The following is a 144,179-nucleotide window of genomic DNA, read 5'->3' on the forward strand; positions in this document are numbered from 1 at the left end:
CAGGAGTGAGGGTCAGGCAGCTCCCCCCTGTCTGTGAAGCCAGCCTCTCACTAGTAATGCAGGGAGGGAGCTGTCTCAGACTTCACCATCCTCCCCCCCCCCCCTCACCCACACACCATTCACTAGCTGGGACATGGGGGAAGTCAGGAGTGAGGGGTCAGGCAGCTCCCCCCTGTCTGTGAAGCCAGCCTCTCACTAGTAATGCAGGGAGGGAGCTGTCTCAGACTGGTATCAGGGTTAGGGCACTGTGTGCAGGAAGATCACAACACTCCTGGTATTAATAGGGATAGGGCACTGTAAGAGATGACTGTAGTAGATTGAATAAAGATCTGATGTTTCTGCTCTCCTCACACCAAACAAAAACAACACACAAGCAGAGAAGCCCTTCTTACAAAGCTGAGCTAGTGAGTTAAGTAGGAGGAAAAGTAAACATACTTGTGCCAGTGTGGCTACTTAAAAAATACACTTACCAACAATCAATTACATATATTTGAACTGTGTACAGTTCCAGCCAGGACCACCTTTCTAAAATGCACAGTGATTGGCAAATTCAACATGCACTAGCATTTCAGGTGCCTGCTAACAAAATAATAAACAAACAAGTTCTAGTCACGTGAGTGCTGATCATTACATTACTTTTTTGTCAAGCTTCCAACTGTTTCCATTTCACATCCCCCCAACCATTACCTCAGTATTAGCCTTGGTAACATCAATAGATAAGAGCACAGCCAGCCAATAGGAATACATACATACATATTCATTCCTAAGTGACCTTTACTGACCTGGGAAGTGTGAACACTTTGTTTCATTTTCTGTTGGTGTTCGTTAGTTTCCAGTTCCATTTCCCATCCCCCAACCATCACCTCAGTGGTAACCTTGGTAACATCAATAGATAAGAGGGCAGCCAGCCAATAGGAACACATATTCATTCCTAACTGACCTTCAGTGACCTGGAAAGTGTTTATTTGTATCATTTTCAGTTAGTGCGCACTAAATCGAGTTAGTGTGCACTAATGGGGAGTTAGTGCGCACTAACTCCCGTTAGTGCGCACTAACACGATTTAACGATTTTTAACGATAAATCGTTAGAATTTCTATTGTATCGTTTTCTATAACGATTTAAGACGATATAAACATTATCGGACGATAATTTTAATCGTTGAAAAACGATTCACATCCCTATTCTCTTATACAGTTACCTAGACATAAGCATGCCTCTGAATAATTGTCTTTGCTAAGAACTTATCTTGTACAGACTAGAGCAGTACCAACACAAAATGAGAAGCTGGGGGAACAACTGGTCCCATATCTGAGCAGGGGACTTTGATAATATGAGCAAATGATTGAATCTTAGTAAAGGATTGTGAGGCTATAAAGTGGGCAAAGGATGTCCTATGCTACTACCTAGAAGGACAGCCATTCAAATTGATAATGGATCACAGATCCAAAAAAAGGAAGGGAGATGGGGCAAGGGGAAGATGTATGAATGAGTTTATATACCCCACACCAGAAAAAGGAAGCAGAGGTTGTTAGGAGAGATAGTGATGAAAAATGAACATCGAGGCCAGGTCTTGATGCCTGGGCTTCGGCCCAGGTATAGGCCCAGTCCCGGCCACAGAAGCTCAGGCCATATATGTCCTCCATTTTCTTTCTTCATGTTCTTCTTCAAAATGATGTCTTCTGCTGAGGACATGCCAGAGTAAATTACTCCGGTGCATCCTCCGGGTGCCCCGCAGTATTAAAAAAAGAGTAGCACTTTCTCTATGCTAATCTCACAATGCACAAGATCAGCATGAAGGAAGTGATAGCCGCACAAAATGTTAATATCATGTGGATTGCACAGGGAAGGTAGGAGAGCAAGCTTCAGAGCCAGTAGCAGTGATTGGCTCCTTCGCAACAGCCATGCAGCACAGTGAGAGAGGCTCCCAGCAAAAAAAAAAGGGAAGGGGGGGCCTTTCTTAAGTATGTGAATTTGTATGAATGGGAGCTTGCCTGGGTGTGTGGGTATTTGTAAATGAATGGGTACCTGCCTAGGTGTCTGTATGTGTGTGAGAATGGGTGTCTGCCTGGGGGTCTGTGTGTGTGTGAGAGAGATGAATGGGTGGGGGGGGTGTAGAAATGCAATGAAGCCTGCCTGGGGGTGGGGGAAGCAGTGTGAAAATGGATGGGAGCCTGCCTGGGAACCTGTGGGAACTTGCCTGATTATATGTGTGAGAGAAAGAATGGGAGCTTGCTTGTGTGTGTGTGTGTGTGTGTGTGTCTGAGGGAGCTAATGAGAGTGAGTGTATGTGTAAAAGAGACAGCATGTGTGTTTGCATGAGAGAGAATGTAAGAATGAGAGCCTGTGAGAGTGAGAGCCTATGTGTGTGAGACAGCATGTGAGAGTGAGAGCCTGTGTGTGAGATAGTGAGACAGCATGTGAGAGAACCGGTGTGTATATATGAGAGAGATAGCATGTGAAAGTGAGAGCCATGTGTAAGCCACAGCATGTGAGAGTGGGAGCCTGTGTGTGTGTGTGTGTGTGTTTGTGTGAGAGAATATTTGAAAGAGAGACAGCACGTGAGAATGAGCGCCTGACTGTCTGTTTGAGAGAGTAAGGGAAGAAGACAGGTAGAGAGAGAAGAAAAATAAAAAAAAGAGATCCTGAAAAGGAATTGGGAAAAGACCGAGAAAGGAACGAGGGAAAAATAAAGCCTGGGACCAACTGATTAGAGAAATAAGATCAGACAACAAAGGTAAAAAAAAAATATTTTGAATTTTTAATGATTGCCATATGCTATATTTGGGAATGTGCATTACATATTTGTATTTTTTTCTTTCTTCAGTATTCCACTGCTCAGAGTTTTGTTTCTTGGGCTTTCCATTTTACTTTTGCTTGCCTGTTTCTGTTTCTAATTTGTAGACCCTTTATCTGTATTGGGTAAGGATCTGTCTGTGTTCTGCCTGTGTTATTGAGGTGCAATATTTCTACTGACATGTAGTTTTTCTGTAGGGCTTTGGAGCAGTAGGTGGTGTATTAGTGTTCTAGGGCATGGTATAATATTTGCATTGCTGCTGTGTTATAGATAAGGATACTACTGTTTGAGTCCTGTGATAGTGCTGGTATGGTATGGCAAAGCTCTAGGTGTCTTGTTAGTTCTCAAAGTGTTTGGCAGTAAAGGATTTGCAGTTATAGAGATGAGTGTGTGTGTGTGTGTGTGTGTGTGTGTGTAAGAAGAGTATTACATGAGTGTGCATGTGTGTTGGAGAGTCTGGGGAGTGAATGAGAGGCATCAGAGTGTGTGTGTATTTGTGAGAATGAGTGTGTATATGTGAGAAAGAGTATGAGAGTGATTATGCAAGTGTGTGTATGTAAGAAAGGATTAGGTTGCTGTGAGCATAAAATTGTTAGGCTTTTTGCATCAAAGAAAGTAGTGCTCATAAGGTAATAAAACCAAAAATATTTGCTCACGAGCAAAAGGTTTTGCACACAGCAACCCAATCCTTAGAGGGAACATTGCTCTGGACCAGGCCCTGGCATGGGGCCTGGGTCCAGTCACTGGCCTAGGCTGAGGCCCAAGCATTAGGACCATGCCTTCAGACAGGGCCTTGGTGTCAGGCCTGGGCCTGAGCCTTGGCCTAGGTCGAAACCCAGGCGTCAGATTCCCAATGGATAAGGTAATCCCTCCTGGGAATTTTCTCAGGCCTGGAACTTTGCTTGGGTCTCTGCCAAAGCCCCAGCATCGGTCCAGTGCTTAATTTGAGATCCTGCCATTGTGCTTGTGAATAAGCCATGACCCTCTGTGTAAGGTAGGGGGCTAAGCATAGGCTGAGGCACCAGTATCACATTTAAGCATAGGCCGTGGCCCCTGTTTGGGTTTCAGCCTATTCCCTATGTGAGACTCTGGCTTTGGACCTAGGCCTATACCCAATGTGCAACTTTTTTTTCATATTTTCAAACAGGCCAAAATTCCAATGAAATCTTATCATTGTTCTGTTGTGAAAACAACCCCAAAACGAAATAGGAAATTTCATCTCATTTCCTATTTCACATCTCCCGAATATACATCCCTGCTTTTGAATATTGACCTCACAATAGATTATGGATGAGTTAATATATTTGGACACAACTACTGTTATAAAGTTTGCATTGTCTTAATGTTTGTTTTTACTTTCTTTCACCTTCATAGATATCTGTTCACAATCTGCTTGAATAAGGTACCTTGATACCAACAAACTGCTCAAATTTCAGACTTCATTAAGGGCTTTATCAGTATTTAAAGAGAAACTTCAGTAATTCTTAGTTATGACTTCATCTGATATATATGTCCTGTAAATTTCTCCTTCCTTGGTAAGGCAATGATGTTTTAATCTATGCCTACCATGTTTTCATTTTAGATTGGCTACTTCTCTTTGAGGATAGTGGGAAATATATTGCCGATTTTGAAGTTTTAAGATTGTCTTGAGCAATGTTGGAATGTTTTTCTTTCTGATTTAATCAATAACAGTTTCAGGGTCTTTTCTTTTCATTGATGCTTGGTATTGCTGGAGGGCATCTGTCAATTTGATTTGGTATATGCAACTTTCGGATATCTGTATGCTGATCTGTGTGGGTAGGTTTTGATTCTTTGTTGATTTATATCCTGCAAAAATGTAAAAAATCTGGAAAATGTAATAGGGTTTAGAATTCTGTAAACTATGGAAATTAGGACAATTCACTGTGAGTGATTTTCTTGATGTTGTTTTGATTCATATTAATGTAATCAAATTAAAATGTAATCAATGTAATGTTATCATATTTTATTTATTCTATTTATTTAAAATTATTTATTTCCTGCACCCTCCAGTATTCGGGACAAAGTATTATTCTTAAGATTTTAAAGGCAAGATATGCTAATCTGATTGGTTTATTTATTACAATATTTCCTATATTGCTTTTACATTTCTTTCTTTCTTTATGTTTTTAATGGAGCAACACGGATGACTGGATGGGGAGTGCTCTTTCCTGGTTCATGATAATTATATACTGAATCCTTTCTCTGAATCAGCACTAGTTACACTGTGTGGAATTTCTAGTCTTAATCATTAATGATCAAAGAGAACATCATAGATCTTTTGATATTAAACATGGCTTTAGCCGAATCCTAGTGCATATCAGTTACAGGGTTCCTTATATTATTAACTTCATTCTTACTGTACTGTAACTTGTACCTTTTAACTATCATCTGTAGTACACCATTGGCTTTTCTGCTAATTTTGATTATTTGATTTTATTAGTGCCTGCTGTCTCTGTCTTGTACTGTCTACTTTTCCTGTATGAACTTTTCTTTGATGTGGATATTTTCCGTTTTAATATTTTTGTTTTATCCCTTTTTATTTTCTTTCTCATTGTTTTCTTTTCATTGGTGTTGGATGGAATCAAGTATTAGGAGAAGTGTGGCATCATACTGGGAGATTTAAATGGGGGTTGTTTTTTTTTATCTGGTCAATATATATATATTACAGTGATTTAACATTTCAGTAACCTTGATAAAAGTCTGTAGAATAAACTGAAATGTTGATTAATACTATTATTTTAAATAAAGCAATTTTGTTTTGATATCAGGAATACTGGTTCCCTGTCCTTTTCCATAGATCCCACCTTGACCCATCCTGTGAATTCTCTTTCTCTTCTTTCTTTCTTTCTCCAATTAGCACATCACTTGCTATCCCTAAATATGTACTTATTGGGAACTTCACTTCAACTCTTAAGTTAGTTAAAAGGATAAAATCTTGTGACTGGAAATCATAAAAGGCATTCTTAAAGAAGGTAAAAGTACATTCTTTATTTAGTGTTCCCCACCAGGAATCTTGCCATTATCACTGCAATCCTTGACTCTCATAACCGAGGTACTAAAATCACAGTAAGTCCCTTTTTGACAAAAGAGTCATAATTATGTGAGAGGTAAACCTTAAGTTAATATCCCTTAGTAATCACACTAGTATACTTCACATTCTCACAGGTCAAGCAGGATGGTAGTCCTCACATATGGGTGACATCACAGGATAGAGCCCAATCTCGGAACACTTTTGTCAAAGTTTCTAGAACTTTGACTGGCACCTACTGGGCATGCCCAGGATGGCACTAACCCTGCAACCAGCAGGGGTCCCCCTTCAGTCTTCTTTTTTCCGCACAGCAGTAGCCATGTGGCTTAAGGAGCTCCACAGACTCCTGACAGGAATTTTCCTCACGGAATTACTTTTCAACTTTGTACCCCACAGGGGTCCCCCTCTTTCATTTTTAAGTCCGTGGTGGTCCAGTAAGTTTTTTACCTGATTCCGATTGATTCCCATCGAGTTTGGCCCCCATGGCCTACTGGCCATCGACCGCACCGCGGCTAAAATGTTTCACAGGCCATGGCATCGGGGTTCCATCAATGCCCGGACTGCACCCACACAATGTCTATTACTGACCCTCACCAGGTATGTGTAATGTGTCTGGGTAGCAAGCATGATGTCCTTACTTGCACCAAATGTGCCCTCATGACACCTAAAGGTCGCAAGGCTAGAATAGAGAAAATGGAACTTCTCTTTCGGACAAAACCCCTGACGCTGTCCATAGCATTGACATCGTCTGAACCGACACCGTCTACATCGCACCAATATCAGGCACCGACCGGTGTCCGACCAGCATCGACGACTCCACGGCTATCAACACCCTCTGTTCCCCCTCATGAAAAGGACAGAGGTGACCATCGAGAAAAGCATTGGCATCGATATCGCAGGTCTCAGACTGTTGATGCAGGCAAGGCCTTGACGTCATCATTGTCTGAACCACCATCAAAGAAAGCCCATCCAGAAAAGGCACCGTCCCTATCTGGTTCAGGGTCTCCGAGGCAACCTTCACTGGGACCGGGTGGAACTGGATCAGATGATTCAGGAGGTTTCTGGGAGGAACTGGATCAGATGATTCAGGAGGCCATCGGTAGAGTGATGCAAGGCTTCAAGGTTCCATCGACGCCGATACCGGTACAGATGCCTGAACCGATAACCGATCCCATTCCAGCAGTGCTAGCAATGTTACTCATGAGAATGGCTGATCTCTGCTTTTCCTCCGATGGATCCACAACTCCAATGGACCCAGTGCCTTCCTCTCTGATTCCTCTTTCATCAACAGAAGAAGGAGAAACCCCGTTCCTTCCGCCAACGGGAGTCCTTCTGATGCCTAGATCATCAGTTTCACCGATTACATCTTTGTTTCCATCGGTGCCACCAACCCATCCATCGATGCCCTCGGTGCCACCATCGGTGCCACTGGTGACACCATTGATGCCTTCAGTGCCTCGCCCAGGACCTTCAGGTATACCAGCTTTTTGTCCCTCCAAGGATACTGGGGCTGCTGGAGATGATCCCTACGATACCTGGACCGATGATTCATCCAAGGATACCGATGACTTGCCATCGCCACCCTCTCCTGCTGAAAGCAGGAAGCGTTCTCCATCAGAGAACCTGTCCTTCATTAATTTTGTGAAGGAAATGGCTGAAGTGGTTCCATTTCAACTTCAGACAGAACAAGATGATAGACATCAGATGATGATGATGGAGCTTCTTAAATTTTTAGATGCTCATAAAGAACTAACATCTATTCCCATCCATGATGTCCTCCTGAATCTTCTGAAAAGAAATTGGGAACATCCTGGTTCTGTGACACCAGTCAGTCGGAAAGCTGACACTACATACCTGGTCCAATCAACAACTGGTTTTCAGAAGTCCCAATTGGACCACCATTCAGTGGTTGTTAAGTCAACTCAAGGATCACCATGAGACATTCATAAAGGAGCCCAAGAAATCCTTTTACCGGCAAAGGGAATCTTATCCTCCTCCGTCCAAAGGTCGCTCTACTAAGCCTTACCAGAAAGGCCAGTCCAGGCAACCTCGCAGGCAAAAGCCGCAAACAACTCCTCAACCAGGTCCAGCATCTGGGTTTTGACTTTTTTCTAGAGAGAAGCATTCAGACTCCACTAAGGCATGTACCAGTGGGAGGCCAATTATGCCTCTTCAGCCACATCTGGAACTCAGTCACCACAGATCAATGGGTTCTCACCATAATAACTCAAGGTTATCATCTCAACTTTCTTGCTATTCCACTGGACTCCCCACCTCGACTGACATGGGGAACATCAGACCATTCACCACTCCTGGAACAGGAGATTTCCCTCCTCCTCCAGTCCAGAGCAATAGAATCAGTGCCCTACTCCCAACAGGACCTCGGATTCTACTCTCGGTATGTTCTAATCCAAAAATAGTCAGGTGGCGTTCGCCCGATACTAGATCTTTGGGCCTTAAACAAGTTCCTCCAAAGAGAAAAGTTCAAGATGGTGATCTTGGGTTCCCTCCTCCCCCTTCTACAAAGCAGAGTCTGGCTCTGCTCTCTAGACCTCCAGGACACTTACACACACATCACAATAACTCCGTCTCATTGCAAATGTCTGCGATTCCTTGTAGGCCCAAAGCACTACCAATAATGAGTGCTACCATTCGGCCTAGCCTCTGCTCCATGAGTCTTCACCAAGTGCCTCACAGTAGTAGCAGTGTTCCTCAGAACTCAAGGTGTCCACATCTACCCCTACCTCGACGATTGGTTGATCAGGGCTCCCACACAGCAAGCTGCTCTGACATCCCTATGTCTCACCTTGCACACACTGATCTCTTTAGGGTTTCTCATCAATTATCCAAAGTCCAGCTTGGTCCCATCGCAAACCCTGGCGTTCATAGGAGCAGAATTGGACACCCTCAAGGCAAATGCATTTCTTCCTCGAGAACGAGCTCTCATCATCTCCTCTCTCGCCCATCAACCACAGTCTCGACAACGCTTCACTGTACGTCACTTTCTAGTCCTGCTAGGACAAATGGCGTCCTCAGTACACGTCAATCCCATGGCTCGTCTCGTCATGAGGATCCTACAGTGGACTCTAAGGTCACAGTGGATTCAGTTATCTCAACACTATTAGCTGTTGTCCACATAACCAACCCACTTTGTCTATCTCTAGCTTGGTGAAAGAATCAGGCCAATTTCCTTCAAGGCCTTCCTTTTCAAGCTCCAGATCCTCAAATAACCCTTACAAAAGATGCTTCCAACATTGGTTGGGGAGCACATGTTGCCAATTTACAAACTCAAGGGTCCTGGTCTCCAGAGGAAGCCAAACACCAGATCAATTTCCTGGAGCTACGAGCAATCAGATATGCTCTCAGAGTATTTCAGGATCGCCTCTCCAACCAGGTCATCCTGATTCAAATGGACAAGCAGGTGGCCATGTGGTACATCAACAAACAAGGAGGCACAGGCTCCTGCCTCCTGTGTCAGGAAGCTGCACAGATATGGGTGGAGGCCCTCTCCCACTCGATGTACCTCAGTGCCACCTACTTGCCGGGAGTGGACAATGTGTTGGCAGACAACCTGAGTCACAACTTTCGACCACACGAGTGGTCTCTCAACCCCACAGTAGCGGACTCGATATTCCAATGTTGGGGTTACCCTCACATAGACCTCTTTGTGTCACCTCAAAACCGCAGAGAAATATTGCTCACTCACTCACAGCCAACACTCACAGCCAAGAGATGCATTCTCCCTCTCATGGGCAACCGGTCTCCTATATGCATTCCCTCCACTTCCACTTCTCTCGAAGACTCTCATGAAGCTATGTCAGGACAAAGGAATCATGATCCTGATAGAATCTCACTGGCCACGTCAAGTGTGGTTTCCGATTCTTCAGGACCTCTCCATTCACAGGCACATTCCCCTGGGGAAGGACCCACTTCTGATCACGCAGAACAACGGGTGCCTATGCCACCCCAATCTTCAGGCCTTGTCCCTGATGGCCTGGATGTTGAAAGATTAATCCTGCAGCCTCTTACCCTTTCGGAGACAGTTTCCCGTGTCCTGATTGCTTCACTGAAGCCTTCCACGAGAACATCTTATCTTTACAAATGGACCAGGTTTAAATCATGATGTTCTTCTCAGTCCCTTGATCCCTTTACCTGTTCCACCATGAAGTTTCTAGACTATCTCTGGCACTTGTCAGAATCAGGCCTAAAAACTTCCTCCATCAGAATGCATGTCAGTGCATGTTTGTGCAGTGGCCGCCTTCCATAAAGGTGTCGGGGATGTTCCTATTTCGGTACAACCCCTCGTAACACATTTTCTGAAGGGCTTTCTCCACCTCAATCCTCCACTGCACCCTCCAGCCCCTTCTTGGGACCTTAATCTGGTTTCAGGTCAGTTCATGAAACCACCATTCGAGCCTCTCCAATCCTGTGATCTTTGCTTTATCACATGGAAAGTGATTTTTCTTCTGGCAATAATATCTGCCTGCAGAGTTAGTGAGTTACAGGCCCTAGTTACCTTCTTCTGGCAATAATATCTGCCCGCAGCGTTAGTGAGTTACAGGCCCTAGTTACCTATCTGCCTTACACAAAACTTCAAAATAATAAAGATTTGGCTATAGAGAAAGAACTCAATGTATAATGGAGTCTAGCAACTATCATATATTGCCACAGTGAGCTCTGTGGCTTATATCGTCAAGCCCGTGAGACACTGGGCTTGTCTAATCATAGGTTGCTGGAAGACACAAAACTTCTGCATGACCTGACAGTACTCTGCACTCACCCAAAGTTCTTGCCTAAGGTAGTATTGGAGTTTCACATTAATCAATCCATTGTACTATTCACCTTCTTTCCCAGGCCCCATTCCAATCCAGGAGAGCAGGCTCTGCATTCCCTCGACTGCAAATGGGCTCTAGCATTCTACCTAGACCGTACAGCTGCCCACAGGCAAAGTACTCAATTGCTTGTTTCCTTTGCTTCCATCAGATTGGGTCAACCTGTGGGTAAGCAGACTCTCTCCTCCTGGCTAACGGACTGCATTTCTTTTTGCTATCAGCAAGCAGGCATTCCACTTCAGGACCACGTTAAAGCACACTCGGTCAGGGCCATGGCAACTTCTGTTTGTGCACCTTCGCTCGGTGCCACTTCCTGATATTTGTAGGGCTGCTACTTGGAGTTCTCTCCACACCTTTACAGCCCATCATTGTCTAGACAAGACTGGAAGACAAGATTCCATCTTTGGCCAATATGGCTTGCGCAACATTTTTGCAACTTGATGTACCAACTCCCTTCCTCCTGCCCGTTAGGGTTCAGGATGCCCTCTACCAAATTCCACCCCAGTTGTTGTGCCTCTTGCACATCTTTGGGTACATTTGGTGCTTGTTCAGACATCCTCAGCTCGGTACTCACCCATATGTGAGGACTACCATCCTGCTTGACCTGTGAGAAAGCAAAATGTTGCTTACCTGTAACAGGTGTTCTCACAGGACAGAAGGATGTTAGTCCTCATGAAACCCACCCGCCATCCCACGGTGTTGGGTTCACTATGTTTTCTTATTTTTATTTTGGCACTTACTTTAGCTTTTAAACAAAACTGAAGGGGGACCCCTGCTGGTTGCAGGGTTAGTGCCATCCTAGCATGCCCAGTAGGTGCCAGTCAAAGTTCTAGAAACTTTGACAAAAGTGTTCTGTGATTGGGCTCCATCCTGTTATGTCACCCATATGTGAGGACTAACATCCTGCTGTCCTGTGAGAACATTTGTTACAGATAAGCAACATTTTGCTTTTAAGGAATTTGTAGTGGTGCACTATAGTTACATTAAGTAGGGAAGAGCAAGTCATAGATCCAGATATTCCTTCTCCACTGATAAACTTGTTCATACTTTTTAATTTTTAGTGTGTTTGTGTGTTTGTGATTTTAATAGTCAGTAAGGCAGCTAATAAACAGAAGTTAGTGTTTGTTTTTTAAACAGTAAGGCAGATATCAGACGTTTGTGGGTTGTTTTTTTTAATAGTCAGTAAAGCAGCTAATAAACAAGTTAGTGTGATTTGGTTTGATCAGATACCAACATTTGTTAATCAGGGCAGCAGTGAGTCACTTAGGCTGACTAACTGAAGTGTTAAGATTGTGTGATTGATTTGTGAATTAGAACAGCAGTCACTCAGGTCAACAAATTGTAGTGTAACTCTACAAATGGATGGTTTTGTACTAATTTACCTTAGAAGCACAAGATGTATTGCAAGGAAAGAGCTCAGTAACCCAGGGAAGAGCTCAGTAACCCACAATCCAGTGGGAGCATTGAGAGGAGAGAATCACCTTGCTGGTGGCTGAAAGGAATCAGTAAGTTAATTTTAGGAAATTTGTTAAAAATATTGGGTGAAGAAAACTATTGGGGTATATTTTTTAGAGTGTTTATATGTTTATTTTTTAAATAGTCAGTAAGACAGCTTATAAACAGAAGTTAGTGTTTGTTTTTTAAATAGTAAGGCAGTTAATAAACAGAAGTATGTGTGTTTGTTTGGTGTTTTTTTAATAGTCAGTAAAGCAGCTAATAAACAAGTTAGTATGTTTGTTTTCACAACCATCCCACCCCTCTCCCACCCACTCCAAGCTCATCCTTTAATTTATAAGCAGCTGCTACTTTCACACACCAAAAACAAAACAAAACAAAAAACAGCCCTATAACTTCACTTCACAAATTCCCCACACCTTAATGAGAGTTTGATCATTCCCTTGTAGATCACTACCAGATATATAGTGAATACACTAATACATTTTAAGGACCCTAATTAGACACATTCCAACTCTCATAGCAATCTAAAACTTATCTAAAAACTGAACAAATTTGAGATGAAGGCAGCAGTCCAGCAGCAAGAGGGGGGCCTCCCAGTCTTTTGCATCGAGTGCCACATGTATGATTTTTTACCCACTGATGAGAAGTTGTATGCATACAGCCAATGCAAAGAGCTCCTGTCTCTCAGAGAACAAGTCTGATCTCTGGAAGCTAGAGTGACAGACCTGGAAGAGCTGAGGCAGACAGAGAGGTATAAAGATTAGACCTTAGAGACATAGTAACCAATTCCGAACTTCAGACTGGTATCCCTGGTGCTGCCTTGGAGGAAGGAGATCTCATGATCAGAGAGCATCAACCTGGTACAGCAGGAAAGGATCCTGTAGCAAGGACCTGCTCTCCATATGGTGCATTGTCCTCTCACAACGAGGATGTGTCTCCCAGGGCTACTGCCCAGGAGGGAAGGGTTAGGTCAGCTGACATAGTTGGTGATTCAATTATTAGGAATGTAGACAGTCAGGTGGCTGATGGGTGTGAGGATCGCCTGGTAACATGCCTACCTGGTGCAAAGGTGGTGGACCTAGATAGGATTATAGACAGTGCTGGGGAGGACCTGGCTGTCGTGGTACATGTGGGCACCAATGACATAGGAAAATGTGGGAGGGAGGTTCTGGAAGTCAAATTTAGGCTCTTAGGTAGAAAGCTGAAATCCAGAACCTCCAGGGTAGCATTCTCTGAAATGCTCCCTGTTCCATGTGCAGGTCCCCAGAGGCAGGAAGAGCTCTGAATTCTCAATGCATGGATGAGATGATAGCATAAGGAAGAGCGATTCAGTTTTGCAAGGAACTGGGGAACCTTTTGGGGAAGGGGGAGCCTCTTCCAAAGGGATGGGCTCCACCTTAACCAGGGTGGAGCCAGATTGCTGGTGCTAACCTTTAAAAAGGAGATAGAGCAGCTTTTAAACTAGAACAAAGGGGAAAGCCGACAGTCGCTCAGTAGCACATGGTACAGAGGGAGATTTTTTCAAAGGATACTAATGACGCATTAGAATTAGGGCATCCCAAGAGTGAGGTTCCAATAATAAGAAAAGTAGTCCAAGTGCCTGTAATTAAAAACTCACCTGAACTTAAAGATTACAATTTATCCCTATCAATTAAAAAGCAGAATGAAAATTAAAAAAAAACCACTTTGAAATGTTTGTACGGTAATGTCAGACGTCTAAGAAGTAAGATGGGAGAATTAGAATGTATAGCAGTGAATGACAGACTTAATTGGCATCTCAGAGACACGGTGGAAGGAGGATAACCAATGGGAGAGTGCTATACCGGGTTACAAATTATATTGCAATGACAGAGAGGAGCATCGGGGAGGCGGAGTGGTGCTTTATGTCCAGGATGTTGTGGGAGAACTAGGGAGCTATTCCGCTTCTGGGGAGAGTGGTATGCCCTTGGACCATGATGCGACTGCAGAGTGGAGCTCCTTAAAAGTGTTGAGGCAGGTGAGACGTATCCCAGCACAGACGGACAGGCAGAAGACCAGGGACTCAGACCTCCGCTGACCCTGACGCATCAATAGAGACCCAACAATGCAATTCTGGTCTTTGTGGTAGCCCTCCGGCAACTCAATAGCCCTTTCAGACCTGCCCTATGGGAATGGCAAATGCGCGAGGAATGACAGAGGTTGAGGGCAGACGATGGAACTGGAACAAGACGAGGATCAGATGAGGACTTGATGACAAGGTCAGACGATACTGGATAAGGATGAGGCAAGAACATCACTTGCTGAGTGAAAAGACAACAGAAGAGTTAAACTCAGTATGAAGGTATCCAGCCATGACTCGTAGCAGCATCCATCCTGAACTAAGACTTCAGGGACCCGGCGTAATCAGCGCAGGCAAACCTGATAAGAGTGCATAGCATTCATGTAGGTCCAGATGTCAGTGGTGAAATGCATGCTACTCTCCCCTGCCTTAGCCAGCAGTAGGGACGTGAATCATTTTTCTGACGATTGAAAATATCAGAAGATATTTTCAAACTTGTCAGAATTCGGGTGGCCCCCGAACACAATAGGAAAACCCCACACAATTTTTTGTGGGGTTCTCTTATCATTTTGGGGGGGGGGGGGGGGGGGGAAAAAAGGGCACTTAAAAATATGATGGCGCCGGCCAGCCAGTGCTCCTACCATGTGACAGGGGCCGGCCAATGACACGGATACCCTGTCACATGGTAAGGGCAAAGGGCCATCGGCACCATCTTTATGAGTGGCAGCCGACGGCCCGAGAACAGGAGATCGCTCCTGGGACCACCACTAGAGCACCAGGTAATTTAAAAATGTTTTGGGGGGATCGGGAGGGTGGGAGAAGCTAAGGGGTCATCTTTAAAGGGTCGGGTGGGTTTTTTTAATCGGGCCATCGGCGCCATTTTTGAGTGGCAGCCAAAATGGCGCCGATGGCCCGAGAGCAGGAGATCGGTCCCCGCGCCCCCACTGGACCACCAGGTAATCGTAAAAAGTTTTGGGGGGGTTCGGGGTGGGGTGGGGGAAGGTAAGGGGTCAATTTTAAAGGGTCGGGCCTCACTAAAAAAAAATTAACGATGTGAATCGGAACCGATTGCGATTCACATCTCCAGCGATCAGATTTTTTTCTCCCTCCAGCCGAACCCGATCGTTAAGACGATCGGGCACACGATTCACATCTCTAAATTCATCTGCTCTGCCTTTCCATATCCCTGACATGATTGTTTTATATCACTGGGGATATAAAGATTACAACAAAGATTTAACATTTTGCAGTGGTATTTTAATGTCCAGACTGCTCCAATATCATGCTGCTTTGTGGAGAACACAGAGAAACTGTTACAGTGAATGTCACTCTGTCTGCTCTGCACTACTTCTCTGACACACACAGGCTTCACAACTTAGCCGATTATGCTGCACTCTCTACCCTGCCTTCACTGCTTACTTATGCCCATTGCCTAGGTCCTACTGCCCTCACTGTGCCTGCTGCACAGTCAATGTCACTCTGTCTGCTCTGTCTAAACTACTTCTCTGACACAGACAGGCTTTAGAACACAGCCTGTTATGCTGTATTTTCTGCCCTGCCCTCATTGTTATTATTATTATTATTTATTTCTTTTATATACCGACATTCAATCGAGATATCACATCGGTTTCCAGATAACCAAGAGAATAGGGCGTAGTCCGCCCTATTTTACATTATAACATGGTAACAAAAAAAAAAAAAAAAATTATAACATATTATAACAGTGGTACATGGAACAAAAGGTTATAGGATATAACAAAAGGTTATAGAAAATAACATATGTACATGAATGTGTTGTTGATAAAATAAATTTAGGATTAGGGACTTGTTGGTTAGGTAATTTAGGAATAGAGGTGGGGGGGATGAGGGAAGGGAGGGGGGAAGGTGGGGTGGGAGGAAGTAGCGGAGTGAGGGATTCAGGGGGGTGAGAAGACTTGAGTATGGGATGAGGTGTGTTGCGTTCGGGCAGGTTAAGGGTCGGGTGGGAAGGCTTTTAAAAACAGCCATGTTTTTAGGTGTTTTTTGAAGGTTTGCAGTGATGGTTCATTTCTGAGACAGGTGGGGAGGGTGTTCCATAGGGTGGGTCCCGCTATTGTTATGGCTCGTTTGCGGGTTGCGTTGAGGTGTGCAGATTTGAGATTGGGGATGGCTAGGAGGCCAGTGTTGGTGGATCTGAGGGTTCTTTGTGTGGGGTGTGGATGTATTGCGTTGTTTAGCCAGTTCATTTTGTTGTTGTGTATTTTTTTGTGCATGAGGGTGAGTGTTTTGTAATGGATTCTTTGTGTGATGGGTGATGGGTTCACTTATGCACAGTTCACTTATGCACAGTTCACTTATGCACAGTCCCCACTGCCCACACTATGCCCACTGCCAGGCAAACAGAGAATAAATTACTAATCTCAAATGTATCTAAAGCTTTAATCACCAGAAAGGTAAAATATAATAGCAACTGCAAGCAAAGCAACACAAATCTGAATGAGACACAGATATTATGATACAGCACTGTCTCACTGCTTTGCTTTCCTCTCTTGTGTTATGGGCTGTTGATGGTCTGGCACAATAGCTTACCAGGGCAAATTTTGTAAGTCTAGGGGATCAGGATGGTGAGTTTTGTGTGTGGTATAGGGGACACCTTCAAGAGAGGGTTTTTTGTTGGGTTTTTTTTTTAGAAACAAGGAGTTTAGGGGCACAATATCACAAACAGCAAAGAGGCATCAAGTTATACAAGGCATCATGAGAGGAACAAAGTTAATCAACAATAAATTAAGAAAAGACCAAACCAGTGAAGGCACCAAAAGAGCAGCAAATACAGCATTCACACTGGCATGAATTCTCAAAGGCACCATAAAGAGGCAAAACAGTACCTCTACTAGAAGATGTACTCCAAGGAACTATGAGATATCCAGGAATAGGCCAATAAGTAAGAGTGACAGATTAAGACAGCAAAGTATAGGGCTAGGAAAAAGGTGGGAGGGAGGATATACCTGTTTTTTTTTTCTTTTATTACATTTTATTTGGGGACAAAATACCCCAGAATAATCAAGAAAGAACAGGGTGGAAGAACTAAGCCAGGATCCTAGAAAGTACAACAAAACAGCAAAGTAGAGAACCAGAAAAGGGGTTGGGCAAGATTAAACCTTTTTCTTTTCTCTTTTTTACCTTTTATTTTGAGGACAAAGCATCCCAGAATAATTAAGGAAGAAGGAGGTAGGAAGTACTAAGCTGGGATCCAAGCAGTAAACAACACAGGCATCAAAACCCCCTGGGCAGGCAAAGAGTGTAGCAGGGTATCACAAACAACTTAGAGGTATCAAACCCCCCCCCCCCCCCCCCCCAAGGTATCATGAGTTGTGTAAAGGAAACAAAAAATAGATGCATGAATAGCCAGAGCTGTGAAGGCACCAAAAGAGCAGCAAAGGCAGCACCAACAGTGGTATGAATTCCCAAATGTACTAAAAAGCAGCAAAATGGAACTCTTAGTAGCAGATGTTCTCTAAGGCACCATGGGAGAACCAGGAGCAGGCCATTTAATAACAGTTGCAGACTTAGACAGCAAGACATATTTTTCATTTTTATTTTTTACATTTTATTTTGGGGACAAAACAGCCCAGAATAACCAAGAAATAAGCAAGGTTGGAAAACTGGGATGAGATCCTAAGATACAACAGACCATAAGGTGGAAAACCAGAAAAAAGATCAGGGGGGAAGAAAATCTTTTGTTTTCTATTTTAGATTTTAATTTGGGTACAAAACATCCCAATAAAAACAAGAAAGAAGTAGGATGGAAGAACTAGGTTTAGATACAAGTGACAAACAATATGGAGAACATTGGAGATATTAAAACCTCTAATATTTAGCATCAGTGACAAGGTAGCAAAGCAGAGTGGCAGTAATATCCTAAAGATATAGCATGAGGGGAATTGCAGAAAGGAAGTGTGATGGAGGCTATGCCAGTCATTATACTATTTTCTAGTTAGGGGCAGTAGGAGGAGTTTTGAGATTGGAAGTAATGTTTCAGTGGAGTATAACGTCCTCTGGAGAATGCCTTATGCTTCAGTTGTTTGGAGAGTGGGTAAGGAGTTGAAGAGTGAGTTAGGTGCGTAGAAAGTGGAAAGCTAGAAATTCATCCTGAATCTCAAAGCAATTAGATGGAAGAGCTAGAGATTTCCCCAAGATCTCAAAACAAGGTGGTTGGCATGCTAGAGATTCCCCCAGGATCTCAAAGAGGCAATTCAATTATTCAAGCAAGAGATTGTTGAAGAAGAGATTTTTGAGAAGATTTTTTAGATTGGATTGATCAGTGCCAGAGGGAAGGGCATATTCCCTAAATCCGAAAGGACTGGATCCAAAATAATTTTGCCTATACAAACAAAAATAGTTTGGGTGAAGAGAAGGACAAAGACTTTTGAGCCTAGAACTCAAGAGCATTGAAGATTTTGCAAATTGGATTACAATTTTCTAGTTTTTTAACTCAAGTTAGGAGTTTTTGATAATCCCACCCTCACTGGTGAGGATATATTTTCTATGGATGAAAGTACAAGAAATAGGAGAGAGGTGAAAAGATCTACAATGGACAAGGTAACCCTATGTTTTGTATTGGAAATCTGCTGTATGCTGATTTAGATTTTTGTGATTTTGGCATGGATACTTTTCTTTAATTTGTAGTAAAGACTTTATTTTGAACACCATTTTTGGGACTCAGTGCAAGAATTAAATGGTTCCATATTAGGTGCTACAAACCAAGAAAGAGGTGTCATAGTGGATAACACATTGAAATCGTCGGTACAGTGTGCTGCGGCAGTCAAAAAAGCAAACAGAATGTTGGGAATTATTAGAAAGGGAATGGTGAATAAAATGGAAAATGTCATAATGCCTCTGTATCGCTCCATGGTGAGACCGCACCTTGAATACTGTGTACAATTCTGGTCGCCGCATCTCAAAAAAGATATAATTGCGATGGAGAAGGTACAGAGAAGGGCTACCAAAATGATAAGGGGAATAGAACAACTCCCCTATGAGGAAAGACTAAATAGGTTAGGACTTTTCAGCTTGGAGAAGAGACGACCGAGGGGGGATATGATAGAGGTGTTTAAAATCAGGAGAGGTCTAGAACGGGTAGATGTGAATTGGTTATTTACTCTTTCGGATAGTAGAAAGACTAGGGGGCACTCCATGAAGTTAGCATGGGGCACATTGAAAACTAATCGGAGAAAGTTCTTTTTTACTGAACGCACAATTAAACTCTGGAATTTGTTGCCAGAGGATGTGGTTAGTGCAGTTAGTATAGCTGTGTTTAAAAAAGGATTGGATAAGTTCTTGGAGGAGAAGTCCATTACCTGCTATTAAGTTCACTTAGAGAATAGCCACTGCCATTAGCAATGGCTACATGGAATAGACTTAGTTTTTGGGTACTTGCCAGGTTCTTATGGCCTGGATTGGCCACTGTTGGAAACAGGATGCTTGGTCTGACCCAGTATGGCATTTTCTTATGTTCTTATGGATGGACACTGGTTTGAGACTTTGTATTTACCCTTGTATTGGTTTTGGCTTTCTTGCTCCTTTTCTGTACAATTTGACATCTTCTGGAGATTCTCTACCTAGAGTGTGAGTCAGGAACTAATTGTGAGTAAAAGTACCAGAGGCCCCAAAAGACTTTCTTTCTCCCCATCCAGACTTGAATCTGGACCCATAGCACCCCCTAGCTGTGAATAAAGCATCAAAAGGGGGACTGGCTGCAGACAAATGATAGCAAGACAAGCTGTAGCATCAGAGTTATGGATGGCAAAAATAAACAATGGTAGAAGGACCACAAAGGTATAGAGTCAAGGGCATGACAGCTAGACAGAGTTAAAAAGCAGAGAGAGAGGCCTTAATGAAAAAGGAGCCTTCTGGCCCTTGTGTGCAGAGCTTCCCGGTACTAACAGAACAATGCAAAGAGATGTGGCATCCAAGCAGAGTGGCAGCAATATCCCCAAGATGTGGCCTAAGAAGTATAATAGCAAGGAAGAGTATCAGTAAGAAACCCAAGGTGTAGTATCAAGAGCATGGCAGCTAAGTACAGTGGCAACAACAATCCCAAGCTGTAGTATAAGGAATATAGCAGCAAGCTAAAGTGGCAGCAATACCCTCAAGTTGTAGTGTCAAGAAAATGGCAGTTAGGCAGAGTAGTAGCCAGACCCCCAAGGTGTAGCATCAAGTGCATGGATGGGAGCAAGATTCCAAACATGTAGAGACTATGGTGTATGGCAACAAAGCATAGTGGTAGCAAGACCCCCAAGGTGTACCATAAGGGTTATAGCAGCAAAACGTTTCGGTAGCAAGGCACTCGGGTGGAGCATCAGGAGCAGGGTAACTAGGCAGAATGGCAGTAAGACCACCAAGGAGTAGCTTATTTGGTAAAGCAGCAGGGCAGAATGGCAGCAAAATTCCCAAGATGTTGTTTCAGGGGCATGGCAGCTAGGGACAGCAGCAGAAAGACTCCAAAGGTGCTTTCCATCATCTTCAATCTTGCAAGGAAATTTTTGAATATCCAACAAAGGTAGCTTGATTTTCAAAAAGACTAACTTTTCCAGCAACTTTGGTGCCAGCCTTGAATGATGAAGGCTCATAATGTCCCCCGTCATTGAGAAGACACATTTACTGGGTACACTGGTTGGTGGTCAGTAAAGATAATGATGAGCTACCTTAGCCAGTTCTGGGCAGACTATGGACTTGTGTGCCCAAAATATCAAGGAATCTGTGTCCATGTCCTCAATTGACTCTGTTAGATAGCATGCCACAGAAATTTTTGCTGGGAGTCTCCTTTGCTGGCATAGGACAAGAGTCTCTGTTGCTAGCTGTTCTAGCTATGACCTGTATCAGGAAAGATGATTCTGTGGGGGCAATGTGGCTGTGGAGTATATTGAGGTAGGGGAGAAAGTGAGTAGCTGACAGGGTGCTGCAAGAGCTTACAATAATCTCTGGGGTGGCCACTCTTTCCTGTACTACATCCCCACTGCAGCTCTGTTTCTGGTGCTCCTCCTCTTCACTCACCCTATCCACTAGTATCACCTTCATGTAAGTGTGCAAAACAATGGACCTCCAGATAGCCCCCATCTTCCACTGTCTTTATCATATTTTTCCCACTGTCTGTCACAAAAAACACTGCATGAAGACTCCCATCTCTCTGGTCTTGCTGCCAGCCCTCCTTTCTTATTGCTGTTAGGATATTGCACAAGGTAAGGGGCATGATAAATTTGGATGTGAGTACTGGGAGCTTTGATATTACAAAAGACTTTATTGATACTGTACCAGAACTCACCAGTTCCACTCTAATACTGAATGAGTGTGTCTGTCAGACACACTCAATCAAGTTCACAGATTGAGTTCCCATCACAGCACAGTGCCAACTCACCAGCTTACTAGTGGCACAAACTCAGGCTCTGCTTTCTAGAGCTATCCATAACAGTCTGTGCAATAATATAACTTTTTCTCACATGCACACAAACACCTATACACATACATATACAGTATGGGCTGGATTTTTAAAGCCATACATTTGTAAATCCAGAGGATTTACGCATGTAGGGGGGGGGATGCACGCCGGGCCTATTTTAAAAAGGCCCAGCGACGCATATAAAGCCCCGGGACACGTGTAAGTCCCGGGGCTTGAAAAAGGTGGTCCGGGGCGGTCTGTGGGCGGGATGGGGTGGTCCGGGGGTGGGGGCATGGCCAGAGGCCTCCGACATTGCGGCCATTTGCCGCTGTGTCAGAGGATCACGTGCCAGCACACGCAATTTGCACCTGCCCAAAAGCAGGCGCAAAAGGTAAGACAAAGGTTGGGGGGGTTAGAGTAGGGTTATGGGGGGAAAGGTTAGGTGAAGGGGGTGGGAAGGTCAGGCTAGGGGGAAGGGAACAGGGGAAGGCAGCATGGCTCGGTGCACGCAAGGTGCACAATTGTGCACCCCCTTGCATGCGCAAGTTATAAAATCAGGCGTACCTCTTAAAATCTACTCCTGTATGTATGTGAACTTCTGACTGACTCCTTTTGCACACACATACAAAAACTGTCAAAGAATAAACCAAGAAGGCTGGCAAGGCTTCTCTTTACTTCAGTCTGACTACAGATAACCAATGCAGTACAGTGTGCAGAATCAGACAGACACAAAAATCCAGTGTTCACCTGCACTTCTTCTGCATTTCCAGTCCTAATCTGCCCCAGTGAAGAGAGAGAAAACCGTACCTCTGTCTCTTTGTCACAATGGAGCCGATATAATAAGCTGAACAAAACTACACACAATTAGCCGCACAAAAACCTGTTACAGGTTTTGCGCAGCTTAATAAATTGGTCCCTTTTTTAACACTTTTATCTCACTCTAATAGTCTGTTTTACTAAGGTTTTTCTCCCATCTGTGTATATGGGAAAAATGCTTAGTAAATGAGGCCCTAAGTGAGCTTCTAAAAGCCGGCTCCTGTCACATGGTAGGAGCACTGGATGGCCGGCGCCATCTTTAAAGATGGTGGCGGCCATCTTTACGACGGCGATGGCCATCTTTAAATACGGCGGTGGCCATCTTTAAAGATGGCGGCGGCCATCTTTACGAAGGCGGTGGCCATCTTTAAAGATGGCGCCGGCCAGCCAGTGCTCCTACCATGTGACAGGGAACGGCCAATGGCACGGATACCCTGTCATATGGTAAGGGCAAAGGGCCATCGGCGCCATCTTTATGACTGGCAGCTGACGGCCTGAGAACGGGAGATCGCTCCCGTGACCACCACTAGACCACCAGGTATGTTTTGGGGGGATCGGGAGGGTAAGGAAAGCTAAGGAGTCATTTTTAAAGGGTCGGGTGGGTTTTTTTTTTTATCGGGCCATCGGCGCCATTTTTGAGTGGCAGCCAAAATGGCGCCGATGGACCGAGAGCGGGAGATCAGTCCACGCGTCCCCACTGGACTACCAGGTATTCGTAAAACGTTTTGGGGGGGTTCGGGAGGGTGGGGGAAGGTAAGGGATTCATTTTATAGGGTCAGGGTGGGTTTAGGGGTTTTTTTGGTGTGCCCGTTTTCCACGCCCTCCCCCCTCCCCCGATTTATGATTTTTCACGATAAATCGGGGGAATTTCTATTATATCGCGACTCAATGATTTTTGCCGATTTAAAATATATCTGACGATTGTTTTAAATCGTCAAAAAACGATTCACATCCCTAATACGTACCAGTTATTCACTACAGCTTTCTTACTACAACACTTTTCAATGTGCCATAAACTTGAATGGGAAACATAAACAAATCAAACACAAATTAAATTTGTGGGCACACACCATTTATTTCTGGGGACCATGAATGAAACAAAAAGGGTCTCTTTTGTTGCAACTTAACCATTAACAAATGAATGAAAATCTCTAACATGCACAGTTTTCCTCCCCTGACCTAAAAACATCCTTGGGAATGCCTCCTCACAATCTGGCTGAAACTCAACTTGCTAAAGTTGCGGAAGCCCATGCATACTTTTAGCTAGTGAGTGGAAAGCAGTTTCAGACAGGCATTTTAAGCACATTAATCAGTTTAAATGCAACTTTAGTCATGCCATAAAAGAATAATTTACAAATTAATTACTAAATTGGCATCTTTCTTTAAAAAAAGTATTTTCTTTCATTTCTTAAGTCTCCCTGTCACTTGACCAATTATATAATAGATAGTAGACAGTAAATCACCTGTCAACAAATACAATGCCATTTTTTACATCAAAACATCCCTCAGGAGTATTGCACCTTCAAGAGAGAGAGAAAATGCATTCTGGTATGCCAAGCAGGATGTTATTTACACACGATTGGCCCCAATTGTCAGTGTATACTTCCATTAAGCTTTGTGTCAGTTCAGAAACTTTACTAGTGAGGCAATGTGAAACATTCTACCACTGCTGACAGCCTGAGGCTAGCCCAAAGTACCAATCTTGTCATTGGTTTTCCAGAAAGTCTTTGTGAGAAATTGTTGCATATGTTGGCCTGCCTAAACAAGAGAGATTTTTTTATTTTTATTATTTTTTGCAATCACTCTTTTACCAAGCACTTGCCATCTTTTTAAATTTGTGTAACATAAGCCCTGATCTCTGACATTAAACATGGGATTCTGTAGGAAACTCTGGAGATTGCTTTAAAGTTCTGCCCAGATACTTAGTTAATGTGAAAATTAGCATCCTAGACTTGGAGATCAATGCAGTCAAGGAGATACTCACAAAGCCTGTTTTTTTGCCTGCCTAGAGAACCAAAAGGCTTTTTCAGCATTCAATCTGGTGGAAAATGCTTAGAGATATAATTATTTTGTGGTCTTATTCTTTTGAAACTGAAATCACTGAGCTAGGTTTTCTTCTTCTTCTACATGTTTCCTATTCATGTAGGTTTCATGGTCCAACCTACCTTCCAGTATACTATGTCAAGTGCAGTTCTTTTGTGTATCTGGTGCTCAATCACAGAGTCCTTATGCAGTTAGGTGAGATCTTTGTTGAAAAGTTATCGTAGTTTTACCTTAGATGGCAATAAAACAGCAAAATGCCCAAGGCTCAGATCCTTCTAGGTTTATCATAAAGTTGGGTGGTGTTCCTAACTGCTCTGTCTTTATATAGAAATTGTTAGAGGATGTACCTCACAGAAGCATTTACTTCCCAGGCATTTTCTAAAGACTTGCACTTAGAACTATGTTACAATATTCATATGTAAACCCCCTCTTCTGTTCTTCACAGACATTTCTGATCAGTTCACTATATAAAAGGAATCCTTATCACAGGTTCTCTTTTTGGTACCTCTCATCACAAGCTCCACTGAAGTTGTCTAAAGGTTGTTTCAGTCATTGGCTGTTACCCCTCACTTCCCACAGTAAACAAATATCCTTTAACTTTATGCTTTCTTATTCTGATATGATGTCAGGGTACAGTTATCCTCAAAAATTTCCTGTTGACAGTATTCACTTATTTATATGTTGCTTTGCAGCAATTCACTAGGTAGTCATTGAGAATTTTTCAATGGAAAGGAGTCTCTAGAATTAAGGTTCATGAGATAAGGTTAAAAGGATGTAAACTCAGGAAATATTTCTTTACAGAGATGCTGGTGGATGTGTGGAACAGCCTACTATCGGTGCCATTTTGAATACTGGCAGCCGACGGCCCGAGTGCAGGAGATCGCTCCAGGACCCCGCTGAATTACCAGGGTCTTTTGGCAAGTCTTGGAGGGGTCAGGCATATACGTTGTAGATTGCCAATATGTTGAAAATGAATGCACACCCCCTACAGTTCAGGAGGGAAGTTACTGCGGGACACTGCTGGACAGAACACGAGTGAGTGGGTATCACTTTTTCTCTTTCAAACCATTGGACCACATGGGATTAGGTAAGTGCCTGAGAAAGTTGGGGTTGAAGGAGCCTGGCTAGACCCCGAGATGACTCCCATAATGCCCGTAATGCCCAGCTGGATAGACCCTAGCCTGGTCCTATTTTGTAGGAGGGAAGCTGGTCAGAAGTGCTCAGGGGAGCCATGGCTGAACATGGTCTGGGCCCTAGTGTTTCTGTTGGAGAAGGGGGATGGGGGGGGGGGGTTTGGAGAACCTTTGGGAGGCTTTAAAAAAAAAAAAAAAAAAAACATTTCCCAAGTCACACAAAAACAAAAATACCTGAAACATTTTGGGTATTTTCCTAAGATATGCTCTGCAGTGGGCTTCAAAGTGAACATCGTATGAATGCTATTTAAAACTTTTGGGTGAGAGTTGGTAGAAGCATAGAAAGCAAGTTTGGCATAAGGATACAATAGAAAATCACCAATGAAGGTACCTCTAAACTGTGATGAGGTCCAATTTAATAAGTAGTGGATGAAGGAGAAATCTCTCTTTTTGAAAGCCTGCAAAATAAGTGTGGAATTAATTGAGGTATATTTTATGCTTTATATCATCAACTTCTGATAAAATAAATGTTCCTCTGATGAAGACACAATGGTGGTGCACCAAGGGCCCTTTGTTCGGGAATATTAATTTGACATTGAAAGTCTAGGGAACACCTAATAGGACACTGAAAGTGTTTTTGAAATTGGATATTAAAAAAGGTTTTTGATTTTATGAACATTTTGAAAAATTGTACAGTCGCCCCCTGTGACATAGTGAGGGCAAAGGCTATCGGCACCATTTTGAGTACTGGCAGCCGACAGCCCGAGTGCAGGAGGTCGCTCCCGTCCCCCGATGGACTTTTGGCAAGTCTTGTGGGGGTCAGGAGGGTCCCCCAAGACTTGCCAAAAGTCCCTGGTGGTCCAACGGGGGTCCAGGAGCAATCTCCTGCACTCGGGCCATCGGCTGCCAGTAATCAAAATGGCGCCGATAGCCTTTGCCCTTACCATGTCATAGGGGCTACTGGTGCCATTGGTCAGCCTCTGTCACATGGTAGGAGCACAAGATGATGCCGGCCATCCATTGCTCCTACCATGTGACAGGGGTTGACCAATGGCACCGGTAGCCCCTGTGACATAGTAGGTCAAAGGCTATCGGCGCCATTTTGAATACCGGCAGCTGAGGTTATGAGTGGAGGAGATGGCTCCCGGACCACCCGCTGGACCACCAGGGAGTTTTGGTAAGTCTTGGGGGCTCATGAGGGTGGGGGGGGGGGTTGTAGTTAATTTAATTTTAGCCGGGAAATGAATAAGAATTAATGTATAAACGTATTGGGGGGCCCCCTTGCTGAATGCAACGTATCTGCCCCCAATGAAAATGAATCCCGAATGCAACGTATGGCGTCCCTATGCACATCCCTAATGAACAATAGTCTGGCTTTCTACACAAAACTTTAAATTATAGAAATGTATGTGCTTAGTTTTTAAACTGCTGGTACTCACCTTTTTTATTTTGAGAATTTAACATGCCTGATGGTCTATATTTTTACTTTCTGGATTTACTTTGTTGTAAATCCAGTGGGGTCACTGAGAGGAGAGCATCACCTTGCTGGTAGCTGAAGAGAATAGGTAAGTACTGCATTGTAAAACGCTACGCATATTTTGTTTTTAACTTAAAAAAGTGATGTGACATAAACGATCGGATTTCCCACATATCCAACATAGCTATGTTGTATATGTTGGCCAAAAGTTCTTTTTGGGCCGAACGAGCCTTCCGGCGCGAACTCGCCGGGAATCACGTGACGCCGTGTCACTTGACGTGGCGCCGACGTCACATGCTTCTAGCCAAGGATTGCAGAAATGGCGTCCTCACTCCTCGCTTGATCACCAGGGAGTTGTGGTAAGTCTGGGGGGGGGATTAAGGAGGGTGAGGGGGTTTAAATTTTTTTTTTTGCACATATGGACATATACCCAACTCATTTAATTTTTTTTATGTCCATATTGACCGCAAATGGGACCCCCTTTGGACATATTGACATATGGACATAAACTTTTGCTCTGCACATCCCTAGTATACACCATCCACCTGGCCAAAATGAGATGGACAGTGAAATGGTAAGAGAAAGTAGGGAAGCTAACCAAATTGGTAGTGCAGTAATAATGGGAAATTTCATTTATCCAATATTGAATGGGTAAATAAACTGATTGACCATACTTCCTTGGGAGCAAAATCATTGACAGAACTTCCCACAGGAAAAGAAAAATTCAGAATTAACTAAAACTTGCCCTCCTTCTTAGGAACAACTGCCAATGGGGACATATGCATGTTTCGAAAAGGAGGAACTTCAAACAGACCCAATATGTGCCCCAAACTCAATTCACCTGCCAATTTGTTTTTGACAAAGTCCACAAAATAACCTACTGACCTAGAATTCATCACAGATCCTCCAAAAATTGAGCCCATGTATGAACTCACAAAGCCTTGTTGAAACCACGCCCAAAGCATGCCCACCACCTCCCTATTTGGGTATGTTTATTGAATAAGGGTATAATCTCTAGGCAGTAGCCATCATTCCTGCGAGCCACCCACTCTTCATTCACATCCTCTAGACTTGATGGATCCACAGTGTTTATCCCACGCCCCTTTTAAGTCCTTCACAGTTCTGGTCTTTACCACTTCCTCCGGAAGGGCATTCCAGAATTGGAGAAGCAGTACTCCTGGGGATTCAACTCAAGGTATTGGATGTTTGTGGCCCATGGAACCGGCTCACCTTTCTGCCTTACAGGCTATACCGGGCCTGGCTCAACGCCTTTCAGAACAGCAAGAAACCCTGGAGAAACTTACTGCAGTCTTTCACCAGCTTCATACACAGAAGCCCCAAAGCACAGCTTCTATACAAGAAAACCAGTTACCAGAGATAACTTTAAAATCAGCTGTTCCACTGGCGGTGCCTGTTCGATTCTCCAGAGAACTACAGAAGACTTGAAGCTTCCTGAACAAGTGCAGCTTACACTTTACTCTACAACCTTCATTGTTTCCCACAAGTCTCTCCAAGACCAACTATATTCTGTCTTATTTGGATGGGAGAACTTTATCGTGGGCTTCTACCTTGTCGGAACACAAGGACCCTATATTGCAGGTCAAAGAAGGATTTATGGACTTGTTTAAATCCGTCTTTGATGACCCTGCCGGTATGTCTGTTGCTGGACTTGCTTTGGTGGACTTAAAGCAAGGCAACATATCCCTGGTGGAATTTGCCATTGAATTTAAAACTCTAGCAGTAGAGCTGCGCTGGGACCCCAGATGTCTGAAGACACTCTTTTGCAGAGGCCTGGACACTCATATAAAGGATGAGTTGGCTGCTCGTCAGATGCCTGACTCGCTGGAAGAATTGATATCCTTAGCCATTCAGATTGACTGGCGGCTCTGAGACAAAGTAAAGGAACTCCGGCCTAAGGTGTTACCTGGGTTAAAACCAACCAGTGCTCCTGCACTAACAAGGGGAGCAGCACCTCCTGCTGAGGAGAAGAAGGAACTGAAGGAATCTGGTCGTGGGCACTTGACGTCTAAAGAGATAAGATATAGAAGGAAGAACAACCTGTGCATGTACTGTGGTCAGCCAGGCCATGATGCTTCTGTCTGCCCTAGTCGTCCAGAAAATGGACAAGCCTGAGTCCCGCGGGAGGACTGTTGGACTATACAGCAATTTCTCCTCCACTCTCTCATCCAGTCTCGATGAACCCTGAACCAGTGACGGTTCGAACCTCTGCCCTGAAGGACTCAGGGGCAAGAGACAACTACCATCTTAGATGTTTTGTGGAATACCTGAGGAGTCCATGTGGTAACTTTGAAGATCCAATATTGTATCACACTATGAAGTGGATGATTCTTTTCACCACCACTTCTTTTGAGGATCTTATCAACATCACCAGCAGTTTTTCTAAATCCTACTGATAGTCATAGCGGTTGCTATGCATGCCATAGCTAGGTTGCGCTCTTTATCTACGATGTCTTCTTGGATTACAAATTTGAGAATACTCCTTCATTCTAACTACTTGGAAGTCATGCTGAAGGACTACAGCACTGTTGATTCCGAAGTAGAAGTCATCTCTACCTCTCAATATTGTGTTGGTCCACTCGGAGATCGTGCTGGAGGTTTACAGCACTGCTTTCCTAGCTACCGGTATTGCGATTGGCCTACTCGGAAGTTGTGCTGGGGGTTACAGCACTGTTTGATTCCAAAGAAGAAGAAGATATCTCTATTCATCAACCTTACTTAAGGATTACTCGGAAGTCGTGTCCATAACCTATGGCACTGGTTGATTCCGAGGAAAGAAAAATATGTTTCTACCTATTAGAGATGTGAATCGTGTCCTCGATCGTCTTAACGATCGATTTCGGCTGGGAGGGGGAGGGAAACGTATTGTTGCCGTTTGGGTGTGTAAACTATCGTGAAAAATCGTTAAAATCGTGAGCCGGCACACTAAACCCCCCTAAAACCCACCCCGACCCTTTAAATTAAATCCCCCACCCTCCCGAACCCCCTCAAATGCTTTAAATTACCTGGGGATCCGGTGGTGGTCCAGAACGGCGGCGGTCCGGAACGGCCCCCTCAATAGAATCGTGTTGTCTTCAGCCGGCGCCATTTTTCAAAATGGCCGCTGCAAAATGGCGGCGGCCATAGACAAAAACGATTCGACGGAGGAGGTCGTTCCGGACCCCCGCTGGACTTTTGGCAAGTCTTGTGGGGGTCAGGAGGCCCCCCCAAGCTGGCCAAAAGTTTCCTGGGAGTCCAGCGGGGTTCCGGGAGCGATTTCTTGCTGCGAATCGTTTTCGTACGGAAAATGGCGCCGGCAGGAGATCGAGTGCAGGAGGTCGTTCAGCGGCGGTCCGGAACCCCCGCTGAACGACCTCCTGCATTCGATCTCCTGCCGGCGCCATTTACCGTACGAAAACGATTTGCGGCAAGAAATCGCTCCCGGAACCCCGCTGGACTCCCAGGAAACTTTTGGCCAGCTTGGGGGGGCCTCCTGACCCCCACAAGACTTGCCAAAAGTCCAGCGGGGGTCCGGAACGACCTCCTCCGTCGAATCGTTTTTGTCTATGGCCGCCGCCATTTTGCGGCGGCCATTTTGAAAAATGGCGCCGGCTGAAGACAACACGATTCTATTGAGGGGGCCGTTCCAGACCGCCGCCGTTCTGGACCACCGCCGGATCCCCAGGTAATTTAAAGCATTGGGGGGGGGGGGGTTTGGGGGGGGTGGGGATTTAATTTAAAGGGTCGGGGGTGGGTTTTAGGGGGTTTTAGTGTGCCGGTTTTCCTGCCCTCCCCCTTCCCCCGATTTACGATTTTTTAACGATAAATCGGGGGAATTGGTATTGTATCGTGGCCCTAACGATTTTTTGACGATTTAAAATATATCGGACGATATTTTAAATCGTCAAAAAACGATTCACATCCCTACTACCTATCAACTTCGTTGGATCATTCGGAAGTTGTGTTGGGGGTTACAGCACTGTTTGATTCCAAGGATGAAGATTCATCCATCCATCAGCTTGTTCATTTTGCTGGTAGCATCAACATCTCTCTTCCAGGTTGCTGTGGAAGAGCTACATCAGAAGTGGATATTGGACCAATTTCTACATCACCACTTCCACTAAAACATCAGTGATGTCCTCAGCAGCCCTCTCATTGCTGCTGACGTCATTATACATTCTACTAGATTCTTCAATTCTACATCTATCTGTGCTATACAGACTTGAACTCAAGACTTTGAGACCTTGGATGTTTGAACAGAGACTGAACTTTGTTTGCCTGAAAAGGCTTCGTCCCCCAACACCTTAGACCTATTGGATAAGAGATGCTTATCAGTTCCACCTCGCGCATCTCTGGTACTTAACCTGATACCCGAAGAAGAGATCGCCCTTTGAAGAGGGGTACTGTTGCATTCTTGCCTCTTCTTGCCCCTCGCTCCACCCTCTCTACTTTGGGAGCGACTCCCTTTGGCTCTGATGGACAGTTGCAGCCACAGCTTCTCCCTGCCTCTTGGTCCCGGTGTCCCCGGGCTGGCTTGATGCTACGGATCCGCCATGTTCCTGATGACATAACGGCACGCGCTCCAGACTTTGTACCAGCAAGGGCGCAAACCTTGGGGGCATCCCCCCAAAGGGACATTATCCATTTCCACTTTAAAAGGTCTTTGTTTGCTAACCTCTAATGAGTTAGCAAGGAACTCCAACAGGACTTGCTTCGGCAGTCCACAATACTTGCAACAACAATCCGAGTCAGCAAGGGGAATCCTTCTCCACTGCTCAGCCTTTTCAAACTTACCAGGAGTACCCACTCCACAGGGGCTCTGCTCTCTCTTCTTGATTTCAAATTGCCAAGACAGGATCTGGTACTCGCTCCTCGAGGGCCTACGTCTCTGCATACTCGGAAGACTCCTCATTGTCTGGAAGCAATCGCAGACGTGAACACAGTGAGTACTATTGTAGATAGGAATCGGTACTCACTCCACAAGGGCCTACATTCCTAGAGCTCTGAAGACTCCCTTCCATCCTAGATGTTATCACAGGTAACGGAGATCGAGAGTTATATTGGCAAGATTGCAGATAGGAACTGGTACTTGCCCCACGAGGGCCCATGTTCCTAGAATCCTTTACAGACTCTCTTCTACTCTAGAAGCCATTTCATAAACAGCTATTGCAAGTTCTTATTACAGACTGTTTATAGGAACCAGTGCTCACCTATGACTCCTGCCCTGAATAAACTGAAGACTCTCTGTGGCATAGAGACCATTGCAGACATCTACTTTCGTGAGTGTACCATCTTGTATCCAGTATATCTTGTCTACTCACTACTTCTAGTCTCTCTCTACAGCTCAGCGACCCAGAGATTATATTCCAGTATCAGAAGGACTTCAGTCTTGCCAAACACATCAACTCACTACTGCCACCCCTGGTGGTCTAGCTTCCATCATAATAAAGAACTATTTGTGTTTATTTCATATTCTAGCCTAGCCGGTGGTTCCTCTCAGGATTTCCTCCTGGGGGCGCTGTCATCTGCCATAGGCCCAGGGATTCACCATTTCCTCTAAGTGGTCATTCCTTACACTACTATCACTCTGTGGGAGCCAACCACTACCGACCACTAACACCGCTTACAGAAGTATTATATAGATAGCTACCTTCTCTCTATTTGGGACTTGCAAGCAGCCTATATATAACAGATTGCTACTCCGTAGCGGAGGCATGATAGATTGCTATCTCAGTAGCGAAGTACAATATATCTATTGTTAGCTCCTCTCTTCAGAAGAGTATCATTGAACAGATTGCCAGCTCCTCTTCCTTGGGGAGTTGATCCATCTCAGATTGCTACCTACTTCCTTACAGGAGCATCTAACAGCAGTTCGCTAACAATATTACTAACTCCGCCCTCCTGGCAGGTAAGCACTACAGATAACTAACTCCTCCCTTCTGGAGGAGCAGATCATGACAGATTGTTACTCCTCCCCCTTTCAGGAGAAAAGCAGAATAGATTGATAACTCCGCCCTCCTGGTGGGGTGAGTGATTACAGACTGCCAACTCCTCCCCTCTGGAGGAGGAGAGTGTAACACTTATATATCCATCGCAGGTGACGTCATCTTCGGGGGACGCCCCCGAGGTTCACGCCATTGCTGGTACTTCAGTCGGGGCCGTGCCAGATGTGCGCCCCTAGGCCTCCAGGAAACATGGAGGTTTGCAGCGTCTAGCCAGTCCGGAGACGCCGGAAGACTTCAGCATAAGAATGCTGCAGCAGCCAATCTTCCCGCGGGTGAAGAGGGAGGTGCCAAAGAGGTAAGGAGGGCGGAGAGAGGGCGTCGGGAACCGACAGACACAACAGTACTTCCCTTCAAAGGGCGATTTCCTCTTCGGGAACCAGGCTTAGGTTTTGAAGGATGCGCGAAGTGGAACTGACGAAGCATCTCTTTGTCCAGGATATTAGTCTGAGGCTCCCAAGAGTTTTCTTCGGGACCGAAACCTTCCCATTTTAGAAGGTATTCAAAAGTCTTGCCTCTTTTATGAACATCCAGAACTTCTTCGACTTTGTATTCTAAGTCGTCTTCTGCATTGATGACAGGTAGATCTTGAGTCTTGGAAGAAAATTAACTGAGTATGTTGTTGTAGATATCAGCAGCGATGGATGAGCTGCTGGGGACGTCACTGAGATTTTCAGTGGAAGTAGCGAAGTTGGGGAACGTCCAAAGCCCACTTCAAGTTGTAACACAATAGTGGATATTCTAATTTGATGAGGGGAATCTTCAGGTTTTCTGATAATGAAGTTGCCTCCTGCCCATGAGTCCACTAGGGCAGGATTCGAAACTGTGATCAGTCCGTAGGTCAAAGAGACTGGGAAAGAGAGCGGAGGAGATGTCGCATTATGGCCTAAGAACAGTCCTCCGTTTTCCGGACGAATGGAGCATGTGAAGACATTATGGCCAGGCTGACCACAGTACATGCAAAGGCTATGCTTCTTCCAAAAACTTCTCTCTTTGAAGGTCAAGCGACCGTGACCAAATTGCATAGGTCCATCTGTATCAGCAACAGGGACTACTGGAACCATCCGAGGGGTAGAGACAGCACTAGCCTGTTTCAACCCGGGTAACACCCTAGGCCAGAGTTCCTTCACCTTGTCCCGGAGCCAGTGATCAATCTGAGTAGCCAAGGCCATTAATTCGTCCAGCGAGTCAGGTGTCTGGTGAGCGGCCAGCTTGTCCCTCAAACTGCAAAAGAGAGTTTTGAGACATCTGGGGTCCCAGCGGAGTTCTGCCGCAAGAGTTTTGAACTCTATGGCAAATTCAGACATTCGAGCAGGCTCATCAAAAACAGATTTAAATAAGTCCATAAATCCTTCTATGCCCTGTAAAATGGTGTCCTTGCATTCCCACAAGGTAGATGCCCAAGACAAGGCCCTACCATCCAGGTATGTACATGTAGGTAGTCTTGGAGAGAGACAAGGCCCTACCATCCAGGTATGTACATGTAGGTAGTCTTGGAGAGAGCTGTAGGAAATAGAGATGGCTGTAATGCAAAATGTTTGCAGCACTGGTTCAAAAAGTCCCGGGTCTTCTGGATTTCTCCGGAAAAGCGCCAGTGGTATAGCAAGGTTACCTCCGGTGACTGACCTTCTTGGTTGGAGGCTGTGCTTTGAACCTTCTGTGTGAGTAGCTGATGAAATGCTACAGTAAGTTTCTCCAAGGCATCTTGCTGCTCCACAATGCGCTGGTCCAGGCCTGGTATAGCATGCAAGGCATTCAGTTGTGCCGGATCTATGGAGTTAGCAATCTGTTGTTATTTAGGAGAGTTGTGGGTGGATCCTTGGACCAGTGGCAGATGACCATGCCCCCGGGGGAAGATCCCGAGAGGGACTACCGGTCAGGCTCAAAGTATGGAGACAAACACACACTAGTTCTTTTATTAGACAGTATACTGAACCACCTGAGGTGGCAGTAGTGAGCTGGAATGCCCGGCTGGGCTGTAGTCCCTCAGATACTGGAACAGCGATCCCTGGAGGCTGAGATGTAGAGAAACTGAAATATAGTGAGGAGGCATGGTATGTAGAGTTCATGTACTGAACCAGATGGTAACACTCACACAATGTCTCATAGAAGCCCAGAAGCTGGAATGTATAGGCCCTCGAGGACCGAATACCTGGTTCCAGGGAAAGCTCTGAGAGAGCGATGGTAACTCACTGATGTAGTTGGCAGTGATGACTTCCAGGCAGAAGAGAGTACCGAGTAAGTCTGGGAACGAGGGCCCTTGAGGAATGAGTACCGGTTACAGACTGTCACCTGAAAAACAAAGAAGAGAGTGAGGCCCCCAAGGAGCGGGTACCCTTAGTAAGTCCGAGGAGGCAGAGTAGCTTAGGTAGAGTAACCCTTGCTAACTCAATCTGTTAGCAAATTCTAAGACATTATATATCTGTCACAGGTGACGTCATCTTCGGGGGACGCCCCCGAGGTTTGTGCCATCACTGGTACTTCAGTCAGGACCGCACCACGTGTGCGCCCCTAGGCCTCCAGGAAACATGGCAGTTTGCAGCATCTAGCCGGTCCGGGAATGCCCAAGGACTTCAGCAGAAGAACGCCGCGGCAGCCAATCTTCCCACGGGCAAAGAGGGAGGCGACAAAGAGGTAAGGAGGGCGGAGAGAGGGCGTCGGGAACCAACAGACACAACAGATGCCAATTATGTCAATCTCATCATTTGCTGCTATACACTCTAACTCTCCCATCTTACTTCTTAGACTTCTGGCATTGACATACAGACATTTCAAAGTGTGTTTTTTGTTTGATTTAACAACCTGCTTTTCAGTTGTTAGGGATAATTCGGAAATCATTAGCTTCGGTGATTTTTTACATATAGGCACGTGGACTACGTTTGCTTTTATTGGAACCTCTCTGTTGGGATGCCCTAACTCTCCTGTTTCATTAGTATCCTTCAAGGATACATTTCTCTGAACCATGCACTGCTGAGTGACTGTCGGCTTCCCCCCTTGTTCTAGTTTAAAAGCTGCTCTATCTCCTTTTTGAAAGTTACTGCCAGCAGTTTGGTTCCACTCTGGTTAAGGTGGAGCCCATCCTTTCGTAAAAGTCTCCCCCTTCCCCAAATGTTTCCCCAGTTCCTTACAAAACTGAATCCCTCTTCCCTGCACCATCATCTCATCCAAGCATTGAAACTCTGGAGCTCTGCCTGCCTCTGGGGACCTGCACGTGGAACAGGAAACATTTCAGAGAATGCCACCCTGGAGATTCTGGATTTCAGCTTCTTACCTAAAATCCTAAATTAGGTTTCCAGAACCTCTCTCCCACATTTTCCTATGTCATTGGTTCCCACATGTACTTCGACAGCCGGCTCCTCCCCAGCACTGTCTATTATCCTATCTAGGTGACATGTGAGGTCTGCCACCTTCGCACCAGGCAGGCAAGTTACCAGGCGGTCCTCACATCTACCAACTACCCTGCTATCTACATTTCTAATAATTGAATCACCAGCTATGATGGCCGGCCTAACCCTTCCCTCCTGGGCAGTTGCCCTGGGAGACTTGTCCTCAGTGCGAGAGGACAATACATCATCTGGAGAGCAGGTCCTTGCTACAGGATCACTTCCTACATCACCAGGGTGATGCTCTCCTACTGGGAGACCTTTCTGATCCAAGGCAGTTGGGGCTGCAAGACTGCATTTGGGACTTGGGTACTATGTCCCTGAAGTCATGGGATAGGTGTTGATGTTCTTTCGTGGATTGCAAACTGGCTAAAAGACAGGAAACAGAGAGTAGGATTATATGGACAATTTTCTCAGTGGAAGGGAGTGGACAGTGGAGTTCTCAGGGATCTATATTGAGACCCTTACTTTTCAATATATTTATAAATGATCTGGAAAGAAATACGACAAGTGAGGTAATCAAATTTGCAGATGATACAAAATTGTTCAGAGTAGTTAAATCACAAGCAGATTGTGATAAATTGCAGGAAGACCTTGTGAGACTGGAAAATTGGGCTCAAAATGGCAGATGAAATTTAATGTGGATAAGTGCAAGGTGATGCATATAGGGAAAAATAACCCATGCTGTAGTTACACAATGTTAGGTTCCATATCAGGTGCTACAACCCAAGAAAGAGATCTAGGTGTCATAGTGGATAACACATTGAAATTGACGGTTCAGTGTGCTGCTGCAGTCAAAAAAAGCAAATAGAATGTTGGGAATCATTAGAAAGGGAATGGTGAATAAAACGGAAAATCTCATAATGCCTCTGTATCACTCCATGGTGAGACCACACTTTGAATACTGTGTACAATTCTGGTCGCCACATCTCAAAAAAGATATTATTGCAATGGAGAAGGTACAGAGAATGGCTACCAAAATCATAAGGGTAATGGAACAGCTCCCCTATGAGGAAAGACTAAAGAGGTTAGGACTTTTCAGCTTGGAGAAGAGACGGCTGAGGGGGGGATATGATAGAGGTGTTTAAAATCATGAGAGGACTAGAACAGGTAGATGTGAATTGGTTATTTACTCTTTCGGATAATAGAAAGACTAGGGGTCACTCCATGAAGTTAGCATGTGGCACATTTAAAACTAATTGGAGAAAGTTCTTTCTTACTCAACGCACAATTAAACTCTGGAATTTGTTGCCAGAGGATGTGGTTAGTGCAGTTAGTATAGCTGTGTTTAAAAAAAGATTGGATAAGTTCTTGGAGGAGAAGTCCATTACCTGCTATTAATTAAGTTGACTTAGAAAATAGCCACTGCTATTACTAGCAACTGTAACATGGAATAGACTTAGTTTTTGAGTACTTGCCAGGTTCTTATGGCCTGGATTAGCCACTGTTGGAAACAGGATGCTGGGCATGATGGACCCTTGGTCTGACCCAGTGTGGCATGTTCTTATATTCTTATGTTCTTATGAAGGTCTCATCAATGTATCTCTCTGTCTGCCTCAGCTCCTCCAAGTCTGCTTCTCTAGCCTCTAGAGATCGGAGTTGTTCCCTGAGAGCCAGGAGCTCTTTGCACTGAGTGCACACATACAATCTCTTACCAGCGGGTAATAAATCATACATGTAACCCTCAGTGCAAAAGACTGGAAAGCCCCCCTCTTGCTTCTGAACTGCTGTCTTCATCTTAGTTTTTTTGAGTTCCTAGTTAAGTTTAGGATACTAAGGGAGTTGGAATGAGAGTGCTTTAAATTTACAGGTGAATTTACTAATTAATCAGCTTGTGTCCTATAAGGGGATGAGTAAACTTTCAATAAGGGCTGGTACAATAGTATGATTTAGATAAGACCCTCTTTGACCTCTGGACTCCTCTCCCTGGGGGATGCTGGGAGCAGTATGCAGATGAGCCTTCCGGTCCTCCTCTACTGCAAAGGGTGCGGGGCCTCTGGAAGCTGGGGCTGTGGAAGTCAATCCCTGGATTGCTTGTGGTGACCTCTGGACTCCTCTCCCGGGGGATGCTGGGAGCAGTATGCATATGAGCCTTCCGGTCCTCCTCTACTGCAAAAGGTGCAGGACCTCTGGAAGCTGAGGCTGTGGAAGTCAATCCCTGGATAGCTTGCAGTGACCTCTGGACTCTTCTCCCAGGGGATGCTGGGAGCAGTATGCAAATGATCCTTCTGGTCCTTCTCTAGGGTGTGGGGCCTCTGGAAGCTGGGGCTGTGGAAGTCAATCCCTGGATCGCTTGTGGTGACCGCTGGACTCCTCTCCCGGGGCATGCTGGGAGCAGTATGCAGATGAGCCTTCCGGTCCTCCTCTACTGCAAAAGGTGCGAGGCCTCTGGAAGCTGGGGCTGTGGAAGTTAATCCCTGGATCGCTTGCAGTGACCTCTGGACTCCTCTCCCAGGGGATGCTGGGAGCAGCATGCAGATAAGCCTAGATGACTGGCCTATTTGGGCAAAGTCAGAAGTGCTTTGCCATTCAGCGATCCACAGAGTAGGGATGTGAATCGTTTTAGGACGATTAAAATTATCGTCCGATAATTTTAATATCGTCTTAAACCGTTATGGAACACAATACAATAGAGATTCTAACGATTTATCGTTATAAATCGTTAGAATCGTGAGCCGGCACACTAAAACCCCCTAAAACCCACCCCCGACCCTTTAAATTAAATCCCCCACCCTCCCGAACCCCCCCCAAATGAGTTAAATAACCTGCGGGTCCAGCGGCGGTCCGGAACGGCAGCGGTCCGGAACGGGCTCCTGCTCCTGAATCTTGTTGTCTTCAGCCGGCGCCATTTTCCAAAATGGCGCCGAAAAATGGCGGCGGCCATAGACGAACACGATTGGACGGCAGGAGGTCCTTCCGGACCCCCGCTGGACTTTTGGCAAGTCTCGTGGGGGTCAGGAGGCCCCCCACAAGCTGGCCAAAAGTTCCTGGAGGTCCAGCGGGGGTCAGGGAGCGATTTCCCGCCGCGAATCGTTTTCGTACGGAAAATGGCGCCGGCAGGAGATCGACTGCAGGAGGTCGTTCAGCGAGGCGCCGGAACCCTCGCTGAACGACCTCCTGCAGTCGATCTCCTGCCGGCGCCATTTTCCGTACGAAAACGATTCGCGGCGGGGAAATCGCTCCCTGACCCCCGCTGGACCTCCAGGAACTTTTGGCCAGCTTGTGGGGGGCCTCCTGACCCCCACGAGACTTTCCAAAAGTCCAGCGGGGGTCCGGAAGGACCTCCTGCCGTCCAATCGTGTTCGTCTATGGCCGCCGCCATTTTTCGGCGCCATTTTGGAAAATGGCGCCGGCTGAAGACAACAAGATTCAGGAGCAGAAGCCCGTTCCGGACCGCTGCCGTTCCGGACCGCCGCTGGACCCGCAGGTTATTTAACTCATTTGGGGGGGGTTCGGGAGGGTGGGGGATTTAATTTAAAGGGTCGGGGGTGGGTTTTAGGGGGTTTTAATGTGCCGGTTTTGCGATTTTTAGATTTTTAGATTTTTCACGATTTTTCACGATATTTTACCCCCCCAAACGGCAACAATACGATTCCCTCCCCCTCCCAGCCGAAATCGATCGTTAAGACGATCGAGGACACGATTCACATCCCTACCACAGAGTACTTCAGCTATTGACATCACTCAGTTGGGTGGTCAACCTTGCCAAGAGTCGGCTGGTACCCTCCCAGTCTTTGGAATACCTGGGTGCCCTGTTCGACACACAACAGGGGAGAGCTTTCCTTACCACGGACCACATTTTCAAGCTGCAAGGTCAAGTTCGAGACTTATTGTCCAGATGTCCTCCTGGAGTGCAGGATTACTTGTGAGTCCTAGGGTCGATGACTTTCACCTTGGAGTTAGTGCCCTGGGCCTTTGCTCATATGCGTCCTTTGCAATCAGCATTGCTTTCCCAGTGGAACCCAATCTCCGAGCAATTTCATCTGCCTCTTCCTCTTATGGATTCTGCAAGGTCCAGCCTTGACTGATGGCTCATCTCAGACAACTTGAGTCGAGGGGTTCCCCTGGTAGTGCCCGAGTGGATGGTGATTACCACAGATTCCAGCCACGGTCTGTCTGGGGAAATTCGTTCAGAGGCTGTAGTCTCTGGAGGAATCTCAGTGGTCAATCAATTGCCTGGAGACCAGAGCGGTGTTTCTCGCATTACAAGTCTTTTTTCCGCTCCTTCACAAGATGTCAGTCAGGGTTCTGTCTGTCAATGTGACCACGGTGGCGTATATCAATCACCAAGGAAGGACCAAAAGCCAACCAGTGGTGGTGGAAGCTCAACAGTTGTTAAGCTGGGCGGAGCAGCATCTGGTCAGTATTGCGGCATCCCACATAGATGGCATCAACTATGTTCAGGCAGACTTTCTCAGTTGGCACCGTCTCGATCCCGGGGAGTGGGAGTTGGCTGACGAAGCTTTTCAGCTCATATGCGCAAAATGGGACACTCTCAGAATGGATCTGATGGCGACTTTCAGGAATGCCAAAGCCCTGCGCTTCTTCGGTTGCCGCAGGGAGACTGGAGTGGAAAGAGTGGATGCTCTGGTTCTTCCCTGGCTGGCGGATGTCTTGCTGTATGTGTTTCCGCTGTGGCCTCTGATCAGCAAGGTACTCAGGCGTATAGAACTCCACCCAGCAGAGGTGATCCTCATAGCTCCAGAGTGGCCAAGGCATCCATGGTTTGCAGATCTGCTCAATCTGACGGTGGCAGAACCTCTGCGTTTTCTGGATTTCCCGGCCCTTCTACATCAAGGTCCCGTCTGTTTGGAAGAGGCGGATCGCTTTTGTCTAGCAGTATGGCTTTTGAGAGATGGCATCTGAAGAGCAAATGGTATTCTGACGTGGTGGTGACTATGCTTTTGAGGTCCTGCAAGCCATCCACTTCCCTGGCTTATGTCCGGGTGTGGAACGTTTTTGAATCTTGGTGCATGGAACGTGAGGTGACTCCTTCTCGAGCATCGGTGTCCGATATTTTGTGTTTCCTACAAGCTGAACTATCCAAGGGTTTGTAATGTAGCTCTCTTAGGGTGCAGGTAGCAGCTTTTGGTTGTTTATGTGCACTGTTCAGGGTGTTGCGTAAGCTAAGCATCCGGATGTGGCTCGGTTTCTTCGGGGAGCGAAGCACTTATGGCCTCCGGTAAGACACCCTTGTCCTTCTTGGAACCTAAATTTAGTTCTCAGAGCCTTGTGTGCTCAACCCTTTGAGTCTTTAAAAAGGGCAACATTGAAAGATCTCATGTTAAAGGTGATCTTTCTGGTAACAATTTCATCTGCACGCAGGGTGTCAAAGCTTCAGGTGTTGTTTTGCAGAGAGCCTTTCTTGAGAATTTTGGAGTCTGGAGTCTCTTTACAGACGATTCCTTCTTTTCTGCCAAAGGTAGTTTTTTATTTTCACCTGAATCAGTCGGTGGAGCTCTTGTCGTTTCCAGATTTGGACCGGTCAGATCCTCTTTCTAGAGACTTAAGGAAACTGGATGTTCACAGACGTTTGCTTTGTTATCTAGAGGTTACGAATGCGTTTCGGGTTTCCGACCACGCCTGCCATCGCCTGCCATTTTGTACTGTGGAGTGGTCCAAAGAGAGGTAACATGGCTTCTAAGACTACAATTGCTCACTGGCTGAAAGAGGCTATAAGTTCAGCATACTTGCTGCAGGGTACACCTCTGCCGGTTGGACATCGTGCTCATTCTTCCTACTTGCAAGCAGTGTCTTGGGCGGAATGCCAACAATTCTCGCCACAAGAGATTTGCAGAGCGGCTACATGGAAGTCTTTACACACATTCACCAAGCATTACAGACTGGATGTCCAGGCTCTGGCTTCAGGAGGATTTGGAGAAGGTGTGCTCCGAGTGGGCCTCTCCAGGACCCACCCCAGGTAATAAAGCTCTGGTACATCCCAGGAGTCTGGAATGATCTGGATACGTACAGGGAAAGAAAATTGGTTCTTGCCTGATAATTTTCGTTCCTGTAGTACCACGGATCAGTCCAGAGTCCCGCCCAATTTAGGCATACAGGTAAGGTAATGGAGAGTCCACTCGTTCAGCTTCTGCAAATTAAATTTATTCTCATGGGTTCAACAGGTTCTGATCCCACTTGGGATTAGTGAGCCAGTTCAGAAAAGGTGTTATTTGCATATAGTTACTTTTTGGTTTTGGGCTATTCTGCTTTGATACTGATTCATATTGATGGACTGTAGGTGACACCTCGGGGATTAGGGAAGAGTCTGTTAAAACTTCTCTGTCTCCATCTGCTGGACGGGAGGCAAAACCCAGGGGTCTGGACTGATCCGTGGTACTACAGGAACGAAAATTATCAGGTAAGAACCAATTTTCCTTTCCCTGTTCTTACCTGGATCAGTCCAGATAAACGTGACCTAAGTTAGGTCGTCCTGGAAGACAAAAGGCTGCAGAGAAAATTGCATATAGCACTGGTTTATGAACCTACTGCAGAGCTTGGAGTTGCCATTGAAACGTTGAGGCATTGTAAGTGCCAGAAAGGCACGTGGTGTCGACGGGGGTGGCTGTAAAGGAGGATAAGCTGAATCATTGACGAAAGCATCGACCCGGGCATGAAGACGATCCATGGATGAGGCCAATTGCTCGAGGAACTGCTGCTGTTCTTGCATCTTTGAAGCCAGGCCTGGGATGGCCTGGAGGGCATGCAGCTCCACCTGTTGTGTAGGAGGTGGATTCTTGGGATGAGGTGGGGTTGATGCAACCCATAGGCGAGGGCCTATGGGTCTCCACCATCAGCAGGCAGAGTGGGCTGAAGCTGGAGGCCACTGGAGCTTCACCTATACCAGCCCACGTTCCCCTAGGGTTGAGCCTTCGGGTGCCAGGCCGGCAGAAAGACGGGCCTCGAGGTTGGGTATGAGTATAGCTGGTTCAGCCCAGAGACAGCATCCAGCAGGTGGCATGATCCTATCCCGGACAGTATGTGGCACGGAAACCCAAGCACCAGGGAACAGGAGGATACTGAAGGTGCCTGAGCAAAGGAAGGCTGAAGCCATAATAGTCCGTGTCCAGAAGTTAGGGACAGAGGCGTCACTGTCAACCTTGAGTAGAAGTGGGCGGCACTTGGAAGGTGTACCAAGCAACGTGGAACTCTGGACCCAAGATAGTCTGAGGCGAAGTCGTACATAGCAAAGTTCAAGGCACAGAGAAAACAAGTGTGGTCAGACATATCAATGGTCAGGGCATGGAGAAGGCAGATGTGGTCAGATGTAGCAATGGTCAAGGCACAGAGAAGGCAGGCATGGTCAGACATAGCAATGGTCAAGGCATGGAGACAGGCGTAGCAATGGTCAGGGCATGGAGAAGGCAGGCGTGGTCAGGCGTAGCAGAGGTCAGGTTTGGAGAAGGCAGGTGTGGTCAGGCATAGCAGAGGTCAGGCTCGGAGATGGCAGGCATGGTCAGGCATAGCAATGGTCAGACTTGGAGAAGGCAGGTAGGCGAAGTCAGGCGAAGCAATGGTCAGGCTTGGAGAAGGCAGGGAGGCAAAATCAGGCGAAGCAGTGGTCAGGCTTGGAGAAGGCAGGTAGGTGAAGTCAGGCGAAGCAGTGGTCAAATTCAGGAAGTCAATCAAGCAAAGACGAGATGAACAGTGGATTAGGAACCAGGAACCGGGAACTTGGAGAATCAGGAACACGAACAAACAAGTACTGCAACATCGAGCACTCAGAAACCAGGAACAGGAGACCAAGGAGATCTGTTGCAAAGGCAACACTGGGGAACGCGGCCTGAGTATTTATGTGCTGAAGGATCTGATGTCAGCGTCCGGGTCCGCGGCCAGGTTCCTGCCGTGGGCCCTTTAAACCATTCACTGATGCGTGCGTGCCTAGGGAGGGGCGCGGCTCTGCCGGCGGTGTCTCTCCGCTAGGCCCGCGGAGAGGCCCGAGGAGTGGAGGCATCCTGGCTGGAGGTCCTGGGAAGCGGAACAGGGCCGGAGGTGCTGGCGGGAGTCCGAGGTCAAGACTGGCGGCCCACTGCCACCAGCAACGAGGAGCTGGAGCCTGAAGCTTATGTAGCGAGGTGAGAGGACCGCACCGCGGGGCTGCCACAGGCGGCAAGCGTAACAGAGGACAGAGGTTATATGGACCTATGATTAAGCTTACAGGTCTCTATAGGGTGTAAGTCCCAATTGAGTTTAAAAATCTGTTCTGAGGTCCTTTGATTGGGTTGTGTATACATAGTGGTTCCCATCTTCATTGATTATTTTCCATTCCCTGCCACCATGTTACTGGTGGCAGGGCAAATCTTTGCTTCCCTACCTTAAATTAATTGCAAGTTTATCAACAGCAAAACCACAAAGTAATTGGTGATTTATGATATTGTTCACCCTTTCTACAAACTGAAGTGATACAACAAAATATCTGATTATAATAGAAGCAAAAGATTTGGACATTATAGAAAAAGATCTGGATATTTCATAAGAGGACTGATCATTAGTCCTGGTTCATTGGCTAGGAGTGGAAGTTAACTGATGAAAAGGACATAACACCAGCCACAAGCCAAGACTAATGAAGAACAATTTGCATCTGCGGACTCTGATGTTACTAATCCATCTCCTACAGAGGCTGAGCAAAGGGGCCTAGGGACTATTTTTAAACCACTGACAAAATATAATTAAAGATTAAAAAGCTCCCAAGGGACTGACTTTATTTCTAGTATGGGCCAATGCTGTACTTGTAAATACATGAGCTAGAAAATACTTGAAAAACAAGCAGTATATTTCTGCATAAGAGAATGCAATTGTAGTGAAATTCTTTTACATATTTTGTGGTTTATATAAGATTTTCTTTTGTTTATTATAAGAATTTTAAGGCTACACATCCAACTGGTAACTGGGAAGCTGTTCAAATAATCCTTGTTAAAATGGGACAAGACTGAGCTTTTCATGACCCGCAGAGTCTGGCCATATGAAAATCAAGGTTGGCAGCAGCAGCAGCACAGAAAGCAGAGTAGAGCTCACTTTTTCTACAGAATTAGGACTTCCCACTGCAGCTTTCTAAACTCTGTGCTGTTCAATGGAAAACCAGGCCTGGATTACCAGAAATGGACCCTGATCCAGTGTAAAAGACTTGTACTTTATTAAAGGGGGGATATTGAGTTTATTATTTAATTTCTCCCTTTCCTCAAATTGCACTAAATGGAGCAAAATTGTGTGCAGCCTACTTGACACACAAAATTTTGCTCTATGGGAAAGAGGAAAGATAGCTTTAAAGTTCATACTAACCCTTATCTTTTATGTTTTTATGTTCCCTCGAAGGTTCAGTCCCACTTACTGAATGCTTCCCTGAAACACTTACACAACACCCACATCCCCTGATGACACTACCAGCACATCTTCATAATCTTCCTTGACAATATCAACACAACCCCTTTACATCTCCCCCAACATGTGATTCATATTATGATGTGGTTAATAACACCGTCGTTCACAGTACACAACAGCTGCGTCAGCAGGAAGGAAATGAGCATGCTCCTGCTGGTAGCCGTAGGCGGTGGGGGATTGTTAGACATTGGGAGCTTGTCAGAGAGTGAGAGTTTATGATTATGTGTCAGGAGTGGGAGGCTGAGCTGACACGTTTCCCAACTCCCAATGCATTGTCTTACTGGCCATAAGGTGATGATTTTTCAACTGCAATAAACATCCTTGTTATTTAGCATGGGCTTAGCATAGGGGAAAGCACAAACTAGTGACATACAAGTGAGAAAGAGCAGCGGGCACAATAGAGGATGAAACAACCTGTTTTATTGTATGTATTCCAGATTCATGCAAGAAATGATATCCCCCAACTGTACTAGACAAAATAGCAGACGTGCAGACCTGACATTCTCTTTGTGAGAAACAGTTTCCCCCTTCACTCAGTTCTCTCTGCTCTATCCTATTGCTTAATCTAAGTCAGTCCAAGTAAGTAGCCCTAGCCAGGTTCATAGCAAGCAGTCAAACATAGACCAGAATATGCAGCATTTGTTTGCTAGATCTAGAAAGGACGCATCATACACCATTTGCAAGCTCATCTAGACCAGCAATATAAACTGTTGAGCTCTTTAGTAAGTATTCATGTTCAAAATGTTACATGGTATCCATGAGGAATGTCGAGTAAGTCTATATAAATGTTAAGTAATAGTAGTAGTTAGGGATGTGAATCGTGTGCCAGATCGTTTTAACGATTGGGTTCGGCTGCGGGGGGGGGGGATCTGATCGTTAGAGATGTGAATTGGAATCGGTTCCGATTCCAATTCACATCACTAATTTTTTTTTAGTGAGGCCCGCGCCAATAAAAAAAACCCCACCCGACCCTTTAAAATTACCCCCAGAGCCTCCCCCACTCTCCTGACCCCCCCCAAAAAACTTTTAACACATACCTGGTGGTCCAGGGGGGCCGCGGGGAACGATCTCCCGTTCCCAGGCCATCGGCTGCGCTAAAAAAAAATGGTGCCGATGGCCCTTTGCCCTTACCATGTGACAGGGCAAAGGTAGCGCCGGCGCCATTTTGAATATTGGCAATACGGCCGGAGTGCAGGAGATCGCTCCCGGACCCCCGCTGGACCCCCAGGGACTTTTGGCCAGCTTGGGGGGCTTCCTGACCCCCACAAGACTTGCCAAAAGTCCAGCGGGGGTCGGGGAGTGCCCTCCTGCACTCGGGCCATATTGCCAGCATTCAAAATGGCGCCGGCGCTACCTTTGCCCTCACTATGTCATAGGGGTCGAGTTTCTTCTCCCAGACAGTATCTCCACCTGCACCAAACCCTTGGTGCTACGTACCGGCCTCCTACATCAGGAAGATCCTCTCCTCTCAGTGGGAACACTGAGAGGAGAGGATCACCTTGCTGGTGGCTGAAAGGAATCAGTAAGTTTTTGCTTGGGACATTGTCTTTTTTAAAAGTATTGGGGCAAAGTTAACTATTTGGGAATATTATTTAGTGTGTTTGTGTGTTTGTGCCTTTAATAGTCAGAAAGGCAGTGAATAAATAAGTTAGACTTTGTATTTTTAAATATTTTTAAATAGTCAATAAGGTAGCTAGTAAGCAGTAGGTAGTGTGTTTATTTTTAAAAGTCTGCAGAACTGAGTGTTCTGCAGACTTTTAAACTGAGTGTTTGTATTTAATACAAACTGAGTGTTTGTATTGAAAAAAAACCACAAAAAAAAGTAGCCAGAAGCTAGAAATAAGCTAGGAGCAGTGTATACCTAAGAAAAAAGTTGAATAGTTCAGCTCAGTTACTCACCTTGGAAAGGTGTTGAGGTAGTGTGATTGGGTTTGAATAGGGACCAACCTTTGTTAATCAAGAGAGCAGTGAGTCACTCTGGCTGACTAACTGAAGTTAGTCTAGATGTATTCCACATATTAAGAAAGGTGGAAAGAAGGCAAAACAATTACCGGCTTGGTTAAAAGGGCAGGTGAAAGAAACTATTTTAGCCAAAAGATCTTCATTCAAAAATTGGAAGAAGGATCCAATTGAAGAAAATAGGATAAAGCATAAATGTTGGCAAGTTAAATGTAAGACATTGATAAGACAGGCTAAGAGAGAATTTGAAAAGAATTTGGCTGTAGAGGCAAAAACTCACAGTAAAAACTTTTTAAAATATATCCGAAGCAGAAAGCCTGTGAGGGAGTCAGTTGGACCGTTAGATGATTGAGGGGTTAAAGGGGCAAGGCCATCGAGGAGAGATTAAATGATTTCTTTGCTTCGGTGTTTACTGAAGAGGATGTTGGGGAGGTACCTGTAATGGAGAAGGTTTTCATAGGTAATGATTCAGATGGACTGAATCAAATCACGGTGAACCTAGAAGATGTGGTAGACCTGATTGACAAACTGAAGAGTAGTAAATCACCTGGACCGGATGGTATACACCCCAGAGTTCTGAAGGAACAAAAAATGAAATTTCAGACCTATTAGTAAAAATATGTAACCTATCATTAAAATCATCCATTGCACCTGAAGACTGGAGGATAGCAAATGTATCCACAATATTTAAAAGGGCTCCAGGGGCGATCCAGGAAACTACAGATCGGTTACCCTGACTTCAGTGCCAGGAAAAATAGTGGAAAGTGTTCTAAACATCAAAATCACAGAACATGTAGAAAGACATGGTTTAATGGAACAAAGTCAGCATGGCTTTACCCAGGGCAAGTCTTGCCTCACAAATCTCCTTCACTTTTTTGAAGGAGTTAATAAACATGTGGATAAAGGTGAACCGGAAGATGTAGTATACTTGGATTTTCAGAAGGCATTTGACAAAGTTCCTCATGAGAGGCTTCTAGTAAAAGTAAAAAGTCATGGGATAGGTGGCGATGTCCTTTTGTGGATTGAAAACTGGCTAAAAGACAGGAAACAGAGAGTAGGAAGGGAGTGGACAGTGGAGTGCCTCAGGGATCTGTATTGAGACCCTTACTTTTCAATATATTTATAAATGATCTGGAAAGAAATACGACAAGTGAGATAATCAAATTTGCAGATGACACAAATTTGTTCAGAGTAGTTAAATCACAAGCAGATTGTGATAAATTGCAGGAAGACCTTGTGAGACTGGAAAATTGGGCATCGAAATGGCAGATGAAATTTAATGTGGATACGTGCAAGGTGATGCATATAGGGAAAAATAACCCATGCTATAATTACACAATGTTGGGTTCCATATTAGGTGCTACAACCCAAGAAAGAGATCTAGGCATCATAGTAGATAACACATTGAAATTGTCGGTTCAGTGTGCTGTGGCAGTCAAAAAAGCAAACAGAATGTTGGGAATTATTAGAAAAGGAATGGTGAATAAAACAGAAAATGTCATAATGCCTCTGTATCGCTCCATGGTGAGATCGCACCTTGAATACTGTGTACAATTCTGGTCGCCGTATCTCAAAAAAGATATAATTGCGATGGAGAAGGTACAGAGAAGGGCTACCAAAATGATTAGGGGAATGGAACAGCTCCCCTATGAGGAAAGACTAAAGAGGTTAGGACTTTTCAGCTTAGAGAAGAGATGGCTGAGGGGGGATATGATAGAGATGTTTAAAAGTATGAGAGGTCAAGAATGGGTAGATGTGAAGCGGTTATTTACTCTTTCGGATAGTAGAAAGACTAGGGGGCACTCCATGAAGTTAGCATGGGGCACATTTAAAACTAATCTGAGAAAGTTCTTTTTTACTCAATGCACAATTAAACTCTAGAATTTGTTGCCAGAGGATGTGGTTAGTGCAGTTAGTATAGCTGTGTTTAAAAAAGGATTGGATAAGTTCTTGGAGGAGAAGTCCATTACCTGCTATTAAGTTCACTTAGAGAATAGCCACTGCCATTAGCAATGGTAATATGGAATAGACTTAGTTTTGGGGTACTTGCCAGGTTCTTATGGCCTGGATTGGCCACTGTTTGAAACAGGATGCTGGGCTTGATGGACCCTTGTTCTGACCCAGTATGGCATTTTATTATGTTCTTAGGAAGAGATCTCTTTCCTCATCTTGAAGAAATCCATTCACCCAGTCATCCTGGGTCTACCCTGGCTTCAGAGACACTCCTCGGTCATAAGTTGGGATACCATGCAGATCGCATCTTAGAGCCGGCTTGTTTTGGCTCCTGCCTGGCAACCATTCCTCGTCCTAGCGTGCCTCTCCTGACCACACCCTTGATACTTCCACCACAGTACCAAGATTATGCGGATATCTTCTTGAAGGAGATGGCTGAACTGCTCCCTGAACACCGGCCGTTCGACTGTGCAATAAACCTCCTCCCGGGCAGCACTTGTCGCTCCTGGAGACTCAATCCATGTCCTCATACATTCAGGAGAACTTGCAGAGGGGCTTTATCCGGCCCTCCAACTCCCCCACCGGGGCTGGGTTCTTCTTCGTGGCCAAGAAGGACGGGTCACTCCGACCTTGCATCGACTATCGCTGTCTCAACGCCATCACTCAGCGGGACAGATATCCGTTACCACCGATTCCCGAACTACTGGACAGACTCCAAGGAGCCAAACTATTTACCAATCTGGACCTCAGGGGTGCGTACAATTTGGTACGCACATGATCGGGCGATGAATGGAAGACCACGTTCAATACTAGAGAAGGGCACTACGAGTATTTGGTTATGCCCTTTGGCTTGTGCAACGCCCCTGCGGTTTTTCAAAACCTCATGAATGAGGTTCTAAGGGATATGTTGCATAACTCCATCATAGTCTACCTCGATGTGCTGATCTATTCCAAAGACCTGGCCACGCACTGCATACAAGTGCGGCAAGTATTACAGAAACTACGCGACAATCGTCTGTTTGCTAAGCTGGAAAAGTGCCAGTTCGAGCAGGAATCCTTGCCCTTCCTTGGGTACATAGTCTCATCCACTGGCTTCCATATGGACCCTGAGAAGGTGGCGGCCATTTGGGACTGGCCCCAGCCGGTAGAGGTTAAAGCATTGCAACGATTCCTTGGCTTCGCCAATTTTTATCACCAGTTTATACCACATTATTCTCGGCTGGTGGCGCCCCTCACGGCCCTTACCAGGAAGGGTGCCGACACCAAGAACTGGTCCTCATTGGCATTAGATGCTTTCCAGAGGCTGAAAGAAGCCTTTCTTCTGGATGTCTGTCTCCACCACCCGGACCCGTAGCGTCAGTTTATTGTGGAGGTAGATGCAACCGACCTTGTGGTAGGGGCTGTCTTGAGCCAATTATCCACTAAGGGCAAATCCCTACCATGTTCCTACTTCTCACGGAAGCTCTCTCCGGCTGAAAGAAATTACGGTATTGGCGATAAAGAGTTGCTAGCCATCAAACTGGCGCTGGAAGAATGGCACCAATGGCTGGAGGGGGCCCGATACCCCATGATCGTCTATACCGACTAGAGATGTGCATCGTTTTTCACCCGAATTAGGAAATTGCATGAAATTTCCTAATTCGTTGCGGTTTCGGAGGTCCCGAAACCCGAAATGAAATTTCCCTGAATTTCGGGGAAATTTCGTTTTTCGGGTTTGCTTGCGGAGAGGGGCACAATTTTTTTTTAATTAAAAAAACCACCCCAAACCACCCCAAACATTTAAATTAACTATTATACACCACCCCCCCCCATCCCGATCCCTCCCCAAGACTTACGAAGATCCCTGGTGGTCCAGCGGGGTCCCGGGTTCCATTTGCCCTTCGTGCCCGGTACTGCAAGCCGTGCGCCTCAAAATGGTGCCGAATAGCCTGAACTACCATGTCACAGGGGCTTTCGGCGCTATTGGTCAGCCCCTGTCACATGGCCATCGGCGCCATCTTGTGCTCTTATCATGTGACAGGAGCTGACCAATGGCGCCGAAAGCCTCTGTGACATAGTATGGGCAAAGGCTATCGGCGCCATTTTGGTTACTGGCAGCCGACAACGAAATCGCTCCCGGACCCCTGCTAGACCCCCAGGGATTATTGGCAAGCCTTGGGGGGGGGTCAGGAGGGGGCTCCTGACCCCCCCAAGGCTTGCCAATAATCCCTGGGGGTCCAGCAGGGGTCCAGGAGCGATTTCGTTGTCGGCTGCCAGTAACCAAAATGGCGCCGATAGCCTTTGCCCATACTATGTCACAGAGGCTTTCGGCGCCATTGGTCAGCTCCTGTCACATGATAGGAGCACAAGATGGCACCGATGGCCATGTGACAGGGGCTGACCAATAGCGCCGAAAGCCCCTGTGACATGGTAGTTCAGGCTATTCGGCACCATTTTGAGGCGCACGGCTTGCAGTACCGGGCACGGAGGGCAAATGGAACCCGGGACCCCGCTGGACCACCAGGGATTATTGGCAAGCCTTGGGGGGGGGTCAGGAGGGGGCTCCTGACCCCCCCAAGGCTTGCCAATAATCCCTGGGGGTCTAGCAGGGGTCCAGGAGCGATTTCGTTGTCGGCTGCCAGTAACCAAAATGGCGCCGATAGCCTTTGCCCATACTATGTCACAGAGGCTTTCGGCGCCATTGGTCAGCTCCTGTCACATGATAGGAGCACAAGATGGCACCGATGGCCATGTGACAGGGGCTGACCAATAGCGCCGAAAGCCCCTGTGACATGGTAGTTCAGGCTATTCGGCACCATTTTGAGGCGCACGGCTTGCAGTACCGGGCACGGAGGGCAAATGGAACCCGGGACCCCGCTGGACCACCAGGGATCTTCGTAAGTCTTGGGGAGGGATCGGGATGGGGGGGGTTGTATATATATACGAAAATGCTTCTAAATGTTTTTAAATGCTTGGGGTGGGTTTTTTAAGCTTCGTTTACCAATTCGTTTTTCGGCCCGGTTTCGGGTTTCCTCGTTTCATTTTTCGAAAAAACAAAATGAGAAAACCCGAATTGTACCACGAAGTATCCGAACCGAAAAACGACCCGGTAGAAAAAAACGAAGCACATCTCTAATACCGACCATAAGAACCTGGAGTTCCTGTGCCGAGTCCAACGCCTCAGCCCTCGGCAAGCTCGATAGCCATTGTTCTTTAGCATGTTTAACTTCCTCCTTCGGTACCGACTAACCTCCAAGAACATTAGAGCCGATGCCCTTTCTTGCACAATGGAGAGGGAGGATAACCTTATGCCACTCCAGTATATCCTTGATCCAACCAAAGTCCTACTCGCAGTGTCTGAAACAGTTCCCTTGGGGAAAATGGTTGTCCCAGCCCGCCTGCGCAAGAAGGTGTTGTTATGGGCCCTCTGATTCCTTAACCACGGGCCACCCTGGGGTCGCACGCATGCAGGACCTACTGTCAGAGTATTACTGGTGGCCTCAACTTAAAAGAGATGTCCAACTCTTAGTCAGCTCCTTGCCGACCTGTGCTCAACAGAAGACTCCGAAAGGTCGCCCCTGGGGCCTGCTGCAATTGTTACCTATCCTTACTGAACCGTGGACCCATCTGTCCACTGACTTCATCATGGACCTACCTGCTTCTGAAGGGAAAACCGTAATATGGGTCATGATCGATAGGTTCTCAAAGATGGCCCACTTCGTCCCTCTTGCCAAGTTGCCCACGGCACCTGAGCTTGCGAACCTCTTCACACAACACATCTTTCGCCTTCACGGACTTCCTCTTCATAATGCTTCTGACAGGGGCTCACAATTCACGGTGAAGTACTTGAAGGCTCTCTGCAAGAAATTTGGGGTTCAACTGGACTTCTCGACTGCCTTTCACCCTCAAGCAATGGCCAAGTGGAACGCACAAATCGCACTTTGTTTGTGGGAGACCTACAAAATGATTGGGTGGCTTTACTTCCATGGGCGGAATTCTCCTATAACCACCATAGATACTCTGCCACCGGCAGGTCCCCCTTCCATATCATATATGGGAAGTGTCTTCGACCCCCTCTACCTTTGCTGTTGACGGTACCATCTCCAGCTGTACAACTCACCACCCAATAGCTACGCCATCTCGGGGGCTCTACTCTGGAGAAACTTCAACACACGGCCGTCACACCGAAGAAGTATGCCAACCGCCTAAGACGTCCAGCCCCATCATTTCTCCCAGGGGATAAGGTATGGCTGAGCACGAAACATCTTCACCTACAGCTTCCTTCCATGTGGCTGGCTCCATGCTACATCGGACCATTCACAATCTTGGACTGGGTGGGAGCCATCACCTACCGCCTCCGCCTTCCACTGACACTTAGGGTACATAACGTGTTCCACGTGTCTTTGCTCAAGCCACTGGTCCTGTCTATCTTCCATAACAAAGTCCCTGAACAGACCACACCTGAGGCTCAGGAGGATACCATCTACCAAGTGATAGAGGTACTAGATGTGCGATTCCACCTCCTCTCCTGGGAAGGTTATGGCCCTAAGAAAAATTCCTGGGAACCTGCCTACAACATCCTGGACAAGAACCTCCTTCACCAGTTTCACGAGGATCATCCTGCAAAAGCCAGACCTCCGGGAAGGGGGCGTAGGAGGGGGGTACCTTTACGGTCCCGGGCTGAGCCCGGGTCTTCCCACTCACCTCAAGTCCAGCCTGGGCAGCTGAGCCTCCTCCTCGGTCAGCAAGGCCCGATCCTGGCCCTGCCACAGTGCTCCCTCCTCAAGGGAGACGCCGCCGCCCCATCTGGCCTTGCCCCCTAGGCGAGCATGCGGGGGCTCTAGATTTAAAGGGGCCAGCGTGGGAGAAATAAGGACAGCCCTCCGATGACGTCAGATGCTGCAGGGGTGTTTAAACCCTGCAGCTAGTCCTGTCCAATGCCTTGCAACAAGGTTCACTCTCCTTGAGAGCTTCTAATTGCTGTCTTCATCTTCTGGTTTTTGACCCCGGCTTCTGACCACTGGCTCCTGACCTCGACTTGGACTACTGGCTTCTGATTTTGGCTTCTGTCTTCAACTTCTGACTACTGGCTTCTGACCTCGGCTTGGACTACTGGCTTCTGATTCCGGCTTCCGGCTTCTGGCTTCTCTCTTAGACTTCTTACTGGCTTCTGACCTCGGCTCATCCATGGCTTCTGATTCCAGCTTTGTTCCACTGGTTCCTGACTCCGGCTCTCGTCCAGGAAGCCCTTCATAAGTCCAAGCGGCTCGGGTCCTCACGAGCTCCTCTCAGGGGGACCATGGGTTTCCAGTGGTGAAGCTCCAGCTGGCCTCCTGGCTTCGGCCCTTCTCAATCTTCAGGAACTCCTCTTCTGACCCCAGCCTTCAGGAGACTGCACGTAAGCCCAAGCGGCTCGGGTCCTCACGGGCTCCTCCTGGGGGGACTTTGGGCTTCCACTGGCGAAGATCCCTCCGGTCTCCTGCTCTGTGCTGCCTCCCGGCTTCGACATCCACAGTGGATCTCCCCGCAGTGAGTCTTCATCTGTCTCAGCCAACTCAAGGGTCCACGAATCTAACACATATGGCCACAGGTTTTCACATACTCTCCCCTCTCTCGCTTTCTCTCCCACAGGTACTCTCTCTCACAAACACACAAACACATACACACAGTATCATATCCTCCCTTTTCTTCTAGCCATTTTTTCATGGCCCCAATAGGCCTCCTAGTCTTCTCAGGCCATGGTAAGATGAGCTTTGCTCTTGCTCTGCTGTCTTCTCCATTCACAATGGGAAGGGCTCTGCTACAGGCTGTTCTCAGGCCACAGTGGGATAATTTCTGCCTTGGCCCCACTGGGCTTTGGGCTCTTGTCAGGCTGCAGCAGGATGAGTAAGGTGGCCATGGCTAGGGTAGGTCTGGGGACACGTGCTGCTGCTTCTAGAATTTTGCTGCCTGAGATGGCTGCCTCACCCTGCCTTACATACAATTTTATTTTGGCAAGGCATGGCAGGAAAAATTAAAGCATAAGCTCTCTGGAGTGGGCACTTTCAGCTAAACAATATGCACTGTGGTGCCGTGCATCTAACATTGATGTACTGTTGAGCTATAGGTGCCTCGCCCAGACAGTTTATGCTTTGTTAAGCTTGCATTTGATTTTACTTGCTATTCATTTCCAAAATGGCAATGGATGCAAGAAGTTTTTCTCTGGGGTAGGCACTTACAACTATCCGAACACAAGCTTCTTTCGATGGGCATCTATAGTTAAACAGTATGTTAAAGTAATGATGCAAAGTACCAGTGTAATGTTCAGCCGTAGGCGCCCATCCTGAAAGCTTACACTGGAAATTAAACTCCTGGTTCCAAGGTGGAGTAAACTCATTTTCTGGTGATCAAAATTATTCTTTTCCTGTGCCCAATCTGGTAGAAATAACTTGACACTCCCATGTTGGGCACACAATGGTATAACATGGTCTGCAGAAATTTGAATTAATTTTAACTCCTGCTCTGACCCAGGAGTTATATTTCAAGCAGTAAGAAATTTATTTTAAAGTATCTGCCCTTTAGTAGACCTCCCTTCATTGGTAAGGAATAGCTAATGTCTTCCTTTACATTGGATTTGCATGCTCCCATGCTAATTTTAGTACTGGTTCTTTTTCCTGGTTTAGCATGCATTTGTTAGGATTTTAAACCCTTGTTAAATAGCAGCGTTAATTTAACGCAGAAAAATGTGCACTAAAACAGAAGTTAAAACCTGCGCTAGTGTTAGCGCATCTTATTACATCAGCCCCGTCTTGATTCAGCTTCCTTCCTGCAAAAGTGTATAAAATTCAGCCTGATACACGCGCTGCTGCTGGTAAATGTTGACAGGAGGGATAGGAAAGCTACTAAAACCCAGTACTGAAGGTAAAATTCAAGTAGATTTAAGAAGAAAACAAGGTTCAAATTATGTTTTCTTGAGCAGCCAGAAGAGAGGGTGGAGCTGGAGGTTCAGCAGGATGTGGCAAAGGAGGAAATAACTAGTGAAGAGAATGAGGAGAAATCAGAGCTGGGGACTGCAGAAAGTGTTACAGATGCTTCTGCAAGACCTCACCAATGCATGTCATGCTTCACACAACCTGAAAATAGGGGTGCACATTGGAACATTTTATTTGCTCCATTTTGTTTTTCTGGGACTTTTTGTTGCATTTTTAAATACCTCTTAGCCAATACGCATTTGCTATGTTACTCGTCAATCAAATGATCTCAGACCAATTGGTTAAGAGATATATCAGTCAAACTGTGGAACTCCCAGTAAACTGCTGTATCCGTTGTTGTGGTCCGGAAGTGGATCCTTGGTCCGACCGGCTGAGACGGTATCCCGTGCGGACCGAGAAGGTCGGAAGGCAGGCCACAGCAGACGATGACCAGTCTTCACCCTGGAAGTCCGTGCCCCTCCAGAGATGCTGTGGAGGCCCGGACCGCTGGGGCTTAGGTGGTTTCGCCCTGGAAGCCCGTGATCCCCCCAGGAGGAGCCTGTAGGGACCCGGGCCGCTGGGACTTAGGAGAGCGGCTCAGAACGTGAGTGTGGACTGAGGAGATGAACCAGAATCGGGACAGGCAGCTGAACTCGTGAACGGTGAGGCGGACCAGGGTCAAGGCAGGCAGCAGAACTCGTAAACGGTGAGATGGACCAGGGTCAAGGCAGGCAGCAGAACTTGTAAACGGTGAATCGGACCAGGGTCAGGACACTGGAGCAGGCAGGCAGGATCAGGAACAAGGAACTGACGGGCTGGATCAGGAACACAGGTACTGGCAGGCTGGATCGGAAACACAGGAACTGGCAACTCTTCACTCCGACAGAGCTGACCGCGTTGCAAGGCAATGAGTGAGGATCAGATGCCGAGTTAAATCACCCTCGGCATCTGACGTCACTCCGGGGGTGGATCCAGTCTTTCGCACCAGGGGCCCTTTAAAAGGGTTCCCCTGCGTGCGCGCGAGCCCTAAGGGCGGGGTCAGCAGCGATCGGCGGTGTCTCCCTCGTGGAGGCGCCGCGAGGTAGGCCAGGACCGCATGGAAGTCCTCGGGAACGCACCAGCATCGGACCCGGGGACAGGTAAGGGAACGGTCGGGCGATCGCGACCGGAACCGCAACATCCGTTGTAGAAAAAAAGGATCTGTTTGACTGGTTTCAAATTCCCCTGAAGCAGAAAGTAGACAAAAAAGACTCTTGAAATGCTGTTCTGTTTCGGTTACTGGTCTGGTTTTGCCTGAAACGATAAGTTTGCTAATGATTTTATACGCAATAATTTAAAAAACAACAAAAAGTATATTTACGAGACCGATGCTGAAAGTGTTTCCCCATAGCACGAGATGCTGTTGAGGTGGAATGTTTGAAGGTCTCTTGAAAAAATTTAATTAATGGTTTTTTTTGAGTGATCTTGAATAAGGGATTGTAGTTTTGTTTTTTGTGTAATTACAATATTACATACACAAAGAATGTATACGTGAAAAATAACAAAACAAAAGAAAACACAAGCACATTCATTATTTATTTATTTGTGTATGTTAAATATTTATATTCTGGCCATAACTATTTCTGGGCAGATTACAATATATACAGAAACCCACAGTAGTCACAGATGGAGATACTTTGGATCAGGCATGAAATGGCTTCACTCCACAACATGAAACATGCTTATCTGGGATGCACAACCCATACTTTCAGTCAACATTTATCTTGGAGCACTTGAAAAGACAAGGAATGATCTCAGATGGTATACATTCCAGGCCCATGGGATTATCCCTGTGATGCCAGAAAATAATATGATATCCCTGAGACTGGAGTACAGTGTCATCAGAGCATCATCCCTCTATGACCATCCTAAGGTGTTGGGCAGCAATGGTGTAATTCCACTCTACATGAAGGCTTCAAAGTTGTATAAAAAGACCTACATGTACCTGCAGAAAAGAATAGCCAGAACTGGAAAATTGAAGGCAGTTATTGATGTACAGACAGTAGCTAAAGCAGAAATCTCTGAACACCTACTCTGTTCACTAGACAAACTCACTATAACCGCAGGACTGACAAATTTCACAGAAATTCCAACAGCACACTGTGGCTCAGTCTTGCACGCACAAATAGGACCATACAGTAGAGATGTGAATCGTGTGATCGATCGTCTTAACAATCAATTTCGGCTGGGGGGGGGAGGGAATCGGATCGTCGCAGTTTTGTTTTTTTAAATATCGTGTAAATCGTAAATCGGGGGAGGGCGGGAAAACCGGCACACTAAAACAACCCTAAAACCCACCCCGACCCTTTAAAATAAATCCCCCACCCTCCCGAACCCCCCCAAAATGTCTTAAATTACCTGGGGTCCAGTGGGGGGATCCCGGTGTGATGTTCCACTCTCAGGCCACGGGTGCGTTGATAGAAATGGTGCCGGCCATATGGCCGGCGCCATTTTGCAGTATGGCAATATGGCCATACGGCTGGCGCCATTTTGCATTACGGCAACACGATTCGAGTGCAGGTGGTCGTTCCCGGACCCCCGCTGGACTTTTGGCAAGTCTTGTGGGGGTCAGGAGGCCCCCCCAAGCTGCCAAAAGTCCCTGGGGGTCCAGTGGAGGTCCGGGAGCGATCTCCTATGCTCGTGACATCGAGGGACAGGAACCAAAATGGCGCCGGCGCCATTTCTATCAACGCACCCGTGGCCCGAGAGTGGAAGATCACACCGGGACCCCTCCACTGGACCCCAGGTAATTTAAGACATTTTGGGGGGGTTCGGGAGGGTGGGGGATTTATTTTAAAGGGTCGGGGTGGGTTTTAGGGTTGCTTTAGTGTGCCGGTTTTCCCGCCCTCCCCCTTCCCCTTCCCCTCCCCCTTCCCCCGATTTACGATTTTTGACAATAAATTGGGGGAATTCCTATTATATATCGCCTCTAACGATTTTTGACGATTTAAAATATATCGGACGATATTTTAAATCGTCAAAAAATGATTCACATCCCTACCATACAGTGCATTTACAGAAGTTATTTCAATCCTTTTTACCTTATCCAGAGATGGCGAACTCCAGTCCTCAAGTGCAACAAACAGGCCTGGTTTTCAGGCTATCTACAATGAATACGCATGACAAAGATTTGCATGTACTGTTGTATGCAAATCTTTCTCATGCATATTCAATGTAGATAACCTGAAAACCAGGCCCGTCTGTGGCACTCAAGGACTGGAGTTATCCATCCCTGACCTAATCTATACCTCCTAAGAGCAACTATGTCAGAAGGGTCCAGACCAGAGGTGGGGGATATTCATATCTTGGTGGGAAGAGGCTGCCTAGTGATAATCCCTTCTATTGTTCCTCTCCCCCCAAACCTTTGTGAGGAGCAAACCTCCTACCTGCTGTTTTGTAGACAGTGAGATGCATTCATGACCACACAGAATACGTAAACTTGTACAGAAATATGTTTAAGTAGAACCATGTCAATGGCTAAGGGGTTGCCCTTTATTTCCATTTCTGAAACCATTGTATGTCACATATTTTGAAATATACAATATAAAAAAAATATGTCATTTGTTAAGCTTGTGCATGTAATAAATTTGGGATTTCAAATTAAATGCATATTTCATTTTGAAGTGCTCAAGTGTGTGTTGCAGTGTGCTCTTTGTTGCCTGCTTTCTTCCCGCCAGTTTCTCTCTCTCCTCCATGTTTCTCCTGCCTTGAACTCCACATGCCCAATATGCAGATTGTTGAAGCAGCCACCATCTCCTGTATTTGATGATCTTTTTATTTTCCAAAGAGAAGTGTGGGAAATGCATTATGTCTCAGGGGCCTATGGATAAACTTTTACAATGTTATCTCTTGTACATGACCTTCATCTTTCAGTCAAAAGGCTTATTGGCTGCTGATCCTTTGAAATAACATGCAAGTAAAAAAATGCCTGGTCCAAGGTGGCTGATAAATTATGGCATTATCAAGTGCATGATAAATTGTGTGTGGAAGACAGCATTTATTTTATTTATTTATTTAAGATTTTTTATATACCAACATTCAGGACGATAGTCCCATCATGCTGGTTCACAAGAAACAGGGGTGTAATAATAATAAAACTTTACAATTTGAACAATAGTGCAGAAAAAGCAGTTACATATAACAAGGAAATCAATAACTTGGAGTGAGAAGGAAAATGAAGATCAGATAATTATATATAAGTATAGATAGCATTGAATAAATAACATTTATTAACGTTATTACTAGCGAAACGTGTTGATTGATGGGAGATTAAATAATGTTGGAGTTAGGAAATGCCTGCGTGAACAGCCACGTCTTGAGTTTTTTCTTGAATGTTGAGATGCTGGGTTCCATTCTAAGATCTGGGGGAATGGAGTTCCATAAAGTTGGACCGGCTGTGGAGAATGCCCGATCTCTAAGCGTGATGTGTCTGGTAGTTTTGGCTGGAGGTACTTGAAGTGAACCTTTGTAAGCATCTCTTGTCGGTCTTGTAGAGTGGTGTAATCGGAGGGGGATATGGAGATCGATTGGAGCTAATTGATGGATGTTTTTGAAAATGGTGAGAATGGCCTTGTAGATTATTCTGAAGTGTATGGGCAGCCAATGAAGGTCCATCAGGATAGGGGTTATGTGTTCTCTTCTCCTAGTGTTTGTGAGTATACGGGCGGAGGCATTTTGGACCATTTGCAATGGTTTGGTGTGTGATGAGGGGAGACCTAGCATGATGGTGTTACAATAGTCCAGCTTTGCGAAAATGATTGATTGTAGAATCGTTCTAAAGTCATGTGTGTGGAAGAGAGGTCGTATTCTTTTCAGCACTTGGAGCTTATAAAAGCAGTCTCTGGTGGTTTTGTTGATGTTGGCTTTCAGGTTTAGGTGATTGTCAATTAGAACTCCTAGGTCTCTTACTTGTGTAGTATTTGGTACGGTAGGATGGGTGAGTGTGAGGGAGCTGTTTTCTGGTGTGATGAGTAGAAGTTCCGTTTTTGATGAATTTAGTATCAGGTTGAGACTTGTGAGAAGCTGTTTGATATAGCATACTATGCTATTTACCTTTTATATGTTAAAGTCTCATTTGAATTAGGGATGAATATTTGAGAGAAACAAAATAGGAAATGAAAAGAAATTCTCTGTTTCAATTTGGATCATTTTCGAAGTGGAACAAATTAAATTCTGATTAAATATTGATAGACTCTCTTTTTGCTTTGAAAACAAAGTCACTGGTCAGGCCTAGGCTTTAGCCCTAAGCCGGGGCCTCACCTAGGGAATAGGGCAAGACCCAAAGCAGAATTCCAGCCTATGCCTGAAGGCGACTCTGTACCTCAGCATAGGCCTTGCCTAGGCTTAGGCCGTGTCTGAGCGTGATGCAAGGGCGTGATGCCACCGAATCTGATGCGGCATCCTGGTCTGGTCCCGATTCCTAGGCCTTGGCCCAGACCAAGGCCCACCACCAGGGCCCAGTCTGGAGACCAGATCCCGACACCTGGGTCTCGGCCTAGTCACAGGACTGATGCAGGGGCCTGGTTCATAGACCTAGTCCTGATGTCTGGGCCTAGGCCTGGACCTAAGCCTGAGGGTGGGTCTCGATACCTGAGCCTTGGTCTAGGCCAGAACCCAGGCCCAGGTCTGATGCAAGGTCCCAGCCTGGAGCCTGGGACCTTATGCCAGGGCCTCAACCCAGACATATTTATATCTTCCTAAGCAATTTACAATATAAATTCAAACAATTTAAAAATACATTTTCCAAAATGAAAAGAGAAATCAAGTCTTCTCAGTCAACTCTGGTAAATAAATTTCTTTCATCAACCCTGCTGAACAAATTCTTTCATCAAGCAAGTTTTTAAAGCTTTCCTAAATTTTAACAGATCACTTTCTTCTCTCAAACTGGAAGGCAAATTATTCCAAAGTTGGGGAATCATTCCTAAGAAAGATTTTACCTTCAGGCGAGAATGTCAAAACATTTTAACATCTTGAACTCTCAAGTAGTGCCCTTTCAAGGATCTCAAACTTCTACTAGGCTTATACCAGCTGAGACGATTTTTCAATTGCTATGAACCTATTTCTTTTAGACTTTTAAAGGACAGAGCCAAATTCTTAAACTTGCATCTGGTACCCACTGACAGCCAATGCAAATCCAATAATAATGGTCCAGAAAGAGTTCTTCTAGAACTTTCTACCACAATACTAGCTGCTGTATTCTGAATAATCTACAATTTTCGAATAGACCCAGGCCCGACACCAGAAGCTGACCTGTAGGCCGTGTCAAAATGCCTAGACTTCGGCCTTGGCAAGGGCCCAGGTCTCAGCCTGATGCCGGGGCACAGTCCAGAGGCCAGGTCCTGATGATGGGGCCATGGCCTGGATCCAGGCCCAACGCCGGGACCCGACCAGTAGGCTGGGTCCCAATACCTGGGACTCGGTCCAGAGTCAGGGCCCAGGCCCAGAGCCCAGGCCTCAGAAGTCCTCTTCATAGGTCTTCTTTCTTTGATCTTTGTACTTCAAATGGCAGCATCCGTTAGGAGACTCGCCAGAATTAATTAAATCTAGCACATCCTCTCCAGTGGAGGGTACCATTTTGATTTACAGCATACCTATGAAGGTACCGATGAAGGTACCTCTGAGGCCTTGGCTTTTTAACTTTGAATATACCTGAAAAAGTTTTTATTATAAGTTTTTCTTCCATGGCAAACTTCTTTTCAAATTCTCTTTTTGCTTTCCTTATCAGTGCTTTGCATCTAACTTGCCAGTGTAAATGCTATTTCCTCTTTTTTTCATTTGGATCTCTTTGCTATTGTAAGATGCTCTTTTAGCTATTATAGCCTATCTCACCTCACCTTTTAGCCATGCTGGTAATCATTTAGTCTTCTTTCCTCCTTTCTAATGCGTGGAATATATCTGGTCTGAGCTTCCAAGATGTATACTCTTAACTTTTGCAGCTGCACCATTAAGTTTTTCCTAAACATGTTCCTCATTTTATCATAATCACCTTTCTGAATGTTAAATGATGAAGCAATAGAATGATTTAGTGGCCTCCCTCCAGTTACTAAATCAAATTTGATCATGTTGTGATCACTATTACCAAGTGGCTCCAATACTGTTGATTCTCTCGCATCAAATTCTGTGATCCACTAAGAACTAGGTCTAAAATAGTTTCCCATCTTGATGATTCTTGTACAGCTGCTCCATGAATAAGTCATTTATTGCATCTAGGAATGTTTTCTCTCCAGCATGTCCTGATATAACATTCACCCATTCAATTCTGGGGTAATAAATACCTTTCTAATCATCAATTCACCAACTACAATGGCTAACCCAACCCTTCCCTCTTGGGCACATGCCCCTGGAGATATATCCTTGGTGTGGTGATGTTTTCAATCCATGTGACCCTTCTCCTCTAACGTGCTGCCAAATTGGAGGTGGGACTTCTCTACTGTGTCCCTGAAGGTATCCTCTATATACCTCTCTCTCTCTCCCTTAGCTCCTCTATGTTTTCCACTCTAGCCTCCAGAGATTGGATTAATTCTGTGAGGGTAGAAGCTCTTTGCTCATAGTGCACAGATAAGACCACTGTTATGACCGTCGGCCGCGGCCACCCACGGCTGAGCCAACTTACCTCATGTGCTGCCCTGCTCTCCTCTCCAGGTGAACTCGTGGATGTTGCTAGCCACTGCTGCCGCATGCCATCTACCTCCTGAGACTTCTCATGGTGGCTGGTAGGGATGTGAATCGTTTTTCAACGATTAAAATTATCGTCCGATAATGTTTATATCGTCTTAAATCGTTATAGAACACGATACAATAGAAATTCTAACGATTTATCGTTAAAAATCGTTAAATCGTGTTAGTGCGCACTAACTCCCCGTTAGTGCGCACTAACTCCCCGTTAGTGCGCACTAACTCGATTTAGTGTGCATAACTGAAAATGATACAAATAAACACTTTCCAGGTCACTGAAGGTCAGTTAGGAATGAATATGTGTTCCTATTGGCTGGCTGCCCTCTTATCTATTGATGTTACCAAGGTTACCACTGAGGTGATGGTTGGGGGGATGGGAAATGGAACTGGAAACTAACGAACACCAACAGAAAATGAAACAAAGTGTTCACACTTCCCAGGTCAGTAAAGGTCACTTAGGAATGAATATGTATGTATGTATTCCTATTGGCTGGCTGTGCTCTTATCTATTGATGTTACCAATATGGTTGGGGGGATGTGAAATGGAAACAGTTGGAAGCTTGACAAAAAAAGTAATGTAATGATCAGCACTCACCTGACTAGAACTTGTTTGTTTATTATTTTTGTTAGCAGGCACCTGAAATGCTAGTGCATGTTGAATTTGCCAATCACTGTGCATTTTAGAAAGGTGGTCCTGGCTGGAACTGTACACAGTTCAAATATATGTAATTGATTGTTGGTAAGTGTATTTTTTAAGTAGCCACACTGGCACCAGTATGTTTACTTTTCCTCCTACTTAACTCACTAGCTCAGCTTTGTAAGAAGGGCTTCTCTGCTTGTGTGTTGTTTTTGTTTGGTGTGAGGAGAGCAGAAACATCAGATCTTTATTCAATCTACTACAGTCATCTCTTACAGTGCCCTATCCCTATTAATACCAGGAGTGTTGTGATCTTCCTGCACACAGTGCCCTAACCCTGATACCAGTCTGAGACAGCTCCCTCCCTGCATTACTAGTGAGAGGCTGGCTTCACAGACAGGGGGGAGCTGCCTGACCCTCACTCCTGACTTCCCCCATGTCCCAGCTAGTGAATGGTGTGTGGGTGAGGGGGGGGGGGAGGATGGTGAAGTCTGAGACAGCTCCCTCCCTGCATTACTAATGAGAGGCTGGCTTCACAGACAGGGGGGAGCTGCCTGACCCTCACTCCTGACTTCCCCCATGTCCCAGCTAGTGAATGGTGTGTGGGTGAGGGGGGGGGGGGAGGATGGTGAAGTCTGAGACAGCTCCCTCCCTGCATTACTAGTGAGAGGCTGGCTTCACAGACAGGGGGGAGCTGCCTGACCCTCACTCCTGACTTCCCCCATGTCCCAGCTAGTGAATGGTGTGTGGGTGAGGGGGGGGGGGGGAGGATGGTGAAGTCTGAGACAGCTCCCTCCCTGCATTACTAGTGAGAGGCTGGCTTCACAGACAGGGGGGAGCTGCCTGACCCTCACTCCTGACTTCCCCCATGTCCCAGCTAGTGAATGGTGTGTGGGTGAGGGGGGGGGGGGAGGATGGTGAAGTCTGAGACAGCTCCCTCCCTGCATTACTAGTGAGAGGCTGGCTTCACAGACAGGGGGGAGCTGCCTGACCCTCACTCCTGACTTCCCCCATGTCCCAGCTAGTGAATGGTGTGTGGGTGAGGGGGGGGGGGGGAGGATGGTGAAGTCTGAGACAGCTCCCTCCCTGCATTACTAGTGAGAGGCTGGCTTCACAGACAGGGGGGAGCTGCCTGACCCTCACTCCTGACTTCCCCCATGTCCCAGCTAGTGAATGGTGTGTGGGTGAGGGGGGTGGGGGAGGATGGTGAAGTCTGAGACAGCTCCCTCCCTGCATTACTAGTGAGAGGCTGGCTTCACAGACAGGGGGGAGCTGCCTGACCCTCACTCCTGACTTCCCCCATGTCCCAGCTAGTGAATGGTGTGTGGGTGAGGGGGGGGGGGAGGATGGTGAAGTCTGAGACAGCTCTCTCCCTGCATTACTAGTGAGAGGCTGGCTTCACAGACAGGGGGGAGCTGCCTGACCCTCACTCCTGACTTCCCCCATGTCCCAGCTAGTGAATGGTGTGTGGGTGAGGGGGGGGGGGAGGATGGTGAAGTCTGAGACAGCTCCCTCCCTGCATTACTAGTGAGAGGCTGGCTTCACAGACAGGGGGGAGCTGCCTGACCCTCACTCCTGACTTCCCCCATGTCCCAGCTAGTGACTGGTGTGTGGGTGAGGGGGGGGGGGGGAGGATGGTGAAGTCTGAGACAGCTCCCTCCCTGCATTACTAGTGAGAGGCTGGCTTCACAGACAGGGGGGAGCTGCCTGACCCTCACTCCTCCGGGGTATTGTGATCTTCCTGCACACAGTGCCCTATCCCTGATACCAGGGGTGTTGTGATCTTCCTGCATGCAGTGCCCTATCCCTATTAATACCAGGAGTGTTGTGATCTTCCTGCATGCAGTGTCCTATCCCTATTAATACCAGGAGTGTTGTGATCTTCCTGCATGCAGTGCCCTATCCCTGATACCGGGATGTGTGCAAGAAGATCACAACACCCCCGGTATCAGGAATAGGGCACTGTGTGCAGGAAGATCACAACACCCCCAGTATCAGGAATAGGGCACTGTGTGCAGGAAGATCACAACACCCCTGGTATTAGGGATAGGGCACTGTGTGCAGGAAGATCACAACACTCCTGGTATTAATAGGGATAGGGCACTGTGTGCAGGAAGATCACAATACCCCTGGTATCAGGGTTAGGGCACAAGTTCTAGTCACATTGACTGATCACATTACTTGTTTTGTCAAGCTACCAACTGTTTCCATTTCCCATCCCCCATATACTGTCAGTAGGAAACTTGGTAACATGAATAAATAAGAGGGCAGCCAATAGGAATACATATTCATTCCTAAACTGACCTTAACTGACCTGAAAAGTGTCAAATTGTATCATTTTCAGTTAGTGCGCACTAACTCCCAGTTAGTGCGCACTAACTCCCGTTAGTGCGCACTAACTCGAGTTAGTGCGCACTAATCAGAAAAAACAATTTTTAACGATTTTTTAACTAAAAAATCGTGCCTAAGACGATTTTCTTGCCCTGCCACACGATTTCTATCGTTAAGACGATATGGAAAACGATTCACATCCCTAGTGGCTGGGACGCCGGCAACCTCCATACCTCCTTCAGGCCTTCCCAGGTTTGCGCGCGCGCCACCGAGTCTCTCTTTAAAGACGCTATGATGGGAACCTCAGAGATGTCCCCAATTGATGACATCACAAGCTGGGATTTATAAGCACCTCCCTTGGCCTACGCTAATCGACTTGGCAACGAGTTCCTTCACTGCTGGTGCTTGTTCCTGTCTCCTCGGACGTTGGTGCCTGACTCGGATCTCTATCTGTGGTTCTGGACTCTGGCTCGGGTACCCACTCCTTGGGGGCCTGCGTGAGTTTCCTTGGGAGACTTGTCTCCAGGCTTCACCGCTCCTCAGAGTAGTCCCTGCACCTCTCCAGAGGTCCTGCCTGCTGACCACCCCACGCCCTTGGAACTGCCTAGCAGAGACTCCTGCTCTGTGCTCCCCACTCCTCGGGGCAGTGCCTTCGTCTCTACACCAGCGACTTGCTCCACACTTCCCCGCTCCTCGGGGCAGTGCCTACATCTCTACACCAGCGACTTGATCCACACTTCCCCTCTCCTCGGGGCAGTGTATATGTCTCAACACCAGCAACTTGCTCCGCACTCCCCCGCTCCTCAAGGCAGTGCCTACGTCGCTACACGAGTGGCCTGCTCCTGCTTCCCCACTCCTCGGGGAAGCCTATGCCACTACTGCCAAGATTGACTCTGTGCTTCCCAGCTTCTCGGGGCAGCCTACATCACTACTGCCTTGTGCTTCCCCGCTCCTCTAGGCAGCCCCTATGTCATCTTACCAGAGACTCTGTTACTACACTGTCCCACCCCTCGGGACAGTCTCTGCATCTCGCCTATAGTAGACCCTGCTCTTGCGCTCCCCGCTCCTCGGGGTCTGCCTCATGGCACTGCTCTGGTCTAGTCAGTGATTACATGGTAGTGACGCCTGATTTTCTCTCTCTACTGAACTAGTCATGCTTCCTGCTGCAGCTGACCTCACCTCAAGATGGTGTGGACCTGTGGGGCTCCACCCCTCAGGTTGAAACAACCTATACCTACACCTATACCACGAAACCCATGAATCCTAACAGATTGCCAAGTCCATGGACCCGGCAGAGGTCTCAGCTATCCAGGCCATCCCAGGCCTGGCCCAAAGAATCAATGAGCAACAAAAGTTCCTGGAAACACTAGAAGCAGCCATTGATAATTTGAGCACTCGTTTAGATGCCGCAGTGATTACTACCATGACGTCTTCCAAGCTCAACCCTTCTACCTCTATGACGGTTCCTCGGCTTACCGTGCCCTTACCAGCACCTCCATGTTTTTCTGGGAATCCTCTTATGTGCAGGGGGTTCCTGAATCAGTGTAATAAGCACTTCTTCCTGCAATTGGCTTACTTCCCAGATGTGATTACCAAGATTACCTCATTCTGTCTCTCCTGGATGGCAAGGCTTTTGCCTGGGCAACGTCCCTCTGGGAATGAGCATATCCATTTCTTTGTGACCCGCCCAGGTTTCTGGTCCTATTCCACTCTGTCTTCGACGATCCTGGCAGAAGATCCATTTCTGGATCCTCTCTTCTCCACCTCCAACAGGGCACTTGGCCATTAACTGACTATGTCATAGAATTCAGGACTTTTTTGTCAGAACTTCATTGGAACTCAGATTGCTTATGGTCCATTTTTCTCGAAGGACTGAGTTCCCGGATCAACTGCAGGAGCACTCGCGGGAGTCTAGAGCATACAAAAAAATCTACGTCAAGATTATCCTGAATTCAACTCTCGTCTTCACCCAGGCTGAATGTCGCTCCGAGCAAAACTGAAGATGAGCCTATGCAAATGGGCCAGAGCAGACTTTCTCCCAAGGGAAGCCATCGCTGCCAGCAATCTGGTCTCTGCTTATACTGTGGCCAACCCGGACATGCCATAGCCACATGCCCTGTCTGTCTGGGAAAATCCTAGGCCTAGGTTCAGCAGGAGGACTGCTCCTAGGCCTGACTTTGCCTTCTCCTCCATTGGCATTACCCGTCTCCATCAAGCTGGATAACCAGGAGTTCCATACCCTGGCCTTAGTGAACTCTGGGGTTGATGGGAACTTTATTCTTAAACAATTGGCTGAGCACCTCTGGATTCCCACCATCTGCTCCCCAGTGCCTTTTCTTCTCTCATCCATGGAGCAATTGGTTCAGGAACTGACGAGAGAGGGAACAATTTTAGATCTAATTCTCAGTGGAGCACAGGACTTGGTGAGAGAGGTAATGGTGGTGGGGCCGCTTGGCAATAGTGATCATAATATGGTCAAATTTGAACTAATGACTGGAAGAGGAACAGTATGCAAATCCACGGCTCTAGTGCTAAACTTTCAAAAGGGAAACTTTGATAAAATGAGAAAAATTGTTAGAAAAAAACTGAAAGGAGCAGTTACAAAAGTAAAAAATGTGCAAGAGGCATGGTCATTGTTAAAAAATACCATCCTAGAAGCACAATCCAGATGTATTCCACACATTAAGAAAGGTGGAAAGAAGGCAAAATGACTACCGGCATGGTTAAAAGGGAAGGTAAAAGAAGCTATTTTAGCCAAAAGATCTTCATTCAAAAATTGGAAGAAGGATCCAACAGAAGAAAATAGGATAATACATAAACATTGGCAAGTTAAATGTAAGACATTGATAAGACAGGCTAAGAGAGAATTTGAAAAGAAGTTGGCCGTAGAAGCAAAAACATAGTAAAAACTTTTTTAAATATATCCAAAACAGAAAGCCTGTGAGGGAGTCAGCTGGACCGTTAGATGATCGAGGGGTTAAAGGGGCTCTTAGAGAAGATAAGGCCATCGTGGAAAGATTAAATGATTTCTTTGCTTCGGTGTTTACTGAAGAGGATGTTGGGGAGATACCCTTATCAGAGAAGGTTTTCATGGGCAATTATTCAAATCACGGTGAACCTAGAAGGTGTGGTAGACCTGATTGACAAACTGAAGAGTAGTAAATCACCTGGACCGAATGGTATACACCCCAGACTTCTGAAAGAACTAAAAAATGAAATTTCAGACCTATTAGTAAAAATTTGTAACCTATCATTAAAACCATCCATTGTACCTGAAGACTGGAGGATAGCTAATGTAACCCCAATATTTAAAAAGGGCTCCAGGGGCGATCCGGGAAACTACAGACTGGTCAGCCTGACTTCAGTGCCAGGAAAAATAGTGGAAAGTGTTCTAAACATCAAAATCACAGAAGATATAGAAATACATGGTTTAATGGAACAAAGTCAGCATGGCTTTACCCAAGGCAAGTCTTGCCTTACAAATCTGCTTCACTTTTTTGAAGGAGTTAATAAACATGTGGATAAAGGTGAACTGGTAGATGTAGTATACTTGGATTTTCAGAAGGCATTTGACAAAGTTCCTCATGAGAGGCTTCTAGGAAAAGTAAAAAGTCATGGGATAAGTGGTGATGTCCTTTCGTGGATTACAAACTGGCTAAAAGACAGGAAACAAAGAGTAGGATTAAATGGACAATTTTCTCAGAGGAAGGGAGTGGGCAGTGGAGTGCCTCAGGGATCTGTATTGGGACCCTTCCTTTTCAATATATTTATAAATGATCTGGAAAGAAATACGACGAGTGAGATAATCAAATTTGCAGATGTTACAAAACTGTTCAGAGTAGTTAAATCGCAAGCAGATTGTGATAAATTGCAGGAAGACCTTGTAAGACTGGAAAATTGGGCATCAAAATGGCAGATGAAATTTAATATGGATAAGTGCAAGGTGATGCATATAGGGAAAAATAACCCATGCTATAGTTACACAATGTTAGGTTCCATATTAGGTGCTACAACCCAAGAAAGAGATCTAGGCGTCATAGTGGATAACACATTGAAATCATCAGTTCAGTGTGCTGCGGCAGTCAGAAAAGCAAACAGAATGTTGGGAATTATTAGAAAGGGAATGGTGAATAAAATGGAAAATGTCATAATGCCTCTTTATCGCTCCATGGTGAAACCGCACCTTGAATGCTGTGTACAATTCTGGTTGCCACATCTCAAAAAAGATATTATTGCGATGGAGAAGGTACAGAGAAGGGCTACCTAAATGATAAGGGGAATGGAACAGCTCCCCTATGAGGAAAGACTAAAGAGGTTAGGACTTTTCAGCTTGGAGAAGAGACGGCTGAGGGAGGATATGATAGAGGTGTTTAAAATCATGAGAGGTCTAGAACGGGTAGATGTGAATCGATTATTTACTCTTTCGGATAATAGAAAGACTAGAGTGCACTCCATGAAGTTAGCAAGTAGCACATTTAAGACTAATCACATTAAATTCTTTTTCACTCAACGCACAATAAAGCTCTGGAATTTGTTGCCAGAGGACGTAGTTAGTGCCGTTAGTGTAGCTGGGTTTGGATAAGTTCTTGGAAGAGAAGTCCATTAACGGCTATTAATCAAGTTTACTGTGGAGGTGCAGTTGGGGCAGAAAAAGCATTTATGCACATTATTTAGATTTTTAAAAGTATGTAGATAGTTATATTTGCTTTGGAGCAGGTGCAACTTCCTGTGCATATGTCCATGCATGTACCAGCACAATCCAAAGCAAAACTATGTGCATAAGTCTGCTTTGAAAATTTCAGCTAAAGTCTACATATACTTTATACCCACAAACTTTAGACCTACCTTGGTTGCTGAAAATTACCCTCACAAAGTATCTGCAGACTTTAGGCCTGTGCAGGTAAAAATAAAAATATCCTCTCATATACCCACTATTTTTTCCTTGTCATCCTGAGAAAGAAGCCCTATAAGTCTTTTGGAAACATTATAATGTGGAAGTTAGAGTGTTTATTTGTATTATGCTTGTGAATATCTGCCCTGTGCTGAAAAGGTTGTTGCTGGTTGCCAAGAAAGTGCTACATGGATGATTTCTCATCCAGTCGTACTGCATGATACATTCTAGGTATGGGAAGTTAGGTGCTTAGCATGCTTTCGGTAACATGTTGATCTCCTTTTTGTGCAGCTGTAAATGGACACTTGGTATGTGATTGCTGATCTTTGCTTTTCACAGATGACTATGCTTGCCTTAAGAACATAAGAACATAAGAAATTGCCATGCTGGGTCAGACCAAGGGTCCATCAAGCCCAGCATCCCGTTTCCAACAGAGGCCAAAAACCAGGCCACAAGAACCTGGCAATTACCCAAACACTAAGAAGAACCCATGCCACTGATGCAATTAATAGCAGTGGCTATTCCCTAAGTATAATTCATTAATAGCCATTAATGGACTTCTCCTCCAAGAACTTATCCAAACCTTTTTTGAACCCAGCTACACTAACTGCACTAACTACCTTCTCTGGCAACAAATTCCAGAGCTTTATTGTGCGTTGAGTGAAAAAGAATTTTCTCCGATTAGTCTTAAATGTGTTACTTGCTAACTTCATGGAATGCCCCCTAGTCCTTCTATTATTCGAAAGTGTAAATAACCGAGTCACATCTACTCGTTCAAGACCTCTCATGATCTTAAAGACCTCTATCATATCCCCCCTCAGCCGTCTCTTCTCCAAGATGAACAGCCCTAACCTCTTCAGCCTTTCCTCATAGGGGAGCTGTTCCATCCCCTTTATCATTTTGGTTGCCCTTCTCTGTACCTTCTCCATCGCAACTATATCTTTTTTGAGATGCGGCGACCAGAACTGTACACAGTATTCAAGGTGCGGTCTCACCATGGAGCGATACAGAGGCATTATGACATTTTCCGTTCTATTAACCATTCCCTTCCTAATAATTCCTAACATTCTATTTGCTTTTTTGACTGCTGCAGCACACTGAGCCGACGATTTTAAAGTATTATCCACTATGATGCCTAGATCTTTTTCCTGGGTGGTAGCTCCTAACATGGAACCTAACATCATGTAACTACAGCAAGGGTTATTTTTCCCTATGTGCATCACCTTGCACTTGTCCACATTAAATTTCATCTGCCATTTGGATGCCCAATCTTCCAGTCTTGCAAGGTCCTCCTGTAATGTATCACAGTCTGCCTGTGATTTAACTACTCTGAATAATTTTGTACCATCCGCAAATTTGATAACCTCACTCGTCGTATTCTTTTCCAGATCATTTATGTATATATTGAAAAGCACCGGTCCCAATACAGATCCCTGAGGTACTCCACTGTTTACCCGTTTCCACTGAGAATATTGACCATTTAATCCTACTCTCTGTTTCCTGTCTTTTAACCAGTTTGTAATCCACGAAAGGACATCGCCTCCTATCCCATGACTTTTTAGTTTTCGTAGAAGCCTCTCATGAGGGACTTTGTCAAACGCCTTCTGAAAATCCAAATACACTACATCTACCGGTTCACCTTTATCCACATGTTTATTGTTTATTAGGGATGTGCAGACCAAAAGTTTAAGTTCATAAGTCCATAAGTCGAAAGGGGGTCCCGTTTGCGGTCAATATGGACATATAGAGAATTCCATAAGTTGAGTCTATGTCCATATGTGCAAATAAAAATTTAAACCCCTCACCCGCCTTAATCCCCCCCCCCCAAGACTTACCAAAACTCCCTGGTGGTCCAGCGGGGTCAGGACGCCATTCCTGAACTCCTTTGCAAGGAGCACGTGACGTCGGCATCACGTCGGAGTGACGCGGCGTCACGTGATTCCCCTCGGGTTCGCTCCCGGACCCCTCGTTGGGCCCAAAAGGAACTTTTGGCCAACTTGGGGGGGCCTCCTGACCCCCCCCCAAGCTGGCCAAAAGTGCCTTTTGGGCCCAACGAGGGTTCCGGGAGCGGACCCGAGGGGAATCACGTGACGTCGGCGCCACATCAGAGTGACGCGGCGTCACGTGATTCCCCTTGGGTTCGCTCCGGGGCCCCTCGTTGGGCTCAAAAGGAACTTTTGGCCAGCTTGGGGAGTTTTGGTAAGTCTTGGGGGGGGGGGGATTAAGGAGGGTGAGGGGTTTAAATTTTTATTTAGATCAACAATCGCGATTTCCAACGTATTCAACATAGCTATTTTGAATAAGTTGGAAATCCGATCATTTACGCCTCATCATTTTTTTAAGTTAAAAAAAAAAAATAAGTTGAGTTTTCCATTTAAGTTCAAAACGAATGCACACCCCTAATGTTTATTAACCCCTTCAAAAAAATGAAACAGATTTGTTAGGCAAGACTTCCCTTGGGTAAATCCATGTTGACTGTGTCCCATTAAATCATGTCTTTCTATATGCTCTACAATTTTGATCTTGAGAATAGTTTCCACTATTTTTCCCGGTACTGAAGTCAGGCTCACTGGTCTATAATTACCCGGATCGCCCCTGGAGTCTTTTTTAAATATTGGGGTTACATTGGCCACCCTCCAGTCTTCAGGTACAATGGATGATTTTAATGATAGGTTACAAATTTTAACTAATAGATCAGAAATTTCATTTTTGAGTTCCTTCAGAACCCTAGGATGCATACCATCCGGTCCAGGTGATTTGCTACTCTTTAGTTTGTCAATCTGGCCTACTACATCTTCCAGGTTCACAGTTATTTCATTCAGTTCGTCTGAGTCATCACCCCTGAAAACCATCTCCGGAACTGGTATCTCCCCAACATCCTCATTAGTAAACACGGAGGCAAAGAATTCATTTAGTCTTTCTGCAATGGCCTTATCTTCCCTAAGAGCCCCTTTAACCCCTCTGTCATCTAATGGTCCAACCGACTCCCTCACAGGTTTCTTGCTTTGGATATATTTTAAAAAGTTTTTATTATGAGTTTTTGCCTCTATGGCCAACTTCATTTCAAATTCTCTCTTCGCCTGTCTTATCAATGTTTTACACTTACCTTGACAATGCTTATGTTTTATCCTATTTTCTTCAGATGGATCCTTCTTCCAATTTTTGAAGGATGTTTTTTTGGCTAAAATAGCCTCTTTCACCTCACCTTTTAACCATGACGGTAATCGTTTTGCCTTCCTTCCACCTTAGTGAGGTTGCATTGTATAGCTCTCAGTGTTGTGTAATTGCCATTGGAAGCAGGAAAGTTTTTGGTATATCTAGTCAAAATATATCAACGAAAAACCTGATGGAATTCAAACCATGTGTTTCGTGGAGTGGTAGACCCCTGGACCGAGATGAGGTTGGTGTCACCTATAGGAGAGGGGCTCCTATAACCCCTCATCATCAGGAGGTGGATACAGATGGAGGAGACCCAACCGGACCATCACCTATACCAGCCCTCGTTCCCTGCAAGTTGAGCCCTTGGGTGCCGGGGCCAGAAGGACTTAGGATCGGGTCTCCAGATGAAGACAATCTTGGAAGCAGAAGGTGGAAGTGAGGTCAGACGTACCAGAGTTTGGGGCTGGCAGCTAGCAGGAGAGATGGTGAGCAGGCAAGTGGTCAGGGCAGGCGGCAGACAATGCAGAATCCGGGGATGAGGCGAGTTGAGAACCAGAAGAATCAAGCCGAGGGGACAAGGAGCTGGAACAAAAACAAGAGGACAGGGAGCAGGACCAGGAACACACGGAGCAGGATCAGGAACAAGGAACATGGTCATATTATAAGATATATATATATTATAAAGAATATCTTATGTTATTGATGAATATTGAATAATTGGTTTTAGATGTGTGTGTATGTGTGATGGAAGAGTGTGCTAGAGAGAATTTTAATGTTAGATAGGTAATTGGGGTATACATTAATAAATGAGATTAAATGTTTGATATGTCCTCTTCTTGTGTATATTGTATATTACAGTAAGGAAGAGGTAGTTTGTTGTTTTTTGACCCTTGTGTGTCTATACCATAGGTTTCCATTTTTGGGTATAACATTGTCCCACATCGGCGCCACATCAGAGAGAACATGCATTTTTACACCGAGCATGCAGCTCAGGATATTTTGGCTGGGTTTCATTTATTTGATTCTCCCTCATGATGGTAATATAGGAAATTGGGATTCTTATGCAAAAAAAGGCAAAAAGATATTAAGAATGGAATTACATGTGGCAACTTTAGCCAAATATTGTTATGTGAAACGAATCCCTAGAGGTCATAATCAATAAAGAACCGTCATTATTTGTTGAGGATGAGGCATTCATTCATAAGAGGAATGCCATCCTCAACAAATGCTCACACGATTTGATGTTGTTGATTATAGAAAACACTAAAAGCAAGATTATAGAGATCCAAAAGGATCCAAAAGGATATTGAAGTGGAACTAGCCAAGATAAAGGAGGAGTTACCTTTGGAGAAGTTAGATAACCAACTGAAAGAATTACAGAATCAATTAGATGATTACCGACAAGAAACCAAAACGGTTTAAAGTCAATAAATTTAGAAGGGATGAGAGGGATTACACGACTGGCTACGTTTATCATTGGATGCAAGTCAAGAAATCATCAGGGAAGAGAAGAGGAGATTTTTCTTCCTCTGAGGACTTGTCGACGAGTGAAATTTTTATTGGTTATCGCTGGTTATCGCTGAGATCACTCTCACTTCTAATATTTTCAGCTATATGTGGCATATAATGTGGCATGTCTAAATGTCTCCCATTTTGAACAGAGATATATATACTCATCTGGATGGTTCTCATGTGTCGTTTGTTGGAAGCGATACATTGATGACTTGTTTTTTATATGGCGTGGCTTAGAAGAAGAATTAAATCAATTTTTAGTGATATTGAATTCGAGCGATACCAATTTAAAATTCACCACGTTTGTACATCCTCATACAGTGATTTTTTTGGATACTCAGGTTTCCATTCATGGAGGGAAATTGGTCACCACGGTGTACAGAAAAAAGACAGACAAAAATACTTTATTACATTATAAGAGCTTTCACCCGAAAAGGTTAAAAGACAACATTCCTGTTGGGCAATTTTTACGCTATAGGCGTTTATGTAGTTCCACGTTGGACTTTAAGATCCAAGCTCAGAAGCTGTCGGATAGATTTGCAGCCCGGGGGTATTCGAATTCTTGTATAAAGAAGGCATACAAGAGAGCCCTGTATGCCCATAGAGAGAATCTTTTCTTACCAAATAATAGAGATACCCCGTCTAGAATTGTGTGCACCGTTCCTTACTCCATGAAAGTTTCTGAGATAAAAAGTTCCATTTTAAAACATTGGTACATATTATCCCCTTTAAAGATTTTTGATCAACTCCCTATTTTTGCCATAAAAAATGTCAATCTTTGCGTGAAAGGTTGAAGGGATGTACTATTAGGGGTATAGAGAACAATCAAATTCAAGGGCAGATCCCTTGTGGATCTTGTTCAGTCTGTCAACATGTTCTTGAATGTAAAAGCTTTCATCCACCGAATACAAATTATATTTACACTTTACCAGATTTGTTTATGTGCGGGAGCAGTGGAGTTGTGTACATTATTCAATGCCCCTGTGATCTAATATATGTGGGACAAACATGTAGATCGGTTAAAACCCGTATTATAGAGCACCGCAACCAGATTAAGGCATTGAAAGAACATGCCCCTTTGTAGGGATGTGCAGACCAAAAGTTTAAGTTCATAAGTCCATAAGTCGAAAGGGGGGTTCAATTTCGGTCAATATGGACATATGTACAATTCCATAAGTTGAGTCTATGTCCATACGTGCACCGATTCCCTAAATAAAAATTTAAACCCCTCACCCTCCTTAATCCCCCCCCCCCAAGACTTACCAAAACTCCCCAAGCTGGCCAAAAGTTCCATGAGGGTCCGGGAGCGGACGCGCGGGGAATCACGTTGGACCCAAACGGCACTTTTGGCCAGCTGGCCAAAAGTGCCATTTGGGTCCAACGAGGGGTCCGGGAGCGGAACCGCGGTGGACCACGTGACGTCGGCGTCACGTCGGAGTGACGCGACGTCACGTGATTCCCCGCGCGTCCGCTCCCGGACCCTCACGGAACTTTTGGCCAGCTTGGGGAGTTTTGGTAAGTCTTGGGGGGGGGGATTAAGGAGGGTGAGGGGTTTAAATTTTTATTTAGGATCAACAATCGCGATTTCCAACTTATTCAACATAGCTATGTTGAATAAGTTGGAAATCCGATCGTTTTCGCCTCATCACTTTTTTAAGTTAAAAAAAAATATTACGTTGCGTTTTACATATATGTTGAAAACGAATGCACACCCCTACCCCTTTGGTGGACCATTGGAGCAAGCTTAATCACTCATGGGAGGACATTAAGTTCTTTATTATCAAGAATTTATTTGAAGAATGGTGGGGAATTGTCTGCGGCATTGCGGCGAGCAGAACAGGGTTTTATTTTTAAATGGAACACCACAGCCCCACATGGACTCAAAGGTCCGGTCGAGTGGAATGCATTCTTATAGAGATATCTGGGATTCTTAGTGTTGGTCTTAAAATGTGCGCTGATTGGAGAGTGTTCCATTAAATAGTCAGCAGATGTATGTGGGATTTTGTGAGCACATACATAATAGAGGGAAGTTAGTTGGACGTCATTACAGTCCTTTCAAATGTGAAGTACGTGTCACTTCCGGGTAAGTGTTTGTTGAGAGATCGCGTTGGTGAGTGTATGAGTCCTTGTTAGTTACTGTGGGTGTATTGTTCATTCAAAGTAACCTTTGTTGTGTTGTAGATGGTGAATTCCCATTCGGGATTAGATATACCAATATGAATGAACAATACAGATTGATGGAGTAACCATCTGCCGTTTGGAGATTTTTGAAGGTACCGTAAGCTTTACGATCATGGTTAATCCTTATCTGGGTGAATAGTGACACATTGTATCCCTCCTTGGTTTAGATGTGGGAAGTAAGGATGATGTTTTTTATCCTTTGTTATAGATTTGGACATCAGTTGGTGTTATAATCATCAAATGTAGGGTATGACGAGTCAAAAGCTGGTATTCATGCTTTCGAAATAAGAGTAATAACATTTATGATTTTGACGCACATCAAGTAAGTTGGTGGTGAGAAACGTAGTGTTCTGGTTGATGCATGGTAACGTGGTATTTGTCCTTGAGTATTTTATTTATTGTACTTTTATCAATCTTTGTTTAGATTCATGTGAGGATGATGAAGATACCAATGACGTTTGCTGGAAGTAGTTAATTAAGAAGACACAAAATTGATTGGAAAAGCTATTCTAGATGTTTTTTGATGTTTAAGTCCTTCCCTGAGGAAGCCCTTAAGATAAAACGGGTGAAACGAAGATCTTTGTTTGACATTGGGACTAACATCAGTGTTTTTCAAAATTCTTAAAATTTAGAAGTCATATTATAAGATATATATATTATAAAGAATATCTTATGTTATTGATGAATATTGAATAATTGGTTTTAGATGTGTGTGTATGTGTGATGGATGAGTGTGCTAGAGAGAATTTTAATATTAGATAGGTAATACATTAATAAATGAGATTAGATGTTTGATATGTCCTATTCTTGGGGTTTTTTGCTGGGCACAGGTCAGGCAGGAGTCCACAAATGCTTTGACGTCCCTTCCTACCTGGGGCCAATAATAGCATCGTTGTAATAAATTTAGTGTACGTACTCTCCCCGGGTGTCCGGTGGTGAGAGAATCATGAGCCCATCTTAGGACCCTCTGTCTTAGCCAAAGAGGAACCACAGTTTTCCCTGGTGGAATGGGCTGAGTTGTGGCAAGATGTACCCTCACTGGATCAATGATATAGGTTGGCACCTCGGACCCATCCTCCATGTTGTATGCTCTAGAGAGAGCATCAACCTGGATATTTTTAGAGGCTGGTCTATAGCAGAGGGTGAAATTAAAGTGGCTGAAGAGTAAGGACCAATGCGCCTGGCAGGGGTTCAGCAGTTGGGCATGGTGGAGGTACTGAAAATTTTTATGATCCGTGTACATGGTAATGGGGTGTTGTGCACCCTCCAACCACTGCTGCCACTCTTCAAAAGCCATCTTGATGGCAAGTAATTCTTTGTCCCCTATGCCATAATCATTCTTGGCCAGGGTAAAACTTCCACAAGAAGTTGGAGCACGATAGTAAGGCCCCTTTCTCCAAGTGTTGGCTCAGTACCACTCCCACGGCTGTGGAGGAGGTGTCTACCTCCACGATGAATGGGTGAGAGAGGTCTGGGTGTCGAAGGCAGGTGTCTTGAAGGAAGGCTTGCTTTAGCATGTTGGCTATAACAGCCTCGGGTGGTCATTGCTTGGGTTGGCCCCCTTTCTAGTGAGGGCTTTGGGAGTGCCACAATTTGGGAGTAGTGTGGAATAAAATGTCTGTAAAAGACAGCGAACCCCAAGAAGTGCTGCAAGGCCCGTAGCCTGGAAGGTTGTGACCAATTCTGGATGCAGGTGATCTTCTCAGGGTCCATTTGGAACCCAGTACTGGAGATGACGTACCCCAGGAAGGAAAGAGATTCCCACTCAAATAAGCATTTTTCTAGGTTGGCATATAGCTTGCGAGCCCGTAAATGCTGGAAGACTCATCTGATCTCCTGCCGATGGGAATGTAGGTCCTCGGAGAAAATGAGGATATTGTCAAGGTATACTATGATGCTAGTATATAGTAGGTCAAGAAACACTTAGTTCATTAAGTGCTGGAAGACTGCAGGGGCATTGCAGAGGCTGAAGGGCATTGCTAAGTACTTGTAGTAGCCATCCCTGGTATTGAAGGAGGTCTTCCATTGTCTCCCGGTTTGATACAGACCAAGTTGTACACCCCCTAAAGGTGCAGCTTCGTGAATACCTTGGCCCCTTGCAGCCAATCCAGCAGCTCTGGAATGAGTGGTAGTGGAATGTGGTCCCTTTTAGTGATGGTATTCAAACCCCAGTAGTCTATACAGGGCCAGAGTGACCCATCCTTCTTAAGAACATAAGAACATATGAACATAAGAACATGCCATACTGGGTCAGACCAAGGGTCCATCAAGCCCAGCATCCTGTTTCCAACAGTGGCTAATCCAGGCCATACGAACCTGGCAAGTACCCAAAAACTAAGTCTATACCATGTTATTGTTGCTAGTAATAGCTGTGGCTATTTTCTAAGTCAACTTAATTAATAGCAGGTAATGGACTTCTCCTCCAAGAACTTATCCAATCCTTTTTTAAACACAGCTACACTAACTGTACTAACCACATCCTCTAGAAACAAATTCCAGAGTTTAATTGTGCATTGAGTGAAAAAGAACTTTCTCCGATTAGTTTTAAATGTGCCACATGCTAACTTCATGGCATGCCCCCTAGTCTTTCTATTATCTGAAAGAGTAAATAACCGATTCACATCTACCCGTTCCAGACCTCTAAAGATTTTAAACACCTCCAACATATCCCCCCTCAGCCTCCTCTTCTCCAAGCTCTGTTTTTTGTATTTTCTACCTTTAACAGTTATATTGTAAACCGCCATGATGTACCCACGAATGGCGGTATAAAAAAAGTTAATAAATAAATAAAAATAAAATAAAATAGTCTTTCCTCATACGAATAAGAAGACAGCCCCAGCTGGAGAGGTGGAGGGCTGAATAAAGCCCCTTTCCAGTTTCTCCGAGATGTATCCAGACATGGCCTTGGTCTTGGGAAGCGACAAGGGATATACTCGCCCCAGGGGGGCGGCATGGTTCCTGGGAGCAAGTCTATGGTGCAGTCAAAGGGGCAGTGTTTGGGAAGGGTCTCCACCCTCTCCTTGGAGAACACAATCATGTACTCTGCGCACTGAGGAGGTAATGCCAGCAGGGCAGTCGCCACGGTAAGGCTGGGGTGCTGCACCTTGTGAAGACAAGTGGCATGGTAGCGAGGACCCCAGGAGATGAGCTGCAGGGTCTTCCAGTCAATGTAGGGAGAGTGCTGTTGAAACTATGGCAGTCCCAGAACTTCTAGATGGATCGCCCTTTCGAGGACAAAAAAGGAGGGTTCCTCTTCATGAAGGATGCCGGTATGCAGCTGTACAGAGGCCGTAGCCTGGGTTATCTGACCGGGCAGTGGTTCCCCCTAAATGGAGGAGATTATTAGTGGTGGAGTCCTGGGTAAAGTTTGCAGGGCTAGCTGCCTGACCAAGTCCATCAGGATGAAATTTCCCCCTGCGCCGGAGTCAATCAGCACCAGGGTGGTGAAGGTACCACAAGATAGGATAAAGGTCATGGGTACCGTGCATTGGGGTGTAGAGTTGGCATAGCCCAGGGTCATCTCCATATAGACACCTAGGCTTGAGAGTTTCTCGGCCTCTCCGGGCACTGCACCATAATGTGCCACTTTCCTGCACAGTAGAGGCAGAGGCCCAAGGTGTGTCTCCATTGCTTCTCCTCCAGTGAGAGGCAGCTCCAGCCAAGCTGTATGGACTCTTCCAGGCAAGCCTAGGCTGACTCCCCCAGAAGCTGGGACATCATGGGGCAATAGAAAGATGGTGCCAGGGCCTCGGGCCTGTAGGGTGGCTTGACCTCGCGGAGGTGTGCTGGTGACTTCGGTCTATCCGACCCGAGAGGTCGAAGAGAGCTTCCAAGTTGTCCTGGAGTTCACCGGTGGCCAGTTTGTCCTTGATCCTTGATGATAATCCTTCAAGGAAAGTACTCCTTAGGCTATCCTCCCACCAGTCTAGTCTGGAAGGCAGGGTGCAGAACTCGACTGCATATTCTGCCAAGGTTCTGGAACCCTGGCGGAAGTGGAGTAGATCCGACGTGGTAGTTTGTTGGCCTCGTTCATCAAAGACCTGCTTGAAGACGTGTACAAAGTTCTACAGGTCCTGTAGCACTGGATCCCCCCACTCCCACAAGGGAGAAGCCCAGGCCAGGGTCTAGCCATTCAGAAGCGAGAGGATGAACATCGTCTTGATGGTGTCATTGGTGAACTGGGCAGGTTGTAGAGAAAAATGCATAAAGCAGTGGTATAGGAAACCATGGCACTTCTGGGGTTCTCCGGCTCAGCGAGGCGGTGCTGGAAGGTGAAGAGCTGCAGTTGAGGTAGATGGAGTCAGCACCACTGGAGCATGGATGGCAGTGGAGGATGGTGTATCAAGACGGGAGGCCAGGCGCTCAACCGTGGCTGCTACCATGTCCAAACATTGTTGTTTCTGCTGTAACCTCTGGGCTAGGCTGGGGATGGTCTGCAAGCTGGCCAGATATGCTGGGTCCATGGCTTTGGCAAACTGTTGGGTGGAGTGGTGGACCCCTGGACTGAGACGAGGCTGGTGCCACCTATAGGAGAGGGGCTCCTATAGGTCCTCATCTTTGAGAGGAGGATACAGGTGGAGGAGACCCAACCGGACCTTCACCTATACCAGCCCTCGTTCCCCAGGGTTAAGCCCTTCGGTGCCGGGGCTGGCAGGACTTAGGAGCGGGTCTCAGGATGAAGGCGATCTTGGAAGCAGAAGGCGGAAGTGAGTTTGGATGTACCAGAGGTAGGGGCCAGCAGCTAGCAGGAGAGACGGTGAGCAGGCAAGTGGTCAGGGCAGGCAGCAGACAACACAGAATCCAGGGACGAGCAGAGTCGAGAACCAGAAGAATTAAGCCAAGGGGATGAGGAGTTGGAACAGGAATGGGAGGACATGGAGCAGGACCAGGAACACATGGAGCAGGATCAGGAACATGGAACATGGTCAGGAACACATGGAGCAGGATAAAGAACACATAGAGCAGGATCAGGAACACACGGAGCAGAGCGGGTGCTGTTGCCAAGGCAAGGGGAAAATGGCAAGGCAGGGTATATATGCCTGCCTTGCCTGATGTCATCTCTGTGGGCCACGGGGATCTCCCTGCAGCTGGCCCTTTAAATAGGGGCAGAGTTGCCCATGTGCTAGGGGGCCCGGCACTGTCGGCATTGGGTGCGGCGCATTTGGAGGCAGGCTGCGGTGGCAGGGGCCGGCGAAGGGGCCGGTGAAGGGTGGGGCAGGTGCACGTCCTCGGCCCCCTGAGGTAAGGAGAACTGGCCATGGGCCTGCGGCCGGGGCGCCTAACACCATGCATGTATAATGCTATTTATTTGGTTTCAGGAGAAGCACAACAGTGGTAAAAGCTTTGGTTCCTATGCTTTCACAGAGGAATAGCATAAAGGAATATTACCACTGTTTGTACCATTTGAAAAGGAAATGGTGATATTGTGAGACCTTTGAATACAGACAAGAGTTGAGATGTGTTTCTGTCTATTTTGTCAGAAATGGCTTCATATGAGATTTTTTTTGCTTTTTTTTTACAAGATTTTTTTTTGCAATACAATTGAATATTGTAGAAGAGTAAATAGTGTATGTCACTGATTAACTCCCAATATTTTTCTGTGGGAGAAAAGGAAATTTTAAATAGAACAGTTCAAATTTCAATTTTTTCATAAGATTATTCTGAGTCTGCATGCTCTGTAGGGCTTTTCTGGACCACCAATGGATTGGGTGATGAGGGTTTAAAATTTTTTTTTTCTTGCTTCTTTCTCCCCCAATATTTGTTCTGATGAGCAGTTTGCTGCATTTTTCTGTTGTCAATAATTTATTGATGATATATATTCTGAATTATATGAATAGAGTTTTAAAAATATTTTCAATTTTCCTCCACTATGATATAATGGAAACTATGTGGACAAAGGAGAGGCATTTGGATAATTAAATTTACTCTGAGTTTATCGTTGAATTAAACTGGATATTCTGTGACAAAGCCTCACTGCTAAATATACCTAGTTAAATCAAATGTTAGCTTGGAAGTTTATCTTTCCAATTTTAGGGCAACTCTTCAGCACAGCTGGTTATACCAACAGCTTAGCCAGATAGCACTGAATATCAGTGTTATCTGGCTAAGTTATCTGCCTAATTTAGCCTCACCCCAGAATGCCCCCCAAAAGCTTTGGATTTATCTGGGTATGTTTTAGCAATCTAAGCACTTTCCTGAAAAAATCGGAGGTGGTTAATGTAGCCATATTTTTAAATCCTTCAGTTTGTCTGGTTAGGTCCTTTTGAATATGGCGCTTCATGTATCTAGATGGGTGAATAACCATTTATGGACAGGAGTGGAGGCATCAAAGAGTCCAATAATGAATGATGTAAGTGAGCTCCACCTCCTGCTTGCTATTAATATCTTCTTTGGGCCCTTCTGAATATCTTTTTAAGAATTTAAAACCACAGTGAATAGTGGCTGAATATCCTATTTGGGAAAAAAGCCAATATCCAGGCATTATGTATTTTCTGTGAACTGACCCCATAGACTTTGTTTCAACTGATGATACAGTGTGTAAGGTATCAACATTATAGCCAGGTTGATGCACTATGCAGAAAATCTTACTTTTGACCTCTTCTATTTGTTGGCCTTGCAAGTGATTTTATTATGATTATTTTTTTAGAAAACAGAAATAGCCTAGTGGTCAGAGCAGCAGGCTAAGAGCCATAGAAGCCAGGATTCAAATCTCACTGCTGCTCCTTATAACCTTAGGTAAATCACTTTACCATCCATTGCCTGGAGTACTAATAGACCATAAGTTCTTTGTAGACAGATAATTATCTACAGTACCTAAATATGAGGTACCAATGGAAAGGCTTGAGCTAAATAAAATAAATGTAGTATTTCAAAAAAATAAACTATACTCTTTTGGGCTTCCAGCTCAACTGGAATGAGGGCTAGGAATTGGTGAAATTACTTTTCATTCACAACTATCTTGCTACATTTCCATTGTTTTCTTTCCCCTTCCAACTCACCTATCCTAGTCATCAGCAGAGACAGTCCTTTGCCATGGGCCATGCTTGGGTATTCCTTCAGGAGCCCTGCAATCATAGCCTCTAAATCCAGCCATTAGGTGTTGAGGGTAAACAACGATTGAGACTCCTTACTTCAGTGCTGCATTTGTGGAATCCTTGTGCTCGGCCAGCCAAGGGTTCAGAAGGCTTAGCCCATGTTCCCTGCATGGTAGACTGGCCCTATTGACTTGATTTTAATGCCAAAACACAAAATATCAATTGGCAACAATGTCTGAAGGGCAAGATGTATGTAAATTCAATTCTTTTTTATCTTTTGATAAACAAATTATAGCAACTAAAATATAGAGAATGAAAAAGTACAATTTTGGGAAATATGTTTAACTGGAATCTTTGTCAGTTATATAATACCTTTCACATATCCTAGAAGCATTCCATTTTTTCCAGGATTAGTACAATTACTAGAACTCTGCCGAAAAGATCTTTAAAAGTTCTTTACTTTATTTTATGCCCTAAAATAGATGTTTAATAAGCGATTAGTATTTCTTTGTTATATTTAGTTTAGTCTGAACATTTTTTAGATTAAATGAATGCATGAAAAAGTATGCAAAAAACACATCTAAAATCTTTCCAAGGGTCAAGGAGAGAATTTCAAAAGTTGAACTTTCAAGGATTTCTTCAGATTCTTCTAAAACAAGAGAGCCTCTTACTCTTCTTCATAGTTCTTCAATTCCTTTTTTTGGTAACCAAGATCTTTGTTCTCGTTTTTTTAAGTTGCTGTTTAATGGAAGAACTAAAAATTAATTAAGGAACTTTTACACAGAAGAGTTTATAAAGAGCAGACCTAAAGAAGGGAAAAAAGCTAAGGGCCCATTTATCTTATATTGACAGGACAAGCTTGAAAAGATAACCTTGAATCATAATTATTCTAATGAGCTCAAAATATTTCACTTTAACAAGTGAAACTATAATCAAATCAGTTTCTGAAAGCTCCACTAATGAGCATTTCCTTTGATGCAAAACATGGTTGACTATCTTAGTCTGCAGGAGGTGCACTACAGTAAGAGGCCAGCTCATGACAACTGATTAGCTGACCTGGGGAGAGACTAATTTGAATATGTTTGATAACATTTAAAGCCTTTATATTTAAATTACGATTAATGTAGTTTAATACAAATAATGTAATTTTTTTTTAAGTTGGGGCAAACTGCTAGAAAGACTTCAAAGTCATGGAACAAAGTTTGTTTACAATGTTCACTCTGTAAGATCTCCATGGCATTCAGGGTGAATTTGTTTTAGCTAACTGTTGTCAAAATGTATCCAGTCTAAAATCAGTCAATCTCTTTGTTTACTTTGTGCAAATATCTATGCTTTTTCAAACAATGGAAATGACAGAGCATACTGGTAATATTTAAAATCATTAAAAATTAAAATAAATGTGTTGAGGGGGTTCGTCTGTGTAAAACTAGCCTTACACTCAAAAATTTCTGTTGGAATTGCTATAATCCATTCAATTTATTCAGGCTAGCAGGTGAAGCTAATAGAGAGCTGATTACAAAAATCTGTTTTACTACTGTACCTCACAAGAGCTTTCTCATTAAGCGAAATAAAATTAATGTCTGCACTGCTCATTTAAGAAAGAAACAATTTTGTCTCATGCATATTAGCTTGCAAAGGTAAAGTTCAGCCTCTCCAACCCACAAAATCCTCAAATAGTTATTTTTTTAATTTTTTTCTAAAGGAATGCTGTTTTAGAAATTACCCTTCTGTTTGTTTCTAATATTCGGAACTAAGGGATGAAGTTGTAAAGTATACTGGGACTAGCTCTTCTTTTGAGCATGCTGACCACCCTAACACCGCTTCTTAATTGCTTTCACCTTTAAAATCCATCACAGGTATTTCTAGCTATCTCTCATTCTCCTTCTTCCTTATCAGGTCAATTAGGTCCCTCCTTTACCCTATCTCTGTCTCTACATTCTTATCTTCTTTATCTTTCACTCCAGCATAGAAACAAGGAAACTGAAGCCATATTCATTATTTTTTTCAAAAACTTAATTTAATTATGATAAGGACCTGAAGGTCCATTTAAACTGCCTAAAGGCAGAACAAGGGAGTACATGTCCAGTCTGCCTCAACCCAAGTGGGGAGATGGATGAGTGGGTTCTCTTCGAAGGCTACTGAAATGGACTTTGCATATGTCCAGCCCCCACATCCATGTATAGATTTATTTATGCATGAATATCAGTAATACATTCAAAGTATATACTTTTTCAACTTATTTTATAAACATACATACATATATTTTACAAGCAAAAGAACAAAAATTGAACAAGGATTAACATAATAGAAATCACCAGTTAACACAGTGCATTCCCAGTTGATTGAGACCCTCCTAATACTTCACCCTGATCCTTCTCATTTCATCCCCCCTTCCCCCCCGTAGTCCGCTCTTCCCTTCCCCTCCGTAGTCAGCTCCTCCCCCCCCCCTCCAGGTGACCACCCTCTCCTTTATATTAAGGAGATAATCACTGTAAATTGTAAATTTTATTTTCTTGTTATGACTTCTTGTTTTTCTATTCTTCCTACTGCCTTTTGGTTAACCCCCCGCCCAGTTTTACACTCTCCCTGTTGAAATGTATTTTCCAAGCTTTCAGTTAATATGTGAACCGGTATGATGTCCCCACTAATACCGGTATATAAAAGTTTCTAAATAAAATAAATAAATAAATAAAATAATCCAGACCTCTGACCAAACAGTAACAGATAACATATAAATCTGATATTAATTGCTAGAGATGTGAATCGGAACCAGAATCGGTTCCGATTCCTGGTTCGGGGACTATAGTGAAATCTTTTTCGTGCGGTCCGATCGGGTTTTTTTTTATCGGTTGCGCCCAAGCCGATAAACAAAAAACCCACCCATCCCTTTAAAACATATCCTTTAGCTTCCCCCACCCTCCCGACCCCCTCCAAAACTTTTTAAAATTACCTGGTGGTCCAGTGGGGTTCCCGGGAGCCATTTCCTGCTCTCGGGCCATCGGCTGTCACTAATCAAAATGGTGCCGATGGCCCTTTGCCCTTACCATGTGACAGGGTATCCGTGCCATTGGCCAGCCCCTGTCACAAGGCGCGGGCTATCCAATGCTCCTACCAGGGGCTGGCCAATGGCACAGATACCCTGTCACATGGTAAGGGCAAAGGGCCATCAGCGCCACTTTGATTAGTGGCAGCCAATGGCCCGGGAGCGGGAGATGGTCGACGGCCCAGGAGTGGGAGATGGCTCCCGGGACCCCCACTGGACCACCAGGTAATTTTAAAACATTTTTTTTTTTGGGGGGGTGGTCGGGAGGGTGGGGGAAGCTACAGGATATGTTTTAAAGGGTCAGGGTGGGTTTAGGGGTTGTTTTTTGTGTGCTATTTTTCCCATCCTTCCCCAAAACGATAAGAGAACCCCACAAACAATTTTGTGGGTTTTCCTATCGGTTTTGGGGAGCCTCCGATTTCTGATGAGTTTGAAAATATCGTACGATATTTTCAATCATCAGAAAAATGATTCACATCCCTATTAATTGCACTGTCTGCCTGCTCCGACTCTCTCCTGGTGTGCCTGCTCCATCTGCACTGGTGGCTTAACTTGCTGGAATTGAACTGTGATCCTGTTAGCAGTTTTCCTAGGCTTAGTGGTTCATCCACTGTGGTTGGACTTCTGACCTTCCCCCTAGTGACATCATCAGCCAAATAAACCCCTCAGTGACACCAGAGGTGCTGCACTCCAGAGGGGTGTGTGCTTCTGTCATGAGTACAAGGGAGAGTGACAAAGGGACTTGCTCCTTTGTGCACTCCTTTGTGCACCTCCTTTGTGCATGCGACTAAGAAGTGAGAAAACATCATATGACCATGATTTTATGGGTTTTTTTTCTGTCTCTTGATAGTAAGACTCTGCATACAACCTGTCATCCCTGATCTTGAAGAAATCACATTCCAATTGTCCACTATCTCGGTAATCACTGGCCAAGGTCATTACTGCATGTTGGTTCCATTGAGTGATATCTCAACCACCCTACATAAACCCTTGTACCTATCAGTGTTAAATCTGCTACTGCTATGCTTACACTGTCATCAATTGTCTTTCTTTTGCTAAATGTTCAGGCAATGAGAAAGAAGGTTCTTGTGATTTATGACATCTTCTGTACAAAGACATTTGATTGTTTATGTTTAACAGAAACTTGGTTACATGACAGTTATAAAATTTTGATCAATCAATTTTCTCCCTCAATTTATACAGATTTCTCACAGTCCAGACCATCAAAGTGAGGCGGCGGCCTCATGGTTATTATTCAAAAGAAAATCAAACCTCAAATTCTAAAACTAGACATTACCCAACCTTATGAAATAATGGTGGTAAAATCCGCCATCGCTAACTTTTCTCTAGCATCCTGCCCTCCTGGACTTTTGAATTATAATACATCTCCAAGCCACCTATAAAGGGAGAAAGGAGCACAAAGAGTGGCATCAATACACCAACGTACCATGAGAGATGAAAAGCAGCTCCCTGCATTGGCAAGAAGACACTGAGATGTAAAGTCTGGGGTATGACAGCAAGGCAGAATGAAATGAATACTTGCAATGTACAAAATACTGGGTATAACAACAATGCTGAGTGGAAGAAAGACTACAAAGGATAAAGGGTACAGCAGCAAGGCAGAGTGGCATGGGAGACAAGCCACTCCAGTATAAACAAGAGAGAAGCAGGTTGGGAGAACTAGACCAGGAGCCTAGAAGTATTAAAAAATAAAGTAAGGCAAAGAACCAGAAAAAGGTAGGATGGGGGGAGAAACTTGTATTTTTTTCTTTTTTTTTACATTCTATTTTGGGAAATAAAATAGTATAAACAAGAGAAAAGTGCATTGGAAAAACCAGGCAGGGATCCTAGTGGTGTGAATCAAGATTAAGGCAAAGAATCAATAAAGAGGTAGGGTAAGAGGAGAAGCTTGTATTTTTTTTATTTTTTTTTTTTACATTTTATTTTGAGGACAAACCACCCCACTATAACTAAGAAAGAAGTAGGGTGAAAGAACTAGGATGGGATTCAAGCAGAAAACAAAATGCAGACATCCAAATTCCTAAGATTAGGTGTCAAGAGCATGTCAGCTAGGTTTAGTGGTAGCAAGATCCCAATGTGGTATATCAGTGTTATGTCAGCAGGGCAGCATGGCAGCAAAACCCGCAGGATGTAGCAAAAGTGGCATGGATTGGCAGAGTGGCAGCAAGACCCCAAAGGTGTAACATCAGGGATATGTCAGCAAGGTTGTGTGTTAATGTTGCACTTACCAGCTGTGCCAGCTGCGTCGGCTTGGCTCCTCACGGCCCTCGACGTCACACTGCTGGCCTGCCTACCCCCGGATCCTCCATGTTGCTTTCCTGCTGCCCAGCCTCCATTCCTTCCGCGCTGGGTCTCTGTCAGAGTGTGGAATTCCGCCAGTCTCCCCACCTGTCAAGTCCTGTCTCTAGGCACATGCACGTGCCTATGGCCTCCAATTAAAGGGCCAGCGGTGGGAAATTCCCGCGGCCTGCCCGATGACATTACCACCCTTGGCCTATTTAGGCCTGCTCCCACTGCACCTCCTCGACTTGGCAACAAGTCTCCAGCCTTGCAGTGGTGTTTCTGGCGCCTCTTCTCTTCAGTTCCTGCCTTCCATTCCTGGATCCGCTCCTGTCCCTGTCTTCAGCTCTGACTCCCTCCTTCCGCTCCTGTTCCTGCTCCTGGCTCCCGGCTCCTCACTCCTCACTCCTCACTCCTCACTCTTCACTCCTTCACCCCTCGAATGGACCTTTTGGCTTTTGACTTTGGATCGGACCTCACGCTGTTTGCTTGCTGCCTGCCAGGACTTCGGATCGGACCTCATGCTGTTTGCTTGCCCTTTGCCCAGGACCTCGGATCGGACCTCACGCTGTTTGCTTACTGCCTCCCCAGGACGTCAGACCAGGACTTCTTCCTACCTGGCCATGCCACTCCTTGGATCCTGATCTGATACTTCTTTGGAACACCCGCACAGGGGCCCACCTAAGTCCAGCCAGTCCCGGCACCCAAGGGCTCAACCTGCGGGGAACAGGATTGGTAGAGGCGAAGCTCCAGCTGGCCACTGTCTTCCGCCAGTCTCGCCTCCTGTCATTGTGAACCTGCAGCAGGCCTTCCTCCCAGGTTGCATCAATCCCAACACAGGCCAGGAGTCCACATTTCACATCGAGGTCCCAACAGTTAGCAAGACCACTAGGATATAGCATCAGGGCATGGATGGCAGCAAGGCAAGGTGACAGCAAGACCCCCACGGGCAGTGTAAGGGGCTATAAATGTCAGTAAGGAAGAGTAGAAGGTGGGACATTAGAGGTATGGCAGCAAGATGGTGTTCCAGCAAAACCCCAGGGTATAGCATTAGGGGCATGGATGGCAGCAGGCATAATGGCAGCAAGACCCACAATATGTAATATCAGGGATATGTCATCAAGGCATTGGGCCAGCAAGAGCCTCAAGGTGTAGCATCAGTGGCATGAATGGTAGCAAGACAAAGTGGCAGCAAGATCTCCAAGGTGTTTGCCACCATTTTGGCATTCATATGGAAATTCTGGAAAATCCAGCAAAGGAAGATTAATTTTCAAAAAGATCAACTTTTCCATCAATTCTGGCACATACTTGAATTTTGAGGGCGTATGTGAAAATTCACATTCACTGGGAATGCTGGTTTGTGGCTAGGGAACATGACGCTGAGTCACCTTGGCCATGTCTTGCCAGACCATGCATTTGTGTGCCCAATATGCTAGCACATCTGTGTCCATGTTGTCAAAGGGCTCTGTTAGTGTGTCGCAGAAATTTCTGTTGGGGTATCCTTTGCTGGGGTAGGACAAGAGTCTCTGTGGAAACCTGTTTTAGCTATGGCCTGAATCAGGAGAGATGATTTTGTTGGGGCATCATGTCTTCGACTTGTTGAGGTTGGTGAGAAAGTAGTAGCTGACCAGGGGCTGTTCATGCTCATTCTAGTTTCAGGGATGGCCATTTTTCCTGCACTACATTCTCACTGATCCTCTGCTTTGACACTCATATTCATGCACCCTAGATGTCATGAACATTTGAGATGCTGGAATGAGAGGGTGAGAATCTCTTTCCCCCATGGATCTCAAAGTGCGGCAAGCATATATATTTTTTTTCAGTCAGAGGTTTCCAAACTTTCCATGTCTCTTGAAACTGCTGCTGCAAGGAGCCAAAAGATGCAACACTTCTGCTTCAAATCCATCTTCCTCACAGAAACCCTATAGCTTTTCCTCCAGAATATTTACTATGAATATAACACCACCCTGGGTAGTGCTTCTGGTACACAGAAACTCTGTAGCATCCTTGAAGTCTTTATGATTAGTATCAGCTGCCTCATCACTACCCAATCTTGATCCCTTAGGGGGTGAAAAAACTATCCTTGTTTTCAGAGGCAGAGAATGAAGAGTTGTCTGCTGCTTCACTAACCTCTGCAGCATCAGATAGGTGGAATTCCACCCAGTGCATTGATCTTGAATTACACACTTATGAGACATTCCTAATTTTTCCTTCTTCTCACAGACAAACTGCCCACCCTTCACACTATGATGAAAATGCCTCACTATTTTCCTGTCTCTTTCAGGACTGGATCCCATGATCATTGGACCCCAGCCCCAGGATATCCCTCACTGTCAGGTGCAGAAAATGTGCAAAGCAATAGATCTCTTGATAGTCTCCCATCTTACATTGCCTATTGTGGGACAACATACATGAAGACTCTGGCCAATCTGGTCAGTCTTCCAGCCTTCAAGCATATTTCTTATCACTGACAGGATATTACATGAGGAGGCTATCCATCATCACAGTGTGTAGCACAGCAGACCTTGTCTCTGATGCTGCTTGATCCTCATTAGAACAGCTGCAATCCCCTGCCTCAGCCAACTCTCACCAGTATACCATCAAGGAGAGGTAGGCATTAGGGATGTGAATCGTTTTTCAACGATTAAAATTATCGTCCGATAATGTTTATATCGTCTTACATCATTATAGAACACGATACAATAGAAATTCTAACGATTTATCGTTAAAAATCGTTAAATCGTGTTAGTGCGCACTAACTCGAGTTAGTGCGCACTAACTCCCCGTTAGTGCGCACTAACTCGATTTAGTGCGCACTAACTGAAAATGATACAAATAAACACTTTCCAGGTCACTGAAGGTCAGTTAGGAATGAATATGTGTTCCTATTGGCTGGCTGCCCTCTTATCTATTGATGTTACCAAGGTTACCACTGAGCTGATGGTTGGGGGGATGGGAAATGGAACTGGAAACTAACGAACACCAACAGAAAATGAAACAAAGTGTTCACACTTCCCAGGTCAGTAAAGGTCACTTAGGAATGAATATGTATGTATGTATTCCTATTGGCTGGCTGTGCTCTTATCTATTGATGTTACCAATATGGTTGGGGGGATGTGAAATGGAAACAGTTGGAAGCTTGACAAAAAAAGTAATGTAATGATCAGCACTCACGTGACTAGAACTTGTTTGTTTATTATTTTTGTTAGCAGGCACCTGAAATGCTAGTGCATGTTGAATTTGCCAATCACTGTGCATTTTAGAAAGGTGGTCCTGGCTGGAACTGTACACAGTTCAAATATATGTAATTGATTGTTGGTAAGTGTATTTTTTAAGTAGCCACACTGGCACCAGTATGTTTACTTTTCCTCCTACTTAACTCACTAGCTCAGCTTTGTAAGAAGGGCTTCTCTGCTTGTGTGTTGTTTTTGTTTGGTGTGAGGAGAGCAGAAACATCAGATCTTTATTCAATCTACTACAGTCATCTCTTACAGTGCCCTATCCCTATTAATACCAGGAGTGTTGTGATCTTCCTGCACACAGTGCCCTAACCCTGATACCAGTCTGAGACAGCTCCCTCCCTGCATTACTAGTGAGAGGCTGGCTTCACAGACAGGGGGGAGCTGCCTGACCCTCACTCCTGACTTCCCCCATGTCCCAGCTAGTGAATGGTGTGTGGGTAAGGGGGGGGGAGGATGGTGAAGTCTGAGACAGCTCCCTCCCTGCATTACTAGTGAGAGGCTGGCTTCACAGACAGGGGGGAGCTGCCTGACCCTCACTCCTGACTTCCCCCATGTCCCAGCTAGTGAATGGTGTGTGGGTAAAGGGGGGGGGGAGGATGGTGAAGTCTGAGACAGCTCCCTCCCTGCATTACTAGTGAGAGGCTGGCTTCACAGACAGGGGGGAGCTGCCTGACCCTCACTCCTCCGGGGTATTGTGATCTTCCTGCACACAGTGCCCTATCCCTGATACCAGGGGTGTTGTGATCTTCCTGCATGCAGTGCCCTATCCCTATTAATACCAGGAGTGTTGTGATCTTCCTGCATGCAGTGCCCTATCCCTATTAATACCAGGAGTGTTGTGATCTTCCTGCATGCAGTGCCCTATCCCTGATATCGGGATGTGTGCAAGAAGATCACAACACCCCCGGTATCAGGAATAGGGCACTGTGTGCAGGAAGATCACAACACCCCCAGTATCAGGAATAGGGCACTGTGTGCAGGAAGATCACAACACCCCTGGTATTAGGGATAGGGCACTGTGTGCAGGAAGATCACAACACTCCTGGTATTAATAGGGATAGGGCACTGTGTGCAGGAAGATCACAATACCCCTGGTATCAGGGTTAGGGCACAAGTTCTAGTCACATTGACTGATCACATTACTTGTTTTGTCAAGCTACCAACTGTTTCCATTTCCCATCCCCCATATACTGTCAGTAGGAAACTTGGTAACATGAATAAATAAGAGGGCAGCCAATAGGAATACATATTCATTCCTAAACTGACCTTAACTGACCTGAAAAGTGTCAAATTGTATCATTTTCAGTTAGTGCGCACTAACTCCCAGTTAGTGTGCACTAACTCCCGTTAGTGTGCACTAATCGGAAAAAACGATTTTTAACGATTTTTTAACTAAAAAATCGTGCCTAAGACGATTTTCTTGCCCTGCCACACGATTTCTATCGTTAAGACGATATGGAAAACGATTCACATCCCTAGTAGGCATGTGCAGCATTTGCAATGTTCCAAATGTTGCTGGTGAAGTGCATGCCATCCTCTGCCTTAGCCAGCTGCACTGGCAAGTGACTACAGCACAGATTGTACAGTATAGTAATAACCTGCCTACTAAATGTAGTCCTGGAGGACACTTTGTCATTTGGGGATAACAGGTGCAGCAGACACTTAAAGACCAGATTCTCTACTCTATGTAGAGGATGGTCATTCGTGCAATCATTTTCCCTATGCACCTCAATACTACTTTTGATGCCATCTGCCTCTTGCCCCAGGACAGTGATAAAAAAACACCACCCATTTTCTCTATGGCAAGTTGCAGCTGCAGTCACATGGTAAGGGACTGCTGGCCTGCCAATTGACTGGTGAAAGGGGCCATGGGTTCAGCTCTGTGAAAAGGTTTCCCCTTTCCAACCCCTTTCCTATGGTGCCCTTTGTTGCTGTTTTGTTGCCTTGTGGAACACATTAGGGGTGTGCATTCGGATTGACCGCATTAGTAAAACGCAACTCATATTTTTTTTTTACTTAAAAAATTGATTCGACATAAACGATCGGATTTCCCACATATCGAACATAGATATGTTCGATATGTGGGAAATCGCGATTGTTGAGCCAAAATAAAAATATAAACCCCCCCCCCCTCCTTAATCCCCCCCCCCCCCCGACTTACCACAACTCCCTGGTGATGGAGCGAGGAGTGAGGACGCCATTTCTGCAATCCTTGGCGAGAAGCATGTGACGTCGGCGGCACGTCGAGTGACGCCGGCGTCACGTGATTCCCGGCTCGTTCGCGCCGGACGGCTCGTTCGGCCCAAAAAGAACTTTTGGCCAGCTTGGGGGGGTCAGGAGGCCCCCCCAAGCTGGCCAAAAGTTCTTTTTGGGCCGAACGAGCCGTCCGGCGTGAACGAGCCGGGAATCACGTGACGCCGACGTCACGTGATTCCCGGCAAGGAGGCCCCCCCAAGCCCCCCCAAGCTGGCCAAAAGTTCTTTTTGGGCCGAACGAGCCGTCCGGCGCGAACGAGCCGGGAATAACGTGACGCCGCGTCACTCGACGTGCCACCGACGTCACATGCTTCTCGCCAAGGATTGCAGAAATGACATCCTCACTCCTCGCTCGATCACCAGGGAGTTGTGGTAAGTCTGGGGGGGGGGATTAAGGAGGGTGAGGGGGTTTAAATTTTTTTTTTGCACATATGTACATATACCCAACTCATTGGATTTTTTTTATGTCCATATTGGCCGCAAGTGGGACCCCCTCTCGGACATAAAAAATATGAACATAAAATTTTGCTCTGCACATCCCTAGAACACATGCCATTATTATTCTTGTCTTTTGGTGTTCTTTAGTTGCTTTACATAGAAACATAGAAACATAGAAAAGACGGCAGAAGAAGACCAACACGCCCATCCAGTCTGCCCAGCAAGCTCTCACACTTATTTTCCCATACCTTTCTGTTACCCTGACTACTGAGTTCAGGGTCCTTATTGGTAACTTTTTGATTCCAATTTCCTTCCACCCCTACCACTGATGCAGAGAGCAGTGTTGGAGCTGCATCAAAGTGAAGTATAAGGCTTAATGTTTGAGGGTAGTAACCTTCATAACGAGAACTTACCCTGCTGTTTGTAGAATCATACTGCTCAGATAAATGCTTTGTTAGATGTTGTCTGGATGTAAGTCCTCTTTTCCTCATTCCCCTCCTGCAACTGAAGCAGAGAGCCATGCTGGATATACATTCAAGGTGAAGTATCAGGCTTGATTGGTTTAGGGTAGTAACTGCCTCAACAAGCAAGCTACCACCACGTTTATTTATTTAACCAGACTGTGCAATTCAGTCTGTTTAGGTTGTTGTCTGAATGTAAATCCTATTTCATCATCCCCACTGCCATTGAAACAGTGAGCTGTGCTGGATATGCATTCAAAGTGAAGTATCCGGTTTAATTGGTTAGGTGTAGTAACCGCCGCAATAAGCAAGTTACTCCCACGCTTATTTGTTTACCCAGACTGTGCAATTAAGTCCTTTTGGTTGTTGCCTGGGTATAAATCCTCTTTTCTTCATTCCCCCTACCATTGAAGCAGTGAGCTATGTTGGATATGCATTGAAGTGAAGTATCAGGCTTAATTGGTTTGGAGTAGTAACCGCCACAACAAGCAAGCTACTCCCATGCTTATTTGTTTATCCAGACTGTGCAGCCTTGTTGGTTGTTGCCTGAATGCAAATCCTCTTTTCCACATTTCCACTTGCCATTGAAGCATAGAGCAATGTTGGAGTCGCATTAACCATGTGAACATTTATTGAATAATAGTATAAATCACCAGGTTGTAGCTGTCATTCCCACAAGCCACCCCCATGTCTCTTCTCTTCATTCCCATCCTCTAGGCTTTATGAACCTCTAGGCTTTATGGATCCACAGTGTTTATCCTATACCACTTTCAAATCCTTCAAAGTTTTGGTCTTCACCACTTCCTCTGGAAGGGAATTCCAGGCATCCAACACCCTCTCCATGAAGAAATACTTCCTCATATTGGTTCTAAGTCTTCCTCCCTGGAGTTTTAAATCATGGCCCCTGGTTTAGCTGATTTTTTTCAATGGAAAAGGTTTGTCATTGACTTTGGATCATTAAAACCTTTCAAGTATCTGAACATCTGTATCATATCACCCCTGCTCCTCTTTTCCTCCAGGGTATACAAATTTAGATTCTTTAATTTCTCCTCATAAGTCATTCGATGAAGACCATCCCCATTTTTGGTCACCCTTCTCTGGACCACCTCCATCATGTCTATGTCCCTTCGGAGATATGGTCTCCAGAGCTGAACACAGTACTCCAGGTGAGGCCTCACCAAGGATCTGTACAAGGGGATAATCACTTCCCTTTTCTTACTCGATATTCCTCTCTCTATGCAGCCTAGCATTCTTCTGGCATTAGCTATCACCTTGTCACATTGTTTTGCCAACTTCAGATTGTTAGACACTATCACCCCAAGGACTCTCTCCTGCTCCATGCACATCAGCCCTTCACTCCCCATCGAATACATTTCTTTCAGATTTTCACACCCCATATGCATGACTCTGCACTTCTTGGCATTGAATCTCAGCTGCCATATCTTCAACCAGTTTTCCAGCTTCCTTAAATCCCATCTCATTCTCTCTACTCTTTCTGGCATGTCTACTCTGTTGCAGATCTTAGTATCATCCACAAATAGACAAACCTTACCTTCTATCCCATCTGCGATGTCGCTCAGAAAGATATTGAACAGGACTGGTCCCAATACTGACTCTTGCAACAATCCACTCATCACCGCTCTCTCTTTAGAATAAGTTCCATTTACCATACACATTGTCTTCTGTCCTTCAACCAGTAGCTATCTGGGCCATCACCTTGGCACTTACTCCCAAGCTTCTCGTTTTATTCACAAGCTCCTGTGTGGGACCATATCAAAGCTTTGCTAAAATCCAAGTAGATGACATTGAGTGCTCTTCCTCGATCCAATTCCTTAGTCACCCAATCAAAAAAGTTGATCAGATTCGTCTGACAGGACCTTCTTTTGGTGAAACCATGCTGCCTCTGGTCCATCAATTCTGTTGCTTGTAGATAGTTCACTATTCTTTCCTTCAGCAGCCTCTCCAATTCTTTTCCCACCACCGAGGTGAGGCTAACCAGCCTGTAGTTTCCATCCTCCTCTCTGCTCCCACTCTTGTGAAGCGGGACCATCGTCGCTCTTCTCCAATCACTTGGCACCACTCCCGTTACCAGGGATCTATTGAACAGGTCACACAGTGGAGCCGCCAGCATATCTCTGAGCTCCCTCAGTATCCTAGGATGAACCTCATCAGGCCCCATGGTTTTGTCCACTTTCAGTTTTCCTAGCTCTTCCCATACATTCTCTTCCGTAAACGGAGTTTCATCCATTCCACTCCCCTCCAGTTTCTTGTTAACTAGTGATGGTCCTTCTCCAGGGTCTTCTTTAGTGAATACTGAACTGAAGTATTCATTTAATATTTCTGCCATTTATTCATTTGTCTCCACCCATTGATCCTTTTTACCTTTCAATTTCAGTATACCACTTTGGACTTTTCTCCTTTCACTGATGTATCTGAAAATGTTTTGTCACCTCGCTTTACCTCTTTGGCAATCCTTTCTTCCACTTGACTTTTTGTTTTCTTGATTACTTTCTTCATTTCCCTCAGTTCCACCAGATATTCTTCCTTGTGATCCTCCCTTTAGGATCCTTTATATTTCTTAAACGCTGTTCTTTTATCTTTTATTTTATCAGCCACCTCCTTTGTGAACCAGATAGGTTTCATTCTTTTCTTGCTTTTCTTTATTTTTCTAGCATATATATTAGTTGCTTCGGTACTTGCTCCTTTTAGTTTGGCCCACTGTTGTTCCACAATCTATCATTTTCTCCCAGCCTTCTAGTTCTTCCTCCAGATACTTTCCCATGTTTTTGAAACACAAAACCCAGATCTTCGTGCGACTTCTCCATATCCTATTAGTGATATGAAACCATACTATTTAATGATCGCTGGTGCTGAGGTGGGCGCCTACCCGGATATTAGAGACATTATCTCCATTAGTGAGCACTAAATCGAGTACAGCTCCCTCCCTCATAGGCTCCATTTCCATTTGTTTGAACAGATCCCCTTGCAGGGCATCCACTCTCTCTCTCTATGTTGTTAGATTCCACAGAAGGGATTCTCCACTCTCCAGTCTACATCCGGCAGATTAAAATCTCCAACAATCACCACTTCTTCCTTCGTCCCCATCTTTTGGATGGGTCTTCAACCAGATATCTGTCTAGTACTTCTATTTGATGTGTAGGTCTGTAAGCCACTCCAATAAAAATGGATGCTCCATTATCCTTTTTTAGGATGGCCCATAAAGCTTCTTACTTGCCCCATCCTCCTCGCAGCTTGGATGCTTGGATATTGTTTTTGACATAAAGAGCCACTCCTCCCCCTTTTCTGTCCTCTCTGTCCTTCCTTAATAAGTTATATCCCGGTATGGCCGTGTCTCAATCATGTGAATCTGTGAACCACGTCTGCGTGACAGCAACAAAGTCCAAGTCTGCCTCCACCATTAGGGCTTGCAGATCTTGGATTTTATTGCCCAAACTACGAGCATTTGTGCTCATAGCTTTCCAGCTATTCTGGTTCAGGTTACTGGTTTTCATGGACTCCCTTTGTGACTTATTTAGCTGACTTTTATTAAATATCTACTTTGCCCTTTTTCATTGCATTTGTTTTGTATTTGTATTTGGGGGGTGACATTCTAATGTCCTACTGTCACCCCCCATCATCTAGTTTAATGCCTTATGACATAGGATTTGAATTTATCTCTTAGGATCCTTTTTCCCTCCACAGACAGATATAAGCTATCTTTGACAAAGAGCTTTTTTCTGTTCAATGACGGCCCCAGCCCCCAATATATCCAAAACATTTGTCTTTTCACCAGGATTTGAGCCACACATTGAAGTTATCAATATGGCTTAGCCTCTCCTTCCCCTTTCCATGAACAGGTAACACTTCTGAAAAGGTAATGGTTGTCGCCATGTGACTAATCTGCTTTGCTAGAGACTGGAAATCTCTCTGTACCGCTTGGGTGCTGTTACTAGCAAGGTCGTTGATTCCCAAATGGATGATAATATCAGTTTTGGATCTTTGCTTTCTTCTTTGATCGTTTTGACTATCTGAATAGCATTTCTGCTGGTGGATGATCCTGGAAGGCATTTAACAGTAGTGTTTCCCTCTAGAAGAGTTCCCAAATTAGTGCCTCTGATGATAGAGTCACCCAGCACAATGAGCTTTTTTCTTTGGTTATTGATTGTATTTTGGAATTTCTGTATGCATTGGGTTTCTTCTTTCTTTTCAGATACCATATCAATCACTTTCACCAGAGCTTTATTCTTATGTGATACAGAAAAGGCATTTTGTACTTGTGTCCCTTGAGAGAGCATGTGTTTCCGTATCACCGGTCTTACTCTACCGGAGCCCACAGTAATCCTGTTGATTTTTGGGTTCCTTGTCACCCTGTGTAAGTGTGTGTGTGTGGGGGGGAGACGAGACATGTGAGTTGCACAATTGTATAGAATGGGTGTTTGTGGGTCACAGGACTTATCCGCTGTAAACCTCTTTTTCCTTGAGTCCACTATAAACCTCTTTTTTCCTTGAGTTTTGTTTTTTTTGTGGTAATGAGGAATTAATTTTGGAATACTGTGACGTGGGTGAAACTTTCTTTATTGCAGCTAATTCAGATTTAGCTTTAGCCAGCTCCTTTTTGAGGGAAGAGATTTCTGAACAAATGGGGCAAGCCTTAAGTTTCCAGATGATTGCCCTCAATATAAAGGCTCCACAATAATTGCATTGGATAGACCTCATTTTGGTAAATTTGATGGCTAACACCTGAGGAATTATCACATTTCCACCCTCTATTGTTGCCAATTATGTATTCAGGCAGACTATGTCATAAAACTAACAACAGGGGTGGGTGGGTAGAGGGGCAGGAAGGTGCTCATGCCACCTTTAATCCTCTCTAGGTGATTTGGAGATCTTCATATCACTTTTATTGGTGCTCTTTGCCCCTCATTTGGAGCCTTACCGCAGTGGCTGCTTTGGGCTTCTCATGATGCTTTGGGATCTTCATGCCATTGTTTGTGCTGCTTTAACCCTCTATCTGTGTCTTGGGATTTTCCTGCTTATTTTGATGCTTTGTTCGTCCTTCATAGTGCTTTGACTGTTCATGCAACTCTTGGTGACATTTGGCACCTCTTTTAGTGCATTGTGTTCTTCATTCCACTGTTCTGATTGCCCTTTACCACTCTTTTGGAGGCTTGGAGTTTCTTACCACTTTAACTGTTGATTGGCTTTTATAATGGTGTCTTGGGATGTTGCTGCCTCTGTTTGGGTTGCTTTGCCCTGTCTTGATTTCTTGGGCTATTCATGCCACTGTTGGTGCCACTTTGACACAGTCTTTGTGTTATGAAATGTTCTTCCGCTTCACAATCTATACCCAGATGTTTCACTAAAATTCATAAGAAAACCATAATTTTGGAGCTGAAAAAAAGGATGCATTGCTTCTCCTTTGGTGACTCTCCTGTGCACTTGGCAAAAGAAGGTATTCTACTTCATCTGCAAGCAAAGAATGGCTTGAAAAGCAGACACTGCTGATATAATCAATGAAATAAAATTGGTACTCAAATAAACATATCTGTGGCTTTCTGCCAACGAGGGCTCCGGGAGGTCCGCAGCCTGGTTACCATTTTCCTCATTAGATTTCGGAGCAGCTTTTGCATAAGAAAACTGTTGCAAATCTGCATTTTTTTTGTTTTGCAGCCATAGCAATCACAGGAAAAGCTCATATGTACAAAACCAGCCAAATTGGGTGTAGATGGCCAGGCCAGATTCAGTGAGGGTAGAGGAGGAGCTTAGCAGCTAGGCTTCCATTTCAGCTGGTGACATCAGCTCCCCTCCAGTTCATCAGATTTTTAGGGTACAACATTTGGAGAGTGATTACTCTTAAGTCTTCTTATCTGCCCTTCCCTCCTGAGCATTTGCTGAAGATTTTTTCTTCATTCCTTTAATGGATTTTAGAGGATAACATACTCTTGCAGTATCTTGCCCTTATCAACACCAGGTTACCTTTATGCCAGCAAAAGTAAGGATTTGAAATCTATGCATATATCTACTTTTGATGAGTCCAGCAGAGCATCTAGTCTTAAACTAATAAGAGAAAACATATATTTTTTTAAATGCATAATTAAACTCGAATTCATTGCCAGAGAATGTGGTGAAAGATATTAGTGTAGCTGTGTTTAAAAAAGATTTTGGCAAGTTACTGGAGAAAAAGTTCATAAATCATTGTTAAGGTGGAGTTGTAGAAATCTACTTCGTATCCCTAGGATAAGCAGCTTGGAATCAATCTACCCTTTGGAATCCTGCTAGGCACTTGTGACTTGCATTAGCCTCTTTTGGAAACAGTATACATTACTGGCTGGGTTTGATGAACTTTTGGTCTGACTCAAAATGGTAAGTCTTATGTTCTTAGTTAAAAATAGAAACAAAATATGTCAGTGGAAAAGTTATGGAAAGAAAGGCAGGAGGCCTGAAGTCCTTTGAAATTCAATTATCTAGTGTTGATGTGACTACCTCAATAAATGTGCTTTAACTAATCGAAACTGACATCTCTAAGGCAGACATAAAAAGTGAATTAAAGAAGCTTAAGGATAGGATGATTTAAAGCAAATTCAACATACTGGAGCAGATAAATTCCAAAATATGAATCTACAAAAAGATGAAAACAAGAGAAAATAACCAATGACTTGAAAGAAAGGCAGAATAACCTCAAAAAGAAACAAGGAAGATAAAATAAAAGAATTATTGGTGTGCCATCGCAAGATAAAACATAAGGAAGTCAAGAGTATTGATAAAGAGATCTATGCAAGCATCATAGGATATGACAGAAACAAAGCTGTGAAATTTGAGAGAACACGCAAAGTATACAAGAGATATATAGTAACTTCGGAAGAATAATAAATAATTGCCTGTGCCCACTCATTTCAGGAAAAGCAAGAGCTTGTAAGCAAAGTAAAAGGTGAAGAATTTATTATATAAAGGAGAGAAAATCAAAATATTTCAGGATTTATCACAGTACACACTGGCAAGAAGATGTAACATCCATCCTTTGATAACATCACTTTTACGCTAATTTTCATTTTGGTTTATTTTGTTTCATTGGGAAGGATTTTAAGAAGGGATATGCTATTGTTTTTAACAGCATAGCCAATGTCAATGACATATTATTTATAATTTGAAATGACAGAAAATTTGATGAAATGTAATTTTAAAACTTTTATTTAGTGTGCAAATTGCCAGGGAAGAAGCCTTTTGAGATATGCATATTTTGAGTCTGCCAATCCTTCTTCATTATTTTAAGAGGAACATAGTAAGTGGCAAAAGTGTATTTTGAATCTGCCAATCATATTTTTTTTATTTGACTTGAGGGGGGTTCTGTTTGTCTGCTACTTTGCTTTGTGGGGAAATGAGAAAACACAATAGCTCTATTGTTCTTTTGAGAGAGATAGTTATTCCATTTTGAGATTTGAAATTAATTATTGTTTTAATTGGTGATTGAATTGATTTAGTGTCAGTTTTGTGAGGCTTCCGTAGGTCTGGCAAGGCAGAGTATTAGTGCATTGGCACTAAAATCACTCACACTGCTACTTTGTCTCACTGGCTGCATTATTCTTAATATAAGAATTTCATTTTCTTGTCTTTCTGTCATTGATTATTGGAGAATCTCACATACTTTGCTAGCTAAGGTTTCACTGTGCTTGATGGTGCTCCATTGTCTGGCCTCACTGTGTGCTTCAGTTTATAATATCTAGGTCACAGAATTGGTGATGAGGTCCTCATGATTATTATTATTATTTCAATCACAGTCATCGATTACAGATTTCAGACTAAGATTATTTATATTATGTTGACAGTCTATGTGTCTCTTTTTTTAGGCTCTTTTTGTGAAATCATCACTCACTTATTTTGTGTTTTAGGCCATTACCTGAAGCCTTGACTCACTGCAGTGAACACACAGGGCTGGCAGAAAGCTTTAGGTGAACTAGGCGGCCACCTATGGCACCAGAAGAGGGCAGGGTGCTGTGGTCAATGTGAGGGAATGTGAGGTGCAATGCATATATTAGATCACGTAGTAGGGCAATGTCACTGACTAGGGTGGCTGAACATCCTTGCACCAGCATTGTGCACTCACTAGTGCACTACAGACTAAGAACATAAGAACATAAGAAACTGTCATACTGGGTCAGACCAAGGGTCCATCAAGCCCAGCATCCTGTTTCTAACAGTGGCCAAACCAGGATACAAGAACTGGCAAGTACCCAAACACTAAGAAGATCCCATACTACTGATGCCAGTAATAGCAGAGGCCATTCCCTAAGTGAACTTGATTAACAGCAGTTAATGGACTTCTCCTCCTAGAACTTATCCAAACCTTTTTTAAACCCAACTACATTAACTGCACCAACCACATCCTCTGGCAACAAATTCCAGAGCTTATCTGTGCATTTAGTGAAAAAGAATTGTATCCAATTAGTTTTAAATGTGCTACTTGCTAACTTCATGGAGTGCTCCCTAGACCTTCTATTATCTGAAAGTGTAAATAACAGATTCACATCTACTCATTCAAGATCTCTCATTATTTTAAAGACCTCTGTCATATCCCCCCTCAGCTACCTCATAGGGGAGCTGTTCCATCCCATTTATCATTTTGGTCACCCTTCTCTGTACCTTCTCCAGTGCAACTATATCTTTTTTGAGATGCAGTGACCAGAACTGTATACAGTACTCATGGTGTGGTTTCACCATGGAATGATATAGAGGCATTATGACATTTTCCATTTTTTTCACCATTCCTTTCCTAATAAATCCTAACATTCTGTTTGCTTTTTTGACTGCTGCAGCACACTGAGCTGACAATTTCAATGTATTATCCACTATGATGCTTAGACAATTTTCCGGGGTGGTAGCTCCTAATATGGAACCTGGCATCATGTAAAAACTGCATGTGTTTTTTCCTTATATGCAATACCTTCCACTTTTCCACATTACATTTCATCTGCCATTTGGATGCCCAATCTTCCAGTCTTGGAAGGTCCTCCTGCAATTTATCACAATATGCTTATGATTTAACTACTCTGAATAATGTTAATATAATCTGCAAATTTGATAACCTCACTTGTCATATTCCTTTCCAGATCATTTATAAATATATTGAAAAGCACTGTTCCAAGTACAGATCCCTGAGGCACTCCACTGTTTACCCTTTTCCACTGAGAAAATTAACCATTTAATTCTACTCTGTTTCCTGTCTTTTAACCAGTTTGTAATCCACAAAAGGACATCAACTCCTAGCCCATGGCCTTTTAGTTTTCTTAGAAGTCTCTCATGAAGGACTTTGTCAAACACCTTTTGAAAATCCAAATACACTACATCTACCGGTTCACCTTTATCCACATGTTTATTAACCCCTTCAAAATAATGAAGCAGATTTGTGATGCAAGACTTCCCTTGGATAAACCCATGTTGACTGTGTTCCATTAAACCAGTGGTTTTCAACCCTGTCCTGGGGACCCCCCCCCCCCCCAGCCAGTCGGGTTTTCAGGATATCCACAATGAATATGCATGAGATAAAATTTGCATACACTGCCTCCATAACATGCAAATTTTCTCTCATGCATATTCATTGTGGATATCCTGAAAACCCGACTGGCTGCGGGGGGTCCCCAGGACAGGGTTGAGAACCACTGCATTAAACCACGTCTTTCTATATTCTCTGTGATTTTGATCTTTAGAATAGTTTCCACTATTTTTCCCAGCACTGAAGTCAGGCTCACTGGTCTATAGTGTCCCAGATCGCCCCAGAGTCCATTTTAAATATTGGGTTACATTGGCCGCTCTCCAGTCTTCAGGTACAATAGATGATTTTAATGATAGGTTACAAATTTTAATTAATAGACCTGAAATTTCATTTTTTAATTCCTTCAGAACTCTGTGATGCATACCATCCAGTCCAGGTGATTTACTACTCTTTAGTTTGTCAATCTGGCCTACTGTATCTTCCAGGTTCACATTGATTTGGTTCAGTTCATCTGACTCATCACCCTTGAAAACCATCTTCGGAACTGGTATCTTCCCAACATCCTCATTAGTAAACACTGAAGCAAAGAATTAATTTGGTCTTTCTGCAATGGCCTTATCTTCCCCAGGAGCCCCTTTAAGCCCTTGGTCATATAACAGTCCAGCCAACTTCCTCACAGGTTTCTTGATTTGGATATATTTTAAAACATTTTATTATTAGTTTTTGCCTTTATGGCCAACTTTATTTCAAATTTTCTCTTCACCTGTCTTATCAATGCTTTATACTTAACTTGACAATGCTTATGCATTTTCTTATTTTCTTCAGATGGATCCTTCTTCCAATTTTTGAATGAAGATCTTTTGGCTATAATAGCCTCTTTCACCTCACCTTTTAACCATGCCGGTAATTGTTTTGCCTTCCTTCCACCTTTCTTAATGCTTGGAATACATCTGGACTGTGCATCTAAGTGTTGCGACTCCCGGCCGTGGAGACCACAGGGTGGGACCACTTACCCTCCGATGCTGGGTCCCAGACTCGGTCCCTCTCACCCTGGTGGCAACGGGCATCCGCCTGCACAGCCATGCCGCAGCTGCTTCTCTTGGGTCTCCCAGCATGGGATTTCCCCTGCCGTCCTGCACTGTTTCTCTTCTCCTTGCTGCCGCGGCCACGTGGGAGATGCCACCTCCACTGTCCTTCTTGGACACCTGCCCCGAGGCATGTACATTAGCCACATGCTGAGGTTTAAAGGGGTCACTGTGATGATGTCAGCTGCTCTAGGGTATATAAAGCCAAGGGTCCACTTCCGCAACAGGTTGCCAAGGCCATGGACCCAGCAGATACTTCTGCCCTGCAGGCCATCCCAGGCCTGGCTCTCAAGAACAGCAGCAGCAGTATCTCGAGGTGTTGGCTGCCTCCATTGAGCGTCTCAACACACTATTGGACTCTGGTCCTACTCCAGCAACCACATGGGCACCTACATAGGTCTGTCTGCCCAGTCTGCCCCAGATAGCTCTTCTGTTTCCTTGCTGGCACCTCCTCGCTTCAACAGAGACCCGAAGCTGTCCTACCCTTATGCGCACTTCACGGATGTCTTTTCCTAACAGAAGGCAGACATCTAGCCACCCCTGCAGAAATTTGATTGCTCCATTGTTTTCCTGCCTGGGATTTTCCCCCCCAGGGTAGAGTTTATCTGTGCTCCATCTATGAAACAAAGGCAATGACAGAATACATCAAAGAGAATCTGGACAAAGGCTTCTTCTTCGCTGCAGGAGCCAGGTTCTTCTTCATGACTAAGAAGGATGGGACCTTGCACCCATGTATTGACTACAGGGGTCTCAACGCCATTAATCAGAAGGACAAATACCCTCTGCCCCTGATCAATGAACTGTTTGATCGCCTTCAGGGTGCCACCATCTTATTCAAGCTTGATCTAAGAGGTGCTTACAGCCTAGTCTGTATTCACCCCAACGATGTCTGGAAGACAGCCATCAACACCCAGGACAGGCATTATGAATATTTCTTTATGCTGTTTGGCCTTTGTAATGCCCCAGCAGTCTTCAAACATATGATGAATGAGATATTCCATGATCTCCTATAGTCTAAAGTCCTCATCTAGATGACATTCTCATATATTCAAATAATCTGTCGACACATGATCAAGATGCTTGCCAGGTGCTCCAGCACTTGCGTGACAACCATTTGTATGCCAAATTGGACACGTATATTTTTGAAAGAGAACGCTTACCCATCCTTGGGTATATAATTTCCAGCCACGGTTTTGGTATGAACCCCAGCAAGCTCCGCTGCATCCATAATTGGCCTCAACCCTCTGGGTTGCATGCCCTTTAGTGCTTCTTTGGATTCTTCAATTACTATCGCCATTTTATAGCCAATTATTCAGTCATTGCAGCGACTCTTACTGTACTCACATGGAAAGGGGAAGACCTGAAGAACCGGAACCCTGAAGCAGTCACCGCATTTAGGTCCTTGAAGGAAGCCTTTCCTCAGAAACCCTGCCTGCAACACCCAGACCCCAGCCGTCCATTCGTCGTGGAGGTGGACGTCTCCTCGGTCGGTGTCGGAGCCATCTTCAGCCAGTGCTCCCCAAGGGCAAACTACATCCCTGCTCATTTTTTCAGACAAGTTCACTACCACTGAAAGTCATTACAGTATTGGAGACCGTGAGCTACTCACTAGAGATGTGAATCGGAACTGGAATCGGTTCCGATTCACATCGTGCATTTTTTTTCGTGCGGCCTGATCGGGTATTTTTTTATCAGCTGCGCCCGAGCCGATAAACAAAAAACCCACCCCGACACTTCAAAACAGCTCCCTTAGCTTCCCCCACCCTCCCGACCCCCCCCCAAAATATTTTAAATCATCTTTAAAAATGGCACGGGCCATCCAGTGCTCCTACCATGTGACAGGGGCCGGCCAATGGCACGGATACCCTGTCACATGGTAAGGGCAAAGGGCCATTGGCGCCATTTTTATTAGTGGAGCCGACGGCCCGAGAACGGGAGATCGCTCCTGGGACCATCACTGGACCACCAGGTGATTTAAAATGTTTTGGAGGGGGGGGGATCGGGAGGGTGGGGGAAGCTAAGGGAGCTGTTTTGAAGTGTCGGGGTGGGTTTAGGGATTGTTTTTTTGTGCCTTTTTTCCGCCCTCCCCCAAAACGATAAGAGAACCCCACGAACAGTTTCTGACGACTTTGAAAATTTCGTATGATATTTTCAATCGACAGAAATACGATTCACATCCCTACTACTCACCATTAAATTGGTGTTAGAGGAGTGGCATCCTTGGCTTGAGGGAATGCAGCATCAGTTTATCATATTCACTGACCATAAGAACCTAGAGTACCTCAAGAAAGCCCAACGTCTGAATGCTAGACAAGCTGTCTGGTCACTTTTCTTCTCGTGGTCCGATTTCAACCTCAGATACCACCCAGGGGAAAAAAAATGTATGAGCTGACACATTCTCCCACTCATTTGAACCTGAAGATGTCCCGGAGGAGCCCCAACATGTTATTGACCTGGCACATATCTGTTTGCTTGTGTCAGTGACTGTTCCAGTTGGGAAGACAGTGGTTCCCTGCAGGCTTTGCAAGAGAGTGCTAAGATGGGCTCACATCTCCAGAATTGCTGGACACCCCTGACGTGCTCGAACACTAAGCTTTCTCCAGCGGTATTACTGGTAGCCCATCACCCAGGATCGCGGGGCCTACGTGGATTCCTGCCCCACATACGCTCAACATAAGACACTGGTGGAACGACCCTGGGGGCTATTGCAGCCATTACTGGCCCCTTGGAAACCCTGCACCCACCTGTCCATGGATTTCATGGTAGACTTCCCTAGATCCTATGGGAATACTGTGATCTGGGTAGTCATGGACTGCTTTTCCAAAATGGTTAATTTTGTTCCACTCCTTAGTTTACCCTCCGCTACAGAGCTGGGCCCGCCTCTTCTTCATCCATGTCTTCCCATGCACGGACTTCCCAAGTTCATTACATCTGATCGGGGATCTCAGTTCATAGCCTGTTACTGATGGGCACTCTGTCAGAAATTCAGGGTGACCCTGAGCCTGACCACAGCATTCCATCCACAGGCCAATGGCCAAGCTGAACAAACAAACCCTTCTCTCAAGACCTTTCTTCGAGCCTACTCCAATGCCCAACAAGACAACTGGTCCCAGCTCCTCCCAAGGCAGAATTTTCTCATAACTTCCAGTTCTGTGAATCAATGGGAGCATTTCAATTCTCCATTGTCTATGGCAGACAGCTGCAAATTCCTCTGCCGATGCCCCTCTCGGTCCCGTCTCCTGCTGCCCAGGCCATGGCAGAGGCTTACATGCTGTTTGGACTCGCAAAAGTGCCAAGAGAGCCACCGATGCTCACTGTAGGCCCGCTCCTGTGTTCCAACCTGGTGACAAAGTGTGGCCTAGCATGTGCCACATTCACTTAAAGCTCCCTTCACAATGTTTGGCTCACAGATTTATTGGATCATTCTTGGTCACCAGACATGTTGGACCAGTGACCTACCAGCTTCACTTTCCCCATTCACTGGGATTCCATAACATCATTCAAGTCTCCCTCCTCAAGCCTCTGATTATTTCTTGGCCTACCCTCAAGATTACAAAACTTCCTCTTCTCATCTCCAAGACAGATTCTACCTACCAGGTGAGAGAGGTTCTTGATGTCCGTAAGAGAAGTCATAGATGAGAGTACTTCCTTTCCTGGGAAGGATATGGCCTTGAGGAGAATTCCTGGGACCCAGACGCCAATATTCTAGATAAGGAGTTACTTAAGCAGTTCCACGCTAGCCACCCCAGGAAGCCCTGAGCTCCAGTAGGTGGCCATAAGGGGGGATACTATTGTGATTCCCGGCTGTGGAGGCCACAGGCCGTGATCATTTACCCTCTGACACTAGGTCCTGGACTCGGTCTCTCTCCCGCTGGCGGCTGCTCCTCCCAGGTCTCCCAACACAACATTTCCCCTGCTGTCCTGCACTGCCTCTCTTCTCCCTGCTATCATGGACATGTGGGAGACACCACCTCCACTGTCCTTTTTAGGTGCCTGCCCCATAGGCGCATACACCGTGCCACCTGCTGAGATTTAAAGGGGCCATGGCGGTAAAAGCTCCCACTGCCCCTAGTGATGTCAGCCATTCAACAGGTCTTCTCACAGATTCCTGGCAGTGTTCTTGTGTTGCTGTTCCTGCTCCTGAGTTCCACATAAGAACATGCCATACTGGGTCAGACCAAGGGTCCATCAAGCCCAGCATCCTGTTTCCAACAGTGGCCAATCCAGGCCATAAGAACCTAGCAAGTACCCAAAAACTAAGTCTATTCCATGTTACTGTTGCAAGTAATAGCAATGGCTATTTTCTAAGTCAACTTAATTAATAGCAGGTAATGGACTTTTCTTCCAAGAACTTATCCAATCCTTTTTTAAACACAGCTATACCTACTGCACTAATCACATCCTCTGGCAACAAATTCCAGAGTTTAATTGTGCGTTGAATGAAAAAGAACTTTCTCTGACTAGTTTTAAATGTGCCACATGCTAACTTCATGGAGTGCCCCTAGTCTTTCTAATATCTGAAAGAGTAAATAACAGATTCACATCTACCCGTTCTAGACCTCTCATGATTTTAAACACCTCTATCATATCCCCCCTCAGCCGTCTCTTCTCCAAGCTGAAAAGTCCTAACCTCTTTAGATTTTCCTCATAGGGGAGTTGTTCAATTCCCCTTATCATTTTGGTAGCCCTTCTCTGTACCTTCTCTATCGCAATTATATCTTTTTTGAGATGCAGCGACCAGAATTGTACACAGTATTCAAGGTGCGGTCTCACCATTGAGCGATGCAGAGGCATTATGACATTTTCCGTTTTATTCACCATTCCCTTTCTAATAATTCCCAACATTCTGTTTTTTGACTGCCGCAGCACACTGAACCGACGATTTCAATGTGTTATCCACTATGACGCCTAGATCTCTTTCTTGGGTAGTAGCACCTAATATGGAACCTAACATTGTGTAACTAGAGCATGGGTTATTTTTCACTATATGCATCACCTTCCACTTATCCACATTAAATTTCATCTGCTATTTCGATGCCCAATTTTCCAGTCTCACAAGGTCTTCCTGCAATTTATCACAATCTGCTTGTGATTGAACAGTTTTGTATCATCTGCAAATTTGATTACCTCACTTGTCGTATTTCTTTCCAGATCATTTATAAATATATTGAAAAGTAAGGGTCCCAATACAGATCCCTGAGGCACTCCACTGCCCACTCCCTTCCACTGAGAAAATTGTCCATTTAATCCTACTCTCTTTTTACTGTCTTTTAGGCAGTTTGTAATCCACGAAAGGACATCGCCACCTATCCCATGACCTTTTACTTTTCCTAGAAGCCTCTCATGAGGAACTTTGTCAAACGTCTTTTGAAAATCCAAATACACTACATCTATTGGTTCACCTTTATCCACATGTTTATTATCTCCTTCAAAAATGTAAAGCAGATTTGTGAGGTAAGACTTGCCTTGGTTAAAGCCTTGCCGACTTTGTTCCATTAAACCATGTCTTTCTATATGTTCTGTGATTTTGATGTTTAGAACACTTTCCATTATTTTTCCTGGCATTGAAGTCAGGCTAACTGGTCTGTAGTTTCCCGGATCGCCCCTGGAGCCCTTTTTAAATATTGGGGTTACATTAGCTAACCTCCAGGTGCAATGGATGATTTTAATGATAGGTTACACATTTTTACTAATAGGTCTGAAATTTCATTTTTTAGTTCCTTCAGATCCCTGGGGTGTATCCATCTGGTCCAGGTGATTTACTACTCTTCAGTTTGTCAATCAGGTCTACCACATCTTCTAGGTTTACCGTGATTTGGTTCAGTCCATCTGAATCATTACCCATGAAAACCTTTTCCAGTACGGGTACCTCCCCAACATACTCTTCAGTAAACACCAAAGCAAAGAAATCATTTAATATTTCCGCGATGGCCTTATCTTCTCTAAGTGCCCCTTTAACCCCTCGATCATCTAACAGTCCAACGGACTCCTTCACAGGCTTTCTGCTTCGGATATATTTTTAAAAAGTTTTTACTGTGAGTTTTTGCCTCTACGGCCAACTTCTTTTCAAATTCTCTCTTAGCTTGTCTTATCAATGTCTTACATTTAACTTGCCAATGTTTATGAATTATCCTATTTTCTTCTGTTGGATCCTTCTTCCAATTTTTGAATGTAGATCTTTTGGCTAAAATCACTTCTTTCACCTCTCCTTTTAACCATGCCGGTAATCATTTGGCCTTCATTCCACCTTTCTTAATGAATAGAATACATCTGGACTGTGCTTCTAGGATGGTATCTTTTAACAATGACCACGCCTCTTGCACACTTTTTACTATTGTAGCTGCTCCTTTCAGTTTTTTTCTAACTATTTTTCTCATTTTATCAAAGTTTCCCTTTTGAAAGTTTAGCACGGGAGCCGTGGATTTGCTTACTGTCCCCCTTCCAGTCATTAATTCAAATTTGATCATATTATGATCACTATTGCCAAGCGGCCCCACCACCGTTACCTCTCTCACCAAATCCTGCTCTCCACTGAGAATTAGATCTAAAATTGCTCCCTCTCTCATCAGTTCCTGAACCAATTACTCCATAAAGCTATCATTTATTCCATCCAGGAACTTTATTTCTCTAGCGTGTCCTGATGATACATGTACCCAATCAATATTGGGGTTATTGAAGTCTAAGAGAAACCGAAGCAAAAACCTTGCACATCTGCAAGTAACAAAGTACACTGGTGCAGGATCAATTATATCACCACCAAATATTCCAAAAGAACTTTTATTGCAATTCAAAGCAGATTCAGGTGAGTAAATGTAGAAACGGCAACTCCATGAGTTAGATAGCACATAGTTTAGAGCGATCCCCCGACACGGACTGTGTTTCGCTAGGCTGCATCGGGAGGGACCAGCATATACATTTAAGTCTTCTCAAATGTATAACGGAGCGCTGGGGGGAGCTGGGGGGAGGAGGGAATCGGATCGTCACGGTTTTGTTTTTTTAAATATCGTGTAAATCGTAAATCGGGGGAAAGCGGGAAAACCGGCACACTAAAACATCCCTAAAACCCACCCCGACCCTTTAAAATAAATCCCCCACCCTCCCGAACCCCCCCCCCCCCAAATGTCTTAAATTTCCTGGGGTCCAGAGGTTATTGAAGTCTCCCATTATTACCGCACTACCAATTTGGTTAGCATCCCTAATTTCTCTTAGCATTTCACTGTCAGTCTCAGTATCTTGACCAGGTGGACGGTAGTATACTCCTATCACTATAGTCTTCCCTGACACACAAGGGATTTCTACCCATAAAGATTCAATTGTGCATTTAGTCTCATGCAGGATGTTTATCCTGTTTATGCCATCCCAGTCATAAAGCACCACACCGCCTCCCAGGTGCTTCTCTCTGTCATTATGATATAATTTGTACCCCGGTATAGCACTGTCCCATTGGTTGTCCTCCTTCCACCATGTCTCTGAGATGCCAATTAAGTCTATGTCATCATTCACTGCTATACATTCTAATTCTCTCATCTTACTCCTTAGACTTCTAGCATTAGCAATCAAACATTTCAAAGTTTGTTTTTTGTTTGAATTTTCATTCTGCTTTTTAATTGATAGGGATAAGTTAGAATTTTTTAGCTCAGATGAGTTTTTATTTACAGGCACTTGGACTACTTTTCTTATTATTGGAACCTCACTGTCAGGATGCCCTAATTCTAATGCATTGTTAGTATCCTTTGAAGATACCTGTCTCTGAACCATGTGCTGCTGAGCGACTGTCGGCTTTCCCCTTTGTTCTAGTTTAAAAACTGCTCTATCTCCTTTTTAAAGGTTAGCGCCAGTAGTCTGGTTCCATCCTGGTTAAGGTGGAGCCCAACTCTTCGGAAGAGACTCCCCCTTCCCCAAAAGGTTCCCCAGTTCCTAACAAAACTGAATCCTTCTTCCTTGCACCATCGTCTCATCCACGCATTGAGACTCCGGAGCTCTGCCTGCTTCTGGTGACCTGCGCATGGAACAGGGAGCATTTCAGAGAATGCTACCCTGGAGGGTCTGGATTTAAGCTTTCTACCTAAGAGCCAGTGAAGAACATCTATTCTGTTCCAGCTCCTTTGTTCCAGTTCCCACTCCAGCTCCTGTTCCTGCTCCTGAGTTCCAGTCCCAGTTTCTTTTCCTGCCCCTTGCCTTTCAGACGGACCTTGGCATTCGACCCTGATTGTTCCTGACTACGAGATCAGCTGTCTGCCTCTGTTCCCTGGACTGTATTTGACTATATGTTCTGCCGCCTGTTTCAGACCTCTGGACCGGACTTATTTCTGTCTTTCGCTGCCTGTCTTGGACCTCCTTCTCCTGCCAGCCACCTTCCTTGCCTGGCCATACCCCACGGGATCATCCATGCAGATGCCCACCTAAGACCAGCTGGCTCCGGCACCCAAAGGCTCAACCTGCAGGAAACAAGGGCTGGTATTGGTAAAATTCATGCTAGCCTCTGCTTCCCGTCTGGCTTCGCCTCCCAACAGTGGGGACCTGTGGGGGCCTCCCCCACCGGTAATACCAACTCCACCTTTGGCCAAGGGTCCACTTCCGCAATACTATGATTGTATTTTTAAACAATGTCCATGCCTGTTGAACACTTTTAACCTCTGCAGCTGCACCTTGCAGTTTTTTTCTAACTATGTTCCTCATTTTATCAAAGTTTCCCTTTTGAAAATTTAGTGTTAGAGCTGTAGATTTACTTATTGTTCCCCTTCCATTTATTAGTTCAGTTTTGATCATGCTATGATCACTATTGCCAAGTGGCCCCACCACCGTTATGTCTCTCACCAAATCCTGCTTTCCACTAAGCATTAAATCTAAAATAACTCCCTCTCTTCTTGGTTCCTTAACCAATTGCTCCATGAAGCAGTCATTTATTCCATCCAGGAACTTCATATCTCTAACATGTTCTGATGGTACATTTACCCAGTCAATATTGGGGTAATTGAAATCTCCCATTATTACTGCACTGCCAAATTGGTTCGCTTCCCTGATTTCTGTCAGCATTTCATCATCTGTCTGACCATTTTGTCCAGGTGGACGGTAGAATACTCCTATCACCATACTCTTATCCAACACACACGGGATTTCTACCCATATAGATTCCACTGAGCATTTAGTCTTTTGTATGATCTTTATTTACCCTGTTGGACTCTATACTCTTTCGGACATAAAGTGCCACACCCTCACTACAGTGCTACTTTCTTTGTGTGTGTATGTAGGAGTGTGTGTGTGTGTGCTCTCAGCCAGTGCCAGCCCTAGAAATGCAATCTTATTTCTAGAGATGTGAATCGTGTGATTGATCGTCTTAACGATCGATTTAGGCTGGGGGGAGGAGGGAATCGGATCGTCACGGTTTTGTTTTTTTAAATATCGTGTAAATCGTAAATCGGGGGAAAGCGGGAAAACCGGCACACTAAAACATCCCTAAAACCCACCCCGACCCTTTAAAATAAATCCCCCACCCTCCCGAACCCCCCCCCAAATGTCTTAAATTACCTGGGGTCCAGAGGGGGGGTCCCGTTGTGATCTTCCACGCTCGGGCCATGGGTGCGTTGATAGAAATGGCGCCGGCGCTACCTTTGCCCTGTCATATGACAGGGCAAAGGTAGCACCGGCGCCATTTTGCTTCCTGTCCCCCGATGTCTCGAGCATAGGAGATCGCTCCCGGACCCCCGCTGGACCCCCAGGGACTTTTGGCCAGCTTGTGGGGGCCTCCTGACCCCCACAAGACTTGCCAAAAGTCCAGCGGGGGTCCAGGAACGACCTCCTGCACTGGATTCGTGTTGCCATATTGCAAAATGGCCATATGGCCGGCGCCATTTTGCAAAATGGCGCCGGCCGTACGGCAACACGATTCGAGTGCAGGAGGTCGTTCCCGGACCCCCGCTGGACTTTTGGCAAGTCTTGTGGGGGTCAGGAGGCCCCCCAAGCTGGCCAAAGGTCCCTGGGGGTCCAGCGGGGGTCCGGGAGCGATCTCCTACGCTCGTGCCGTCGGGGGGACAGGAGCCAAAATGGCGCCAGCGCTACCTTTGCCCTGTCATATGACAGGGCAAAGGTAGCGCCGGTGCCATTTCTATCAACGCACCCGTGGCCCGAGAGTGGAAGATCACACCGGAATCCCCCCCCACTGGACCCCATGTAATTTAAGACATTTGGGGGGGTGGTTCGGGAGGGTGGGGGATTTATTTTAAAGGGTCGGGATGGGTTTTAGGGTTGTTTTAGTGTGCCGGTTTTCCCGCTCTCCCCCTTCCCCTCCCCCTTCCCCCGATTTACGATTTTTGACGATAAATCGGGGGAATTCCTATTAAATATCGCCTCTAACGATTTTTGACGATTTAAAATATATCGGACGATATTTTAAATCGTCAAAAAACGATTCACATCCCTACTTATTTCTATCAGATGTAAGTTAAAGTTAAGAGCAGTGTTCCCCTAGTCTATAACCTACTAGCAGTGGGGCACTGCAGGCAGATAGTAGTTAATCACTCACACTATTACTTCATCATTTATCATTTGACTAAGTCTCACTGGTTGCATTGTCATTAGTGTGAAATTTTAATTTTCTTAGTTTCTGTTTTGTTGTCAGAGAAATATAGATATTTGGCTACTAATCTGTCACTGTGTATGTGCTTGTGTCAGTGCTCTGTCATCTGGCCAGTGGCCCACTGAGCTCAGTGTGTGCTCCAGTTTATAATATCTCATTTGCAGTGGTAGTATTGCTGGGATCATCATTATTTCTATAATTTCATTCACAGAGCAGTCTGCAGAGTGCAGATCAATTTTCTTCATACTGTTATGGTGACAGTCTGGATATCTCTTTTCTGATTGGCTTTCTGGTAACTAATCACTCTCTCTGTGTTAGGTCAATTTATATTCTGAAGCAATACACTCACTGGATTGCACACACTGCACATAGTGCTGCTGTGTATGTGTGTGTGTGTATATGTGTGTGGTGCTACTGTGTGTGTGTATGTGTGTGTGTGTTTGGTGGGAGGGTTCTCTCTGCTTTCACTCAGTACCAGTCATAGTACTACTCTAACTTAGTAACTTAGTAAGTAAGTAATCTCTTTCCTCAAATGAACATACACAGCAGCACTATGGGGGTCATTTTCAAAGGAGTTACGCATGTAAATGTGACATACTATTGTAGCAATTTTCAAAAGCTATTTACTCGAGTAAAGTGCACTTACTTGAGTAAATCCTATGGACAATTCAATGGCATATATTGTAGCAATTTTGAAAAGCCCACTTACTTGAGTAAAGTGTATTTACTCGAGCAAAAACCAGTTTTGCTCGAGTAAATGCTTTTTAAAATCTACCCCTCAGTGCAGTGTGTGCAATCCAGTGAGTGTATTGCTTCAGAATATAAATTGACCTAACACAGAGAGAGTGATTAGTTACCAAAAAGCCAATCAGAAAAGAGGATGCATATAAAGAGCAGGCAGCAAAACACTGCACGGAGCAGCAGTAGCCACAGAAGCATTCACGGAGTGGGATGCCAGTGGCCAGTGGTTGGTGTTCCACCTTCACGGAGCGGAAGGATGGAGGGCTGCCATCTCCCAATTAAAAAAAGAAAAACAAACAAAAAAAACAAGGATGGGTTCATGGGCTATAGGTATTACCAATTATTAGGCTTATTCAATTACCAATTATTAGGCTTTTCAATATTTGATGATAGTTAATGTGACTTTCAAGGCATACTTCACTTTCAATGCATATCCAGACCAGCATAGCTCCCTGCTTCAACAGCAGGGGAGAAGAAAAACTAATACTTCACGGATGTCTCTGCTTCAACGGCAGAGAGCTATGCTGCCACTTACCCAACTAATCAAACTTAACATTTCACTTGGAAGCAGCTCTGTCACTGCTCTCTACATCAATAGTGGGGGTGAAAGGGAAATAGAACCTAAGGTTACTAAGAGCCAAGAGAAACAGATAAGTATGAGAAAAAAAGAAGTGTGAAGCTTGCTGGGCAGACTGGATGGACTGATTGGTCTTCTTCTGCCGTCATTTCTATGTTTCTATGTTTCTATAATTAATGAGCACTGCTTCTCCATATTGGGTGGGTAGACTAAATTTATACATACTGTAACTGTTACTGTGACACTGTGCTGCCAAACATTTAGAGCCCAATATTCAGTAAGCAGTTTAGTCGATAAGTTATTCAACAAAACTGGCTAAAAGACAGGAAACAGAGAGTAGGATTAAATGGGCAATTTTCTCAGTGGAAGGGAGTGGACAGTGGAGTGCCTCAGGGATCTGTATTGGGACCCTTACTTTTCAATATATTTATAAATGATCTGGAAAGAAATAGAACGAGTGAGATAATCAAATTTGCAGATGACACAAAATTGTTCACAGTAGTTAAATCACAAGCAGATTGTGATAAATTGCAGGAGGACCTTGTGAGTCTGGAAAATTGGGCATCCAAATGGCAGATGAAATTTAATGGGGGATAAGTGCAAGGTGATGCATATAGGGAAAAATAACCCATGCTATAATTACACAATGTTGGGTTCCATATTAGGTGCTACAACCCAAGAAAGAGATCTAGGCATCATAGTGGATAACACATTGAAATCGTCGGTTCAGTGTGCTGCGGCAGTCAAAAAAGCAAACAGAATGTTGGGAATGATTAGAAAGGGAATGGTGAATAAAACGGAAAATGTCATAATGCCTCTGTATCGCTCAATGATGAGACCGCACCTTGAATACTGTGTACAATTCTGGTCGCCGCATCTCAAAAAAGATATAATTGCGATGGAGAAGGTACAGAGAAGGGATACCAAAATGATAAGGGGAATGGAACAACTCCCCTATGAGGAAAGACTAAAGAGGTTAGGACTTTTCAGCTTGGAGAAGAGATGACTGAGGGGGGATATGATAGAGATGTTTAAAATCATGAGAGGTCTAGAATGGGTAGATGTGAATCGGTTATTTACTCTTTCAGATAGTAGAAAGACTAGGGGGCACTCCACGAAGTTAGCATGGGGCACATTTAAAACTAATCGGAGAAAGTTCGTTTTTACTCAACGCACAATTAAACTCTGGAATTTGTTGCCAGAGGATGTGGTTAGTGCAGTTAGTATAGCTGTGTTTAAAAAAGAATTGGATAAGTTCTTGGAGGAGAAGTCCATTACCTGCTATTAATTGAGTTGACTTAGAAAATAGCCACTGCTATTACTAGCAATGGCAACATGGAATAGACTTAGTTTTTGGGTACTTGCCTGGTTCTTGTGGCCTGGATTGGCCACTGTTGGAAACAGGATGCAGGGCTTGATGGACCCTTGGTCTGACCCAGTATGGCATTTTCTTATGTTCTTATGTTCTTGTTCCATGTTTTCAGTGGGATACATGTCCTGCTGAATATACTCGGCTATTGTTATCCAGCTGTATGTAGATTAGTAACTAAAATGTTTAAATATAACGGGTTAGAGTTTTTAGTTATCCGGCCTTATGTGGGCAGGATAACTTTTTATTTAATCAATATCTTAAAAAGATATCTGGTTAAGGAGTGCTGTCATATATAAAAAAAAAAAAAAAAAGTAAAACGGCCTGTGGCCTGATCTCCTTCCTTCTCCTCAAAATTTCTAATAAGGCCCTTTGGGGCCATGCAGTCCCCATCCCCAAACCCTTCCTAAATTCCAGTCTGCAGACCAACCCCCTCCCCCCCCCTTTTCTGGTTCAGTAAAAATAAGAGAATATCGACCAGCCCCGGATCCCCAGACCCGTCAGTGCCTGTCTTGAGCTGTGCCTTGGACCCTTCCCCATTCCCTCCAAAATCGCTAAATCCCTGCAAGGAGTAAGGTAAAAGTGTATCCACTCCTGGCCGTCTAATGTTGGCTCTCATATTGTAAGCACTAAGGGGCGGATTTTCAAAGGCCCGCGCGCGCCGGCGTGCCTATTTTGCATAGGCTGCCAGCGAGCGTAAAGCCCCGGGAAGCGTGTAAGTCCCGGGGCTTTTGTAAGGGGGCGTGTCGGGGCGGGGTCTACTGATGCGGCGTTTCGGGGGCGGGCCGTGGCATTTCAGGGGCGGGCCCGGGGGCATGGCGCCGGCCCGGGGGCGTGGTCGAGGCCTCCGGACCAGCCCCCGGGACCAGAGGACGGAGCGGGGCTGCCGGCCGACGCGCACAAAGTTAAGGGGGGGGTTAGATAGGACCAGGGGGGTGGGTTAGGTAGGGGAAGGGAGGGGAAGGTGCGGGGAGGGCGAAGGAAAGTTCCCTCCGAGGCCGCTCCGAAACTGGAGCGGCCTTGGAGGGAACGGAGGCAGGCTGCGCGGCTCGGCGCGTGCAGGCTGCCGATTTTGCACAGCCTTGTGCGCGCCGACCCCAGATTTTATGAGATACGTGCGTATCTTATAAAATCAGGCGTACTTTTGTTCGCGCCTGCTGCGCCTGCTGCCCCTGCTGCGCGAACAAAAGTACGCGCTCGTGCAACTTTTTAAAATCTGCTCCTATATGCATAAACTACCCACTAGCAAGAGTACTGGTAGTAAGTCAGGAACATGAGGCACTGACAACAGCACCAGGAAGAGCCAGAAGGAAAAGCATGAAGATCATCCTAATAGTTCTGAGGATGAAGATGAAGGTTGCTTGGTGGCTCATGTCAGCAACAAGGAAATAATTCTTGAATATTAGGTACAGTCAAAATCCAAAGCAGTGAAGAACATCTATTCATTGACAAATAATTAGTGCTAGTGAAGTTCTGGGATTCAGAATCAGATGATGATGATATGCAAACTTTAGATATGGAAAACTCAGATGAAAATGCTAGCAAGGTAGCTGAGAAAGTGTTTGAGAGCCTGACTGATAGTAATCTGATTTCTGAAGAGGAGACGAATGGCAATGGCAATGTTGTTGTAGATGGTAGCCAGAGTGCTATGACCAAGTGCAATACCCCTTTATCATTTGATCATCCAACAACTAGTGCCACTTATCAAAGCAGATGCAATATCAGGTGCCAAGCCTAGCACACAGTTAAACGAGCATTTGCACATGCATCTTGGACGTGAGTCCATAACCCCTTATGCAATAAGGGGATCAGTACGTCCAAAATGCATGTCCAAACTCGCACAGAGCTAACAGCACTCATTGCATGTAAATTCCATGTAGATGAGGCTATTAGCTGTTATCCTGTGATGTAAAAATCCCCAGGCAGCAGAGGTGCACTTTATAACCCATCAAATGTATGCCTGCCAGGATCAGGCATAAAGGTTTCCCACGCATTAAGGGCTCAACTTAAAAAAACAGCTTTTCTGTGGTTTCTCTTATTGAGTATCATCACAATACTAAGTAGGAAGAACCACCGAAAGCAGCACCATGCAAAAAAAAAGTCTTGAAGTAAAAAAAAAAAAAAAATTCGGGGCACACAGTATACACCCACAATATACACACTCAGGGCCTTGTATATTGTGTGTGCATATTGTGCCAGTAAATTAGCTGTGCGGGATAAACAAACGCTCATAAATTAAGCATCCGTTTTGGTAACCTGCACACACAGGGCACTAAATATTAATTTATTCACTGCTTCACTTACTTCCGATTGGTCAATTCATTTTCACATGTCAGGAAAAAGGAGCAATCTCCTTTCAGAAGGATGTCCTGGGAACAGCCCTGCCAGACGGGTGGGGTGGGAGCTCTGGCCAGGCTGATGTGGATGCACAGGGTACCTGATGCAGAGCACTAGGGATGCACAAATTATCCATTGTGCATCTCTATTAGCACTAGGGATGTGAATCATGTGCCTGATCGTTTTAACGATCGGGTTCGGCTGGGGGAGAAAAAAAATCTGATCGTTATGATTTCTTTGGTAAAAAAATTGTTTTTCTGAATAGTGCGACTAACGTGAGTTTCCTCAAATGTTACTTTTAAACCATTAAGTAACAATTTTTGATAGTGCGCACTAACTCGTGTGCGAGTTAGTGCGCACTATCAAAAATTGTTACTTAATGGTTTAAAAGTAACATTTGAGGAAATGTTCGTTAGCTAGAGGTGCACACTAAGCCACACATGCTTGGTGCTGTCCCCCGTGGCCATTTTGCTACCAGATATAGCACGCACTAGCCAGAAAGAGAAAAAAAGTGCCAGCAGACTGCAGCAGTGACAGTGCCAGCAGTAGGCAGTAGCCACTAGCCACTAGCCAGTCTAGCCTCAGCCTGCTCTTTAAATGTAACCACTGTAAATATAATAAATTAATAATAAAGTTTTTTGTTTAGTTTTTCTATAGTGTGTTAATGTTTTGAAGCTCAGGTTGCAAGTTTCTTTATTAAATGTTTTGTTTCACTAAAGTAGAATATAGAGAAGTACTTAATTTCATTTTATGTAAAGTTTCTTTAGTTTAATACACAAAGTACTTCTTTTTATTTTATTCTACTCTAGTGAAAAAAAAGAAGTTTAGTTTAACACAGGAACTGCAAACTTGAGCACAGTGAATGGGGGGGGGGGGTGGAGAAGAGGGATGTGAAGGGGGAGACAGCCCCTGCATTCAGCAGCTCTGATCTTCTGAAGAGATCTGTCCTTCAGAGACCAGGGAGTGGGACTGCTTGGCCCTTCACCTCCCCCTTTCCCTTCCCTTTGTCAAGCTACCAACCGTTTCCATTTCCCATCCCCCATATTTTAAATCATCACCTCAGTGGGAACCTTGGTAACATCAATAAATAAGAGGGAAGCCAATAGGAATACATATTCATTCCTAACTGACCTTAACTGACCTGAAAAGTGTCAAATTGTATCATTTTCTGTTAGTGCGCACTAACAATTGGTAGTGCGAGTGCGCACTAAGATGATTAACGATTTTTTTATGATAAATCGGGGGAATTTCTATTGTTTCGCACTCTTTAACGATTAATGATGATATTAAAAATATCGGACGATAATTTAAATCGTTAAAAAATGATTCACATCCCTAATTAGCACAACAGCTCATTTGCATATTGCACTGAGCTCCCAGGAGAGGTGGATGGGCATACATTCAAAAAATGAGTGTCCACTTTGGATGCATGTTTTTTACATGCATGATATTGCATCAGCCTGATAGTGTTAGTAAAGATACGGATTCTCATGAAGTAAATAAGCATTGGGGATACAAGAAAGAAATCTCATATTAGGAGTCATTTTTGGACACTGGCTGATCAGAGGTTTGCTGAATTTACCCATTGTAAAATTATTGTGAACAAGAGAATAATAATTGGACATCTGTTTAACACCTTCATGAAATACCACATGCAAAAGCAACACAGAGCATTGATGTTTGCAGAAGAGGCTGGTAACAGTGCTTGCCCATTCAGTAATAACTATTGCAGCTGAAAATCCACAAAAGCAAAGGGGAGAGTCTAATCAGTCTCCTATTGTTACCCCCCCAGCCCTCATACTCAGTTACAGCACAGCCTCTTCCCTGCCTACAGTGGCAAGACACCATGGAGCAGATGGGGTGGTGTCCTATAGTACTGTCCCGGTGCAAGAAGCAGGCAGCATCCAAAGTGGTTACACAGTATTATTATTATTATTTATCAGTTTTATATACCGTAGTTCAGGTAAAAAAGTTACTAATCACTTCGGTTCACATTTCAACAATTACAATGACAAAATAAAGAATAATGTCTTACATAGAACAGGGTGAGTGAAACTTGGATAATAACTTACAATGAACTGGGAGAATACAATTTATATACAAAGAACTTGGAGGAACAGTGTGTGAAGTCGCTGGGACTGTCTTGGCGGGGCCTAAGGCCACTGTCATGACATTCAATGGGAGAGAGCTAATACAAATGGATTATTAGTGTTGGAAGGATGTTGTGGAAATGTCAAGGGGAAGGGTCTTCCGTAGGGATCTGTAATAGGATAATTGGGTTAGGAGAATGTTTGGTTGAACAACCAGGTCTTAAGTCTTTTTTTGAAGGTGGGTGTCGATTATTCGAGCCTGAGGTCTGGTGGAAGTGAGTTCCAATGTATAGGGCCAGCGGTGGAAAGAGCTCTTCTACTTAGTGTTGTTTGACAGGATGGGCCTGTAGGGTGCCTCTCTGTCGGGAGGTAGTGTGAGGCTGCAATGGGATCGTGAGCTCAATTGGGGTGGTATTGTGGATGACTTTGTGGATGATTGAGAGGGTCTTGTAAAGGATTCTATATTTGATTGAGAACCAGTGAAGGTTCTTTAAGATGAGTGTTATGTGGTCCCTTTTGTTGGATTTAGTTAGAATCCTTGCTGTGGCTTTCTGTAACATTTGTAACGGTTTCAAAGTGTTAGCTGGTAGCCCAAGCAGCAATGAGTTGCAGTAATCTATTTTCGAGAAAATGATTACTTGTAATACAGATCTGAAATCCTGGAAGTGCAGGAGGGGTCTTAGCCTCTTTAAGACTTGGAGTTTAAAGAAGCATTCTTTAACAGTGTTATTGATGAAACTTCTGTAGTTAAATTGATTATCCAAGATGACCCCAAGATTTCTGACCTGTGGGGATAAGACTGGAAGAGTTACGATGTTTGCGTTAGATAATGAGAAGTTGCCGTCTGGGGTGATGAGAAGGAACTCAGTCTTGTTGGAGTTGAGTATCAAGTTGAGTTTTGCTAGAAGGTTGTTGATGGATAGAAGACAAGAGTTCCAATATAGCATGGTTTTTTGCAATGAGTCTTTAATCGGTATGAGGATTTGTATGTTGTCAGCATATATGTAGTATGTTAGATTGAGTTTGGAAAGGAGCTGACACAGAGAGAGAAGATAAATGTTAAATAATGTTGGAGATAGAGAAGATCCTTGCGGGACACCAAGTGTGGATCTGAAAGGAGGCGACTCTTTGCTGTTAACCTTAACTTTGTAGAACCTGTTCTGGAGGAAGGATGAGAACCAGCTGAGGGCGCTGTTTTTGATGCCGATCTCGGAGAGACGATCTAAGAGAATATCGTGGTTCACTGTGTTGAATGCTGCCGTTAGGTCGAGAAGGATGAGCAGGTAGGATTTTTTTTTCTCGAGGTTCCTGAGAATATTGTCTGATAGTGATAAAAGGAGAGATTCAGTACTTCGAAATTTATGGAATCCTAGTTGAGATGGTGAGAGTAGGTTGTTGTTGTCCAAGTATTCAGAAAGCTGTTTATTGACTATTCTTTCCAAGATTTTGGCGATAATCAGCCAGCTTGGGGGGGCCTCCTGACCCCCCCCCCAAGCTGGTCAAAAGTTCCGGTTCGGTCCAGTGGGGGTCCTGGAGTGACCTCCTGCCACATGACCTATCTGTCATGTGGTAGAAGCACAAGATGGCGCTGTGACCATGTGACAGGGGCTGACCAATGGCAGGGGCAGCCCCTGTGACACAGGCTATCGGCGCCGTGAGGAAATCACAAAGGAGTGCAGGGATGGCTTCCTGACTCCCCGCTGGACCACCAGGGAGTTTTGGTAAGTCTTGGGGGGGAGATTAAGGAGGGTGGGGGGTTTAAATTTTTATTTAGGGAACTGGGAAACGTATGGACAGATCCACAACTTATGGATTTCTCCATACTTTCATATTGAACGGAATCGACCCTCACCTTCAACGTATCAACGTTTCAACGAAAACTTTTTGCCTGCACATCCCTATTGTACTGTAGCATATTGATTGGAAAACACTGGTCAAGAACTATAATCATGATCATCTACAACAGGGTTCCCCAAATCTGCCCTGGTGAACCCACAGACAATTGGGTTTTCATGATACCAGCAATGAATATGCATGACATAAATTTTCATATGCTGGAGACCAATATTCCTTTTTGTTTTTTATAGGTTGTATGTACAAAAAGATTCTTGTAGCTTACCATTTTGAGTACATTGTTCTTTGAAATACCATTGTATTTTCCTTTTCTTGTATATACTATGTTGACCTGCATTAGCTTGTTTCATGAACTGTGAATATCCACATGTGCACAGCTTACAGGGAACATTGCTGGAGACCCAGTATATGTAAATGTATCTTATGCATATTAATTAGAATCACAAGGAGAGGTTTTAGAAACCCTTGACTGTCCATGAAAGACAGATATCAAGAAGTCTATATTAAAAAAGCTAAGCTAAGTTCAGGATTTAGCCAAGCTCTCAATGTTAAATATCCATTCCTGGTGAACAGCTTATGTAAGTCATTACCCAGCTAACAGTGAACTAAAAGGGGCAGGGCGGGGGCATACCAGGGATGGAGTTAAATTTACCTGTCTTGTATAGAATATCAGTGCTAGCTGGCTAACGTTCTTCATCTAATTCTGGATGGATAAAAACAATCCTAAAGTTAACTGGATAATTGCCAACCACCACGCCCCCCCAAACACACATACACAAGTTACACAAGTGACAGAACAGCTGCATTGCATCCTACCTTCCTGATTCACAGAAAATAATTTAAAGTGGCAGCAGAGCCATCATACCTCCTCCCAATCCCCAAAAAAAAATTTACAGTAACTGTTAATTCTTTTCTGGGGATCGGGGGGGGGGGGGAGGATGGGATGAGTCTGCCGCTACTTGTAATTCTATTTTTGGGATTGGGAGGGGGGTGCTTTAGTACTTGCTCTGCCACCTGTGTTATTTGTGCTATTTTTAGTAAATTGGCCAGGATAAAGTTAACTGGATAACTTAATCCAGTAGTAAAATGAAAAATGTCATAGCCTTCATCCTACCAACATATTTTACATCACAGTCTTATCAACTTGTGTCCAAATGGACTCCATACAGTTTTGTTGATTGACCTTGAAAATCATTGTCATTGAACATGCCTTATTATTTATTTCAACATGGAAAACCGAATTTGGTGTCACTATGTTCCAATTGCTCTGATATGTGATCAACCTCATCATCAGAGTTGTCTGTATCTTCAAAATCAAAGTCACTGTTATCCTCAAAAATTGCTTTCAGAACATCTGCAGTAGAATACCGAGCATATTTCTGCCTAGAAGACCCTCTTGTAGACATGCTTACCAAATGAAAATGCAAAGAATCATTGAAAATGCAAAGAATCAGTAGTTATACATTTTTATACTTGCTTAATTGAAAGTCACAAATTCTGGGGTCTTTTTGGACCCCAAATAATAAATAGCTACTGTAGGAAGAATAAAGTAGAATAGTATAGAATAACATTTGAATCAGTCTTACCGTAGGCTAAGTGACAAATTCCTAAAATGGCGGCTGAAAATAATTTCTGGTGTTTATATAGCGTGAGGTCCAATTGGACCCTAGTTGGTAGGATGAAGGTTAAAGCCTCTGTATCGCTCCATGGTGAGACTGCACCTTGAGTACTGTGTACAATTCTGGTTGCCACATCTCAAAAAAGATATAGCTGCACTGGAGAAGATTTCCCTATGAGGAAAGGCTGAAGAGGTTAGGGCTGTTCAACTTGGAGAAGAGACAGCTGAGGTGGGATATGATAGAGATCTATAAAATCATGAGAGGTCTAGAATGAGTAAATGTGAATTGGTTATTTAATCTTTTGGATAATAGAAGGGCTATGGGGGCCCTCCATGAAGTTAGCAAGTCACATATTTAAAACTAATTGGAGAAAATTATTTTTCACTCAATGCACTATTAAGCTCTGGAATTTGTTGCCAGGAGATGTGGCTAGGGCAGTAGGTATAGCTGGTTTAAAAATTGTTTGGATATGTTCTTGGAGAAGTCCATTAACTGTTATTAATCAAGTTGACTTAGGGAATAGTTAGCTGCTGCTATTACTGGCATCAGTAGCATAGGATCTACTTAATGTTTGGGTACTTGCCAGGTACTGGTAACTTGGATTAGCTACTGTTGAAAACAAGATGCTGGGCTTGATGGACTCTTGGTGTGACCCAGTATGGCAACATCTTATGCTCTTATGTTATTAATGTTAACCAAGTATGTTCAACAGGAGATTCATCCTGCTGAACTTTTTGTTATAGCCATCTTGGTAACTTTACCCAAATATCTTTGCCACTGTCCAGCTTAATGAATATTGATTAATACATTTTTCCATGTTCTGTCTTTTAAAATGGCCTTTGTTATATAGAAAATTAATATTAGAAAGGCACAGTATTAAATGTGCAAGATTATAGAAAAAAAATTATTGAAATGTTATTTCTGTGTAAGGGAATATTAGCTATTTATAAAAAGACAACTTCTAGTTAATTGCTAAGTTCCAATTGCAAGAATGTAACCTTTGGAAAATACATTTAAGAGGCTCTAGTTTTATTTGTAGATATTAATATGTATATCACTTATTTCACCCCTAGAGAAAGTCTAGGTTATGCCCTTGAAAGTCTATTTCTATAAAACAAACTAAGAGTTGAGCTCTTAGTAACATAAATGTGATTTTATTAGCCAATTAATACCTGATTGAATTTTTAAAAAATGTACATTAAGCAATTTTGAGCTGTGAAAGTAAAATGCAAAGAATAAACCCATGTTAGCAGAAAAAAGTCACAATATCAGGAAATGCATGATAGTACACTGGAGCAAAGTTCTGTGGTTTGGGTTTTTTCCCTACTTTTTTTTAATTTAGACTTATATTCTGCTTTTTGCACTTTTTTTTCAGCACTTCAAAGTGGATTGCACTCAGGTACTGTAGGTATTTCCCTATCCCCAGAGGGCTTACAATCTAAGGGGGTCATTTTCAAAAGGGATCACACGCGGAAGGGGACTTTTCACATGCAATACCTAGATCTGGGCGGGTTCTGGAAGGCATCTCGAAGGGGAGAAGTCGGGGTGGCACCAGGGAGGACGCTGCTGACAGCGAAAAGGTAAGGGCCCTTTTTGCTGCCAGTTTTGCGCCCAATAGCACCAGCTTTTATGATGGCGCTATTGGGTGCGAAAGTCGGCAGCAATCGCACTGAGGAGGTATGATCGCTGCTGGCTTTCGCAGGGCCCGCCCCCCACTTCACCACCTTGCCCCCCCCCCCCCCCGTTATCACTGGATTTTCTAAGGTCTGTGACCTTAGAAAATCCAGGCCTAAGTTTGTACCTGAGGCAATAGAGGGTAAAGTGATTTGCCCAAGGTCACAAGGAGAGACAGCAGGACACGAACGCTGGTCTCCTGGTTCATAGCCCACGGTTCTAACTACTAGGCTACTCCTCCACTCTGTCCAATGACATTACTGTCTGAGTGTATATTTGTACTTTTCAATTTTGATTTAAGGTAGTTTGCAACACTTTTCAGGTGAAATAAGTCATTGCATTAAAGAAATTAAAATCAAAATTCAAAAGCTTTGTCCTTCTGAAATTTTGCAGACAAAACCCAAGATCCAAAAATTCTCCCCCACAGACCAGCTAAATGTTATCCAGTTAACTCAGTATCTACACAAAATTTAGCTGGATAAAAAGAAGCATTTGAGGGTCGTGGTTACATTTTTGTTGGTGGGTTCTTAGATTCAACACCATCAGGCTAAAGATAACAAGGTATGGCCATACCGGGCTATAACTTGTTAAGGAAGGACAAAGAGGACATAAAAGGGGGAGGAGTGGCTCTTTATGTCAAAAACAATATCCAAGCATCTGAGCTGCAAGGAAGATAGTGCAAAGAAGAATCATTATGGGCCGACCTAAAAAAAGATGATGGGGCATCCATTTTTATAGAAGTGGTTTACAGGCCTCCAAATCAAATGGAAGAACTTGACAGAGATCTGGTTGAAGACATCCAAAAGGTGGGAAAGAAGGGAGAAGTGGTGATTGTTGGAGATTTTAATCTGCCGGATGTAGACTGGAAAATCCCTTCTGCAGAATCTAATAGTAGTAGAGAGATAGTGGATGCCCTGCAAGGGGCTATGTTCAAACAAATGGTAATGGAACCCACGAGGGAGGGAGCTATAATTGATTTAGTGCTCATTAACGGAGATAATGTCTGTAATGTCCAGGTGGGTGCCTACCTCAGTGCCAGTGATCATCAAATGGTATGGTTTCATATCACAAATAGGATACGGAGAAGTTGCATGAAGACCAAAGTTTTACAGTTCAAAAACACAGACTTTGTTGAAATGGGGAAGTACCTGGAGAAAGAAGTAGAAAGCTGGGAGAAAATGAGAGATGTGGAACAGTGGGCCAAACTAAAAGGAGCAATTACCAAGGCAACTAATCTATTTGTTATAAAAGTAAAGAAAAGCAAGAGAAAAATGAAACCTATCTGGCTCTCAAAGGAGGTGACTGATAAAATAAAAGCTAAAAGAACAGCGTTTAAGAAATATAAAGGACCCCAAAGGGAGGATCACAAGGAAGAATATCTGGTGGAACTGAGGGAGACGAAGAAAGTAATCAAGAAAGCAAAAAGTCAAGCGGAAGAAAGGATTGCCAAAGAGGTTAAGCGAGGTGACAAAACATTTTTCAGATACATCAGAGAAAGGAGAAAAGTCCAAAGTGGTATAGTGAAATTGAAAGGTGAAAAGGATCAATGTGTGGAGAGAGACGAAGAAATGGCAGAAATATTAAACAGATACTTCAGTTTGGTGTTCACTAAAGAGGACCCTGGAGAAGGACTGTTACTAGTTAAGAAACTGGAGGGGAGTGGAGTAGATGAAACTCCGTTTATAGAAGACAATGTATGAGAAGAGCTAGGAAAACTGAAAGTGGACAAAGCCATGGGGCCTGATGAGGTTCATCCCAGGATACTGAGGAAGCCCAGAGATGTGTTGGTGGGTCCGCTGTGTGACCTGTTCAACAGATCCCTAGAAAATGGAGTGGAGCCGAGTGATTGGAGAAGGGCGGTGGTGGTCCCACTTCACAAGAGTGGGAGCAGAGAGGAGGCTGGAAACTACAGGCCAGTTAGCATTACCTCGGTGGTGGGAAAAGAAATTGAGTCACTGCTGATAGAAAGAATTGTGAACTATCTACAGTCAGAAGAATTGCTGAACCAGAGGCAACATGGATTCACCAGGGGACGGTCCGGTCAGACAAATCTGATTGACTATTTTGATTGGGTGACTAAGGAATTGGATCGAGGAAGAGCGCTCGATATCATCTACTTGGATTTCAGTAAAGGCTTTGATACGGTCCCACTCAGGAGGCTTGTGAATAAAACAAGAAGCTTAGGAGTGAGTGCCAAGGTGATGGGCTGGATTGCAAACTGGTTGATGGACAGAAGACAATGTGTGATGGTAAATGGAACATACTCTGAAGAGAGAATAGTGTTAAGCAGAGTGCCGCAAGGATCAGTCCTGTTCAATATCTTTGTGAGTGACATTACGGACAGGATAGGAGGTAAGGTTTGTCTTTTTGAGGATGATACTAAGATCTGCAACAGAGGGGAGATGCCGGAAGGAGTGGAGAGAATGAGACGGGATTTAAAAAAGCTGGAAGAGTGGTCGAAGATATGGCAGCTTTGATTCAATGCCAAGAAGTGCAGAGTAATGCATATGGGGTGTGGAAATCGGAAAGAACTATATTTGATGGGGGGTGAAGGGCAGATGTGCACAGAGCAAGAGAGAGACCTTGGGATGATAGTGTCTAATGATCTGAAGTCGGCGAAACAATGTGACAAGGTGATAGCTAAAGCCAGAAGAATGCTGGGCTGCATAGAAAGAGAAATATTTAATAAGAGAAAGGAAGTGGTGATTAGGGATGTGCATCATTTTTTTGATGGATGAAAATATCATATGATATTTTCTAATCCATCAAGTATCAGGGGTCCCCGAAAACAATAGGAAAACCCCACAAAATCTTTGTGTGGTTTTCTTATCATTTTTTGGAGGGGGGGAAGAAAGGGCACACAGAAAAAAAATAGCCCAAACCCACCCCGACCCTTTAGATCTAACAATTTACAATCTCCCACCTTCCTGACCCCCAAAAAACTTTCCTAAAGTACCTGGTCGTCTAGCAGGGTCCCGGGAGCAATCTCCCGCTCTCGGGCCATCAGCTGCCAGTAAACAAAATGGTGCCGATGGCCCTTTGCCCTTAGCATGTGACAGGGAACCCGTGCCATTGGCCGGCCCCTGTCACATGGTAGGAGCACTGGATGGCCCGTGCCATTTTTAAAGATGGGACCGGCCATCCATTGCTCCTACCATGTGACAATTTGAAACTACAGCAAAGGGCTGTCTGATGCCATGTTGAATAATATCTCAGTGGGCAGATCCTCAAAAGGTTGTTTGTTTGATTTGATTAGGTACCATTTTTAAAGATGGCGCCGGCCATCCAGTGCTCCCTCCATGTGACAGGGGCCGGCCAATGGCACGGATACCCTGTCACATGATAAGGGCAAAGGCCATCGGCGCCATTTTTATTAGTGGTAGCCAACGGCCCGAGAGCGGGAGATCGCTCCCGGGACCCCCACTGGAACACCAGGTACCTTTAAAAAGTATTTTGGGGGGTCGGAAGGGTGGGGTAAGCTAAGGGATTCGTTTTAAAGGGTCGGGTGGGTTTAGGGGTTATTTTTATGTGCCATTTTTCCCACCTTCCCCACAAACGATATGAGAACCTCCACGAACAATTTCGTAGGGCTTTCCTATCGGTTTCAGGGAGCCCCCGATTTCTGGCGATTTTGAAAATATCGTACGATATTTTCAATCGTCAGAAGCCCGATTCACATTCCAAATTTCTTTGCTTCGGTGTTTACTGAAGAAGATGTTGGGGAGGTACCCATTCTGGAGAAAGTTTTCATGGGTAATGATTCAGATGGATTGAACCAAATCACAGTGAACCCAGAAGATGTGGTAGGCCTAATTGACAAACTGAAGAGTAGTAAATTACATGGAATTGATGATATATACCCCAGGGTTCTGAAAGAACTCAAAAATGAAATTTCAGATCTATTAGTAAAAATGTTTTAACCCATTGTACCTGAAGACTGGAGGGTGGCTAATAGAGATGTGAATCGTGTCCTCGATCGTCTTAACGATCGATTTCGGCTGGGAGGGGGAGGGAATCGCATTGTCGCCGTTTGGGTGTTTAGAGTATCATGAAAATCGTTAAAATCGTGAACCGGCATACTAAAACCCCCTAAAACCCACCCCAACCCTTTAAATTAAATCCCCCACCCTCCCGAACCTCCCCCCCCAAATGCCGGCGCCATTTTCCGTACGGAAAACGATTTGCGGCAGGAAATCGCTCCCGGACCCCCGCTGGACCCCCAGGGACTTTTGGCCAGCTTGGGGGGGCCTCCTGACCCCCACAAGACTTGCCAAAAGTCCAGCGGGGGTCCGGAACAACCTCCTGCAGTCGAATCGTGTTGGTCTATGGCCGCCGCTATTTTGCGCCGCCATTTTGCAAAATGGCGGCGCAGAATGGCGCCGGCTGAAGACAACACGATTTAATTGCAGGAGGCCGTTCCGGACCGCCGCTGGACCCCCAGGTAATTTAAGGCATTGGGGGGGTTCGGGAGGGTGGGGGATTTAATTTAAAGGGTCGGGGGTGGGTTTTAGGGTGTTTTAGTGTGCCGGTTTTCCTGCCCTCCCCCTTCCCCCGATTTATGATTTTTTGACGATAAATCGGGGGAATTGGTATTGTATCGTGGCCCTAACGATTTTTGATGATTTAAAATATATCGGACGATATTTTAAATCGTCAAAAAACGATTCACATCCCTAGTGGCTAATGCAACCCCAATATTTAAAAAGGGTTCCGGGGGCAATCCAGGAAACTATAGACCAGTTAGCCTGACTTCAGTGCTAGGAAAAATAGTGGAAAGTGTTCTAAAAATCAAAATCACAGAACATATAGAAAAAACATGGTTTAATGGAACAAAGTCAGCATGGCTTTACCCAAGGAAAGTCTTGCCTCACAAATCTGCTTCACTTTTTTGAAGGGATTAATAAACATACAGATAAAGGTGAACCAATAGATGTAGTGTATTTGGATTTTCAAAAGGCATTTGATAAAGTTCCTCTTTAGAGGCTTCTAGGAAAAGCAAAAAGTCATGGGATAGGTGGTGATGTCCTTTTGCGAATTACAAACTGGTTAAAAGACAGGAAACAGAGAGTAGGATTAAATGGACAATTTTCTCAGTGGAAGGGAGTGGGCAGTGGAGTGACTCAGGGATCTGTATAGGGACCCTTACTTTTCAATATATTTATAAATGATCTGGAAAGAAATACAACGAGTGAGGTAATCAAATTTGCAGATGACACAAAATTGTTCAGAGTAGTTAAATCACAAGCAGATTGTGATAAATTGCAGGAAGACCTTGTGAGGCTGGAATATTGGGCATCAAAATGGCAGATGAAATTTAATGTGGATAACTGCAAGGTGATGCATATAGGGAATAATAACCCATGCTATATTTACACAATGTTAGGTTCCATATTAGGTGCTATCACCCAAGAAAGAGATCTAGGCATGGATAACACATTGAAATCCTCAGTTCAGTGTGCTGCGGCAGTCAAATAAGCAAACAGAATGTTCTGAATTATTAGAAAGGGAATTCTGAATAAAACGGAAAATGTCATAATGCCTCTGTATTGCTCCATGGTGAGACCGCACCTTCAATACTGTGTAAAATTCTGGTTGCCTCATCTCAAAAAAGATATAATTGCGATGGAGAAGGTACAGAGAAGGGCTACCAAAATGATAAGGGGAATGGAACAGCTCCCCTATGAGGAAAGACTAAAGAAGTTAGGACTTTTTAGCTTGGAGAACAGACGGCTGAGGGGGGATATGATAGAGGTGTTTAAAATCATGAGAGGTCTAGAACGAGTAGAAATGAATCGGTTATTTACTCTTTCGGATAATAGAAAGACTAGGGGCACTCCATGAAGTTAGCATTTGGCACATTTAAAACTAATCGGAGAAAGTTCTTTTTCATTCAATGCACAATTAAACTCTGGAATTTGTTGACAGAGGATGTGGTTATTGCAGTTAGTATAGCTGTGTTTAAAAAAGGATTGGATAAGTTCTTGGAGAAGTCCATTACTTGCTATTAATTTTTTTTTCCCTAAAGGGTATCCTCGTATGCCTAACTTTCTTAAATCCTGCAAATTTGCCCCTATGATGTTTGGAATAAGATTGTGCAAAATTTGTATGTTAGGAATAATACTGAAAATGTTTTCGTTATATATTAATTTGTCTTAGTGTTTGCACATCAAATTCTGTGTATTTCATAATGCAAAGATTTATTGTTTCTTTGTAATAAGTTCTTAAATTAAGAAAAATAAAATAAAAGACAAGAAACATAGGGCCTTATTTTCCAATATAGCATTAGGGGGTGTTACCAAACATTAGCACCACACATGATGATTCTTTCAGTCTTTTATCGCAGTGCACGATGTTTGCCAGTTTCTTTTAGCATGGTGCACAATAGTCCCAGACAGCCTGTTTCGAGAGAGAGAGAGAGAGAGAGAGAGAGAGAGAGAGAGAGAGAGAGAGAGAGAGGGAGAGAGAGAGAGAGAACCTTACTATAGTGCCTATGCCCTACATAGGTATTTTAACCCCTATGGGAGGGCCACCTACTAACTCGGGGTGGGGATTAGGTATGAGCGTCGGGGGTTGGGGGCCACTTTTGCATTCCACATGAGACCTATGGACAGAACAGTGGTCTCTAGTGCAGATTTGCTGGCCGTCGGAGTGAGGACGCTCACTCCAAGAAGTGGTTTGGGCAACGTTCTCTCTACCTAGCTTGATGGACACTCTACCTGGGCAACAACATGCTAGGTGGAGAGAATGTTGGCCAAATCTCCGCTTGGAGTGAGCGTCCTCACTCCGACGGCCAGCAAATCTGCACTAGAGACCACTGTTCTGTCCGTAGGTCTCATGTGGAATGCGAAAGTGGCCCCCAACCCCCGACGCTCATACCTAATCCCCACCCCGAGTTAGTAGGTAGCCCTCCCATAGGGATTGAAATACCTATGTAGGGCATAGGCACTATAGTAAGGTTCTCTCTCTCTCTCTCTCTCTCTCTCTCTCTCTCTCTCTCTCTCTCTCTCTCTCTCTCTCTCTCTCTCTCTCTCTCTCTCTCTCTCCCCCTCCCCCTGGGAGCCTGAAACAGGCTGTCTGGAGGTATCGTGGATGGCGATACTCCTTTTCTGGCCCGTAGCGCAGTCCATAACGCGAGGTTGGAGTTGTAGTTATTAGCCACGCTAACACTGCGGCTGTTTCGCCGCACACGATACACAGGTTCCCGCTTTACATATACTCCGCCCCCTGAATACCAAATGACTAATTTGCATTCGCGTTAACAGCTGTTAACGCGATTTGCGAATTTATCGCACGCGGTAAAGTGCTTGGAAAATGAGGCCCATAGTAGGCTTAAATAGACAATGTATCAGTGGAGGGGGTTGGGCACTGGAGTACCTCTGGGACCTGTGCTTTTCAATATATTTATAAATGATCTGGAAAGGAATATAATGAGTGTGGTAATCAAATTTGCAGATGACACAACATTTTTCAGAGTAGTTAAATCACAAGCGAATGGTGATAAATTACAGGAGGACCTTATGAAATTGGAAAATTGGGCATCCAAATAGCAGATGAAATTTAATGTGGATAAGTGCAAGGTGATGCATTTAGGGAAAAATAACCCATGCTATAGTTACACGATGTTAGGTTCCATATTAGGAGCTACCATGCAGGAAATAGATCTAGGCATGATAATGGATAATCCATTGAAATCATCAGTTCAGTGTGCTGTGGCAGTCAAAAAAGCAAACAGAATGTTCGGAATTATTAGAAAGGGAATGGTGAATAAAACAGAAAATGTCATAATGCTGCTGTATTTCTCCATGATGAGACTGCACCTTGAATACTGTGTACAATTCTGGTTGCCGCATCTCAAAAAAGATATAATTGTGATGTAGAAGCCGGTACAGAGAAGGGGAACCAAAATGATAAATGGGATGGAACAGCTCCCCTATGAGGAAAAACTAAAGAGGTTAGTTCAGTTTGAAGAAGGGATGGATGAGGGGGGATGTGATAGAGGTGTTTAAAATCATGAGAGGTCAAGAATGGGTAAATATGAATCGGTTATTTACTCTTTCAGACAATAGAAGGACTAATGGGGGGGTAATCCATGAAGATGGCATGTAGCACATTTAAAACTAATCAAAGAAAGTTCTTTTTCACTCAACGCACAATTAAACTCTGGAATTTGTTGCCAGGGGATGTGGTTAGTGCAGTTGGTGTAGCTGGGTTTAAAAAAGGTTTGGATAAGTTCTTGGAGGAGAAGTCCATTACCTGCTATTAATCAAGTTGACTTAGAAAATAGCCATTGCTATTACTAGCATCAGTAGCATGGGATAGACTTAGTTTTTGGGTACTTGCCAGGTTCTTATAGCCTGGATTGGCCACTGTTGGAAACAGGATGCTGGCTTGATGGACCCTTGGTCTGACCCAGTATGGCATGTTCTTATGTTCTTATGTGTGCTTCAACATTCTAATAAATTGAGCATGATAACCAATATTACTAGGTGACACTGGCATGTATTATCATTTCACTCAGTTTTTGTAGAACTACCACTGATTGTATATTCTTGAGACTTTAACATAGAAACAGAGAAGTTAAAGCATTACCTGATTTTTGTGAGAAGAATTCTAATCCATGAATAGTTGGACAGATAGTTGGACAATTTCCATACTTTCACTGTGATCTCTGTGCCTTAACAATATCTGGGGCAGTATGGAAATATCCAATCATTAAATGTAAAATCACTTTAAATTCATGTACCAGCTATGACTCAGCTAATGTGGTATTTGTGAGTCAGAGTCAGAGCCTGAGGTGAGGGTCCATGTTACTGCCCAAGGAATGTTGCGCTGGAGGTGGATTATTGGGCTGAGGTGGGGTTGATGTAACCTGCAGGCAAGGGCCTATAGTTCCCCACCGTCAGCAGGTGGAGTGAGCCGAAGCTAGAGGCCACTGGAGCTTCACCTATACCAGCCCACATTCCCCTCGGGTTGAGCCTTTGGGTGCCAGGGCCGGCAGGACTTAGGTGGGCCTCGAGATAGAACAACAAGGGCAGATACTCAGCTCAGAGACAGCAGCCAGCAGGTGGCGTAGTATTATCCTGGACTGGTCCCAGTACAGGAACCCAAGCACCAAGGAATGAGGCTTGACTGAATGTGCTTGAGCAAAGAAAGGTTTGAGCCTTAGGAGTCCAAGTCCAGAGGATAGGGACAGAGGCATCACTGTCAAACTCGAATTAGAGCTGGCAGCAAATGGATGATGTAGCAAGCAATGTAGAACTCTGGACACAAAGGAGTCTATAGCATAGTCATCCATAGCAATGGTCAGGGAACTGAGAAGGCAGGCATGGTCAGGCATAGCAGTGTTCAAGGCACGGAGAAGGCAGGCATGGTCAGGCCTAGCAGTAGTCAAGGCATGGAGAAGGCAGGCGTGGTCAGGCGTAGCAATGGTGAGGCTTAGAGAAGGCAGGCGAGGTCGGACGTAGAAGAGGTCAGGCTTGGAAAAGGCAGGCAAGGTCGGACACAGCAGAGGTCAGGCTTGGAGAAGGCAAGCAATGGTCGGACGCAGCAGAGGTCAGGCTTGGAGAAGGTAGGCAATGGTTGGATGTAGCAGAAGTCGGCACCAGGAGATCAGTCGAAGTACAGACAAGACGAATGAAGACACGGGAACTGGAAGACACTCAGGAACAAGGAACGAGGAAGCACGGAGGCAACGAGTACTCAGAACCAACAAGGAACCGAGGAGACCTGTTGCAAAGGCAAAGCTTCAGTGCAGGGCTTGAGCTTTTATACGGTGAAGAATCTGAAGTCAGCATCTGGATCTGTAGCCAGGTTCCCACCGTGGGCCCTTTAAAGGTTTTACTGATACGCGTGCGCGCGTGCCTAGGGAGGGGCACGGCACTGCTGGTGGCGTCTCTCTGCAAACCCCGCAGAGAGGCGGGACGGATGGAGGCATCCTGGCTGGAAGTCCCGGGATGTGGAGCAGGGCCGGCAGGAGTCTGAGGTCAGAGCCAGTGGCCCACTGCCGCAAGCGACGGAGAGCTGGAGCCTGGAGGTTGCTTGGAAAGGTGAGAGGGCCGTACCGCGGGGCTGCCGCGGGCGGTGAGCGTAACAAGGAAGAGGTAACCACTTGGCATTTGCACTATTAAGCAAAATGGGACAGAATTTTCTCCTCTCTCAGGAATAGAACCAGTTAGAACTTTTGAAAATCATGTATGTTTTGTTGTTGAAACACTATTGTTTAAGTACTCTCAGTATTAAGTGGACCTAGGAGAGGCTCACTGAGAAGAAAGGCCTTAACTGAAAATTATTTCTCCTGAAAACTGACAGCAGTAGCATACTCTCTTCCCCAGCATATTAACCAGAGGGAACCAGTGAATTTTCATTGTGCATTACTGAAAATGTATCCAGTTATAGAAAAATGTATCCACTGTATATGCTGGAATATTGATTAGGGTCTATTGCTATAGCAAAAATATAGTGCTATAGCAAAAAAAAAAATGCATTTACAGCAGATTAAGCACTGTCCTAACCACAGGAGACTATGGTTGGCCATAGTGTTTAAAAACTAACTACTGCTTAGTAAGGACTATTATAATGTAATGCAGGTGTACTACAGTGCTACGTAAAGGTAGGGTGAAAGGAGTGGTATATGGGTAGAGCTTATTTAGGATGCAGAGAATGGTTGGGATGGTTTACTAATACGACTATACTTATGTTTAATTTGAAATGTATTTATGTAGTTTTTGTAGGATGTATGTGAAAGGAAAGGGAAAGGAATGGGGTGGGGTGGGTCGGGGTTAAGTTATGTGGATTGTGAAATTTTTTTTTATCATACGCCACTTTGGGGGTATTACAATTAAAATCAGGTTATTCAGTGTAAACAAATAATAAATACAATATATAGCCCTTTGCTATGGACATGATTCACGGTTCAGTACAAACTATTTTAATGAAGACTTTTTTAATATGCCTTTTGATCTGAAGATTAACAATTAAAACAAATACAACCCAGGATTTGTAGCTGTAAAATGAATACAAAAAATACACAAGATATATTCTTGATAGAATGCAACATATACTATTGGAATCTGTAAAAGAGAACACTTTATAGAATAAGCCCGAGTCACATAATGGCAGCGCAAGCCTGAAGTAGATTATCTCGAAATTTGGGTTTGCGTTGAGTATTTGCAATGAATTAACAAAACGGTTCCTGGAGGTCCATTTTCTAGAAGAAATAGTTTAATCATAACATTGGTAAGTACTTTCTAATTGCATTTATATAAAAAAAGATAAGAAAAATTTTGATTTGGAAAGTGACTTTTGCGTTGACAGTGAGGATTATGATTACATTGGTGCATGGATTACATTAGTAAATTGAGCGTTAGCTATGTATGAAGACCTCTTTGTCATTCATTTTCTACTGCTGAATGTGACAGAACCAGTTAAATATAAATTAAGTTTTTCTACATGATTCTACTTTGATCGCGGTTTATTATAAGAACACTTGGAATTTTCAACATGCAACTATAATGTATTTTCTCATATTTCAGAAATATAGCATGGTTTAAAAACAAGATATTCCACATAGAACTAAAGAATATAGCATTTTATGGGGCACATGCTTGCATGTGACCATGACAGATTATACTTGGATATGAAAAAAAAAAATCTCATCACTCTTTGTGACCTTCGACAAGTCATTTTACCTCCCGTTGCCTCAAGTACCCTGTGGAATAGCTCAAGCCATCTGTAACTCCCCAGAGAACAGACACATGCTGGACTCTGACTTTTTTTATACCAACTTTATTTATAAAAGTTGGTTACCATCAGCCACATTTACACTCAGCATTTATCTTCAGTATTCACTATCACGTCTCAACATTTACTTTAGTATTTACATTTATCTTTACCTTCAGTTTTTACCTTCTTGCAGGAGACTCTGGGCCTTTCTGTTCCCAACTGAGCCCAAACCTCTATTCCATAAGAACATAAGAACATGCCATACTTGGTCAGACTAAGGGTCCATCAAGCTCAGCATCCTGATTCCAACAGTGGCCAATCCAGGCCTTAAGAACCTGGCTTGAGCAGATAAAGTCTATTCCATGTTACCATTGCTAGTAATAGCAGTGGCTATTTTCTAAGTCAACTCAATTAATAGCAAATAATTGACTTCTCCAAGAACTTATCCAGTCCTTTTTTAAACACAGCTATACTAACTGCACTAACCACATCCTCTGGCAACAAATTCCAGAGTTTAATTGTGCGTTGAGTGAAAAAGAACTTTCTCAGATTAGTTTTAAAAGTGCCACATGCTAACTTCATGGAGTGCCCCCTAGTCTTTCTATTATCTGAAAGAGTAAATAACCGATTCACATCTACTCGTTCTAGACCTCTCATGATTTTAAACACCTCTATCATATCCCCCCTCAGCTGTCTCTTCTCCAAGCTAAAAAGTACTAACCTCTTTAGTCTTTTCTCATAGGGGAGCTGTTCCAGTCCCCTTATCATTTTGGTTGCCCTTCTCTGTACCTTTTCCATCGCAATTATATATTTTCTGAGATGCGGCGACCAGAATTGTACACAGTATTCAAGGTGTAGTCTTACCATGGAGCAATACAGAGGCATTATGACATTTTCCGTTTTATTCACCATTCCCTTTCTAATAATTCTGAACATTCTGTTTGCTTTTTTGACTGCCGCAGCACACTAAACTGAGGATTTCAATGTGTTATCCACTATGACACCTAGATCTCTTTCTTGGGTGGTAGTACCTAATATGGAACCTAACATTGTGTAAATATAGCATGGGTTATTTTTCCCTATATGCATCACCTTGCAGTTATCCACATTAAATTTCATCTTCCATTTTGATGCCCAATTTTCCAGCCTCACAAGGTCTTCCTGCAATTTATCACAATCTGCTTGTGATTTATCT

The sequence above is a fragment of the Rhinatrema bivittatum genome, chromosome 3, assembly GCF_901001135.1.
Source record: "Rhinatrema bivittatum chromosome 3, aRhiBiv1.1, whole genome shotgun sequence".
Classification (NCBI taxonomy): Eukaryota; Metazoa; Chordata; class Amphibia; order Gymnophiona; family Rhinatrematidae; genus Rhinatrema; species Rhinatrema bivittatum.